The following is a 139099-nucleotide window of genomic DNA, read 5'->3' on the forward strand; positions in this document are numbered from 1 at the left end:
ATGTCTAAGCACTGTTGACATGGAGGCCAACATATAACACTTAGCCATCTCATTCGCCTTGTGCCACCGTCTATGGGCATCTCGCGCTGCCTGCGCGGCGTTAGCCGCCGGCACTGGGGGCCGAGGAGTAGTGAGCACAAACTTGTACTCATCAGCCGTGAGAACGATGTCCAAATTTTGTTTCCATTCTATGTAATTTTGGCCCTCGAGTTTGTTTTCTTTAAGAATTGCAGAAAGAGGATTAAGAGACATGTTGACGATTTAGGTTGCACTGCAAAACAGAATATTTACTATTTGTCATAAACTTATGTGAAGAAATTGAGTAGATTAAACCATAAAACTTTTCAAATTCTCACAACTGTAAAATTAAAATTTTGTACCCTCAAGCAGAGGTCAATACGCATTAAAATTTTAACATTTTTACTGGTCACAACACCGACGAATAGTCCAGAGACCGCAGCACGGCATGGCCGCCAAATGTTGCCTAAGCACGACCATCAGATTTAGCATTACAGAATCTCGTTTCTACAACACACTCCCATAACAATGCTCATGTGTTGATAACAAGACCAAGCTATCTCGTAAATTCTGTTTGAACTTCTGAAACTTGTAATTTCTTAGGATTATTGTCCCCACAGCATGGGTGGCGATAATATTGGAAACTACTTTCTAGTCCATACTATTTACAAATGAGAAGTCCACCTATATGAACTCGCTATTTCTTAGGATTATTGTCCCCACAGCATGGGTGGCGATAATATTAGAAATCAGCTTCATAAGTTGTGGACCAATCGATGGAGACCATATACAAACTTAGTTCGTAATTATCGCTTAGATATTTAAGTTATGGTTTTTCATTAATTATCCTTAGCCTTAGTGCAGATTAAAGGCTTAATTAAATTCTGTTGGTATTTAATTTACTGGATAATTAAATCTTTTATAATCTTTTAAACATCTTATTAAAGGATAATATATTAATTACTAAAGTTTAATCCATATTCATGTCTTCTATAAGATTTATCTAAAATAAATAATTATTTATATCTTTTACGGACATGAATAAATAAACTTAAATTAATTCCTTATTAAGATTGGGAAGAGAATATATTTTATTATTTAATGAAATCCTACATATCTATCCTTATTAGGATTCTAGATATATAATATAATTTAGGAAACTATTTAATTATTCTCATCTATATCATCTAGGATATAAAATATTCATAGATATAGAAAATAATCAAAATATTCCTAAAATCTAGGGAAATCTTCCCAAAATATTTTATTTCAATTAAATAATAATATTTTAATGATTTCTATTAATTTAGGAATTAAATAATCAATAAAATAATATTTCATCGTTATCTCGTGGTCGAGGTTGGCACGATCCACGTCGATGATGACCTGCCGGAGTTCGACCGCCGGGCCGGCGAGTTCGCCGCCCAGCCATCTCCGGCAGCCCGCGCACGCGCGGCTGCTCCCGACTTCTCCCACTGCGGCGCTAACGCACCGCGAAACTCCCTCCGTCGACGTCGCCATTGCGCGGCTAACGCCGCGCTGCTCCGGGGAACTCCCTCCGTCACATGCGACAAGCTGGCGGTATCCAGCGGCCACGGCATATGGCAGCGCCGCTCCGGATTGCCGTCGCACGACTTGGGTCGACTAGGGTTAGGGTTAGGTTCTAGGGTTAGGGTTTCCGGTTGGAAGAACCTCCACTGCTCTCGGACGAGCAGCGGCCTCCGTTAATGTCCGGCATCGTCGATCGCCGTGATATCTGGAGAAAACGTGAGGCGCGGTCTCGCCGGCGGCGTGGACGAGCCCTTGCTCGTGTTTACGTCGCTGCGTGATCACGCGAATTCTTCCACTCGCACGACGCGATTTTCGAGGGGTTTCCGGGACCGGCGGTCTCGCCGGCGGCACGCACGAGGCCACCCTCGTCTGCGTGTCGCCGGCCGATCACCTCCCTCGCTCCCACTCGCTCGACAACCCTAATTGGATCTCGTGTCGCGCGATTCGTCTCGGCGCAAGCGCCGACGAATCGCACGTCTCTAGGGTTCCAAGATTTGAGTTCTTTGTTTCGATAGTTCTTGAGTTCATCATGCATAAAAATATAACAACTAAAAACAAGAACATGCTTCGAAAACAAAAACGCATGCATACATGAATTTCGCGAAATTTAAATCCAAATAATCAGAGCCAAAGACTGGCTCTGATACCAATTGAAGGGGTTGGCAGCGGAAGCGCATGCATAAATCAATTACATAATAATCAGATCTATTTAGCGGATTATTTAGACAAATTCTATTCGCGTAATTATCTCACGTATCATGCTCATAACTCAAATAATAACATGCTTTAAATTAATATGAAATCTAAAACATGCTGTTCTAAGGTTTAGCCATTATACCTTGATGATTCTCCAAAGAATCGAAGATAGCTAGCGCCTTCTCCACGTGAAGATCTTCAGTACAAAACCACGGATCTTCTGACTGGTTCCCGACTGTGAACTCGATATCAGGGTGGGCTGATCTCACCAGCGCACTAGGACTTAAATAGAGAAGACAGAAATCCTTTCCCACGGAGGAGAAAAATTCGACCTCTACTAGGAATAGAGAGGGCCGAAAATTTTGAGAGAAAATTAAGTGTATTTTCTGTCTCCTTTATTCTCCTATTTATAATAAGTCACATATTGGGCCCAGACAGGGATCTATGGAAGGCTTTGGATATGGGCTCCTCCAATTAGCTTTTTACTAATTAAATTAAACCCAATTTAATATAAGCTTAAAATTGGAATATTACGAGCAGCCACTACAGAAGTAATATTGCACTCCCCATCCAAATCCGAAATTACAAGTACTTCGGGTTTCCAATAAATTATATTTATTTCCCGCGCTTAAGATAGAAACATCCATTAATTAATTATTGTCTGCTATGGACTTAATTAATTAATATCTTATTTATTCCAAGAGAGGACTCAGCAAGAAAATCTTATTTATTATTCATAGAGTAATTAAACTCCAACTAGCTAGGTTCCGAATAATAAAACCTTATTTCAAGCTTCTCTTGAGGATGTTATCAAACGAGACTCACCTCGCGCACGATTCAACATAATAGCAATCCTAGCACCGCTAGATATTAATCACCACTACCCGATATACCAGGCTTATTGGGTTGTGAAAAACTCGCACCATTTGGTAAGTCAAAGTAGTGCATAATCAATACCGTATACTCAATGCTAACGTACATTGATTGAGAAATAATTTACGAGACCTCGTCTTTCAGTAGATAGCATAAAGACTGTCTCGCTGTTAGATCCATTCAAAGTGCTATACCACACCAACGTCATCTTATTTCAGTAAGGCTTAGAAATAATCGGACTGACATTGCAACCTTTCACGATAGGTAGTCTAAGCCTATCTAGGTTGTGAAATTATTCTTTTTCTTTGTTTAGAACTGACCGTGTTACCTTAAAGTGGACGACGCCCACAACCGGTCTACTAAAACAAAGACTTAGACTTTGTTAAATTACTTATACATTTAAATATGCAATTAACATCCATTAAATGTAAAATATAACAACATTATGACAAAAATAATCTGTTTATTCATTTGAAAAATAAAATGAGAGTTTTAACAGTATTCAATCACTCGAAAGGTGATTTCTAGTATACAAACTCTAACAAACTCTGCCACTGCCAAACTAATCAAGATTTCAAGAGATTGAAGAGGATTTGAAGGCAAGGAGGCTTCCCCATCTAAGAGATTGAAAGAAGAAGACTCCCCGACATCTATTCCACCTATAGGGAGTTCTAGTTTCTTTTTCCACTATGATTTGCTTTGCTCCATTTGTTTTTCCTTTTGCTTTGTATTTGATTATGAGCAGCTAGATTTCCTTTAGAGACTTGGTGAAGTTTGGATGGATTTTATATGGATTGATCCTTTGGTTTAATGCTTATCTATTTCACTTTGGTGGTTTTATTGATTATTGAGCTTTTACTATCCAGTTGCTTAGCTACCAATTAGATACATCTTTTGCTTGATTGTGGTCATTGAGAAATGCATGATTTAGGATAGTTGTGTAATGAACAACTCTGTTCACTCCTATTAAAATATTCATCTTTCTTTCTCTCTCTATTTTAATACTTACACTCACTTTTTTTCTTTTCAATTAAACATATTAAGCAATACCTCCTAAAATCCCATGACGACAAGTGAATATGTCATCTTAGCAGGGACGGAGAAAACAATAAGAGTAGTGATTTAGAGACATAATGTCTCCAAGCCATAATACCCTTATGACATTTTGACATAGATATATTTTTTATAATGACTACTTTACCCAATATTATATTAAATGGATACAAATCTAATTAAGGAATATTAAATCAAATTAAATATCTTTATCTAAATGCATATTTATTGATTTGATTAGAGATAAGCTACAATCATGCTCGAAACTTTTTATATGTTTACATATCATTTTTTTCATGTTAATTTTATACTATATTATTTATTTAAAAATCATGAATTCAGATTATAAATTAATTACTATAATACATACTAAATTATTATTTAATAATAAAATAATTTGATAACTTTATATATTATTATTTTTTCAAATAAATTTTTATCTAATCAGTTGATAATTTAATTATAAGTTATTTTCTTTTTTTATGTTATACTTTCATCGCCGGTTAATTTTATTATTTTTTTTGTTAAATTTCTTATTTAAATTTGAATTGTATGATTAAATATTATGATGAATCATTTATCTGTGTTATCTTTTGTATTTTTGTATTAATTTTCTTAACTTTCATCACATGTAATATTCTTTTTATATTTTGATTGACAAGTACTAGTTAGACTTCGACTCTATAAAATTATGCTTAGAAAATTAACTTTATAATGTTTCAAAAATAAAAAATTATTGTATTTTTTAATAAGAAAATAATTGGATGAATCAACTTTTCTCATTTTAGATTATTTAATATATCGTACATCAACTAATTATATTAAGAATTAAGAAAATTAAGAATCGTAATCTCCATTAATAATATCCTTTTTTAGTTAGTAATTTTAATATAAGAAAATGAGAAGATTTTAAATATATAGCTTTAAAATGTTAAATATTAAGAGTATTAGTTAAGAACATGCGATTTTTTTTTTTTGTTGAGTTGTAATTCCAGAAATAATAGTAAAAATGAAATGTAAAGAATTAATATTAAAATTTTAAAAAATTTAAAATCAAAATTGCATCTCAAATAATTTTAAAATCAAAATTGCATACTCCAAATTTGTTGCTACATGATATAGTAAAATTTCAATATTTAATAAAGAAAAGTAAATATTAATTATGATCAATACTATAGCATTAACAATGATGTAAAAATATACTCCATCTGTCCCATTAGAAATGCAACGTTTTCCTTTTTGGGTTGTCCCACTAAAAATGAAACGTTTCCTAAAATGGAAATTTATCCCTCTCTCTACTTTTTCCCTCTCTCCTACTTTACTTTCTCTTCATCAACTCACAAAACAACACTGCATAAAATTCCGTGGCGAAAACCAAATATTTCATATTTATTGGGACGGAGGGAGTAATATTTTAATTATTTATATTTTGAAATATAATTTAATTTTTCTTGATATAGTAAATTTAGTTAAGAACTCTATATTTTACAAATAATCAAATTAACCTTATCAAGATCTTAATTAATACTATTTCCATATATAAATGCAGAGACAATAAAGTACATATACAAAATTTAAATTTAATTTAAAATTAACTGTAAAATAAAATTACTACTTAAACCTTAATCCAAAACATTTTTCAAACAATAAATCCACCAAATCTCTCTCCTTCTACAAGATTCAACTGAATCTTCCTGTTTATTCGAACACAAACAAGAAAATTTCCTTCCTGTCATTCTACGACGATTTTATGCTGGTTAGGCACGGCAAGAAGAAGCTCTCACCCTTCAAGTTTGAGTCTTTCTTCAAATTCTCAACCACAGATTCATCAAATCCATCTCTAAAATGCAGAGAAGATCCCAACAACCACATGGTCCAATGCATCATCAGCAATCCCCATTCAGAAATTTCAGGATTTTTCCAGAAAGGCTTTTCGCTGATCACGAACGAAGCTGTGGGGAAATCACTCCATGCTGTGTGTCTCAAGGGATGGACTCATTTAAGCATCTTCCACACCAATACACTGATCAATATGTACTCGAAACTTGGTCAAATCAACTATGCCAAGAAAGTGTTCGACAAAATGCCTGAAAGAAACGAAGCTTCTTGGAACAACATGATCTCTGGAGTTGTGAAGGCCGGGTGGAATCAAGATGCGTGCGGATTGTTTCTTGAGATGTGGCGCCGAGGATTCGAGCTGAATGGCTATAACGTTCCGAGCTTGTTAACTGCGTTTAATAGGTCGGGGGATATGTTCGTTGAAGGGCGGCAAATGCATAGCTTAGTTTTGAAGATGGGATTGGAGAGTGATGTGTACATAGCGACTTCACTTTTGCATTTCTATGGCGGGTATGGATTTGTTTCTGATGCGGAGATGCTATTCGAAGATTTTCCTGATAGAAATGTGGTGTCTTGGACCTCTTTGATGGTTAATTGTGCAAATGGTGGATTGTTTTATAAGGTGATTGAGTTATACCGGAGGATGAAACGCGAAGGGATGAGTTGCAATCAGAATACCTTCACTACAGTTATTAGCTCTTGTGGAGCACTTGATGATGAGAATCTGGTTCATCAGGTGCTTGGTCATGTTACTAAGGCAGGCCTTGAGACCAATGTTTCTGTTGTGAATTCTCTTGTATCGGTTTTTGGTGGCTTCGGCCGGGTTGAGGTCGCCAGTTATATCTTTGAAAACATGGATGAAGTTGACACCATATCCTGGAACTCAATACTCGCGGCGTTTGCTCACAATGGGCTTGCAGAGGAGTGTGTTAGATACTTCCACTTAATGCGTCTTAATCAAGAGAAAGTAGATCAAAGCACACTTTCTACAGTGTTGTCTGTGTGTCATTGTGTGGATAACTTGAGTTGGGGAAGAGGGATTCATGGTTTTCTGTTCAAGCTGGGATTGGACTACGATATCTGCTTATCGAACACTCTTCTTAATATGTATTTCGAGACAGGGCAATGGAGAGAAGCCGAGAAGTTGTTTCACAGTATGCCGCAGAAAGATTTGATCTCTTGGAATTCAATGATGTCAGGTTATGTCTTGGCCGGGAAGAACCTTAAAGCCTTGAGGGTGTTGAGAGAACTTCTCTACATGGGGAACATGACAAATTACGTTACTTATGCTAGTGCGTTGTCTGCGTGTACAAATGCTGAATTTCTGTCCAGAGGGATAATTGTGCACGCACTTGTAGTAACATCCGGGATCCATGAGAATGAGATAGTTGGGAATGCACTAGTTACCATGTATGGGAAGTGTGGCGTGACACAAGAAGCTAGTAAGATTTTTCATTGTATGCCGGAGAAAGGATTGGTTACTTGGAATGCACTGATTGGTGGTTACGCAGAGAATGAACAAGTTGACGAGGTTATAAAAGCATATAAGTTGATGAGAGGAAGTGGTGAAGATCCAAACTACATAACCCTGATCAATGTTCTTGGATCTTGTTGTGACCCGAGCAACCTTCTGAAGCACGGAATGCCCCTGCACGCACATATATTATCTACTGGATTTGAGTCTGATGCTTATGTAAGAAACTCACTGATCTCAATGTATGCCAACTGTGGTGATCTTAGTTCAAGTAGTTCCATATTTTGTGCTTTAATAAACAGAAACCCTGCAACTTGGAATGCTATGGTTGCTGCCAACGCTCACCACGGCCATTGGGAGGAGGCGTTGAAACTTCTCCTAGACATGCAGAGGGCTGAAGTGAATTTTGATCAGTTCAGTCTTTCTGCATCCCTGTCTGCTTCAGCAAACTTGGCTATCTTGGAGGATGGCCAGCATCTTCACGGTTTAGCTATCAAAATCGGTTTGGATAGCAATCATTTTGTTGCAAATGCTGTCATGGATATGTATGGAAAATGTGGAGAGCTTGATGATCTACTGAAACTGGTTCCAGAGCCAAAAACGCGGTCTAGATTATCATGGAATATACTGATATCTGCTTTTGCTAGGCATGGATGCTTCCACCGGGCCAGGGAGACCTTCCATGAAATGGTCGCACAGGGAGCAAAACCAGACCATGTCACCTTCGTCTCACTTCTATCTGCGTGTAGCCATGGCGGTCTTGTAGACGAGGGTCTTGAGTATTTTGCTGCAATGACCACTGATTTTGGCGTCCCGGCTGCTATAGAGCACTGTGTCTGTGTTGTTGATCTCCTCGGACGAGCAGGAAGGATTGCTGAGGCCGAAGCATTCATAGAGGAGATGCCGGTTCCACCTAGTGACTTCATATGGCGATCACTGTTGGCAGCAAGCAAAACCCACGGGCATTTCGAGCTGGGAAAGAAAGCAGCTCAGCACCTCCTTGCAGCAAACCCATCTGACGACTCTGCATACGTGCTCTACTCGAATGCGTGTGCTACATCAGGGCGATGGCAAGACGTGTTGGGACTGAGGGGGAAGATGGAGTCTCAAAATGTGAGAAAGAAGCCTGCCTATAGCTGGCTCAACGTGAGGAACAAAGTGAGCACGTTTGGCGCAGGACTGGAGTCGCATCCGGATTCAGACAAGATATCTCTTAAATTATTAGAGCTGAAGAAGGAAATCAAAGAAGCTGGCTATGTCCCTGACATAAGCTTTGCATTGCACGACACAGATGAGGAACAGAAGGAGGATAATCTGTGGAAACATAGCGAGAGGCTGGCTCTTGCGTACGGGTTGCTTAACACGGAACAAGGCTCCACTCTTCGGATTTTCAAGAACCTTCGTGTCTGCGGAGATTGCCATGCTGTTTACAAGTTGGTGAGCAGTGTAGTACAGAGGCAAATCATACTGAGAGATCCTTATCGGTTCCACCATTTCAGAGAGGGCAAGTGTTCTTGCAATGACTATTGGTAGTCTTATTAGATTTTTTCCTAAATTTTGGTACATTATCATTTGTTGCCTGAGAAATATCGATTCATTAGTTTCTTTCTTTTCTTTTTCTTTATCTTGTAGCTTAACTCTTATTTACTGTCTGATATCTATCAGACACAGTGCTGTCAGTTTTTTTTTTTTTTTAATTATACACAGTGCTGTCAGTTGAGTCACTACTGGTTACATACTTACATTTGCTCAACAAAAAACTGAGAAACCAAAACAGCATATTTAGGAACAACTGAAAAAATAGCAGACTTGGGCATAAAATAAATAAAAGTAGAAACTTACCTGAAAAGAAGAATTGGAAAACACACAAATTGCTCTTATTGAGATTTGAACTCAAGACCTCCCGCTTACTAAACGGGTGCTCTAACCAACTGAGCTATAAGAGCTGCCTGTTCACTTCAATATAATATTGAAATTTGAACTAGTCTATATCGTACGATACTGATATAGAGTAAACAACAAATCTTGTTGGTAAAAATCCAAAATAAACACGATTCTGTTTTTGCCTTTTGGTTGGGTACCTAAACAACAAATCTTGTTAAATTTACTTTTCCATCAAGTACAGTGTAGTGTGTGTATTCCACCTAAAACAATTCCTACTCAAAATTAAAATGCTATAATTTGGGCATAAATAGTAGATTGAGCTTAAAGTTCAATTTAACGACTCAATTTTTAATTTGATGAGTAGTCACCACATTAATTAACAGTCGTCTAACCATTGAGCCTTCAGATGCAGGTTTTAAGGTTATAATGTTAAAAATGGAGCAAAATAGTAGAGCTAAAAAATGTAATCGAAATCAGAAGTCAATACAAATTTTAGTTGGCACAAATCTAAAATCTTTCATTGAAATACAATACTGGAGAAAGAGAGGTGAAGTTATCTAGCCAGGAGCAAAAGGCAACACATAATAGTAGTTGGAAGAGTGAAGATAGACGTCGACTATTCCGCCTCTTGCAAGTAATCCTCCACTTCAGATGGGCTCAAAACCCTGCCCAAAAAAACAAAACTATCTCAGATACATTTGTGCGTGAGTAGTATTTCCGCAAGCTTCATAAAGACAGACAACACTCACTTGAATATTCTGTCGTTGCCAATCACGCCAATCTCGATATTTTTGCCAGTAATTTGTCCTTCAAATCTGGAAATAGGAGGTGATGATTTATTAATATACTAAACCTGCTTCTAGTCAATGGCTAATAAAATTTGAAAGAAACAAGGCTTTACCCCTCCTTCAATGTCAGAATCGCTGTATGAACAGCATCGTCAAGTTCCATCTCCTCAGTATACCTGCAGAGAATTACGCAAGTATAAATTACCGAAACATGAAACAGATGGAGTATAGCAAAATCTAGTTGAACATCATGGAACTGAAAGAAAATTACGCCAGCCTAGACATGTCTAGATATGAAGCTTTATGTCACCGGTAAAGAAGTGATAATATAGCAAGGAGTACATTTTGGGTGTTGCGCAAGGATCTTATTTTTACAAACTGCAACTAATCTCATAAAAGTTCAAACAGGTTAAACAGGAGCTCTATTTCATGACATTAATTATAAGAGATTTTTGAGATGTAAGATTTTGTTTAGCTCTTCCCATAACTTAAATCAATTTGTTTGAGCATTCATGCATAATCCTCGTCTTTTAAGAAAAGTCTTGACATAACCAAAAAGCTCTAATTATAAACCACCTCTTCTCCAGAAATGTCTTTGCATTGGAAACATTCTTTCCCATGGCTGAAGCTTTCCAAGAGAAGTATGAACCTGAAGGATCGACCTACAGGAGAAAAAAAAACAGGTACTGTGAAACCAGAAATGTTGTTCTTGACATAATTTTTGTATCATGCATGTGGGAGTGTACTACACACTAAGAGCAAGATATGAGTATGTGTTACCGAAAAACTACGAAATGAAGTTCCTCTTCAGGGGAAAATATTCTAATACAAGATAAATATAATGCCGGCCATCAAACTAAAAAACTAATGGAACAGAAAATGCAACTCAAAATTTGATAGAAGAAAGTTGTCATATACCTGATATAGCTGAGGGCCCTTGTCGTCATATCCAGCAACCAAGAGTGATACACCAAAGGGCCTCACACCACTATCATAAAAGCCAGAGTTTTTAGAAAGTTAATTTAGTAGAATCAATGTCATTTAGTTGCTAGTATTTTATAAGTATTTGTAAGCAAGCATTACATAATTTTAGTTCAGCTTCAGCCCCAACAATTGAGGAGAACCTAAGGAGTACAGAAACGTGGATATAGGTAACCCTGTTGAGGATGAGTTCTTTAAGTTAACCTTCTACACCTCTAATTTATAATGCTAAGCCTGATTTGCACATGGCAATGCGTAGCAAAAATCACTTCCAACTACCAAAAGAACATCTACTCTGTCTGTCCACATGCCCAGTGTGCTAAAGGGCCAGACAGAACACTCAGGTGGACAGATTTATGCGCTAAAAGCAGAACAAAAAAACTGGAACAGATAAAAGGTCTTATGAGGGCTACCTTAATGCTATTCAGTATAAATCAGAGCTCAGAGATAAGTTCTAAATGGAACTACATCCTTGAGTATTGGGAGCCCAAACATGCATATTACAATTAACTTGCAGAATTAACTGACTGGACCGAAAATGGAGAAATGGACATTAAACTATCTATGCAGCCAATCTATTGGTAAAAAGAAACAGCCGTTTGAATGGAACAGTAATAAAGAAGAAAAGGCAGTGGCAGTGATAATAATGAAATGACTATGAAATGAAGAAAGGCATGTAATTGACACCTTAATCCTTATGATGATAAATGCAGTTTACTCATACAAGGTCAAAAGCAGGCAAAGCCAAAAGATGAAAGGAACCAAAATAAAGAACCTTGCTTTTGTAAAATAGGAAGGCAATAAAGTAATAAATAATACATACCCTGACTGAGTGAATTCCTGCATAACAGTAGCAGTTTCCCTCACCAATTGAGTCACAGGAATTGGTTCCTATAATTATGTTGGCAGATGACTGGGGGTCAGTATAAATTGCAATAATCATGTCTCCATACGGCATACATATGGATATTGCATAAATGCATACAGTTAGTAGTTAGTTAGCACTACCTATGGGATATTATGTGCGAGATAACTGAATTTTGTAAAAGTAAAAAGGCCTCAATATTAAGTAAAGTGCAGCTTCATCAGAAAATGTCCCTAGCCTTTCCTCTTGTCATTCTTTCTCATTTTATTACTGCTACAGATGTGAAATGGAATACAAGGGAAAGTCAGCCAGCACTTCGATTTAAAATATCTAAACTGACTTAGCATATAATACTGCCACAGGACTTCCTACATGTTCATATAACTTCCGTTACTTCCCACAATTCATAGATCTTCTATTAAATCTGAACATTCGTAGAAACACTAATTCAGTAAAAAGATAAGCAACAGCAAGATCCATCTTGCAACATGTTATTTACTGCTTTCACTGTTAAAAATTTCAGCTGAAATATTCAGAGGCATACTCCAATATGTGATGACGTGTCATTGTGATATTTCTATAAAAGAGAACAGAATCAATGTATGTGCAAAGACACTGTTATCAGATAACAGAAATATTTTGTCAAAGAAAAAATTAACAGATATATCAGTAGGCATAAATTAACATACTTTATAGAGACGATAATATTGCTCAGCCTGTTTTCTACTTTTGCGAACCAATACTCGAGAATCAGGGCCCATGCCACTGCACAAAAGAGAATATATTATCAAGCTATCAAAAAACTCTCAAGAAGTTGGAAGGTTGAGAAGAACTCATTAGATGCTGTTTTGAATTAAGCATAACTCATCAGAGAAGGTTAAGCACTCATTATATACTCACATTAAAAGCCAATGCCAAATAGGGGTAACTATTTTTCAGCTCACAAGCAATCACATAGTTGTAGCCAACATCAAAACCAGGACGCATTAATATACAATTATATCATTAGTGGCCTCCAGATGATCATTCTCTTTGCATGTCATGCTTTGATTTCAACAAGTCCCATCAAAATAAAGCAAGTTCACAGGAGTACACCAATATGAAGACCAACCTGTATACAACTCCAATATTTGGTGTCAAAGTCTGAATTTTCTGCACCTGAAAGAAGTAGATAAACCCTCAGAAACAATTTATACCCATCAGGCCACCAACACAATTAGCAGTTTTATACAAGTTTAAATTCAAGAGTTTAAATTCAAGTTCAAAAATAACCAATGCCCTTGAAACAGCTAACTGGTTCCAAATTCCATGATTAAGTTAATATATGAAGCATTAAGAACCATACAGAATTTTGTATGCAATGAAAAAATAATGATTAACACAAACTTGTCAAAAATAAATTTTTTATTGAGTACACACACACCTCAGAATGCAATGCACAATATCTCAGAAGCAAGAGGGGTGTGTGTGTGTGTGTGTGTGTGTGTGTGTGAGAGAGAGAGAGAGAGTACAAAAGTTGAGGTTTTTCATGAACTAGTCAGATTCGGATCACTCAGACAAAATAAGAAACCACGTCCTACGGTAAGTATATATTAATACTAATGCTAGCTGTTTGTGCATAAACACTTCAGTTTATCAAAACGAGGACCTTAAAGACACTCTAGCACTCCAGTGGAGAGTGCAGAGTAGCATCTATTCAAACATTACAATCAGAATAACCAGATAGCATCCATGTCAGCATTACAAATGGAAAAACGTGTCAAAACGGAAGAAATATGTTGAAATACCATAGTGAGAGTATGTAAGACTTACTGATGCTTCATCAACCAAAATCGATGGCAGTTTCTTCTCAGTTGCAATAACAACGCCATTAGAAGCTGCAAACACCCCATATGAGCATTCTTACTCTAGAGAGAAGAAAATTTGGTACATCTCTATTGTGTTTGTTTGTGTGAAGCAGGACAAGTATTTTCCATGAAACACCAGTACTGTAATTTTTTTGATATATTGTACTTTACGAAGAGCTTGTTGTTAAGCTCTTTGGAACAGATAATGTAATAGCATAACCGTCAGCGATGATAACTTAACAATGATAGTCCTTTTTCTTAAACAATAAGAAGAGAAACTGTGGCAACCGGCAGTCCACTTGTGAATGTAACTCATTCATACTCAACAACTACAAATTAGACTCTTATGCAGTTGTAGTTTGCGTCATTTGTCAACATATGCATAAGCGAACTCATCACTCAGGCAGCCTATCCAGAGAATGCCCGGTGTTCAAAAAACTGATGACACTAGGAGCAGATAGAAGAATTCACCTTTAATTCCCAAAGATGTTTGCCCAGATCCAACTGCAGTCAGAGCATGTTCGATTTGAACAAGTTTTCCTGAAGGGCTGCACAAATGGAAATGAGGAATAGGACATTATAACCAACACGCCACCAAATCATGAGTGCAACCGGTAAATGCATACCTGAAAGTGGTGAGGGAGAAAGAATACTGACTATCACCCATTGATTTCTCGACAAAATATTACCAATCCTGGTGAGCAAACTGCAGAATTAATTAAACGATCAGTCTGATTATGCGAGTAAGAAATATAATAACAATTGAAGCTTAATGCCCTAACTAAGCGTAGAAATCCAACGTCGATAATTATAATCCGACCGAGAGAAAATTTTCCCAAAAACATTAATATCTATGGTAGATTTAAAGCAGAGTGTTGTGATCTACATCAAATGCGGCAGCCACGAGCCAAACTGATGAAAACGACTTGCTTTCAAACAGAGAAAAAAATGTCCGAATAAAACTAATCACGACTAACTGATCGAATAAATATTGAATGAAGACAGAACGTCCGTGTATTACCTCAAAATTACTTGTGAAATGAGCTTCCCGAAATGCAGAAGTGTGAATTGCCAGAGCTGGGAAGGCACTTTATATTCGTTTCTTGGAGAAGAAGAAGAAGATGGTTCAGAATATATGAGGATTTTGGGTTGTAGTTTTAGGCCCATTAAGATGTAAACAAGGGAACAATGTTTAAGGATTTAGGCCTGTAGTTTAGGCCCAAACCGAACTTAATAAATCTACCTTCTTATGAGTGTTTTTATAAAAAAACTAGTTTAAGCCTCCGCACGATGCGCGACACGCGACTTTTACAATAATCAGATGAATACAAAATTATGTGCCCTCTTCGTCTATGAAAAATTAACTCAGTTTGATTAGTACAAGTTTTAAAAAAAAGTTAATGGAGAGTTAATAACAAAAAGATATTCTAAGATGAGTCATGCTTCTATACATAAGCCCCCGTGCAATGCCCGACACATGTCTTTTACAATAATCAGATGAGTACATAATTATGTGCTCCCTTCATCTACGAATAATAAACTCAGTTTGAGTTAACACAAGTTTTAAAAAAAATATGGAAAATGAATAAAAAAAGATAATGAAAAATTAAGTCATACTTATATATTTAGTTTTATAATAAATTGTGAACGATATAAAATTAATGGAATGTATGGTCCATTATCAAAAATAATAAAAAAGTAAAAACAAATGAGACAATTATTGATGTATGAATGAAGTATTGTTAATAACTACTCCCTCTGTCTAATTAAAAATTAAATATTTTCTGGATTGTGTCATTAAAAATGGAACGTTTCTTAAAATTAAAACAACATCTACTTTTTCATCTCTATTACTTGATTCTCTCCTTATCAACTCACAAGATAATATTACATAAAATCTCATACAATAAAGCAAATGTTTCATTTCTAATGAAACGGATGGAATATGAGTTTTAGTATGGTACTAAGTATTTGAATTAGTTTATATTACTTCAAATTCGCTACATAGGATATATATTAAATTTAACTTTATTAATAGAATATATAAAAGATATATATTTTTTTCTTAAATATTTATCAATCAATGAATTTATGTCATTTGGTACATTGATTTATTTATTGACCATTGATTTATAGAGTAGCATCTTATTACTCACATCAATCACACTCCTGCACGTTTTTTTAATTTAATGTGTATTATCTAATGTATAATTGTTTTTTACTCAATGATACCTATCATATCATTCATCTTGTATTAAAATTTTAGTATACATGCTAAAAGATCAATACAATATACTCTAAAAATTTTCAAGAAAGTGGGCGGAAAAAAAGAATTCCCACTTCTTGGATGTATAGATTAGAGAACATGTCATTCTCGGAGGAAGATGAGGATGACGTCAAGTCATCATGCCCCTTATGCCCTGGGCGACACACGTGCTACAATGGCCGGGTACAATGGGATGTGTCTATATACAAGACTCTATATATGCTAGAAAGAAATAGGAAAAAAAATAAAAAAGTATGATATTAGAGAGTTGTAAAAAAAAAGGGCAAGAGATCTAAAAATCATCTATGGTAAATAAATTTTAAAAAGAAAAAGCAAAAGTATAATATAGTAGAAGAAAGATTAAATGTAGAGAAAAATAGAGATTTTTTTTTTAGAGAACTATAGCAAATGTGATCTCAATTTGTAGAGGACTGAAAAATATGAATTTTGGTATAATTTTTACATATATTTAATTTAATATATAAAAGATATTTGAATAATAAATAAAATATTTATTGACTAATGAGATTGTAACAAACTTCATAATAGAAAGACTTATTAATCTTATTTTTACCCATCCGTCAAAAAGAGTGTGATTGACCAATTAACATTCTTTTATTCTCTATGTCAAATCAATCACATATTAATATAGTTATTATCAATCACATAATAAATACTACCTCCGTCCTCCTAAATTTGTTACACTTTAACCCGACACGGATTTTTAGAAATGTAATGGAAAGTAAGTTGAAAAAGTTGGTGGGATGTAGGTCTTACTTTTAAAGTATTAGTTTTATAATAAAATGTGAGTAGGAATGAGTTAGTGGAATATGAGGTCCACTACCAAAAATGGTAAAAGTGAAGTGTATCAAATTTTCAGGGATGGACCGAAATAGTAAACTGTATCAAATTTTCAGGGACAGAGGTAGTAGTTAAAATTGTATTATAAAAAGAGTGTGATTGACCAATTATACATAAAACGTAAATACAATTTCATATTGGCATTATCAGTGTATTATATTGACATATTTTGCAAGTTGTATTGACGTAATATACTGCACGAATTATATGAAAATTCATGAAAATATTTAAATTTTGACATCGAAACAAAAGCATGTAGGATCTCGTTGGAATCCTTATAAAATTATTTTTAATTTGATATATGTTGTGTAAAAAAAATAATTTAAATCGAGATAGTTATATGCATTTAGAGTTTTGAAATATTTTTTAAAAGTGAGTTATAACTAATTTTTTGTTAATTAATATTTTTTAACATTGTATTTGTATTGATATTCCAATATCCACACATCACTCTTAATTATAAATCCCACCAAATTATAATGATTATATTTGCCTACGGGTATCGCTCACATTTATTAGATGATACAGATTCTAAAAGTTGCTTTTCAATATGTTATTAAGGCCAGTTGGATATATTTATGAGGAAAGTAAATATTTTATAATTGCAGGGATATATTTTGTTTGTTGATATATTTTCCTAAAATGACAAATTTTAATAAATGAAATTATCATTCTACGGAAGATTTAGTATCTTTTCTATTTGTCTCCGTCCTCGCATCACTACATATACAGAGCTTTAATCGTTCAGAATTTAATAAACAAAAAGAGATTTTGACAGTGATTAATCAATTTTAAAAGTTTTATAATGGCATTTGGAGTATGGCGTAGGGCCCTCTCTTCACCCTGCTTTCTTCACTCTACATATTCTTTATCAACTCTCCTCCAAAAATTCCAAAGCTCTACCTTCATATTCACCGTAAGTCTTCAATCTCCTTCTTTTTCTCCACGACTGTGTATTTGGTCTTCCTCAGAAGTTTTTTTTGTCCATTATTTGTTATAGTTCAAATGAACTTTCCATCGACTTCCAGCGATTGCTGATTTTCATTGCTATGAAAATTTCTGTTTCACTTACTTGAACGAATTCATGGAGCGTATGTTTTGGTTTCAAATAAAAATAGAAAGCATCACGATTCAAGAGTTAATCGCCTGTTAGATTGCTTTTGTATTTAGGATACTTAATCTATCCGTTTGCCCTTTCAATTTGATTGATTATAATGTGTAGGCACATAATGTTGCACTGATAATAAGAAGTATCATTGTTCATTCGAAATTAACCAGTAGTCATGTTTGGTTTAGGGTGAAAAATCATTTCACTATGCTTGTATTAGTAAAGTTTTTGTTTTTAAATGGGAAACGTATTAATATACCTACCCTGGTGCCGGAAAGTCCTGTTTAGAAGCTTTTGGTTTCATTAGTTGGAATAGTGTATGTGAGTCTGTGACAATTTATTTGCTAATGTTACTTCCTCTCTGGTGGCAGAAAGAACAATTGACCTCATGCTCGGTCTCCTCCCATTTTTCATATAAGGCTCCGGGTTCAGTTTCACGTTTCATGTCCACAGCAGCTGTTGCATCGCAAAGTTTTCGTACTATGCAGTCCTTGTCAACGAATGAGCCTGTTGTTTCAGCTGACTGGCTTCATGTGAACCTACAAGAACCGGATTTGAAGGTTTGTGGCATTGCATCACAATCTTGCAATCATTTAAGTCATTGTTGACTGGCTGCCCTGTTTTAGTTCAGTGTGCTATGCTATGGATTACATGTTTTTCCATGCCATTCATTGCCAAAGGGTTTAATACAGTATCTAATGAGAACAATTTCTGGAAAATGCATCTTTGTACTTGATCCGATTTCCTACTAGACTTTATCCGTGTTTACTTTCTTTCATTACTTCGCTTATAATGATGCTTAGAGAAAACAGAAAATTTTATATGAGTTGAAAATTCTAATTCTACTTTTACTCGAGAGTTGGGTTATATATATAGCTCTTTAAACTTCGTGCACAATTATGTCCAGGTGTTGGATGCATCCTGGTACATGCCAGATGAACAACGAAATTCAGTTCAAGAATATCAGGTGATGATCCATTTAAAGATATGTTATTCATTTGCTCATTTCTTTCCTTGTACCATCAAAGGCTTCACCTATATGCCTATTATAATTTATAACCGCTTGTTGTACAGCTATTGATTCCCAAAATTGAATTTGGTGATATGATTATTAGTATTTGACAGTGTGATTCCCCTCTCTGTAGTCTTACATTGGAAAGTTCTGTTGTACTTTTTAACAGGTTGCCCATGTTCCTGGTGCAATATTATTTGATATTGATGGCATCTCAGATAAGACTACCAACGTAAGATGCTCTATTAGTGATGCTCCTCCCTGTGGTTTCATTCCATGCAAAATTTGATTGCTTTTGTTTAGTTTTCTTATTTGCCTTCGCTTCTGGTAAGCTTTGTGGATATATTACCTCTTTGTAACCTGCATAAGTTTATTTGGGTGCTCAAATAAGACGATTGAATTTATTTTGGTCATCATTTGTTTTAGTTTTCTCATTGTGGTATTATAGCCAGTGTTTGCAGGGCCCATCCATGTGTCTTTAAAATTTACATATTATTTCTATTGAACTTTGTCTTTAAAATTTATTTATTATAGATGTGCTAATTGTTTTCATGTGTCCGAGTACTCTAAAATTCTTTCGCTCCTTAATGTTGTATATAGTTGCCGCATATGTTGCCGTCAGAAGAAGCATTTGCTGCTGCTGTTTCTGCCCTTGGCATTGAGAATAAAGATAATATTGTTGTTTATGATGGGAAGGGAATTTTCAGTGCAGCTCGTGTTTGGTGGTAAGTTTGAAGTTTAATAGTATCATGTTTTCCATAAGCATATCAATCGAAGATGACATTAACAACATGGGGTAAATAATTTTTGTGTACTTTTGTTCATTAACCAGGATGTTTCGTGTATTCGGACACGATAATATTTGGGTCTTGGACGGTGGCTTACCTAGATGGCGTGCTTTAGGGTTCGATGTTCAGTCAAACTCGTCAAATGATGCTATATTGAAAGCTAATGCTGCATATGAAGTGATAGAGGAAGTATACAAAGGACATAAGGTATGTCGTGTGCTGCCAACAATTACATAGTCCCTTTATTTACTATGGTCAATTTTCTACTTTTTGATATTCCGTGTAAACTTTGTCCTTTGTTTGTACTATCAGGAATTGTACTAAGAAACACTTAATATTTTACAGGTACCAATTACGTTCCAAACGAAGTTTCAACCGCATCTGCTGTGGATGATGGAGCAGGCATGTTTTTTTACCTTCCATATCATCTTCTTCCAACCAAACTTCTATTGGAAATATGATGTCGATGCAAATTATATTATATCTATTAAAGCCAGAGTTCTTAAATGTGTGATGCCATTACTTGTATGTCAATGTGTGGGAAGTGAGCGTGTCTTTTTCATGTATATATGCAATTTTGTGAGCTACCACATTAGCTGTGAGATGGGATTGCGTCCCAGCAATTATAATTTCCTCAGGAAAGATTATATAATATTCTATTAAAATCAAGAGATTGTCTTATAAATACGTTGCCATTGTTGTCTCACCTCTACTGCAAAAGGTCTGATTGGGACTTCTAAGAAGGTGGTGTTTTGTTTTTCAGGTTCGTAAAAACATGGAGGAACAGACATATCAACATGTGGATGCTCGCTCAAAAGCTAGGTAGATCTCATAATTAGTCATTTCTTTTGCAATAATGTTTCTTAATTTCACTATAGAAACATTGCCGTATACATACATTTCTCATACCTCTGTGCGAAAGGTCACTTTTATCTGTTATTTGCACTATATAGTTCATGATATCATACTTCAACAAATATTCTACTATTGTAAATACATTCCCCTTGAATCCCAAGAACGAGCTTGCATATGAAACCCAAAATTCACAACCTCGTCTCTGTTTTATATTTTACTTCTCATAGATTTGATGGTGTTGCACCGGAGCCACGGAAGGGGATAAGAAGTGGCCACATTACAGGGAGCAAATGTCTTCCCTTCCCCCAGGTAATAAGACTCTAAGCTCAGCTATGTGTTTTCATTTGTGATGTGAAAAGTTTAGCTGCACCTTTTTTTTATTGTTCCCATTCCATTTTTTTTCCTTCTGAATTGTGGTTTGCAAGTCTGTCTGCTACTCCTTGTTAAAAAAGAGGTACAAACATGATATTCGGGTAATTTTATGTGTTTTCATTTCTTAATCAATCATTAATCTTTAAATGATAATCTAGTTTTGAGCATATTTATGATGAAACGGTAACATTTCACTCGTAGTCAGAAATCAAGTCATAGAGACATCTCATCGGCTGTTTAAGCCATATAAGCATTCCGGCTTCCACCCCAGCTTAAATCAAGTCCAAAGTTCGCATTTTGTAAAATGAGAAAAATTGAAAGTTCATGTCAGTTCATGTGTAAAACCTGAATTATGTTAAAGCTCGTGTACTTCGGAACCGTTACCCCTTTAATCTATATCAATATGGAGTTCCCTTACAGGTGTTGGATGACTCTCAGATGCTCCTACCTGCAGATGAGCTGAAGAAGAAATTTGATCAAGAAGGTAAGAAATACCATCCTCCTGCATCCTTATTTGAACTCGTAATTGGTAAACCATTCTGTAGCTGGTGTGATGTTTGAAATTTTTTCACTTTTAAATCTTATTCGTTGTTATTTTTAACGTTATTTATATAAGCAACAGAGCTATGTCTAGATACCTGCAGTTGCTCGACAACACTTGACTGGGGCGCTTGATCTTTTACAGGGATCTCACTGGACCACCCCATTATGCTATCATGCGGCACTGGTGTGACTGCTTGTATTGTGGTATTGGTGAGTGCCTCCCTTACTCAGCTTTGTATATTTTGTGGCGTTTATCTCGTGTGATAGATTGCATGATCTAACAAACTCAAAATGATCCAATCCATCAACCTTGGAAAGTATTTGTCAGTGAATATGGGTGGAAAATGGCAAGCTAATACAGTGAAGGTTGCGTTTCAGGGCCTTCATCGACTAGGGAAGACTGATGTTCCGGTATATGATGGGTCGTGGACAGAATGGGTAGTAGTTGAAGATACACCTGGGGTTTGATTAGTATTGATCGCTCGTGGACATCCAAGGGCGTGAAGTTTTTGTTCCTGTGGTAGACACTTCTCGTGGCATTCGGGTGGTGAAGACAATAGCCAAGCATGGCAACATCACATCAACTTTTCTCTCTTTCTTCGACTCTATTTCCCAGATGATGAACATTGGGTGTCATCTTAAACTGTTTCTTTTTAAGTTAAAAGGTCTTTATTTTTATCTTTTTCTCCATCTGGAAGTTGAAACTGAGTTCCAAATAGTGTGGAGATTCATTTCATCCAGAACTCATTGAGATATACCTGCACTTGAATGAAGTGAATTTGAAGCAATATTTACTGTTACTTTCTGATAGTGAATGAAGCTCACAATATGACTGTGTGTAATAGCGTTGTTACATGTTTTGTAGTACTAAAAAATCATGAGACAACATGTTCTGTACTAAAAAAACATGATAAAAGGCTATTTATAACAAGAGATAATACCATCTCCATCCACCTAAATCAGTCTTGGTAGTGGACGTGGTAGGTGAAGTATTATTAGTGGAAAATAAGACATGTATCGTTAGAGTCTTAGATAGAAAGACTTGCTATAAACAAATAGAGACTAATTTTAATTGACAGTCCAAAGTCAAAACATGACTATTTTTGTTCGACGGATGTAGTAGATCATAACTAACTTTAAGCTCCATATGGAGTACTAGTATTCACTTGCAAGAACTGTCCTACATCTTAAATTTGTTATTTTAATTTATTGAAATTGATTCATAATCTTACACTTGAATAAGATTAAATCATGATGTGGCATTGGACAAGATGAATGAACAAACTAAAATGATTCATTATAGTTAATACTTGAGAAACAGACAACAAGACCGCGTGGCCTAATGGATAAGGCGCTCGCCTCCGGAGCGGGAGATTGTGGGTTCGAGTCCCATCGCGGTCGTCAGCTTTTTATTTACAATCATTTTTTCCATTTTTATACAATATGGAGTGCTTAATGTACACATTATTGCTATTCTATTTCGGTGTTTCCATTTTGATTTTTCACCTAAATCACCTTATTTACTTCTCTATACAACAGTGATATAGGAAAGATAATTTTTTGCAGGCATTTTTGCTTATATTAAGGTTTTGAGTTATTTACCGAATAATCTAAAATTAAATATTTGTTTTTTTAATGATTAATTAACTTCACACTTCAATCGTTTATGTACAGATAAACCAAGCTAGACATGGTATATGTAATTTCTTTAGTGGATGCTATATTAGTCGTCTATATCACTAATATTTTTTGTTTATTTTAGCATATAAATAAGTTTACATAAACAAATTAAAAATCTCACCAAACCATTTGGTTCCAAGTCCCAACATACTTAAATATAGGTAATTCATCAAAATGCAACAATGCTTCACGACTTAATTTAGACTAATACACAAAAAAGAGGCATTTCCAATATAGGAGAATCGTCAAGGAAGCAAAAATCTCAGTTATTGCACCAAAATATGTTGGTGGTGATTATTAGCGTTTTTGGCCTCTACCACTCTACAAGACCAGCGGTAACATCTCAAGACGACAACTAAAAACGCATAACATCGAAACAAGACATAGCTTAAGCATCATTGAGTGCAAGGACTCCAGGTAGTGTCTTTCCCTCGAGAAGCTCCAAGCTAGCACCACCTCCGGTTGAGATATGGCTCATCTTCTCTGCTAGTCCAGCCTTCTCGACTGCAGCAACTGAGTCACCACCTCCTATGATTGTTGTCACTCCCTTGCCACTGAGTTCCGCCAACTTCTTCGCAATGGCCTGAACAGGAACCACATATGCAATTTATCTAGTTTAAAATCTTGTCCAGCAAAATTAAACTATGCGTCGCTGTATTAATGAATTAATGCTGAATCAATACCTCTGTTCCTGCTGCAAACTTGTCAAATTCAAAAACACCCATTGGGCCATTCCAGATTATTGTCTTGGTAGAATCAAGAGCTTCGCCAAATGATTTGATCGAATCTGGACCAATATCTAATCCCATCCATCCATCAGGAATGGCAGATGCTGCAACGGTCTGAAGATGAAAGCAGCCATTAATATTTATGATGAACAATCAAAGATAGCAGCGAAGGTGCTCACAATTCTAAATCGAAGGCAATAATCGCCCTTGATCAGACTTAAGATTATTTTGGAACATATATTACCAAACTAAAGCTGAGATTTTAATTACCACTTTGGCATAAACTGCATACCTTGCTATTGGCATCAGCAGCAAACTTGTCAGCAATAACAACATCAGAAGGCAGCAAAAGGGATACTCCCTTAGCCTTAGCCTTCTCAATGAGAGAAGTTGCGAGATCAAGCTTGTCAGCCTCCACAAGTGAGGATCCCACCGCAAGTCCTTGGGCTTTGTAGAAAGTAAAGATCATACCACCACCAAGGATCAGGACATCTACCTTGGATAACAGTGACTCAATAACACCAATTTTGGATGAGACCTTTGAACCTCCAACAATGGCAGCAAAAGGCTTCTTTGGGTTGGACACAGCTCCGACTAAATAATCAAGTTCCTGAAAAGCATTAAATGGGCAGCATTATAATTTCAGAATGCAAGTTCGTTGATCCAAATGTCTATTGCAGCGTTGACGAAACCATCTAAAACTAAATGCTAGAAACCTAACGGCAAAATTTTATCATGCAATCTTCAAAAAACATTTGAAATTACTATGTAGACTACACGAGATTGGCTTGATTCTTTGATGATGTAGATAAGGATAATTTGGTGTATAGAAGCACAACATAACATTAGTTTGCTGACCTTCTGCATAAGGAATCCAGCAACAGAGGGTTTCAAGTACTTGGTAACTCCCTCTGTTGAGGCATGAGCTCTGTGTGCAGTTCCGAATGCATCATTAACATACAAATCTGCAAGAGAAGCAAGCTTTTTTGCAAATTCGGGGTCATTCTTCTCCTCTTCCTTGTAGAACCTAACATTCTCCAGGAGAAGAACACCACCATCTGGCAATGCAGCCACCAACTTCTCAACTTCTTCACCAATACAGTCATTAGCCATCTTGACCTGACAACACAAGATTACTCAGATAAGAAAAATACTTGGCTAAAAAGGATAAATCAACATTGAAAAGGCAATTGATGTACTAAGAACCTCTAGTCCAAGAAGCTCAGATAGTCTAGGAACGAGAGGCTTTAAACTGTATTTTGGTGTGACGCCTTTTGGACGGCCCTGAAAACCAACAATATACAACAGAAGATCAGAAATAAGGTAACTCATCATACATGGCAATTGAATTAATACCAACATCTCAACATCAAGCTCAGACAGAATTAGTTGAGTTCACAGTTAGACATTGGAGACTAGCGCACAAAAAATAGTAGATACTATAAATAAAGTTCCTAACAAAATTGAAGAACATATGACAAAGTATCATAATCACTAATCAGAGAAATAGCTACAGTATCTAGTATCTACCACAGCTCTAGCACCAAGCAGTCATAACTCATAACCACATATCTTATCCAATCAACCTAGAAAGCACGCACAATAACAAGATCCACACTCCAAAGCAGTACACAAATCAACTCTCGAGATTAAATCAACACGTTTAGAAATTAATAGAAATGTAAACATCATGTCATACTATAAATCCACAAACTTATTCAAATTAAAAACAAATCCACAATTTATTCAAATTAAAAAAACGAATCTGAATAAGCTTCTAGCAGCATATGTATAAACAAATACGAATCCTTCCAATTTACTCTACGAATCAGTAATATATCTAAAATACGTACAAGGTGGGAAGTGAGGATGATTTTAGCACCATATCCAATCAAATACTTAATGGTAGGGACGGCGGCTCTGATCCTGGTATCATCGGTGATGTTGAGATTATCATCCAACGGCACGTTCAGATCCGCTCTCACGAGAACCTTCTTGCCCTTCAGATCGGCTTCCTTCAGCGAACCCACGCTCTTCTTCGTCGCCATTTTCAAATCAAACTCCTGAACAAAACCGATCGAACAAAGGAGAATTAGCTAACGGTATAAGCATATAGATCCGGCGAAGATAAGAGAGATCGAGCCATACGTTGAAAATCAATGAATGGATCGGTGGAAAGAGATCAGTCACGAGTAGATGGAGTGTGGAAGAATCGAGAGGGAGTTAACTTTTATAGATGTAAAGTTAAGGCGTAGGTTAAGAACATCGTGCTATATGACGCCAGCCGACCAGGTGCGCATTTTTCCATTAGGTAAAATAAATTGAATACCCATTTCTAATAATTAGTAGTATTAAAAAATATTTGTATAGTAGTATAAAAATTCATTTATTCGGAGTACTTCTATTTTTATTTACATAGTCATTCGCATTTAGTAGTAACGTAATTTTTCTGTGGGCGCAGTGTTTTTGTTCTTTTCCAATTGGCTTGTACTTGGAAATAGGAATCCACGAGCATATTCTCTCTCTTTTTTTCCGTTAATCTCTTGACTTGCATAATTTATTTTCAATTAATGAGATATTTTACTTATGTTTTTATGGGATCTTGACTTGCTATTTATTACTATGATTTTATCATTTTAGTACTCCACTATATAGGAGTATAATTTTTTTGGCTTGGTGAACACGGTATCTAATGTAAATCAATGAATCTTAATACAATAAAATTGTGGGCATAAATAGTTAACCTAGTTTCCTATTTACACTTTCTGCAACACAAAGATAAATAAGCTTACAATAACAGGAACAATTTACATAAATATTTACCAGCTATAGTACCTTACTATCAATTAAAATCAACACATTTACACATATACACATTTATATTGAATAGAGTGAACATAAGTAATTTTTTTGTTGATAATATAGATAAAGTTTATTGCACATTATTATAGTACAATTTATAACATGTAATAAAATCGTTAAAAATTAATTTCTTGCCATGAATTCAGGTATAACCCTTACTAAATCATAAACAAATTAGAATGTATATGTCAACTTTGTAATCAGAGCGTGAATCGTGACTTCCGACGTCAGCTCGCAACTAATTATTCGGAATCATACATAGGCAATCTCAGTTATACACGAGTAATTTGTAATTTATTTATTTTATTTTTGTAGTCAAATCATGTATTTAATTTAAGTCGTCTTTTATTTGGATTTTATCCGATTTTCTATTGGTTTCATTATTGTACAAATTATGGGCCTATTGTGAAGTACTATATGTAATACGGTGTGCTATTAAATTCGTAAATTCGTGATATGGTACTTTGTATCCAAATATGGGGGGAAATTAGGGTTAAAGAAAGATCCAAATTTTGAATAATAATGGATCCATGATCCATCCGTGACCTCAACCTCAAATGAAGAGAAATATAAGTGTAGATAGAACACAAGGACAATGAAGAATTCGTGTAGTGTGAATTGTGAAATGATTAAAAAAAGAGAGTTCTATATATAAAGAGGATGATTGAATTCCTTGATTGCTTATTATGATGTGAACAATGGCAAGAAGAGATCTATAGCACCAAACTCGCATTCTAATACATTTCTCGTTTACAAAGGAAGATAGGTTAGAAAGAATCTAGAAGAATGCTGGCTGCTGCTTCATGGCCTTAAACAGCAACCGGCGTGGCTTCATCCAGGGCAACCACGCCCGGGAGCGCCTTCCCTTCTAGAAGCTCCAAACTCGCACCACCACCAGTCGATATGTGGCTCATCACTCCCGCGACTCCCACCTTCTCCACAGCTGCAACGGAATCTCCACCACCAATGATCGTTGTCACTCCCTTCCCACTCAGCTCCGCGAGCTTCTTTGCAACCGCCTGCAAAAGGACGAGATGTTCAACGTTAGTTCTTACAAAAACTCGTTAAAGACATGTCAGGTCAAAATTTCACTTTCTTGGACAGGTTTATGGGACTGATTCATCACTAAAGTAAATAAAAGAGCTATCTTTTTTATCAAGAATTTATTTACCTCTGTGCCAGCAGCAAACTTGTCGAACTCAAACACTCCCATCGGTCCGTTCCAAATAATAGTTTGCGTGGTGTCCAAGGCAGCATTGAACGTTTTGACAGAGTCGGGTCCAATATCCAATCCCATCCAGCCATCAGGGATTGCCGATGCTGGCACAATCTGCAATGCATTATTTTATGTTTGAGAAACTTAACTGTCGAAACCATATATGGAAGCCGACAAGGGTTGAAAGAAGCCAGACCTTGCTGTTTGCATCTGGAGCAAACTTGTCGGCTATAACAACATCGGTTGGCAGCAAGAGAGACACTCCCTTGGCCTTTGCCTTGGCAAGAAGTGTTGTTGCTAAGTCAAGCTTGTCTTCTTCTACCAGGGACGACCCAACCGAGAGGCCTTGTGCTTTGTAGAATGTAAAGATCATTCCTCCGCCCAATAGCAATATATCACACTTCTCTAGAAGAGATTCGATCACTCCAATCTTGGAGGAGACCTTCGAGCCACCAACAATGGCTGCAAATGGTCTCTTCGGGTTTTTAACTGCTCCATCGAGATAGTCCAGCTCCTGAAGCAGCATATAGGCACAGACCATCAATTTCCAAAGATAAATCTACCACAGTGATGTATCTATTGTAAGAGCATTAGAGTTAAGAAAGTGTAACCTTTTGTAAAAGGAAACCAGCAACTGAGGGTTTAAGGAACTTCGTCACTCCCTCAGTAGAGGCATGTGCTCTGTGGGCAGTACCGAATGCATCGTTGACAAAAAGATCAGCCAATGAGGCGAGCTTCTGTGCAAATTCAGGCTCATTTTTCTCTTCCTCTTTGTAGAACCTCACATTCTCGAGCAAAAGGACGCTACCATCAGGTAATCCGGAAACCAGTTTCTCGACCTCTGGACCAATGCAGTCATCGGCCTTCACAACCTGTTTAAGTATGGATTATCAGAAGAAAGCTAATCTTTATCTACTTCTAACATCCCTTTGCAAAGGCAGAAAAACATGATCTCTCCTATTTTTTCCTCTTCGCCTGAAATTTAATTTCCTATAATTGTACCTGGATACCGAGCAGTTCAGATAGCCTGGGAACAAGAGGTGCAAGACTGAATTTCGGAGTGACACCCTTTGGCCGACCCTGAAAAAAGCAAGCATACGAACAATAGGTGAGTCCACAGTGTCGAGACCAGTGTCATTATTCAGGCAATTTCAATCTGACAACCATGACCTTGTGAAGAATGACTGATACTGTCCTGATGAAACCGAAGGCACCAATGCAATAACACAAATAGATATATCCAAATTAAACCTACTGTTTTAAACAGAAAACTACACTGAAACAGAAATTTTGAATTCCCATAGCCAAATGCTAGCATCTAATTACATTTCTTTAATTCTCAATTACAAGTAATCATGAGGTATGAACTTATTCACAAAGTTATCTAGTATTGGATCATGAGGCCTATGGCTGTATCAGAAACAAAACATAGTTTAAACATCAGATCTTGTGCCTCAAACAGCGCACGAACTATACATAAACCGAGCGAAAAACAAGAATCCAAACTGAACCAAGCAAATCAAAGTCAAACAGTCAAGATTCATAAGAACAATGAGGATCAAAACAATACCCCAAATATGGAAACTGAAGAACAAAATCAACATTCCGTAAAATTGAGAGCTTTAATTTGGAGAAAGGTGGACTCACCAAGTGGCTGGAGAGCCTAATGATAGCATCTAATTAGTCCATTTCTTTAATTCTCAGTTATAACTTACATTCTTACAAGCAATCATGAAGTATGAACTTATTCACAAACTCTTCTAGTATTATTGTATCAGGAGGCCTATGGCTATATCAGAACAAAACACAATTTAATAATCAGATATTGAGCCTCAAACATCACACAAACTATACATAAACTGAGCGAAAAACAAGAATCTAAACTGAACCAATAAAATCACAAAGTAAAACAGTTAAGATTCATATGAACAATGCAGATCAAAGCAATACCCCAAATATGGAAACTGAAGAACAAAATCAACATTCCGTAAAATCAAGAGCTTTAATTTGGAGAAAGGTGGACTCACCAAGTGGCTGGGAAGCCAAACAATAGCATCTAATTAGTCCATTTCTTTAATTCTCAGTTAAAGCATTAATCAAATATGAATTCACAAACTCTAATAGTATTGGATCATGAGGCCTATGGCTATAGTTTAAAAATAAGATCTTGAGCCCCAAACATCGCATGAATCATACATAAACTAAGCGGAAAAACAAGAATCCAAACTAAGCCAAGCAAATCAAAGCCCATTAGTTAAGATTCATCACAATAATGCAGATCAAAACAACATACAGAACAGAAATCAGACCCTTAATTGGACTCACCAAGTGACTGGAGAGAATGACTTTAGCCCCATTGTTAATCAGATGCTTAATCGTGGGAATCGCAGCCCTAATCCTAGTATCATCAGTGATGTTCTGATTGTCGTCGAGGGGCACATTGAGGTCGGCCCTGACAAACACCTTCTTCCCCTTGAGCTCGGCGGCGGAGAGGTCGCCGACGCTCTTCTTGGCCATGGTGGCGGCGCCCCTGACGGGCTTGGCGGCGGAGAAAGATCGCAGCTTGGTGGCGACGTGGTGGGCGAGGAGGGGGTCGGCGGCGGCGAAGCCAAGGCGGCGGAGGGAGGTCTTGGCGAGGAAGCGGGTGGTGGGGGGGTTGAGGGAGGCGGAGGACTTGGGGATGGCGCAGAAGGCCGGAGAGGCGGCGGTGAAGGCCATTGCTGCTGCTATCGGGGAGTGTTTTGTTTTGTGTGGTGGGATGGAAAGATGGAGAGTGAGAAAGTGGGGTGTGTATTTGAGGGAGAGAGAGAAAGGGGGTTTTTTGTTTGTGGTATGGGATTGAGATTTCTCTTATCGTTGAATAGAGGTTGAGGTTTCGATGATTTTCTGGTTCACTGTTCAGTGTCTTCTTCTCTTGTGGTTGCTTTAATCAGTTTATTATGCTTTTCAACATTTTTGTTTTGCATTATTATTTCTTGCCATCTCCTTTTGATTTTTTTCATACCGATTTTTCATTGCTTTTCATTGGTAGTATTGCAATATGTTTCTATGCAATTTCTTTTTTATTTCTATGTATAGTCCGTTTTGGGAGAATTTTTCTACCAAAATGTGCAAAAAGTAAATTTACGAAGAAAAATTGATAAAGGCATTATATATTTGAAAAATAAAAACACATAGTCATAGACTTAGAGTTTGTGATCATGGCGAAAAAATTGAAAGTGTTAAAATTATGATACACTGCTCCCTCCTTTATGAAAAAGGGTACCACGCGTGGATTACACGAGTTTTAATGAGAAATTAATAAAGTAAAAAAGATGAGAGAACAAATAGATAAAATATTAAAGGCCAAAATTAGTCCTTAAACATATAATAATTTTACCTTTTTGGTCATAAACTTTATCTTTTGAATTTTTTGGTCCTAAACATATGGAAATTTGATCATTTTGGTCCTCCGTCAATAGTACCTTTAAAAACTAACGGTCAGCGGCGATTTTGACCAAATTAAACTCTTGAGAGGTCGGACTGAGAGCACAGTACATATCAATTAATGCATAATCCTCAGGTCAAGGAGATTTACTAGACTGCAAGATCTAGGAACTCAATTACCAGAAGATCACGGTCGTTGGACTCACCTTCAAAACAAATCAAGTGCGAAAAGCATCCAAAGCAAAGCAACAATCAACACCAATGTAAAACGAAAACAGAACATAAACTTCCATGGCTAAACGATTTCAACAAGGTTTCAGTAACAAAATAAACGCTGAGCTTCGAACAGCGAAGACTCAGGGAAATTCAGAACATAAATTAAAACGAAAGCGATAAATTGTTTCTTCGCCTCACGTGGAGACGGTGGTACACAACAGCAACTCAAAAAAACGAACCCCAACCCCATGAATTTCCGATATCACCCAAGTGTGTGTAGAAGTGTGTGAAAATGAGTTAAGCGCAAAATGTATATGAGATGATGATCATCCATGCGTGTTGCGTGCTCTTTATTTATAGACGTGGAGATGATCATCTAGAATCTTCTTGAATTCCCTTCTTTGCCCTCCATCTAGCAATCTCCTCCGTCTGGCAATTTTTTTCTTTTCTGCTCACTTTCTCGCCAAACTCCTTCGCCATGTGATTATCTTATTTTCTTCCTGGATCTGGCGATTTCTTCTATACACCTTACTTAAAAGTTGTGTTAAACCCAGAAATTCGTTGAATTAACTGCATAACCAATGCATGAAATTAGCCTTATCAACTCTTAATTTTAATTTTTAAGTCACTAATTAATCTCCTAATTAATCTCAAAATTAAACTCTTAATTCTTTCTTCTTCATTCCTCTAATCTTTCATCTTCTTCCTTCATAATCCCCACCCACCGTCGTCGCCGCCGCCGACACCCTCTCCCTTACTACCCCTCCACGCTGCAACAGATTCTCATGGGTGAACAGGCTCACACCCAAATCGAAGCCCTACCTAAACCAGAATCCCAAATCGAAAAACCCAATTCGCATCAAGATTCTAACTCCCATCCATCACGCCCAAATCCAACCCCAATCTCCAAATCCCTCACCCCCAGCCCGCCACCTCCGTACCCGAGGCATCCCACCGAGATCTCCCACAACAATCCCCACAATCCCTCCAAAATTCCAATTCACCCCCAAAAGTCCGCAAACTATCGGCTCAGGCCACCGCCGCTGTGAAGCTAGCCACCGATGATTCATCTATCTCCGATTCGTCTTCTTCAGCCCCCAATCCAGCCGCCATCCCGCCTCCGACAAGAAAATAAAAACCCTAGATTTAATTCTAATTTTAAATGGATATTTGTTAAAATAATTAGGATATTAATTAGCGACTTAAAAATCAGAATTAAGAGGTTAATTTGGTCAAAATCGCCGTTGACCGTTAGCTTTTAACGGAACTATTGACGGAGAACCAAAATGATCAAATTTCCATATGTGCACGACCAAAAAATCCAAAAGATAAAGTTTATGACCAAAAAGGTAAAATGACCATATGTTTAGGACCAATTTTGGCCTTTGCTCTAGATAAAATAGAAGACAGAAATAGAAAACATGAATAAAACATGAGAAAAAGTTTTCATTTTTTAATAAGACAATTTTTCATAAACATCCCAAAAATGGCAAATAACTATTTTTCATAGACGGAGCTAGCAGTGATAAGTTCTTTTGGTAAGTTCTTTTGGTGAAATGACATAATCACATAATGAATTAGAGATTGATCAAATTTAGTTACTCTATTAACAACTTGGTGATTTATTTAGAACAAATTTTACTCACTCCATCTCTTATAGTAATTTGTTACCATTTGACTCGGCACATGTTTTAAGAAATGTAATAGAAAGTGGGTTGAAAATGTTAGTGGTACGTGAGTCCTATTTTTATATATTAGTCTTATAATAAAACGTGAGTGAAAATGAGTTAGTGGAGTGTGGAGTTCACTACATAAAAGGTAAAAGTTAAAGGTGACAAAGTTTTAGAAACGGACGAAAATAAAAATAAGTAACAAATTTTCAGGGATGGGAGAATATAACTTTTGATCAACCTATCAACTCTATATTTTTCAGAAGTAGTGAGTTAAACCATAATTTTTCTATCTATGTTTTTCAGAAGTAGTGAGTTAAGAGCATCCGCAGCGGTGTCCTTACGGACGGACGTCGTCCGTGCTGACGGCACGACAATGCTCGATAATAAGAGCCCGTCCGTGCCGCTAAGCAGGCTGACGTGGCGGCACGCGATTGGTCAACGGCTTAGCCGTTGGATTTTCCTTTATTTAAAAAAAAATCGAAAATAATACAAGAAATTTTAAAAATATATATTTTTGGATCCCCTAAAAATAGAGCCGTTTATTACCGTTTTCTTTTTAATCCCAAAATCATCTATAAATACACACATTTATCATCCACTTTTCACATCAAATTATCTCTCATTCATACTTAATTATATAATTTTTAATTTTTAGGATTTTAATTAATGTAATTTTTAATTTTAGGATTTGAATTATGTAATTTTTTTTTATTTTTTTTTGTAATTTGTAGTAGTATTTCAGGTATTTTTAATGCATTTTTAATATTGTGGAAATGTTTCTATTTAAATTGAATAATGGAAGGATGAGACCCTTGAGTTTGTCCTTGCGGAAGAGCATGGATGTGGGTGTTGTGCTCTTGCCTGAGAGCAAGAAGTAAAAAATGAATAAAAGTGGGTCCGAGCCCACATCCATGCTCTTGCTAAAGAACACAAATAGAAATGCTCTAAACCATAATTTTTATAGCTTTATGTTTCCCATGAAATTTATTATGACTCATATCTTTTGTCATATATCTTCACCATATTTATAATGAATAGCTAGAAAATCGACCATAATATAGAATACTGCCAATTTTTTAATATCAACAAAATTTTAATCGCACGACACAATTTTGAGAGGTAACTGAGTTATGGCTTAATTTGAAGGTTTAAAATCTTCATGTCAACATGGCGGTCTTCTAACCGAGGCCTAAGAGCATCAGCAGCAGCGGACCTCCGCTGGGCGTCGGACCGGCGTGTCCGACGTCCGTCGCGGACGTCCGCCATTGGGCCAGGAAGGGACGGACACGAACGTCCGAGGCGGACACGGGAGTTCCGCGGTGCTGGCGCAACGGCTATGGGACGTCCGCCGTTGTGGCATGCGGACGGACGTCCGCGGCGGACGTCCGATACGAAATTTTGATTTTATATATATACTCCCTCCGTCCCGGGTTAGTCGCACATTTACTTTTGGGCACAGAGATTAAGGAATGAGTAATTAGTGTTTTAAATAGAATGGCTAATAAAGTAGGTGAGTTTTAAGGTCTTTTTTTTATCTAATATTTTGTTTCCAACCCAAAATTAAAACTGAAACCCTAGATCTTGGCCTCAATCATCGTTCTTTCTCTTGTTCATTGTCCCCCCATCTCTTCTCTCAATGGTGTACGACGCGGACACCATCGTTCCAGACACTCCCCCTCCCGCTACCGCAGTCGTAGCCCTCCACTTAGATACCGTTATAACGTGAATCGATCTCTTTTCAGAAGAGCTATTGTAGCCCCAATTTCTAATTCTGAAAGTTTGAGGTCCGATCCAGTTGTTTCAGTGAATGAATCGGAAACTGTTGTTTGAAAATTTTTAAAGCATTAGTCATGTTATTAATTTGGTTGATTTGCTAAATTATTTTCTTCCCTAATTAAGATCAATCGACCGATACTTATTTAATGCAATAAATGATTCAACGCATTTAACAACACTTATTATGCATAAATATTAATGTTAATCTGTCAATAAAAATATTAATCTCATTATTAAATGCATTAATGATTGATAAATGTCAACTTAAAAAAATGCGTCAAACTAAATTGCAGTTGCATTAGTTTTTAAATAAACACATTGAAACCTCCCTAATTAAATAAAGATATTTCTAGAAACTTTAAACAAACAATTTGAACAATATTTCTAGAAACTATAACACAATTAGATAAAGATATCCTTAAATTAGAGTTGGGATCAAAAGCTTTCAAAATTATGGCGGCAAGTCTAAAAAGATTTCAATTCTAAACAAATCAAAAATTTATCATACACATGGCGCCTAAAATGTCAGCCACTACTTATAAATACACACCATCCCACATTCTTAATTTTCCTTGCATCAACTAGGAGAAATAAAAAATATCAAACAAGAAAAGATGAGGCCACGTGAGTACTCCATGGAGCAGCGGAACCAAGTCGTTCAATTCATCCTTGGTCGTTGCATCAATGGAAAACCAGCATACGGGACCTTCGTGGAAGCCACAACAAAGTTCTCCATATCAAGGTATACTTGCTCAAGCTATTGGGATGCTGCAAAAAAGCAAAAAGAAAGTGGAAAGGCAATTTAAATGGTAAGTGGTAAGAAGTTCATAAAATATTCACTCACTATTCATCTTGATCTCACTTTATTTCAAAGTCTGGACCTCTCTAAAAGGACCACCATTAGAACTTTAGCTGTTGGATTACAATGCAGTAAGTCAACTGTTGGGAGATAGGTAAAATAAGGGATGATTAGGTCTCACACTTCAACAATACGATCTAATTTAATTTCCCCTAACAAGCTGTACGATTACGATTTTCCTTGGAGGCTTTGGAAGTAGACAACTTTATGCAGAAAATCAAGTTTAGAAACATGCATAACACTATCCATATCGATGAGAAGTGGTTTTACCTTACAAAAGGGTCTCAGAGATTTTATTTGGCATCGGGGGAGGATGACCCACATAGGAGCTGTCAAAATAAGAAATTCATTTAAAAAATTATGTTTACGTGTGTTGTGTCAAGACCATTATTTGCAGAAAATGGAGAAGTCTTGTTTGATGGTAAAATCGACATGTTCCCTTAATCCCTTTCACACAACAAGTTCCAGCAAAGAGAAAAAGTAAAAACAGAAGTGCAGGAACTATGGAGACAAAGCCTATACAAAGCATAACAAAGTGACTAGGGATTTCTTGATCAATAAGGTAATGTCTACATTACTTGCATTACTATTGTGCATTTAATTATGCATTACAAACTATGCATTTTAGTGTATCAAAACTTTAAACATAAACCAATGCATATGAGTGCACCTAAGGTAAGATCTGCATTATTGTTATGCATTTTATTTTTGCAACAATATGTATGCATTTCAGTGTCTCAATATCTAGATGATACACTAATGCATAAGAGTTCACCTAATGTGTGATGCATGGATGTAATGTATTCTTTCAGATCATACCAGCCATCATCCAAAAATGGCCAAAGGACGCACCTAAGTTTATCGACATCCAACTAGACAATGCAAAGCCACATATATTGGACAGTGATCCGCACTTTAGAGCTGCTGCTAATCAAAATGGATTTGTCATGAAACTTGTACAACAACCTCCAAACTCCCCTGACACTAATGTCAATGATTTGGGTTAGTTTAGAGCAATACAGTCACTGCAAGTTCAAACTGCATGCAAAATAATTGTTGAATTGATCAAGGCAGTTGAGAAATCATTTGAGGAACTATATGCAGTAACATTGGACAATGTGTTCCTATCGCTACAAGACTGTATGATTGAGATTATGAAGGTTAGAGGCCATAATAGCTACAAACTTCCACATATGGGAAAGGCAGCTTTAAGGAGAGCAGATCAACTCCCACACAACTTAGAAGTTCCAGCAGAGCTTGTTAGACAATGCATTGCACATCTCCTGGAAATGGGATGCACTGAAGGATTGGTACGGATTGCCAGATCTCTAGGAATGGAAGTGTAAGGATGCATATTTATGTAATGATGCATCATTGGTGTAAAATATGCATATTTTTGTAATTATGCATATTTAAGTAAAGATGCATAGTATTTTTGTAAGGATGTATATTTATGCAATGATGCATCTTTGGTGTAAAATATGCATATTTTTGTAATTATGCATATTTAAGTAAAGATGCATATTTATGTAATGATGCATCTACGGTGTAAAATATGCATATTTTTGTAATTATGCATATTTAAGTAAAGATGCATAGTTTTTATAATAAAGCATATTGTTATAATGAAGCATATGTATATATGATCTGCCTAATTAATGTTCAAATTGTTTATATTGCCTAATGAAACGCACAATCAACCATCAAAATGCTAGCTCCACAGCCAACAAAAATCAACATTACAGCCAACAACCACCAACATTATAGCCAACGATATTAACTCACCAACACAATGAACAATTCACCAAAGTCAACAAAAACCAGCAATATAGCCAACAATATTAACTCACCAAGACAACGAACAATTCACCAAAGTCAAACAAAATCAGCAATATAGCCAACAATATTAACTCACCAACACAATGAACAATTTATCAAATCATAGAAGCAGAAAAAATAATTTAGCATAAATTAGAAACACCTCACCAAAGATTGTGTATTTTATTGATAATCAGAGGGATTGAAGTCCTCATCACATGAGTAAACAGAGGAGAGATCAGATATGGAACAATTGTGCTCGTTGTCTGATATGCTTTCTGAGACCGTCATTTCTCTCCATCAAATGCAGCCTTAATTTCACCAAATTCGCCATATCGGCGTTTATCTCTACCACCTGCAAACCACACGGTTTCAAACCTCTCGTATACAGGACTGGTCTAGTCGTCGTGGGTCGGGAGCGACGTGGGTTAACCCACCCACTATTTGGCAGATCGTCGACGAGGAGTGAGGTTGGGGTTCGAGACCGCCGTGCATTAATCGCGGATGGAAGATCGCCTAGACGGGGAGTGAGGTTGGAAGATCGCGGATGGAGAAGATGGAGGCGGAATTGATATAGGCAGATTGTCGATGGGGAGTGAGGTTGGGGTTTGAGACTGCCATAGATTAATCGTGGATGGAAGATCGCCTAGACTGAAGAAGCAACTCAGCCGATTTTCCAGCCTTTACCAAAAGAACATCCGGTCGGCAACCAGTGGCATGACCTCCGAAGATGTGAAGCTTCTGTCCCACTAGCAGTTCCCCGACAGTGAGAAGGGGTTCGAGGAGTTCAAATATTAGGAGGTTTATCTTGAGGTGGAGAATTCCCCCAAGTTTATGGCGGGTGTTGAAGCTGGGTGGCCGAAGTGGACGAAGATCAATGCCTCTGGCGAGTACAGCAGCAGTGCCGGTTCCCACAAACTCCCCGAAGCCGAGGCAGAGTTCCCGACACCTCAATCGTCTTCCCGCTGCCGTCGCCCGATTGGGCAAAAGGCCGTGCTGCGGATGGCTAGGGGAAGTTCCAGCGCCTCGCAAGAGGTCCACTCGGAAGCTCCTTCGCAGATCACTCCCTAGCTGAGCAATCTCGCAGTTCATGATCGAAACAACGGAGAAGTGGTATGCAGGGACGGATCCCATGTACAAGGATGTTGAAGGATGAGATCGATACTATGAGGAGAAATCTGAGGCTGCCACCCCTGCCCGATGTTGACAGCACCACCGGCGATGGGGAGGACGAGGCTGATGACGGGGACTGAGATTTTAATACCGTATATTGTTTATTAATTCCGTAAATTGATTAATTTGGTGAATTTGTGATTTTTTTTATTGCGGGAAGTCCGCGCGGGAAGGCTATGGGATGTCCGTCACTGAGAAGTCCTTATGACGTGGCAGTGCTGTGAGAGGTCCTTATGACGTGGCAGAAGGTGTTTTTGGGAAGTCCGTCGGGAAGGCTATGGGAAGTCCGTCCCCACTGAGATGCTCTAAAAAGTAGTAACAGAGTCTAGTTCCTAAATCGAGCCCATTTAATCTTACCAACTCCCAACACCAAAACAAAGCCCAAACGCAGATCAATTCAGGAATCCATGTTCTCAACCAAACCACTCTACTCTCCAATGGCGAAACCATCACCAGTTTTTCTGCTCTCCGTCGCACCCCCACCGTTGCTATGCCGACCGTCTCCATTCATTTTCCACACACGATTCCTGCGCAGAAGGATCCACGGACGCCGCGCCAGAATCAGAGCGGTTGGGGAGTGGCAGGACTACGAGGAAGCGGTGAAGAAGAAGGACCTCGCAGGAGCGCTTCGCTTCCTCAGGCTCAAAGACGAGCTTCAGACCTCTTCAATTGAGTCGATTCCTCAGTCGAATGAGGAGTTACGCTTGTTTGAAATTGAGCGGGATTTTCAGGTGCTGAACACGTGCCTGAACGCCGATGATATGCGGCTTGTCGGCACCGCCTACGGTTTTCTAAAGGATCGAGGACTGTTGGCCAATTTCGGGAAGTATCGGAACATAGGTAATTCACACCTGTTAGTTTGATTTCGATGTTTTATACTGTATCGGTGAATGTGGAGGAGAACGTGTGAAAGGATGGGAAAAAGGGGAAGGGGATAAATAATTGAAACAATAAGGGATGGAATTAGTAGAAAAACAAGGAACATCTTTAGCACATTGCCTGTCATTTTGCAAATGGATAGACTACTCAAATACAAATTGAGGTTTTAGGTGTATGAATGATGTTGTATTCGTGCTCCGATGCAGTTTTAGGGGAATCAAGAGAAGTTACACCATCTGTGTTGAAGTCTTCCACTGGCTTAGAAGGTATACGATCATCTAAGTAAGTACTTTCTTTATTAATACATCAAAATATGCAGTAGTATAACATATCTTGCTATGTTTCAACTCGAAGCTATAAAAAATATTTTGGTTGCAATTTTTATTCATATATGATCAATAATTTCTCTTACATTTCTGTTGCTGTACTAGTGTCAAAGCTCTCTCCCAAAAAGTGGGGAGTTTCTGGGAGCTCTAGTGTTGTTTTAATAGCTGTACTTGCTGGAACATCTATACTGATAAATCAAGGAATAGACATCCGGCCGAACCTAGTAGCAATTTTAGCATTGTCTATGCTAGATGCTATTCTTCTTGGTGGTGCATGCTTAGCTCAAATCTCTAGTTATTGGCCTCCATATAGGCGCCGCATCTTAGTTCACGAAGCTGGTCACCTTCTCGTGGGTAAGCCATCCTAGTAAAATATGGTTTCTCCTTCTGCAATAGCACACTATATCCATGGTTAATTATGCATGCCTATATTTTTTTTCCTACTACTCTACTCTGCCTGGATGAAAAAGCCTCAGCCTGGCGTTTGGATTTACTTTATCTGTTACAATAATGCTGTAGCTATGTGAATTTGCAGCATATCTAATGGGGTGTCCAATACGTGGTGTAATTTTAGATCCTATCAGAGCAATGCAAATGGGCATTCAAGGGCAGGTACTTTGATACTGGCATAAATACTTCATTATCCTGGGTCAAAAGTGATGGATCGGTTATTAGCATATCACTTATCTGAGCTTAATCCTCCATAGCTTCTTGGTCTCTAACCATAATTTCAGAGTGGCCGTGCTTTAAAGAATTCAATAATTATGAGAATAAATGTTGATGTTCAGTTTATTGTCTGAGAAATTTGGAATTTAATTAAATTTTTCCAAACAGAGTGACTAGTGATGCAAACCTTATTCTCTGGTGTGTCTGTTGATTCACCGTTCATCTTTTGTACTGGATAATCTGGACTCTATTTCTTTGCCCATCTTTCAGTCTTGAACTTCAAAAACATATAGGGGCAGACGCCCGACTGTTTCTCCCAACTCGGTCATCCATGGTGATAGAGCATTGTCCTGTTGCTAATTTACATCTCAGATTTCTATATATTCCTCACCATTGTTTAACTTCCAATACATTCTGTTGTTTTTATTCCTCCTTTTGACTTCAGACAATTACCAAAACCTTGTTTCTCTATGAAGCTTCTCCATGAACATATTTTACGCTTTCATTATGATCTCTTGCAGGCAGGTACACAGTTTTGGGATGAGAAACTTCAACATGAGCTTTCTGAGGGCCGTCTCAGTGGGTCCGCCTTTGACAGGTTGGTGGTGATAAATTCAGTAATAGAGACTCTTATAATGCTTTATGCATTCAATATAGGTTGGTTGGGAAAAAATGTGTACGTCGTAATATGGGTGTAAATTGTGATGTTGAAAGTGTCTTCTGGGTTGTAAGTTTTTATCAAAATCTAAGTTTGACATGTTTAGGTACTGCATGGTGCTTTTTGCTGGGATTGCAGCTGAAGCTCTCATATATGGAGAGGCTGAGGGTGGAGAAAATGACGAGAACCTCTTCAGGAGTATCTGTGGGCTTCTAGAACCCCCATTCACCATTGCACAGGTCTTCCTTTTCTAAAAAATGTCTGTTTTTGTGTAGTCAGAGTAATTCACTTAGCTCGAGCATTGAGAATTAAATCTCCCCGTCAAGCGATGAATGTTGGCACCAAGAATTCTTGTCTTACGGTTTAATTGATCCTCATTCATCCGTGTACATAGTCGTAGCTTCAATGACCAATAATCTCAGGTTTATATTTGAGCTCATTGACAGGGCACTATCACCATCCTATATTCCTATGTAGGTGTAAGTAGAATTGGGGCTGCAGTTTTGGGCTGAGATAAAAATATCTATTTTAGTTATAGTTGGAGCTCAGTATATTAGTATACCGATCAATGTGGGAGAAGAGGATGGCCAAGTGCTGTGTCTGCAAATGCTATCATCCACCAGCTTTGTCTGCAGACTCAGCTTAGTGATTTGCAAAAATACGGAACTCTAAAATGAGCAATTAAAAATCGGTATAGGTTATGAGTGTCCATGCTACTGTGAAACTGATACAAAATTAGATGCCTATTGTTGATGAGTCTTTGCTAGAACGGAACTTGGGTTTTTGATAAGCATTAGTGGTTACTCAAATATGTGGGTGGATTTTTCGGTAAGACACATAATAGAGCAGCCTAATGCCAAGTAGCTATCTCAGTACTTCATTTAAACTCTAGATTCTTTACCAATTTAAATGCAGTTACTAATAAGAATATTGGCTTTCAGAATAATGTATTACATCAATGTGGTTCGCAGATGTCAAATCAAGCCCGTTGGTCTGTGCTGCAATCCTACAATCTGCTCAAGTTGCATAAAGCTGCCCATAGAGCAGCTTTCATAGCTTTGGAAAGTGGAGGTGAACTGAGTCTAGTTATAAGGAGAATTGAAGAGGCTATGTCTTCCACGTAGATGAAATCCATGTGTATCGCTTGTGCCGTTGGCCTGTTGAAGTACACCAGATGGAAGAAAATGCAGTAGAAGCACAATCTGTTTCGGCTCCATGAGTTCATAGACATTCTGTACTGACACCACACACCATGGCAGCATATGGTTCTGGTGTGGGTTCTTCAACAACTCTACTGCTCCGGGGGTTTCAAGAGCTTCCACTTGAAGCATTTCATTGCAGAAGATTGTTTCGGTGGGAATAGGAGCAATGCTGTAAATAAGGCAGAGTGATGAATACAGGGTAAAAGAGATCGGTGCAACAAACAGTAGTTTGCTTTGGCTTAATTTCTTGCAATCAGAGATGATAGATATTTTTTGTAAGTTGGTCTTATTGTTTATAAACTTTTTTGGTATTTGGAATCTGTTTCACACGTCTTGAATTACTATGACCCTCTATAGTTATTGTCTCTTAGTTTATTGAGCAAATTAAATTGATGATTGCATAACCGGTCAACCGTTTCGGTTAGAACCGGAACCGGCCGAATAAGCAGGTCTAATTGAATTGTACCCATGGCATGAACCTCCTAGTGCATTGTAGTAGTCTGGTAGAAAAAACTGAATTAATATAGTACCTCACTAGTTATTACTAGTAACAGTTAAAAGGAAGTGTGTAAGTGTTGGCCTCTTGGTAGATTGATTAATGTTCGGACCAAAGGCCACGAGTCTGAGTAAATTTATGTTGATTTGCTTATTTTAAAAAAAATCAAGAGTAATTTTTTTTCAAAAAATACGTGTATATGATAAATTAAATTAGTACCATAAACTCTTACTACAAATTTTTTACATTTTTATCAGATAGTACAAAATACTATAACAACATTTTTTTCTCAATGGAAGTTGATTTGGATGAGTTGCAAAATCTACACAATTCCTCCCATTCCTTTTAACGTGTTCAATTTCACTATTTTAAAAATTAAAATATACTATTTTGAATATATAATTTGTTCGCCGGTATAATTATAGGAACAATTATACTTATCTTATTAATATTTTGATACTATTTTATAGTACTACCTTAAATTCATTATTTATATACTTTAATTTCATTAATCTTTTAATGGTGTCCAAATTATTCTCACAATACAAAATATGTCTAAATCGCACGCTCAATCTGTACCCAAATATATCGACCGCTCCATATAATTTAACGTTGCGCTAACTTTAAAAAAACCCTTCTCCAGCTCCACTGAGCTCGCGCCACCGTCTTTTCTTCCGACCTTCTTCCGCCGCCGGAATGAGTAGTTGGAGAAGCCTGGTGCTTCGACTCGGAGAGAAATGCGCTGAATACGGCGGGAATACCGATTACAGAGACCAACTCGTCAGTCTTTATTTCTTCTCTTAAACCCTAATTTTGTTTTTTTTTTGGCTCAATTTTTAATGTCTGCAGGGGTGTAACCCTAGAACTATGCTATTCGTTGCCTGCCAACACTTGCATTTACATCAATGCTCCAGTTCTCAAAATTTTAATATATCTCGCCGAGAATTGCTACTTGCTCATCTTCATATATTTCCCCACAGGAAACTTGCTTTGGTGTGGTTCGCCGTGAGCTGCCGCATTCCCAAGATGAAATTTTATCTGTAAGGAGCTTGCTTCCATTCCTATTGCTCAATGTTCTTTCCCTTTGACTATGTGTAAATACTTTTGGGTCTAGGGAGTTTGGTTTTGAATTTTAAACTAAGTTAGTGGAAGAAAGGGTCTTGATGAAATTTTGCTAAGTTATCAAGTACTAGTAATCTAGCATGCTTAGATATCATGTTTACCTTTTATTATTCTGAATGCTCAAGCTTCTTGCTTTTTTATGGTATTGTGGCAGTTCCTTCTCCAGTGTGCAGAACAGTTGCCTCACAAGATACCTCTCTATGGGACACTGGTATGATTGAAGTTCTGTTTACCTATTCATTGTCTTATACGTGTATTATTTTGATAAGTACTAGTAATATACACTTGTCAATAGTCTGCATATATCAATTTTACTTTTTTGGAACATGGATGCTTGAAGTTATCTCTGTGATGCTCAACTAGAAAATTGAATGGATGGATGGATTCAAGAATCTATCAACTGTTTTCTCTTTTCATGATAAATGGAGTACTTATTATGGTTAAGTCAAATTTCTTTGATGACCTTAAGTAATCTATTTCAACTATATTTCAAGGAAACCATGATGATGCATATTCTTGAAACCATTTCATATGGCTTCAACGTTGTATCTATGTTTTGTACCCTTTAATAGAATAAGATAGCAATCCACCATTACACCATATAGCTGAACAACAGATATTCAATGAAAATCAGGATCACTGTCTGCCACACATTTCTTTTCCAGAAGCTATTTATTGTATTCTAAAATTTGAAATATGCGCTTACCTGACTCTCCATAGGGATTCCTAGGTTATTTCTGAATTCTCATTCTCATTAGACTGTACGCTGTAGTATGTTACTGAATCTGAGTGAATATGCGCTTTGTCTGGACGTAGCATAATGTTTTTGTGATCTTTCTCATTGATAAGAACCTTTTCAGTATACTTATATATAGATTCTCCTACTATTGTAGGTTGGTCTGGTAAATTTGGAAGATGAAGATTCCATCAAGAGAATTTTGGAGGACACACATGGAAATTTACAGGTAACAACCAAATTATAGACTACATTTATAAGACATGTTGACTTAGACAAAAATCTGTTGATTGTTCTTTACTATATACTGATATATCATCATTGTTTTCTGGCAGGCCGCTTTAGATAGTGGAAGTTGTAACAGGATCCGCATACTCATGCGCTTTTTGACTGCCTTGGTATGTGTTAGTCGTAAAATTCTTTGATCCTCACTTATCTGTTGCTGACTAAGAAGCTAATGAAAAGACTCACTTCCACACTTTGTTTAAAAGACACATGTCTCTGCATTTCATGTAATTATGAAGTTTATGCTATTGTGATTATGAACTGATCCGTTGTACAGATGTGCAGCAAAGTTCTCCAACCGAGTTCCTTAGTTGTTTTGTTTGAAACACTGCTGTCTTCAGCTGCTACTACTGTAGATGAAGACAAGGGAAATCCCTCGTGCCAAGCTTGTGCGGACTTCTATATAATTTGTATCTTGTCTTGTCTCCCTTGGGGTGGAGCAGAACTTGTTGAGGTAACTTTAACTTTTGTTCCACTTGATGATGATTCTCTGGTTATTTGGTTTCAATTATTTAGTGAAAATGATAAAAATAATACAGGGCTAAGGTGCCCTAGTTTGGCTGACCTTTTCGAGATGATCATACAAGTTTTTTTTTATTGCCAGCAAGTCCCTGAGGAGATCGACAGGGTCATGGTAGGGATACAAGCCTACATGAGTATAAGACGGCATGTTTCTGATGCTGGCTGCTCTGCTTTTGAGCATATTGAAGATAGAAGTCAGGATGATGGTGGAAAAGTATGCCACCTATCTCTTTGTTTTGTATCAACATGATGTATTCATGTGCTCTTTCTCTTTCTTTGAATTTTGCACGTAACCTATAAGATATGTGAAGGAGGATGTGGGCACCCTTTATATTACGCACCGTTGAGTTTCCAGTTGTTAATCTGAGTGTCTTTTAGGATTTCCTGGAGGATCTTTGGAGCCGGATTCAGGATCTCTCTAGCAAGGCCTGGAAGCTGGATAGTGGTACTGTTTCTGAATCTAATTGTTTTCTTTATTTCATCATGCTTCTTGCTGTGCTCTATTTGGGATGCACACATGATACATCAATTTTATATCTGTACTCAGATATACTTATTTGTTTTGGCAACCTATGTCTGATCTTGATAGTTGATAGAACATCTTCACATATTTAGAGCATTTAATATAAGTGACTTTCTTCCATTTGTACAACCATGAATTATCCATTTCTCCTTTGGTTCATTAATAAGTTGAGATTGATAGTATGTTGTGTCTTTCAACCTGGTTTACTTGATCTTTTGTAAGTGGAATTTAAATTGCAAGGACAATCCCATTTAAAGAATCAAAGATCTCAACATTCATATAGTCAACATTTTCAATGTATATATGAACACCAGACAACTTATTTTGCAAAATGTAAGGTTTTCTTGTGTCCATCAGGAAGCACCAACAGTAACTGAAATATAAGTAGCAAGTGACACTGTGGACTTCAATTTAAGTTCTGTTAGGCATGCTGGCGTGGCTTTCCTTTGGTTGTATATGCTTCTACTAAGCAACTATTATACTCCCTCCGGCCCAGTTTAGGAGTGCAATTTAGTTAGGGCACGGGTTTTAAGAAATTGTTGGAGTGTGTAATAGTTGAAGTGAGGTAGTGGTTGTTGGAGTATGTAATAATTGAAGTGAGGTAGTGGAAAGTCGGACCCTTTTGACTCTTTGTATGTTTTGGATTTTGTTTTGTTTTATTTTTATGAAAGTAATGGCATTTGAGAGTAAATTTCATCAACAATGAGGTTAAATTTTATGTCCAAATATGGTAAATTCTAAATGGGACTCTTAAACTGGGACGGACGGAAATGGCAAAACAAGACTCTTATACTGGGACGGAGGGAGTACTATATAACCTTCATTTTCATTCTTGGATTATTGATAGTTGTGTAGAGTAGATTCATGTGATAGTGTCTATGAGGAAGCACTGAAATCTAAGAAGCAAATGAGCTTCAATTCAAATTGTTCTTCAAGCATGACTGTGGCTTTGGTTTGTTTGCACATGTTTGATCTGTTGAGCATTATATAGTTAGCCTTAAACCATACAATTTCTTAAGATTGAGTGCGTGCATACACACAGATTATTTTCTGAATGATATTCCTTTTTAGTTCCTAGACCGCATCTTCCATTTGAACCACAACTAGTAGCTGGGAAATCTCATGACTTTGGTTCCTTGAACTGCCCTGAGCTTCCGGAACCTCCGGCTTCAGCTACGAGCATCACATATGGAAAACAAAAGCATGAAGCTGAATTGAAGTATCCTCAGCGCATTAGGAGACTTAATATCTTTCCTGCTAGTAAATTTGAGGTAATTTTACTGGACTATACTGACATTTGAATGGCCCACCTATTTGCACGTGTTATCCTTTTTTTGTGCATGCATTATACTGTGGTTGATATAGTTTCTCTATATATCCATTGAATTTTCTACGTCATGCTACCCTTTAAGATTTGATTTATTCTTTTTGAAGGTCATTTTTTTAGCTTGAAGAGGACCCCCTTTTCTTTAATAATCAACATCCCCTTCTTCTTGGGCTAAAACCTTCACCAAATGCAGAAGAATTTAGCACACTTAGCTTAATCATGAAATATGGTTTAGAAAACTGAATTTCAGGAAACTTCAACATAGTAACTGTTAAATGATGAGTTTAAATACCTTATCTCCTATAGCCGAGTTTCCGTCATTTGGACTTATATTATTCATTTTCTCTTTTCCCTTTTAATGGTAAATTGACAATATCATGATGTTAGTACCTGATGCTAAATGTAATTCTTGGTCTCTACAATCTATTTTCGTTGTAGAATGATAAGTAAATTTTTGAACGGCATATGTATTTATGAGCATAAAACATGTCTGTTTATAGCGTTGTTTTCAAAATAGAATGAGAACTTGATTCTTGAGTTGTATTTACTTCCTAGATGCCGATCAGTTGCATATAATTCTTTTTTCATCCCTGTTACCTTATTAGCGGTTTGTACCCTTGTGTTCGTTTTCTTTGCAGGACTTGCAACCGATAGATCGTTTTGTCGTGGAAGAGTATTTACTGGATGTTCTGTATTTTTTAAATGGATGGTTAGTAGCCTGTTTGAACTCGTTGTGTATATTATTTGTAATTGTACTGTTGAGTACTAATTTAGCAAATTAGGATGGAGACTTGGTAGGATCACATCCAACACATGTATTTGGAAAATACCTTCATTTTTCTGCAGTTCTGGAAGTCAGTATAATGACTTTGAACTATCTGTGTTTGTTACGGAAGCTAGGAGCATGTTCTATGATAATAAGTTTGTCAGTATATAGAAGATAGAGAGTAGGTCATATATTCTTTTGATTTCATCTAACTTATGTAGTAGTGTTAGAAAAACAACAGAGAAATATTTCTGGCCGAACACTTCTATTCATTGTACTCACTACTCAGACGTGATTGTTCAAGTATCCTTATTCTTTTATTTTAATTTCTTTCCTTGTTTCTGCAAAGCTAGTCGAAAGGAGTGTGCTTCATCCATGGTTGGCCTGCCCGTTCCCTTCCGGTACGAGTACCTTATGGCTGAGACAATATTCTCTCAGGTACAAATTAATGGTGCATCATTTTATTTACTTTGGGTTGCTCTATGTTGAATTTGATGTTTGAAATTAGGCCATAATTTATTCCTGCCAAACCTGGTTGGAAATTTGTAAACATTGGGTTTTGAGTTATAGCTATGTTTATATAATCATATGGCTGCAGATCATGTTTTTTGGGAGTTCAGGCGCTGTCATTTTCTTTTTTTGGTCTCAAATATTAGAAAGCTTAAGCTGGAGTCTCTTAGATTTGGTATTAAATTGAAGATTGTCTTGGTGTTAACTTCAATTGCCATCACTCCTGAGAAGAGTACAATTTTTTTTTGTAAATTTGTAATAGCTCTGTAAGTAATGGAAACAGTTGGAAAATACCTTTTACTAATTACTAGCAGTAATTTTAGGTAGGGGTTGGGTAGGGTTTGGTGGAGTGTGCCTTACCTTAACCAATATCAACTTTCCAACGAGATAGGGTATTGCTTTTTAATGTTTATCTCTTACGTGCAGATTCTCTTACTGCCTCAACCTCCTTTTAGGCCAATTTATTATACATTGGTCATTATGGACCTATGCAAGGTATGGTTATATACTTCTGATTCTATTGCCCATGACAGCCAACTTTGTCTTGTAAAGCATAATTTGCAACTATAGTCTATACTACTAGCTATCAAGGATATCTCAGTTCTTAGTGCAAGATTTTTCCAGGCTCTTCCTGGTGCCTTCCCAGCAGTTGTGGCCGGGGCTGTTCGATCACTTTTTGATAAAATTTCTGAACTAGACATGGAGTGCCGGACTCGGCTGATCCTTTGGTTTTCACACCACCTGTAAGTTAATATTCACAATATCTCGGATCTCCGCATTATAAAGTCCACAGTTGTAGCAACTGCTTACTTTACACATTCTTGTGGACCTCACACTGATATCTTTAATTAGGCATCATAGACAAGTATTGACATGATTTATTGGTTCTGAAAGCATCTGGATTCCACTGATGGATATATTTTTGACCAGAATGGCTAAATGTTTTAATTACTGGAATTCAATTTGAATCTTTCACTTGCTTACTGTTAGCATCATCAGGAACTATTCTGGCAGGTTAATTGATTGTTTGCCTGTTTCTAAGTGCTCCCCCAATGTGAAATCTCTGACATCTTAGGGAACGGTCAATGTTTTCTTAGTTTTATTTAGTATTTTACACCTCAATTTTTCCAAGTGTCAGTTTGCTATAGTATATAGTTCATATATCAGTTTCTAAGCAGTAAGATGTGTCCTCTTGAATCAGCTGTTTTATGAACCCCAGCTCATTTTTTTCATTGAAGGGGGACAAACTTGTATTTAGTCATCAGTCTTGAGTACTTTTCTTCTGACTTTTTTTGTGTGTTTCAGATCAAATTTTCAATTCATTTGGCCATGGGAAGAATGGGCTTACGTCTTGGACCTTCCAAAATGGGCCCCACAGCGAGTGTTTGTCCAGGAGGTTTTGGAAAGGGAAGTGCGCCTATCATATTGGGACAAAATCAAGCAGGTAAATTTGTTTTTTCATAAATTACATTCTTGTTGTCATTTTTTACCAGCCTCCAGAATTTAGTCACTGAATCTTATGTGACAGATCATTTGCGAACATGTGTAAGTTTTCACGTGAAATTCTAAAAAATTTGTATAATATCAAAAGATATTAGGCAGACCCCTTGTTGCATGTCAGATGATACACAAGTCTTTCTTGTGATGGTGTAACTTTGCTTCTTTCAGAATCAGTTAGCTTGTTGCTACTGGATCTGCACAGTGGAAGTTAGATAGTGTTTCTTACATCCTACTCCTTCACTTTTAAATGTTTATCTTTGTTGTAAATTTGATGTTGCTACAACCAAATGCTTTTGAACTAAACTAGTATTAGTAAATACATGTGAATACAAGTATACAACATTTGGACCATATTACTATAGTTTTCAATATTGATTCAAGTAATTTGTGTTTATCTGCATTCGTATAGAGCATAGAGAGTGCCCCTGCTCTGGAGGAGTTGCTTCCCCCGAAAGGTACGACAAATTTCATATACAGTGCTGAAGATGGAGATCAAACCGAGCGCGGCCTCTCTTCAGAACTCAGCGGCATGGTTAAAGAACGAGTGACTACCCGCGAAATTATTTCATGGATTGATGATCATGTGCTCTCAACTCATGGTCTGGATGTTACTCTCAGGGTGGTTGTTCAGACCCTTCTCAATATTGGTTCAAAAAGTTTTACCCATTTGATTACTGTATTGGAGAGGTATGGCCAAATTATTTCAAGGATTTGTCCGGATCAAGATAGGCAAGTTATGCTGATTTCTGAAGTGAGTTCATTCTGGAAGAACAATGCTCAAATGACTGCTGTGGCGATCGACAGAATGATGGGATATCGTCTTGTATCTAATGTGGCTATTGTGAGATGGGTTTTCTTGCCATCAAATGTTGATCAGTTTCACGTTTCTGATCGTTTGTGGGAGGTAACACTTCTAACACGCACAATGAGATCCTTTGTGAACCACATCCTTTATTCTAAGTTTATGCAGCAAATCAAATATATGAGGGAGACGGTGTGGTTGCCTTGATCTCTTTATTACTTTTTCTGTTTAACCTTCTTTTCATCTACAGATACTGAGAAATGCTCTTACGAAGACATTCAATCGTATTACTGATTTAAGAAAAGAGGTATCATCCCTCAAGAAGAGTGTTGTATTGGCTGCTGAAGCTGCATCTAAAGCTCAAGCTGAATTAGAGGATGCTAAGTCAAAGCTTACTCTTACTCTTGTGGATGGTGAACCAGTTCTTGCTGAAAATCCTGTAAAAATGAAGCGATTGAATGCAAATGTTGAAAGAACAAAACAGGAGGAGCTTTCTACTCAGGAATCATTAGAAGCAAAAGAAGCCCTTCTTGCACGAGCCGTGGATGAAATTGAGGTATATAGTAAATATCCAGTTGGAGGGTATTGTTTAAAATTTTCATGATATGCCATGTCTGGAAATTGTCTTGATTATGGTCTATAATGTAGAGCATCAACCTTCAATTGATTTATAATTGCTTTGGAGTCTGCAGGGATTGTTTTTATGTTTGTATAAAAGCTTCTCTGAGGTATTGGCGGAACCGCTCCAAGATACGGATGGTTCCTTGCACCCATCTTCTGTTGAGGCAGATGAAATGGCTATTGAAAATGAAGACACTACGGCAATGGAATTAGATAAAGAGGGTGGTAAATCTGAAAAAAGGTGTGTTGTCTTAAACTTTCCAAGGTCCTATTGTGTGGACATGATTTGGTATTTTAACTTGGACTTCTACTCATTGTTGGTTTCGGGTGCATTGTTGTAACATCATGTTTGCAGTGATCTGAACGGAGGAAGCACTGTAAATGGTTATAATGTTGGTGAAAAGGAACAGTGGTGTTTATCAACCTTGGGTTATGTGAAGGCCTTTACACGTCAATTTGCTTCAGAAGTAAGTTCCTATACTTTCTCCAAGTTTTCTTTGCTGTTTGTATGATTCTTTTCCGTGGTTCAAAAGTATGTCATTGCTATCTAAAGTTGATTACTATAAGAGATGTCAATTTTGTTTCAAATTGATAATGACATGATATGATAAGGATATGAACTTTACTTGAACACAAAATGGCAATGACGAGTTACCATCCAACAGATACAAATATGAAACTGCAATGGATGATAACATATAAAAACCCAGTAAAAGTTAACCAATATATACTTATATATTGTTTTCCTTCTTTTTTATCAATTTCTGGATTTTCTTCAGTTATATTCGGTGCATAATGCAAATATTGAACAAGATAAGCATGTTTTAATGAAATTAATGTTGGTGTAGCAACGGTGTATTTAGATCTCAGGATTGCTCTAAGCTCTTGGTTCATGCGTATACTATTGTGTCTTTTAGTGATTTCATATTTCTTATTGTTGTGTACCCAGATTTGGCCGCTTGCTGAGAAATTAGACGCCGAGGTTTTGACACAAGAAGTTCATCCTCTTCTAAGGAAAGCTGTATATTATGGTTTGCGTCGGCTGGATGAGTTTTAGTTTGCTCTTTTTGTTCCAATTATGAGTTTTGTTCTTTCTCATCGGTGTGCAAAAACACAATCTTTAGACAGCAGATGTGAACGAGTCTTGGTAATTTATGTAGTTTTGATTAGAAATGATACTTTATTTATAGCTTAACTTATCATTAAAGATCGGGCTATTCTTTTTTCTTTGCAACTGACTGGGAGAAAGTGTCTCGAATCCAGACATTCTAGTAATTAACACATGTCTTGTAGTGTTCAATACTATACCATCTGTCAAACCCATTACTCTTTTGTAAAATGTTATGCAACCTTTTTCTGAATTTTTAAAGTTTATAGCTTCAGTTTTAATTTATTTTTGTTTAGTCAATTTTGATAAGTGGTTTATCTATAGCAAATAATAGTCGTATCAATGCCAAGAAAAAAAAAGTTTGATGTATATGCTTTGTTAGTAATTTCAAGATAAATTTTGTGTTACTCGCAGTTTAGCTAAGAAATGAAGACTAATTTTGTCACACGAGATTTTGTCACACGAGAGTTAAAGAACGACTACTAACGTAGTTTCGGTAAAATTCATCCTTGTTATTCACTTGAAATCATCCATGCATCCTATGGAGGGGAATATATGATGACACCATAGTTAAAATGACAACTTACGTAGGCAAATAATTCAGTTCCAAGCAATCTGTGATACAAAATCAGAGCACTATGATAGCACCATAATTAAAATGACAACCTAGGCAAGCAATCTGTGATACATAGACAATCAACTCGGCATAAGATTCCAAGCAATCTGCAATATGAAATCAGAAATAATCAAGCAGTCTAGTATACGCAAGCAAGCCTGCCACATTGTAGGCTAATGTTGAACCTGCTCCTAACTCTAGAGGTTCTCATTGGTGGGACATTGTCATTTTAACTGTGATTGTCATTTTAATATAATCCTATGGACAAATAGTCATATAATAACTAAAATTACCATGGATTTTATTCTATTGTTATTGTTTGTTATAGTAGTAATAATATACATTGATAAAAAATTGGGCTGTACAACGAATAAATTGAAGTTGAGAATACATGTTGCGAATTCGTTGAAAGGAAAATGTAGTACTCCACAATTATAGTACTACTCCTACTAATTATAAATAAATTCAACGATGCCAAATATGCTAGCAAGATGGAATACAGGGGGTCTATTTATAATTAAAACAACATGAGAGGTATTAAAATAACAATCTAATTGGCGCTTTTAAAATTTACAGATAAAATCAGAAAACCTTGCAAAACCCAAGCTGGTGCTTCTTCTTCTTCTCCCTTGTGTCGATATGCCAATAGCTCAATGCAGCTGAGAACTGCTGCAAACAAGAAGAAATTTCAGCTGCAATTCCAAAATCAAACATATCTTAAGTTGTAAAAGAGAGATTTTCTCTTGCTATGGAAATAGCCACAGTTCAATGGAGACCAACAGCTCTTCACTCCGCCCCATTTTCCGCCCCTTACGGAAATTACAGGCTCAAAATTTCACGGCGGAAGAGGTTTATAGTTTCAGCCTCTTCGTCTTCTTCAAGTGATCCAGATGGTTTCTCCTGGCTGCGGCTTTCTCAGTCCATTCGCCGCGGTTCTCAGCGGTTTTTTGAGAATTTGGGGGAGTCGGTGAAGAGGGAAACCGGGTTTGATTTGAAGGTTCGAGTAGATGAGTATTCGGGTAGGGCGAAGGACTTGGCGCAGAAGACGCAGGAACAGGTCGAGCGTGTGAACTCTGAGCTGCTGCCTCAGTTTATCAATTGGAATAAAATGGAAAGTTGGAAGGTATGATTTTTAGTGCTATAAGCTATGAAGATGGGTTGAAGTAATGTTTAGCAATTAGCGCTGCAATTCCAGTCTTTATTGGGTATGTGTATGTGTTTCAGTATTCTAGTGATTTTATGTTTTTCAGGATTTAAAGAATTGGGATTCAAGAAGATTGGGTGCTTTACTGTTATATGTATTTGTGGCTGTTTTTTCCTTTCGAAGCATATTTAAAGCAGTCCGAGCTCCTATTGTTGAGCGTGAGAAGAGGGAGTTGGCTGAGGCGTACATGGAAGCATTAATTCCTGAGCCTACACCCACTAATTTGAAAAAGTAAGTGGTGTCCTCATCTAACTTTTTACTGCTTCTTGTATTATTCTCCGTGTTATTCTTAATCGGTGGGAAACTAGTAAAATCGTATCAGCATGTAATGTTGAATACTTGATGCTAGAAATGTGATATAGAACGAATGAGGCAATGCCATCTTTTTTTTAGTTATAAGGATTCACTAGGTGATCAAATGATGTGATTATATTATTTTATTTAATTTCTGAACTATTCCTTCAATCCTTGGTTGCTGATTGTATCACAAGGAACATTGCACAAGTTTTCTAAGCTTCTAAGGTTGGCTTGAAATAGGAAGTGTGCTACAATTCCAATAGGTTTATGTATTAAGAATTTAAGCTAATAGCAGAAGTTCTTGGCATGCACATGGTTGGTTACGAATGAAGCTGTTGCAAGTGATGGCTAGATTTGAGGAATTCCCGAACCCTGAAATCCATTTCACAGAAACTTTTCTTTAATTGCCTAAATGACACACTATGAGATGAATCTTACTTATAACAAGGAAAAGAAAAGAAACATTGTTTCTTTGGACAACTACATAAATTTCAAAAATTTTGCTTTGGTCCGGATGAAATTGGTGGACCGTTTTCTTCTTGCTCAATAATACCTTATCTCGATCATGTAGATTTAAGCAAGGTTTATGGAGGAAAGCTACTCCCAGAGGTATGAAACTCAAAAGGTTTGTTGAAGGAATTGATGGGACACTTGTACATGATACTTCTTTTGTTGGGGAGAACGCATGGGAGGATGATGCAGAAAAGGCCCAAGAAAACATAAAAAAAGTAATAGAACAGGACTCAGCATTGAACAGTGAGGACAAACAGGTTCTCCAGGCAGATTTGGGTCTATCAGGTTTGTTTCTTGTGATTTCTTTTGTTTCATGGAGATTGGGTTTCATATGGTATGGTTTAAAATTTTCCTCTACTCTAGGTTCCAGGATTTGATAATCAATTTTACCATCAGCTGAACTGTTTTTAGCTTTCCAGTTTAAGACTCAAAGATTGCCAGTCCCAGGAATATTGTTGAGCTTGTATTGCTGTTTGTAGGAGGATTACTTTTTTGCATGGATTCGAGTTATGCTGTATAATCTGACTACTATGCATACAAGTGTTTTATTGCCTGTGTTTTTCCATGGTCTTTCTAATTGGAGTTTCTGACAGGTAGGAATCAAGTAACTGGAGGAACATGGCGTGATAGACTTGCAGTGTGGAAAGAAATTCTTCAGAAGGAGAAGTTAGCTGAGCAACTAAATTCATTAAACTCCAAGTATGCGGTGGAATTTGACATGAAGGAGGTTGAGGACAGCCTTCGCAAGGATGTAGTTGAGAAGGCCCAAAACCAACAAGGAACAAGGGCGTTGTGGATCTCCAAAAGATGGTGGCGCTACCGTCCAAAACTTCCTTACACTTATTTCCTACAAAAACTTGATTCCTCTGAGGTACAATTATACCTTTGTTCTTCCTTCTCGTTAATGCATGATTTGTTGGAATCTCCCAATATGTAAATATGGTGCCATCATTCAGACTGATTATATTATTCGGTAAGATCCTGAGCACAGTCATTGTGGATAGGCTTTTAATTGTGGCTTTGAAAGTCTCAAAATGAAATCCCTTGCATAATGCTGCCAGGTAGCACATATGTTTCAATATATTCCTTTAATTGGAAGTCCCTTACATAGTTGTTGTAAAATGGAGGCACGGTCACTGTACCATATTTGGCATGGTTCTTGATCACAGAGAAATCAAAATCATAAATTTCAGAAGGCACTATTCTAAGATTCAAAATGTTCAAAATATGCCATATTATTCTTAGTGCAACATATATATACACACACACACTTATACACATTTTTTCAGGTTGATGCAGTCGTCTTTACAGAGGATCTAAAACGGTTGTATGTGACCATGAAAGAAGGGTTCCCTTTAGAATATATTGTGAGTATAGTGTCATCTTTATGTTCTGACAGTGGTTTTCTCCTTTGGCTGGACACTTGCTTATTTATTGATCATGTGTCTTAGGTTGATATCCCGCTTGATCCCTTTTTGTTTGAGGCGATATCAGGTTCTGGAGTTGAAGTAGATCTTCTGCAGAAACGGCAGATCCATTATTTTATGAAAGTTGTATTTGCACTGTTGCCTGGAATACTAATCTTATGGTTCATCAGGGAATCTCTGATGCTTCTTCATATTACAACAAATAGATTTCTTTATAAGAAATATAATCAGCTTTTTGATATGGCATATGCTGAAAACTTCATGTTGGTGAGAGCTCATTCTTCTTTTTAATTTTGTGAATCTTTGGTTTTTCCAGTTTCCGAGTAATGTGTGACATATTTTTCATTTTACTCAGCCAGTTGGTGAAGTTGGCGAAGCTAAATCCATGTACAAAAGTGTAGTATTAGGAGGAGATGTCTGGGATCTTCTGGACGAATTGATGGTATATATGGGAAATCCCATGCAATATTATGAAAAGGATGTGGCATTTGTTCGAGTAAGTTAACAATATCTCAAAGATGATTAAACAGTATATCTGAAACATGAATTAGACACTAAAGGTGTAGTTTATGCTGTCGTGCAGGGTGTGCTTTTATCTGGACCCCCAGGAACAGGGAAAACGCTGTTTGCAAGGACACTGGCTAAGGAAAGTGGACTTCCCTTTGTTTTTGCTTCTGGTGCAGAATTTACTGATAGTGAGAAGAGTGGTGCTACAAGAATCAATCAGTTGTTCTCAATAGCAAGAAGAAATGTAAGTGTCTGTCTATCCTCTCATTCTGTTGTATATTGTGAGATACTAACCGTGAGTAATAGTATCAGTATAAAGATAAGTTTCACTGAACACCTGCTCAACAAGATTTTTTGGGTGGCTTTGCTATCATTGCTTCAGGATTCAAAATTTAAATGTTTTAGCTTTCCATAAATTAAAAGGAATAACAGATGGGTTGAGTGTTCTGTATGTATTCCGATAATTAGATGGAGCAAATTGTACATTTTTAACAAGAAAAATATTAGATTGTATTATGATGAATGCATATTGTTCTATAGTTTCCAGGGATGAAAACTAAAGGATCAGGTCTAGTCTTGTTTGAAATTTGCTTTCAGTTTTGTAATCTACTTTATGTCATGTTACTTTTGTGCGCTACTTCTGCGGAATTCCTTGAGGAGCAAAGAATCTCCAACTAAATCATGAAGGGAACCACATCTTCACTTGGAACTACTCTTAGAATTCTCTGTCTTTGTCCTCAATCATTAAATCATGTCATCTTGCACTACCTTGGAAAACTTTTAGGGCCTGGTCTGGCATGCTAACAGAATATTCAATGAGCTCATGCTGGTTTTTGGAAGACAGTGTGCATTATGACACTCTCCTTTTTGTAGGCTCCTTCTTTTGTATTTGTGGATGAGATAGATGCTATTGCCGGAAGACATGCTAAGAAGGATCCACGAAGAAGAGCAACATTTGAAGCACTAATTGCTCAGCTTGATGGAGAGTAAGTGATAAATATGTGCATACTAAGTACATAAAGTTCATTGGCATGGTTACTGTTGGTATATGGTCTAGTCCTTGGATTCTAGTGAATCAATCTCACTCACCACTCTCTCTGCATCTTATTAATGTATTTTCTGTTAATAATGGAAGAGTTAGTAGAATAGCAAGTATTTCATGCTACAATTTGTCTGGCTGCCCAACAAAGAATGATTCTTATGTCTACTTCAAAGACTATAACAAAATTTCTTTTTTCAGTCAAGATAGCTAGAATAAAAGAACAAAATGGTGTGGGTAACATGTTGTCATAAATTATGCAATATGCTTAGAGTTTGCCACAATTGGTCCTTGTTCTGCAACATGCATGCCCTAGGCTAGTTTGGAGAGCCTGTGGAAGGAAAATGGAAGGGCAAAATATTGATGGCTTTTGGTTAGATTGTTTTGATAGTCAATGTTATAGGAAGCAATTGGATAATTCATGGTTTTTGCAATTATATTTATATGACAATTTCAATCCTCTTGTTAAATGTAGATATGTAATACATGATCCCAGTGTGACATGGCAACTCAAAAATGCTTGATAATTCAAATATTTAATTTCCTTTCAAGCACTATTTTCAGTAAGCCTGCCATATAAAATGTAAAGTGTTCAAATGATTAATGATCTGGGGCAAAACAATGTGAGAATCAAGAGGTCTCTACTAAATCATGATCTCCCTTCATTATTACTCCCTACTGTTGTTAACTTAGTATCACCTCTGACTATTTGCCTGGAACACAGGAGTCGTCTCGGAACAATACTCATCCTCTAAGGCCATATATGGCCAATGATTTTTGTCTATTATGAATCTAAAACTGCTGCTCATATTTTATATTTATAATTTTTTCAGTGTCATTCACTCTTATTTTATTCTTATTGGCATAGTTTTACTGTTTCTTAAGCATGACGAATAAGTAAATTGTTTGCAGGAAAGAAAGAACTGGTGTTGATAGATTTTCATTGCGGCAAGCTGTTATTTTCATATGTGCTACTAATAGACCAGATGAATTGGATTTAGAATTTGTTCGTGCTGGACGTATTGACCGCCGTGTACATATTGGTCTACCTGATGCAAAGCAACGAGTGCAAATCTTTGGTGTTCATAGTGCTGGGAAAAAACTTGCTGAAGATGTTGATTTCGAAAAGGTTGCTTCTGCTTAATGCATTCTCATTTTTAAGTATGATTCTTCTTTTTTCTTATCACTGATTGGTTAGAAGGAACTTCCCAATCAAGTATATGAGTCATGCTCAAATGTAATTCTTGTTACTCTTTCACCATCTCTGTAGGTCGTCTTTCGCACTGTCGGTTACTCTGGAGCAGATATACGAAATCTAGTCAATGAAGCAGGAATAATGTCTGTAAGTTTATTTCTTATGATATTTACTAGTGCACATGTATTCGGTGTTTTTGGCTGTTTTCTTGTGAGTTGCCTTCACTCATATGGCTTACGCACAATGAACCCTGAAATGAATCATGGAAATAAATACAAAGCACTGTTCTTTGAATTTGACTTTTGTCCTTTTTGAGTTAGGGGTTGTGCAGAAAGGTTATTGTTCTACTTCTATATATTCTTTCTCTTTATCTATCTTTAGTCTTCTTTATGTTTGAAATGCTACTTGCCAAAGATGATTTTCTATATAGTTTATACCTTTCCATGTTTGTCCAGATCATGGTAAGATGTTGATATGAATGGATTTTGTATATACTTTTTCATGTTTTGTTTACTTAATTCATCCCGAGCTTGAAAGCTACCACATTTTGTGTCTGGGTTTTCTTTCTATTGTTGGTTGCTATACTGCAAGTGCATTTGACGTTTGAGATCACTCATTACTTTAGTAAAGCATCCAAATCAATTCTCATACTACAATTATCAAGTCACAGAATATGCAGTGCCCATCGCCCATATTATAGATCACGTCAGAATTTAATGTCAAATTTGCCCACTAGCTTTGTAGGCTTTATTAGCAATTATTTGATCCTTGATGTAAGATTTTTTCTTATTGAATGTTATATGTGTAAGCAGGTCAGGAAAGGACACTTGAAGATCTATCAACAGGATATTGTTGATGTCTTGGACAAGCAGCTACTTGAGGGGATGGGTGTGCTACTCACAGAAGAAGAGCAGCAGAAATGTGAACAAAGTGTACGGCTTCTTTAGAGTATTGAAGACTGCTATTTTATATATTTTCTTTCATATCTGTGATATTACCCAAACACTTCTATAGGTATCTCTAGAAAAGAGGAGGCTTTTGGCAGTGCATGAAGCTGGTCACATACTATTAGCTCACTTATTTCCTCGATTCGACTGGCATGCATTTTCTCAGCTGCTACCTGGTGGAAAGGTATTGTGTAATATGTGGACATAACTTTTTTATTTGGATATGTATCTAATGGATTTCAACTGTTTGTCTGCTTGAGCAGGAGACTGCTGTGTCTGTCTTTTATCCTAGGGAAGACACGGTAGATCAGGGTTATACCACCTTTGGGTACCTGCAAATGCAAATGGTGGTTGCTCATGGTGGGCGTTGTGCTGAGCGCATTGTATATGGTGATGACATTACTGATGGAGGAAGAGATGATCTCGAGAAAATTACCAAGGTAACATGAATGGGTGCTGAACCTTACCATCAACTATTTACCCAACTCCGTAGTGGAAAGGAGAAATAGGAAATTCATTATTGTCTTCACCATTGCAAGTGTTGTATATGGTGATTGCATTGCTGATGTATTGTTACTGCGTCTCTTTCAGATTGCTCGAGAAATGGTAATTAGCCCAAGAAATCCCAGGCTAGGGCTCACTGCATTGACAAGAAGAATTGGGCTCGTTGATCGACCAGATAACTCAGATGGTGAAATTATAAGATACAGGGTATAATTTACTTCATAATGGTGAAATACAAAGTATATGTTGTGGCTCTTTTAATTTAAATGTTTATTCTCTAACAATAATTTTCTTACTTTCTTCGTATTAGTGGGATGACCCTCATGTAGTCCCTGCAAAAATGTCAGTTGAAGTTTCTGAGCTTTTCACAAGGGAGTTAACAAGGGTAACTTCACTAAGCCTTGGAATATTTAATTTGGTCGTATGAAAACTATATGCAATGTGTTGCTTTACGACTGCTGCCTACTACAACACTTGTCGCACTATCGTTTTTTAGCTCACATATAGGTTACAAACTTAATTGTTCGACCTACTTATAGTAGTAATGTGATAATGGATTCATTGTTACAACAGTACATTGATGAGACTGAAGAACTTGCTATGAAGGGCCTGAGGGAGAACCGGCACATATTAGATATCATAACCCAAGAACTGGTCGAACGTTCAAGGATAACTGGATTGGTAAGATATGGTCCTTTTTCACTGATGACAATTACAAAATTATTTCCCTTGACTACGCGAGTGCCTCAGTTCTTCTCTGCATATCACTATCTGCTCTAATTCTCACTGTTTCTTTCACAGGAAGTAGAAGAAAGAATAAAAGGATTGTCACCGATTATGTTTGAAGATTTTGTGAAACCATACCAGATTAACTTGGATGAGGTGTGCCTTTCTACTACTTAACATTATTCCATCTTAATTAGATGATAATAATATAGGCCTGCAGCCATTGCTGCCTTGATATCATCTCTCCGGTTATGTTTCTTGCAGTCCTTATAAATTTGATTTTAATCCGAATCACGTTGTTGTTGAACAGGATGGACCCTTACCGCATAATGACCGCCTTAGGTTTCAACCCCTGGATATATATCCTGCTCCGCTGCACAGATGTTGAACTCTTGCAGGAACGACATGCTTCTTCAATTCAACGAGCGCAATCATATTTTCTCTCTGATGAAATCAGACGGCTGAAAGATGTTGACACATGATATCGAGTAGATAGTTGATAGCAGCAGCCAGCCCTGGCAGGGCACAACACAGAAACTGTAATTTTACGAATATTTTGCACCTTCAGTTTCTCGATTGGGGTGTAATGTAGGTGTGAATCCAGCTGATGCAGTTACGCAAGTGCAGTTCACATAATTTTTTGGTTATATCTGAAAAGGGTTCCATTTTTGAACAGAGCTTCCTTGTATTATGTGCAAACATAAATAAATAGAAAAAATCACTTTGCTTGCATAGATGATAATGCAATCCTCTCTTTTAATATAAGCAGATGAAGTTGTTAATCTAACATGTGGAATTTGACAATTGATATGATATAATTTAAGCACATAACTTATGCAATGTATGAGGACTTGAGCTACAGCTTGCTCGTTGGGAGGCCAGTTGGGGCAGCACGAGATCTTTTCTCCACAGATCGAGAAACCTTCTTCACGTCATCTTTAGCCAGATAACGAGGCCTGCTCAACCACAATCCTCCATCTACAGGCAGAATGCTCCCATTGATGTATTTACCTTGACAAACAACAGTTATCATTAGATAAGGGAAAAAAGAAGATATTAATGGAGTTAAACCCTAAAACCTAAATACACTAGCTGCTGAATCATGAGGGTTATTGGAGTATCGACACATTGCTTCATCAAATGTGCTACACCAAAGCTTTTCAAAACTCAAACTAGTGTGAACTAAGGTAACAGGATGCCACTGGGTGAAATGTGTTGCAAGTGATACATCAAATCAGTATAGTCAAGGCAAGATAACTCATAACTAAGTTCTGCTATAGCACATTTCTATTGATCTATGAAAGCAAGCGCTGAACAGTGTATTGGAAACATAGCATAGCATGATATAGCTCACAGCAATATGAGAATAGACAAAAGGTTACCAGCATCTGAGGCAAGGTAGACAGCAGCCATGGCAATATCCCATTTCTCTCCAAGTTTGTAGAGAGGCGTAGATTCCCTTGCATTGTAAGTAATTTCATCAGGCTGAAGTTTACTCATGCCAGCCGTATCTCCTATAGGACCCGGTGCAATCCCATTAACCCTTATATCATAATCGGTGCCCCATTCCAGTGCCAAATTTCTCGTCAATGCATCAACACCAGCCTGGCCACAACAGCAAATTAACTCAAACTACAACGATCCAATCATCTTCACCACAAGCATCAAACCACAAACCTTGGCTGCAGACACATGGATCTGATACCAGGATGCCGTGTAGTGCAGAGTGGCGCTGATGTTCAAAATCACGCCTCCAGTAGGCACGGCCTTCCCATGCCCGTCTTTCTTGAGATACTTGAGTGCTTCGTGACACATTGTGAATGTCCCAACAGTATCAATATCCATAACTGTTGATTATACAAGTAAAGATCAAGTCTTTTTTCATGGGCGACAAAATTTAAGTGTGGCATCACGGTGGACTCAAACCTCACCGACTCAAACCCAAGACCTTTAACCTCGGCATTAACCACACTATTACTAGGTCAACACACTAAAATTTGAATTTGTTCCTCTAGTTAGTATTCATCACCTCCTTTCAATCAATTTCAACTGATTATAATAGAAAAGTAACCTGTTTTAAAGCCATTGGGAGAGAGATCTTCAGCTGCAGCTAGAAAATTTCCAGCAGCAGCATTGACCAAGATATCAAGCCTCCCAAAATGCCCTACCGTTGCCTCCACCACTCTCTTCGCATCTTCCAATTTCCTCACATCCCCTTCAAATCCAATCGCCTAGCAGCAAAATCACACACCAAAATTGACAACAGAATCGAAAAAGCAGCTGATCATGATAAACACAATTAGGGGTTTAGAAGAATACGGGGATGCCGAGGGCGGTGAGGGCAGAAACGGCGCCGTCGAGGACATTCCTGCGGCGGCCCATGATGGCGACGGAGGCGCCGTGCTTGCCGAACTGGGTGGAGATCTCGAAGCCGATACCGGAGCCGCCGCCGGTGAGCAGAGCTACCTTGCCTCTGAGGACGTTAGAGTTGAACGGAGACTCCATTTCTGCGGCGATTGTTGAAAGCGGAGAGAATAAAAGTTTGGTCAATCGGCAGTGACGATTATTTGCCAGCCCTATGTTCAATCTGGGCCCTCCTTCTATATGATCAAATTAGGATCTTTCGATGGTTGGGTATACGTCGTATTCAATGCTTCGATTAATCCTGATTTTAAATTTTCTTGAAATGGTTGGAAATCATAAACAAGGACTGATTTTACTACAGTAGCTTCACTGTAGCTATACTAAGCCTAATATAAACTACAAATTTATTGCACCCATTTCTGTAATGAGCGTCGTATTAAATTAGGGGTAATTACATGTTTATACAAAATATTTTACATTTGTTTCAATTTAGTACAAAATGTATTAAGTTTACATATTTCATACAAAAAAAATTATATTAATATTTTAAATTAATATATTCCGCTAAGTTCCTACTAACACCGTTACTTCCAATTACATGAACATATAAAAAATTTCATCAATGTTTCAAATTTGTACAAAAAAATTTTAATTAAAATTTTCCATTAATTATTTCAAACATAGTTATTTTTATTACTCACAAAAATGAATACAGAGAGAAAAAAAATCACCATTCTTCACCATCAAATTAGTGAATTGCATTTTATTGTCAAAACTTTTTCATATAACAATGGAGAATACAACTAAGAAGATATTGAATATTTTTAAAAAAAATTAAATATTGACTTATTGACTGTTTGAAGTTCAAATTAGCCATTTTGTAAAGATGAAATATGGATTTATTTTATATTGTGTTCTATAAATAATACAATAAAAAATAAAGTATACTGGGAGACAGAATTTTTTTAAACGACGATCAATTGCTGGAAGAATTGATATTGACTGCTATCTTTCTAGAGTGATTAATTGTATTAAATATCTAATTATGCTTTTATTATGATGATAAGTTGGATAAATTATAAACTAATTAACGGTATTTAAAATATTTAATGGAATGTATTAATTTAAAACACTAATATAACTTTTTGTATGAAATATGTAAACTTAATACTTTTTGTATTAAATAGAAATAAAAGTAAAATATTTTGTATGAAACATGTAATTATTTTTATTAAATTAAGTTGAAAGTATTGAATAAAAAAACTTTTTAAATGGTTGTTCAGATTTTTGTAATACGACTGCTTAAACATTCGCGGACAGATGGAATGTAAGATGGAATGTAAAGGAGTGTTAAATTATCATGCATCGAAAACGGAAAACAAAAAAAAATACTACTAATCCATAAATGTTGACTAAAATCTTTTGAATGTGTACAAAGATTGAAAAGACACACCAACAGCATCTAATTAAGAATAAAACTTCATCAACCTCATCATTAACTAAAATCAACCTCATTCATCTAACAACACGCTACAATTGTTCATGGCTAAAGACAAATCTTTTCAAAATTAATCCAACATAAGCAACCATTAACTTTTACTTAGTTGACTATTATAATCTACCTCTTCGTCTCTGAAAGTTTGTTCTATTTTTCTATTTTCGTCAATCTCACAAAATTTGTCTCATTTCACTTTTTACCATTTTTGGTAATGGACCTCATGTTCCACTAACTCATTCCTACTCACACTTTATTATAAAATTGATCACATTTTACTAGCTTTTCAACTCACTTTTTAGTATAGTATTATATTTCTTCAAATCCGTGTCCGGTCAAAATGAGCTAAAATTTAAGGGACGGATGGAATAATAAATATAGTGAATATGGTGATGGAAAATTTATGTTGCGAGAGTGTATTTATGACAATAAAAATTGTACTCCTAGGTGACGTTCGGTTGTCATGACTAAGTATCATGAGACTATCCATCTAGGATTAAGTTGTGGGATTATTTTAGTTGGAGGGGGGAGGCTATGACTAATTGTCATGTGACTATCCATCTAGGATTAAGTTGTACGGCTTAATCTTATGAACCAAACATGATACATCTTTAATCATGAGATTTAATCTTGCCAACCGAACACCCCCTACCCCTAGTAAATGATTGTTGTATGATACGGTGATAAATAGTCATTCATACTATTATATCAAATTTTCAAGAAATTTACTCACCCACCAAAGTTCAAAATACAAAATTGAACTCATATCTTATGTTTAACTCATATATGGTGGCTCAAATACATGATTAAATATTTTATCAACTATGAATACCATAGCTACTATCATGATTCATGTGGAACTCTGATGTTGGTAGCTTTTTTTTTTTTTAATTGTTTTTTGCTATTCTTTGTTAGTTTCACTTTGGTGAACCTTTTCTGGTGTGCTATGTGCTATTGGTGTGCTATTTTTGTGGCTTGAATATTTTCACTTATAAAAAAAATTGTCATAGTTAACACGATTTGAAACTAGACATTGAATTACAAAATGAATAACAAAATTATAAGTCTCATGATTTATGTCAAAAGGTACTGGACTTATAATTTTGTTGTTATTTTTAATGCACAGATGTTCTTTTTAAATAGTTGTTCCGATTCTTTTATCACACAACCCAATTTATTTCGTCATATTCTTAATTATGTGGGCCTGTAAACAAAGCCCAACTACATAGCGCTAAAGCCCAATTACTAGTTCAAACCCCAAAAATAACCCAATTATATAAAAAAGCCCACTTCTTCAATCCAACGAAGAAACTACCGTGTCTTCGTCTCCAATTTCATCAGGGTTTGCACAGCTTAGCAATTAGCAACAATGGAGGAAGAAATCCAACTTGAACCAAGTTTCCAATTGTTCTCCCGCAAAAAGAAGAAATCAACCACAACAATCGACAATCCGCCGCCACCAGCAACCTCCACCGTGAAGGAATTGGAGAAAGTACTAAACCCTAACCCTACGCCGGCGCACGTCACCTTCTCCGACCTAGGGCTGGCGGAATGGGCTGTAAACACCTGCAAGGAGCTCAAGATGAAGCGTCCAACTCCAGTGCAGTACCATTGCATCCCCAAAATCCTGGCCGGCCGGGACGTGCTTGGCCTCGCGCAGACCGGGAGCGGCAAGACGGCGGCGTTCGTCCTCCCGATCCTCCAGCGCCTCGCCGAGGATCCGTACGGGGTGTTTGCGCTGGTGGTGACTCCGACGCGGGAGCTGGCACACCAATTGGCGGATCAGTTTAAGGCGCTCGGGTCGGGATTGGGGCTGCGGTGCGTGGAGATTGTTGGTGGGATGGATATGATTACGCAGTCGCGGAGTTTGATGCAGAGGCCGCATGTGGTGGTTGCTACTCCGGGAAGGATTAAATTTCTGCTTGAACAGAATCCTGACTTGCCTGCTATTTTTTCTAGAACTAAGGTGATTTATCTTTAATTTATCTTCCATTTTGTGCTAGCCTATCACCAATGATTAGTTTTATTAGAACTTGTAGTTTATCTTCTTAACTTGATAGGAATTATAGCTGACAATAGTTTTAAAGAGGCATGCTTTGTTGAGTTCTCAAAATGTTAGTTCCCAGTTATGTGGATTTCATTGAAAGCATTATCGAAGAAAATCTTGAAGCTTTTATGTTCTAACTATTAGAAGCCAGCCTTGCCGTGGTGGGTTAGGTTCCACTTCAGAATTTCCCTTTTTGAAGGATAGTGCTTTCTGTTAGGACAATTTGTATTCTTCACAGGATTTTTCTTTACGAACTCTTAGAGTGAGAAGTAATTGGAAGTATTTGGTTGCATATTATTTATTATGTTGATTTTAAATGGCAAATTGGAGCCTTATTATCTTGGTCCAAAGTTGGTGCCAAGCCAGCAAAGACAGTGATAGTTTAAATCAACTTCGAATTGTTAGGGTCTTAGGGAGTTCTCATTTATACCTCTGATTGCATAGCACCAACATATACACTTCATTAGTGTACCTCTGACAATCCGGCGTTACATTATTATCACCTTATTAACTCCATGCTTTTTTTTACTTTACTAGCTTCACCTTCTTTTTTCTTAAGAAATTCGGCATGCAATGAATCAATGACTGTAATATGGTCTGCTACTAAATGGTAGTAGTTATGTTGCTTTCCTGCTTCTGCCCTCAAATACAGTTCTTACACAGATTTTTTTTGGCAGTTTCTAGTGTTGGATGAAGCTGACAGAGTCATGGACATTAACTTTGAAGCAGAATTGAGAGTTATTTTTCAGTGCTTACCTAAGAAACGGCAAACTTTACTATTTACTGCCACCATGAGTAGCAACTTACAGACATTACTTGAACTCTCAGCAAATAAAACATATTTCTATGCAGCATATGAAGGTTTTAAAACAGTGGAATCTCTGAAGCAACAGTATATTTTTATTCCCAAGAATGTGAGGGATGTGTACCTCCTCCACATATTGAACAAAATGAAGGAAATGGGTGTTCGATCTGCCATGATATTTGTTTCCACCTGCAGGTACAACCTTTTCTTAATCATAACTTAGTTTGTTTGTTACTTCTAACTCTTTTCCCATTTTTGTTGCAAATGTACTAATTAATTTATATCAGCGCAATATTGGTAAGGTGGAAGTATCAAATCTTGATCTCTAATAGTATCATGCAAATTTTTCAACTAGATTATAGAGTTTATGTTTCAAACACTTAGTAAAGTTGCATCTTCAAAACTTTTTGATCTGTAAATACAAGCCTTTGACCTATCCAGTGCTGTCTTTGGTTGAGCAGGAGTTGTGAACTTCTGAGTTTGTTGCTAGAACAGCTTGATCTTGAAGTAGCAGCATTGCACTCTTATAAATCCCAGTCGTTGAGGCTTTCTGCATTACATAAATTCAAATCCGGGCAGGTCCCTATACTAATTGCAACCGATGTTGCTAACCGTGGTTTGGACATACCAACAGTAGATTTGGTCATAAACTATGACATTCCAAGGTAATGACGTACAAGGGTGTCAGTGATGTTAATTCATCTTTCAAACTCATGAACAGAACTGAAGTGCCTGTTCTTTATAGGTATCCAGAGGATTATATTCATCGAGTTGGTCGTACTGCTAGAGTGGGAAGAGGAGGCCTTGCTCTTAGCTTCATCACCAAGGTAAAATCTGAGATTTGGTGTGTTTAAATTCCAAAACTCTTCATAGACTTGTAACCTGTTCCATCAACTAGTTAGTTATATGCTACTAAGGCCTTTGCTAATACACTGCTTGAACTAAAGTTGGAAGTGTATAGTAAATCTTCAAAAACTCAACTACTGCAATACACTGAAGTTTCTAGATAAATATCTCTATAGAGCATTGGCCCTTCCCTTTTCTGCTGCATATTTGTTTATTGTCAATTGCGGATTGTTTCTGCCAATGAACTCCCAGCATGAAGATAATGTTAATGAGGGTATTTTGGTATACACTTACAGAGACTCTGAGATGAATTCTTGCCCATCGTTTATATTTTTTTCTTGTTTATATCATGTTTTTGTGGTTTGATGCTTAAAGACATTCTCTGCTAACCAGTTAATATATGTTTATGCAGAATGATGTTGACCTTGTGCATAAAATAGAAGATCTTATAGGGAAAAAATTTGATGAGTTCGAGTGTAAGGAGAAGGATGTACTTGAGGATATCACGAAGGTAATGCTTATGAGCTATAGCGATTTCACAAAAATTTGATGAGCTCTTTACATCACATTTTTTAAAGTTCTTTACGCTTCTGTTACCAGCCAAGGAAGCAAAGCTAGATAAAGATGTGTATCAGATATACTATATTGCTTATTTGTATGTGCTGTAATTACATCAGGTATACAAAGCTAGGCGTGTGACAGTGATGAAAATGATGGACAGCGGGTTTGAGGAGAAGGCCTTGGCACGAAAGGAGCAGAAGTCGAGAACAAAAGAAATTCGAAGAAAGAGTAAGAAACGGAAGAGGGGCAAAGCTGTGGAAGTATCTCAAGACTCGTAAGGGATAGTTGTCCAACGCCTTGTGTTTATCTTATATTGTCATTCTATGTATTGTAGGCAATAGGAAAGTTTTGATCGAGAAGAACCTTTATGTTAACCAACACATGCACAATATCTTTATACGTGTTAACTGTAAAACCAACATTCCTCAAGTGTTATACCGACTTTGTAGTTTGAATACTCAATTTTGCAGAACTCAATTTCAATCTCTTTGAATTTTAACCGAGAAATGTCAGAGTTCACAACACTTTTTGTTAGATCCTAACTAAAATTATTAATCCAATTAGAAATAGATTAATTGTGCATTCGGTGCACCATAGCATTGTTCTTTAGAAAATATGTCCAACTTTAACAAATTTGTGAAAATGTTCCAACTTCCAACTAAAATTAATCATTACTAGCCCTTTTATTTTAATAAAATCCAATTACAAGAATTCGGAAACATACTAGAATAACAGACAGCCTAACAGCAGAGACGATGAAATCAGCTTTAATTACCATAGATAAGTGGAATACAGTTTCCAATTCCCAACCATTGAAATTAATAAATGTCAAAAAGCAAGACTTCATCCATCAAATTCATCTCACTACGAAGTTTGGGAGTAGCACAACACACCAAACCGACCAAGAAAATAACACCTACATAATTATAGAACACATAAACCCAAGATCAAAACAACAGCCCTACGAGTCACTCACTCTGTTGCTCCTGCGATGGTGGCTGCTGCGAAGGATGAGACTGCGGCCACTGCATGTAGGGCGGTGGAGGTTGGTGCTGCTGAGCTCCGTAGAGTGCAGCCTGATCAATCGGCTTCCCCATGATCATTCCTGGGGGAGCTCCCACCGGGGCCTGCGGGGGAACATAGTAGTACGGGAGCTGATCCGGAGCTGATCCAACTAACGGAATGGCAGCCTTAGTAATGCCAAGCCCCTCTTCTTTCAACTCGTCTCTAGGAATTATATCAACCAAAAAGTCAAAAACGTCCGTTCTTGAAATGGCAGCTGCAATGTCGTTCTTCTGAAGAGTCCGCCTTTTGTTTTCTTCAGTGTGGATCCAAGATCGCAACGTGAGTTCCAAGATGAACATTTCGCACGCCTTTGCGAATATGACCGGAGCTTCAGCAGAGATCATTCTAACATCCTCGTCGGCTTTCATGATCTTTTTTATCCGTGCGAGGGGAAGGCTATGGTTCTTGAAATCAGTAGTTTGATCGATCTCTTGCATCTGACTAGCCCAGAACGCTTGAAGCTGCTGCTGTTGTTGCTGACTGAGAAATTGCTGGGCCTGGTGGTAGGCAAGCTGTTGCTGAGGAGTGAAACTAGTGGGAGAGGAAACCGTGCCAGCGGGAGTGCCAGTAGCCACCATGGGTGCAGTCTGATATGGGGGAGTGGCATATGCCATCGAGCCACCACCTGCCTGTTGTTGCTGGTTCGGGTGTGCTAGATGCTGCTGCCTTTGATCTGAATGGTCCATGTCTACTCAAAATGCTAAAGTTAACTTTTTTACTTACTATATTCTCACACCGACACCGACACTGCAACATATAAGAAAATAAGAACTCAGCTAGTCGATAATCCAAGGTCCACGGAAAATCCATCAACAACCAATAGATAGCATAATGTATAAAAATACACAAGAAATTCACTAGTTTAAAAAAGAAGACTGATGAAAAGTTATGACAACCCTGTGCACTAACTATAAAAGCAGGTGAGCAACATAAAGGCAGCAAAGGAGATGAACAAGAAAATTTCACGAGTAAAGCATAGTTACGGAATCTCTTATTAAGATGATAGAGTAAAATCCCGGCACACAAGAACTAGCATAAATTGAGCACGAGAATTGACCAGGAAACTCACGACTTTATTTGACTATAAATATGAATCTCCCCTACGACTGCATCCGTCCCGATCTCTCCAAAGATAAGCAGTCTTATTTATAATAATAATCCTATATCACTAACTAATTAAAGTAAATCAATAATTAAAATTTAATCATATCCTAACTAAGAGTATTAAAATCTCATTCTCAATATCACCAAATCCCATTCTGTATTGTATGAACATGAAGAATATGCCACTCATAGATTAATTGACGATAATTCATTAACACTTAAATCTGACGATTCTCCTCTTCTCCAAATCTAATGCTAGAAAGTGTTGAGAATGAGAGAAAGGAACAAAAACCAACTGCGAGTTACTAACGTACATATTAAATTATTCCCCAATTTTCCTATTGTACATCATGCTGGCACTTATGTCGACAAATGTCACCAAAAAATAGAAGCAGAACACGCAAAATAGAAAATTGAGACTAAAAAAAAAAGCATCTTCAATTGCGCAGCGAAGAAACATTTTAGCGCCATAGCAAAGTCAAACAGAGAAACGGAGAAGAAGAAGTGAACAATACGTACGGGAAATTAGCTTGAGCTTTCCTCAGTCGCGAAAACCCTAAGAGAGAGAGAGAATGGAGGGTACACGTAGAGAGGGAGCGAGAGAAAGGAGAGAGGGTTTTGAAATTGAGAGAGAAGGGCTTCTGGGGAAATCGACACCTGAGACGCGTGTCGTATGCTCTAGACCACTATATTCATAGTGCTTAGCCACGTGTCGATTAATGGTTGGTGCTTACTGTGACGTAGTATGCGATCTCCCTATTTTAGTGTTACGAAATTCCCCCGTCTGTGAATCGTTGACAAAAGCGCGATTATAGCGGAATTGACAAGAACACCCCTACACACAGGATCTTCGAATTAATTTTTTAATTACAATTAATTTAATTGATTTAGAACAATATCATACCTTTTTTAATGCATTATATATTGGGCTTTTTTTGCCATGAAATATGAAAAAATATGAGTAAAACCGCTTCAAACTGTATTAATATTGATTGATTTGATTGGATTCGATTTGATAATACTACTGTAGTTTAGTTTAGTTTATAAAAAATCAAATCGTATTTTATATTGAGGTGGTCTCGAAGAACTACAATAAAATATTGCTAGCTTTTCATGTTCAATGAATTGTTAACTCAGGTTTGATTTTTCTACTAATAGCCTACAAATCCAATAGATCATAATAAAATTAAATAAATCGCAGTGTCATTTCCACTCCACTATTTTTTTCCAATTCAATCTTTTTCCTGTCTTCCAATTAAAAAATTAAATAAGAAACCCACATTAAAGAAAATAGAGAGGCAAACAAAACCTCTGTTCATAATAATAGGAGTATATGTTTCATAACCTCAGCATCTGTATATGTTGATCAACCTGTGGTAGTAGTCCCTAGTGTGTACAATTGAATCAACTAATTGCTTTGATCAGTAAGGAACATACCAAAACCTTATGAGGCTGCTGCCTTCCTTGGCTGGGGCTGGGCTGCGGCCGACATTACACGCAAGCGGCTTGCTATCTCTGTAAACGACGGCCTCATCACTGGATTCGGGGCCCAACACTGCTCCATTAACTGTCTCCATTCTGAATCACAGTAGCTCGGGATTGTCGGCCTCAGTGTGTTGTTCACAATGCCTCCTGCATATGGGAATGCGAGTTTTAAATGTGTGCAAAATCAAAAACCTCTACTATATTCTTCCTTTGGCTGATGTCCCAGAAAAGAGGATGTATGATTTAGGGATATTGCAAAGACACGAAGTAGTTACTAAGGCCCTTCTTGAATGGAATGGTGGAATGGAATGTGATTCCTACTTCCGTTCTATTCATTTGTTTGGTACGAGGAATGAAGGAGGGAATGGAATGATTCAAATGAAAATGCAAAGAAATTGTGTGGTTTCATTCCTATCTTCATTCCATTCCATCATACCAAGAAGGAAGGGTGTGTTTCTCAATGATGGAAGACTACTGCATCCTTCTAGTATTTCTCCTAAAACACAGCACAGGCACGTTTCGCACTTTCTCATGATGCATCACATTTCCAATAAGTTGTTCTCAATACATCTCGAAATAAATATTTCAGGACAGCCATAAATTGCTGCATATCACAACCACAAAAAGAAATGTTTATGAGTTGGTGTTACAAACCTATGATTGCGCCATAATGCATGTTTGCATAAGGTTCCTCTCCAGTAAGTATCTCCCACAAGACAATACCAAATGAAAAGACATCAACCTGCCAAAACACCGAAAAGATTGAGATGCTCGAAGTTAGCTAGTGCAACGGATCAAATATATTAGATATCTAAATTAGAAGGGTTTGCTTTACTTCGCATAGAATTTTAGAACAGTTGAAAAGTGCTGGCTTTGTACGTATAAACTTATGAAACTAACTTATGTAATTCTAATGCCGATGAACAATCTTATGCAAAGAATATGTTTCTCAACCTGATCTGAATGAGAAAATATTATAAAAGCTTGTGGAGTCTTTGAGTAGCATATGTGACTTTTTATACTATGTGCTATGAGTTCAGATTTGTGGAGGTAAATCTGTAGATTGCAGGTGTTACCTTCTCAGATACTTTACTGCTGCTACCATTTAATAGCTCCGGAGCCATCCAAGGCAGAGTTCCCCTAACTCCACCAGAAACCAACGTATTCCGCTTAATTTTTGATAGACCAAAATCACCTACCTGATAAATTGCAAAGCAATATCAGACATTCAGAATATCAAATGGTAACATCATAACAATGATGATGATGAAAGACAGAAAAGATATTAAGTAATCTTTTTGAAAGGGGAATAGGTTCCCAAGTACATCACCTTGCATATAGGTCTTGAAGGATCTTTTAAGTTAACAAGCAAATTGTCGCACTTCAAATCAAAGTGCACTATATTCTTTGAATGCAAATATTCCATCCCAAAAGCTGCGTCCATGGCAATTATAAGCCGCTTCCGGCGATCAAGGTGTCTGAAAATTATACAATAAAAATTGAGCCAATCAAAACTTAGAAGCACAAAGGCATAATTCCATGTGAAAATTTTGATGACCACGTTTAACATCATAATACAAACAAAAACAAAGTATCAGAAATACGCTCCTGATTTGACTCGAATAATTGCTATCTACGACCTAATTAGAAGTCAGCGACAACTCAGTTGAAAACAATACCTATCTTTCCGAAGTAAAACATGTCGCAAAGATCCATCAACCATGAATTCTGCTACAGTAGCCAATGTACCCCCTGGTCCATCTTGTACAACGCCATAAAAGGCTACCACATTTGGGTGATGAAGCTTTGAGAGAATATCTGCTTCCCTCCAAAACTCATTGGTCTGAAAGTGTTGAGTTATTTAATAACCACGGTAACAAGGCCTACTCATGCATGATAATAATAATAATAATAATAATAATAATAATAATAAAATAATAATAATAATAATTATACTCCCTCCGTCTCATAGAAATAGGCCATATTTCCTTTTTCGTCCGTCCCAAACAAATAGTCACATATCCATTTATGGCAACCTTTTTCTCCTTTTTTACTTTTTCACTTATGAGCCCACCATCCACTACACAATTTCAAATACTTTTTCTCCTTCTCTCTTACTTTACCAATTACACATTAAAAGCCGTGCCGACCCCAAATGGCCCATTTCTATGGGACAGAGGGAGTAATAATAAATATAATTATAGTTATAAAAAAAACAATAACAATAAAACAGAACAGTACAAGAGAAACACTGCTGCCAATTTCTTCAGTTTGCTTATTAGCAAATTTAACCAAAGCTTAAATTTCAAAGCATGTAAACATATGGCTTTACCAATAATGGAACACACCATCAAGACTATATTGGCAGGAAAAAAAGTACTTTGTGCTACATGAAATATAAATCATGTACCAGACGCTCTTGCTCTGATTGTCGCCCCGTAAAGCAGCTTTTCTTTATGCGCTTGATTGCTACATCCGAGCCTCTCCACTTTCCATGATATACAGTTCCAAATGTGCCAGAACCAAGTTCCCTCAATTCTTCAAGATCCGCATCTTGTATAATCTGCAAGTCATCCAGCAGAAAGTTACAGATGCATAATTGGTGATTACAGGCAACATAGTCAAAAGGTTAATATGCAAAAAATTCACAATTCAGGAAATGGTAAATTAGCAGATTTTCAAGGTTCAATACCAAACCAGATACCACTCTATTTCGCTTTTGACAATATTTAGAATATATTTTGAAGAATTATTTTGAAATGTAGCATGAGATTGCAACCAACAGCAACTGTGTAATATGTTGTTACCGTCTCATGCCATTGTTTGAAGAATGGCAATAGGGGCAACAATTAAGACTAACCTGCAGAGAGTTAATATCAAAATCTTCCAAGGACGGTTCTAGAGGAGGTAAGCCAATACTTCCTATCCCACCCTGAAAGTATTAATGAAGTTGCAAATGCTCAGTTAAAGCAATATTAGGCATTAGTTAACTAATTCTGTTTATTCAAAAGAAAAAGTACCCCCATATTATCAGTCAAATCACTATACTGAACGCCCTCATTCACTTTCGCTTTTGGCGCATCAAAATTGGAACGAAGATCCATAGAGTGAGGCTGATCTCCAGCTAGTACATTTTTCTGATCACGATCGCTGTAATTCTCCTGGAATTCTGAGTGACTAGGAGGAGTTCCTTCTCTTGTCTGTGGCACAAAGTCATATGCTAAAGGTGCATGTTCTTCAACTTTTGTAATTGCAGAGGAAAGTACAACATGGTCTTGATCAATAAGAGAAACATCCCTTCTCAAAAACTCATCCCCTGCCAGCCTCTGGAAGAAGGACCAGTGCTGTGGTTCATGGTTTTCCATATTCATGCTCAAACCAGCTCCATCTTTAGGCACGAGACTGATATCAGAAGAGTTATCTGAAAGAATAGCTTGTGAAAATATATCGGAAAGGAGATTACGAGGGAACCGATCATTGATATCAATAAGTATGTCTCCTTGCTCAGTTCTGGGTAAAGCAGCCTTGGATTCTCCCTGAGTTCCTGTCATTCTCATAAGTTGAGAATGCTCATGAGCATCATTAGGAATATCCTGACACCCAACCCCATCAACCCTACGAGCTGTAGGATCTTCAGAATGTGTCGAATCCTCGTGGCTCTCAGCGTGAAACTTCAAACCAGCTTCCACCCCTGTCAGATCTTGATTTTCATGCAATGACTCTTTAACATCACGTGCATCTACCATTTGAGTTCTTTGATTCCTGTCATCAAAGGTTTCAGGCTCAACAGGATAAGTAGAATTTGACTGCTTGGAAGGAATATCTACATTTCCATTTTGCAATTTTTCAGAAAATCCCGAAACTAAATCTTGCAAATCTTTCTGGGCACTATCAGTATGAGACTGGTTGACAAGAAATTGGGAATTCCGAGAATCATCCGACTTTGATATTCTGTTAAGAGGCCCACCCTCCTCTCGAGGAATTCGCTCAGAATAATAGACCCTTTGAGGAGGAATAGAAGACTCGATGTGGCCCAGATCAGTACGATCACTTTCTGAGTTAACAGATTCGGGAGCTGGAGCATTACCAGATGCAGAATGCTCATTTCCACTAGAAATTTGGGATGTTTTAACAACATCAAAAGGTTTAGGGGCAGGAACAGATTCCTGGGTCCTCCCTTCTGTCTTTTTTGAAGATACCTCCTTGCCCAGTTTAGGGATCACAACTGTTGACTCCTCAACTGGAAAATTAAGTTCTCTGTCGCCATTGCTTCTACTTTCCGGTTGCATTGAACCATCAACTTTCAGTTTTGCCTCATTTTCTTGTACTTGAGTGCCTTGAGCGTCTGAGAAACCTGGAGGCTTCCCTTCAAGACCTTTTTGTTGAGAAGCAGCCCCATAAGAAGATTGAGGAACAGCACTTTCAGAAGGGGCATTATAGGGAGGATGCAGATTATAGTCAAAATGTGGAGGTTGATGCTTGACTTCATGATGGTACACGATCTGACCAGGATCAAAGTGTGGATTTTCATAAACATTGGAGGAATTTGGTTGAATATATTTAGAAGATTGTCCAGCTGTTGACGAGACAATGAAGCCAGCCATATCTGAGGTATTAATCCCAACAAGTTCACTAGAAGCCCTACCTGTGTCCCTTTCGACATTGAGAGTGTCCAATTTATTTAAACTGTTTCCAGAAGAGCTTGCTAACCCACGAAAGGTAGAGCTTTTTCTAGACACAATGTCCATGTTATTGACTGCAACAACATATTTAATCTCAGAATCACCATCTGTGTTAGCTAAACTGAAATGAGCGTCTTCCAGATCTTCAAGAGAGAATAGAAACATACGGAGCTTTCTTGATTCTTCTGTCCCATTTAGTAAATTGCACTCCTCCATCATATTCAACAGATCCTCATCACTTGATACAGAGACTAAAGCATCAAGATCCTCCCCAGGGAGCTGATATTTTATGGTATGCGTCTCATCATATATTGCAGTAGTTTTCAACCATAACTCTCGCCATGTAATATCCTTGAAGATCCGGATAATGCGTGTTTCACCACCAACATATCTGAGCTTTCTATCACCGGGGCGAGGCAGTATTTTACCACCAAAACTGCAGAGAGCTTTAAGCTTCTGTGAAGAACTATCAGATGCCCCAGATGAGGAGTGCAGTAGCACGGACTGATAGTTGTAATCAGAAGCGACAGGTCTTACTTGCACGGAGCCATGGTTAGCCCTGCTTTCATGTAAAGACATATTTCTCTGTTCAACTTCTGTAGAAGCTTTTACCATCGAGGCAACCATTGGAATATCTGAGCCAATTTCAGATCCAGCATGACTAATGCCTGATATGCCTTTCAGGTCCACGTAACCAGGCACATAACTGGGATCCCCATATTCATTTGGGATAAACGGAATCTTGGGGTTGACCCGGTCACGCATAAATTCAAGAGCGAACTCCTCACCAGTCTGTATAGAGAAGTTGCGTACGGGTTTAGGTTCTGACAAATCACTCTCCTGGTGCTGCAAAACGGGATTTTCGTAACCTGAAGCACCAGTCCTATGAACTAGTGATACAGGGCCATGATCTTCGTTTCCTAGTTCTGATGAATACAGCAAAGTATTCTGATTTTTCAATGGCTCCATGTTTAAATTGCTGTATTTTCCCTCTTTCAAATAAAAACCCAACGGAGATAAGACGTGACACCACAACTCTGTGAATAACCTCCAATAGACACACAGAAACACCACAATCCTCACAGCTATGGAGATACTTCGATATAACGCAAGTTGAGGGGCACGCAGAAAAAACATAAGCACATAAGCCTAGGCGGAACTTCTCTTACTCAATACATGATGTAAGAGCTCCAACATCCTCAACGAGCACCTTAAACCTAAAAAACTGGAAAAAGAAAGAAACATCTCATATTAATACTGAATCATGCATCACATTTTCTAGACTTAAAAAAAAGGGGTTTCCATGTTACACAGCTAAGAATTACTGTGAAATAAGAGAGTTTGCTCCAGAAACATAACACACTTTTGTCCAGTTAAATGGCAAAAGATGAGATCTCCCCAATCAATCCAATAGTCCATCAGCCCTACCCCATGCAAAGGTCAACCAGTAATAACTAAGAAATCACTAAATTCTCAGCCCGGTGCGAGAAATTACAGTCCGAATATACATTTCCCACACATCAAAAATCAATTATTGCTTCACACTAAGAAGTTAAAACCCTAACTTCGCAAAAACGCAACGCAAACCAATAAAACAGAAAGGCTGTGAAAGGAAAGCAGAATCAGTAACTGAATAAGTAAGTTATGTACCCCAATGCAATATGAGAAGTAGAGCTATTGACCAAATCCGCCATTGTTGCTACTCCATTTGCAGAGGGAAGCGATAAATCTTGAGTATAAAAATGAGGTAGTGAAAATTGAAATCGGTGGTGTCTTATTTCATAATAATGAATAAAATAATGCGGTTTGTAGTAATGAAAGTTTCAATGCTACGTTTTTGCAGCTGAGTTAGTTGGTTTGACAATTGACTGCAAAATGTATAGTACTATTTGATAAACAATTAATTATTAATTATTATAATAAAGTTATACTATAAAGTAAACAAATTTAATTAGTTTTTTACAATCAGGTTCTGATTAGTCAGATTTAGGAATTTAGATTGATTCGATTTCGATCAGATCTTGGCATTAATTATTGCTTCCCATCGAAACTACAAATTGGAGTTTAATTATTATATATTATAGTATAAAAATTGAAGTGGGCTCATGCAAGCAAAGCAACCCTCGTATTATAAAACGACTGTATAATTTTTTTTTGTACTATGAAAATTGTTATTTTATTGTAATGAATTAATCACGAAGAAATCGGTGTTGTATTGAGATCAAATGTCATGGACGGCTGGATTTTTGTTTTGTTATTGGTGGACGGTGGAAGATGCTTGCATATTCCATTTTTTAACACCTTTTCTTCTGCCACACGAAGTCGACATCTTTGGACAACCTTTTATGGATTTGTATTTTTGATAAATTCTAGTTTTGGTATTGAATTCTTTTTATTAACTATCTAAACTATTGATTTGTATTTTGTAATCTTATTATTTTTAATTAATTAAGATTTCAGCACTAACATAACTTGATGATTATTATGTAGCGCGATTGAACATCCATGAAAAAGACGTCACACTTAAAGCAGTGAAACGATATTGAGTTACTAAATTGAATAATTTCATATGTTGAATTAGAGCTTTTAGTAAGAAAGAATGAAATGAAAGCGAAAAATAGGAAACAAGATGGGTGAGTGAGTGCAACAAAACTGAATAATTTCATGTACTAGTATATTATGACGTCGTTTCGCTACTTATAATATGATATCATTTTGATCGACGTGCAATATTGCACGTTAGCAAGTCACTTGGTCATATCAACACAAAAATCTTGATTGAATAAAAAAAGGCGATCTTCAGACAATTTAATTTTAAGACAGATATATAAAGCCAAAATTGAGTGATATAGTTTAGAAGTTTACAAACGAATATCCTTTCTTTTAAGTGTTCCGAACTCTTTTTAACAGATAGTGCTGTTTTCAATAAAGTATTTACATTTTTTAAGATTCTATGGTATTGAATGTGTTCATTTAACCTTTGTCAAGCGTCAATATGTAGCAATACAAAAACGGGGCGATGCAACTCGACACAACCATAGCATTTACACAAAAATGGTTACATATATTCTCGCAATGACATTTGGACAGATATATACAAAATACATATTTGCTTTTTTACAGGAGAGAAAAATTATGTGATGTATATAGATACATATGTGCATGTATGGATGTTCACATGATAATGCAACCGCTGCTAGAGTCTCTGCAAACAAAATTATTCCTCATTAGCACAACGACAGAAAGAAATGCAATGTGTGGAAAATGAAGAAAGCAACATTGATCACCTGCTATATTTTTCGTAGCGGCTAAGTATTTCTTCGAACTTATCGCGTAAAGGGCCAGTCTCTTGCAAGCTCACGTTATGAGGTCCACACAGATAGGCCTGAGCCACAAATGCGAGACTTCTTTCCCTACAACAATAGTACTTCTTTCGTGAGAGAAGACAAATGTGAATGCGAGAAATTTAAAGTGCAAGAACCTTAACGAATAGTGGATTTACTCAGTCGAATATGCATGATGCCAAGAAACACTAATGAGGTGATGATGGAGATGTGCAGTTTGTATAATGAGAATGTACCTTCCTTCATATTCCGATAACCAAGTCATGTATGCTGCACCAAAGTACATGGATACAAAAGGCTTGGTGAGATCTTCGACAGCCTCAACGGAGTAAGCCTTGTAGCCCAAGCCGCTAGTTATCAATCAAGCAGATTGGAGTGTTAGGATCAACAATAGACAAAATATTCATATTCTTCTAGCCATGAAAAGATTATTGTGTTGCTACCTCAATCAAGTCATGTAATTTCCATGTTTTATAGTAGTTGTGAGTAATGAGATGAATGGTAAATGGAAGGAGAGATGAAAGTGTATTTTACTAGCAATTTCAAAATGTTCAGTAGACATACTCGTATAGCCAACGTGCTGTGGGATAGTCGACTCCCATTAGCCCTGTGTGTTGCCCGACTCCATTTATGAACCGCATACTAATCATCTCACAAAGAGCGCATAATACAGCCTGTCCAGAAAAAGGACATGTCATCATTTGAGAATTTATCTATTGTGGTACCTCAAAAAGAAACAAAAAAGAAAGGGGGAGGGTTGTCAATATAGTCGAACACTATTCTCTCAATATAAAATTTTTTAAATTGTTAATTTAAAATATGAACCATCAAGTTATTGAAATAAGAAGTAAACTACTAACAGATTTATCTCCCCCTTTCTTGCTAAAGTGTTTAGTCCAAATGATCTCTGCAACTGCCTGCAAGGCAAACAAATATATATAGTCAGTCCAAACACTGTATAACATAAGGCTTCACATCACCTTTGGAATAAACTACTCATCAAATCACTAGCAGAAAGTTCAACAAGACCATGAATAAACACGCTTTAGTAACATACACACAAGCAAGGCTAGAGCACCTCAAGTGAAATGCAAGTCTTCTTTATAGAACTAAAATAAACATTTACCTATTTATGTTATTTGTGCTGAAAATTTTGCCTTTTTATTTGTTGAACTAACTTCTGAATATCGAATCTTATTCATTAACTAACTCACCAACATCATCATCACTACCAAAGCCAATTGCCACCATAACAAATTCTTAGCAAACATTTTAGATGAAAGCTCTATAGTTGCATGAAGCATCATTATCAGAAAATGCATCATTGTGGGTCAAAAGTTGCACCTCCAGAAAAATTAAACGAGAAATGTATTACTTGTAAGAGTAAAGAATCACCATTCAAACTATGTGTTTCTCACTTACCCTTAGTTCTACCCGAGAAAGATAAGGATGTTTTTCTACGTCATGAGAGAATCGCACTTCCCCCTTTTTCTCACCGGATTTTGTCCATTCTTTTTTTACACCGGGATTATTCCACATCAATGCCATGTCTTCTGGCGAAGTCCTTGAATCCCAAGTTGCATGGATTGGACCTGATCCAATACAAATTGAAAGCATGTAAGCAGGCTATATTTTATAGAAGCAAATTTGACTTTTAAAATCTACAGTTCTCGAGCACAATAACCCTCTATTCAGACTGAAATTTTTAAAAGCATTTTCACAAAGGTTGTGGATGAAGTTAATTCTAAATATATGAAAACAAGACATTAAAATAAGTTGAATATCAATGCGAGCATTTGTAATAATTCAAAAACTAATTGAAATGTTATACTGAAATGAATGTATATTGTATGCATTACCTTTGCTTTGTGAAACTCCACCACCATGGCGTGACTGAGCATCAGGTGCAGGACCAACTCCAAAAAATTTTCTGCATTTTCAGAAATGTGTTCATTTAATCTTAATTTTGCTACCAATAGGCATTATTAGAGAAGTCAAATCAAGACTCCTCAAAGCCATCCATTTCCAAAACACTAAGATTTGATAAATTACTAAAATCAGATATATAAAGCTGCTAAATAATTTCCATGGAAAATCTCATTTATATGCATAATGTATGAACAATATCATGGAATAAGAAGAATTAAGACCACTTGTAATCTTAAAGTATTACTTTCCTAAAGGGAAGGGATGACAACCAAAAGTATTTTGTATGAGATGGCAGAATCTACTCAGGAATTTCATTGGCGTAGAGTCTGTAGAGAACCAATTACCTGGATGGAAGACTTTCCTTAATAGAGAGATATTTTTTCCAGTATGGCAAAGTTGATTTGTGAGTTGCTTTTTTCGGTCCACCTTTATAAGCTCTAATCATGAATTCTTCACTTCTTTCTCTACATAAACATTTTTGAAGATATGTGATTTGTTATTTTCCAAAACAAATCATGTGAAGGCTTAATGCCATCAGAGATATCTCTAGAGCGGGGCACTTGCATGGGTTCAGACAAGGAGTTCCACATTCCACCCACTTACTTGTTGTCAAAGTTTGATAACCATTTAAGATATGCAGCGGCAAGGTAAACATTGAGAAAAGGCTTATATAAGGATTTGGAATCCTCAGCCATGTTATATGTCCTGTAACCCGACTCCCTGAAGGAAAGTCAAACTTTCACTCATGTGCACTAGTTTTAAATAATCAAACTGAATTAATTGTTACCTGATGAACCACTCGGCTATTTTTGGTGATATCTGCATTATCCCCATATTGACCTCATCAGGTTTTTTGTTGTATCTTTTGGCCAGTATCTGTCTTCCACTTTCAATCTCAGCAATGGTGCAAAGCATGTCCTATGGAATGCCAAAGAGTGGTTAGAACAGAAACCCTGAACATTGTGGGTGTTTTTAAATTGTTCTTTTGTTGAACTGAGACCGAAGTGTGATCTTTCAAGAATACAACATGTTTTCTGCTCATATATTTCACATAATAAACTGTCTGACAACTTTGACTGACACATTTTGTTTATGATGCTCATTCATCATTATGCAAAATTTTAGCAGCCAAAGACATGAAATATAGAGCAAAGACATGATTCTCTAATCCTCAAAACATTATGCCAAAATACCAAAATTAGATATCACTAAATGTTGATTTTTTTCATGAGCAACATTTACAATTGCCCAAAATTTGAAGTTAAGTGAGTAATAGTACTTAATTTATCGGGTATATAGTCGGAGAATTAGAGAGTTGAAAAACTTAGAAATATTGTACTTGTACAAGTAGTAAGTATGCACTAAACATTCTTATTTGCATGAGTTCATTTTCAAATTACAGTACAAAACCAAATATATACTATGAAAGTAAAGTAAATGGATTAGACTTCAGAAAAACATACAATATAGATGACAAATTGAGTAATGAGTTTAAAGTTTTTTTTTTTTTTTTTTTTTTTTTTTTTTTTTTTTTTTTTTTTTTGAGTTTAAAGTTATTATACTAGAATAAGAATGTTATGTATTTGTAATTTTGTATGATATATATGAATAGCCAGAATTTTGTATGATATATATGAATAGCCAGAAAATAATACATAAAAAGATAGAAAAAGATAAAGATTGCCAGATGCAACAACCAGATTTAGAAATTAATCTTTTCTACATCATTCATGATATATACTATAACATGGGTAGTTTGAGAAACAGATCATCATACCATATCTATTTGTGAGACAAAATGCCTTTGGACAACAATTCCTGCTACAGCCTGTTAATACAAGATTCACAAGTTACATTGATTTCTCAATTCTCATATGGAAGTGAACTTCATAAATAGAACTGGATCAAATTATTGTTTTCAAAGCTTAAGTTTGAGAAGTATAACAAGATTTTATTAGATACTGCTACGTTGTTCCACAAGCATAGTAATTAGAATGCAATCTGGCAGACCTTGCTCAATATTTCAGGTTCTCTAGGTACTTCAATTTTATGAGGATGTACAATAAAAAATCAAACATATAAACTAAATCAAGTGAAAATATTAGTGACTTAACACCTAAATGTTGTTCAATCTTACCCTCATTTCTGTCTGTGTTATATAAGGCTGATTATCAGAATCCCGTGAGAGGTGGACCTTGGATCCCTTAGTTTCTCCAACATTAATCCACTCCGATTTTACATCAGGTTCCATCCACATTGCCTCCAAGTCATCAGGATCCACGCAATCATTCCAGTATCCAAAACTGACAACTTCCATCTTAATAGGCATCTCCAAAGATGCTCTACACATGGCATCAGCAGAAGGGTCAGCGTAGCATTGAATAAAGAAAACAAGGGCGACATTCTATGATTTTATACAAGAATGAATTATATTCATATATAATTAAATTAAATTATACAACGTAATAGCACATAATCACATATCGTGTCTGCTAACTTTAACTAAGTGTTGATATCAACAGATTATATAATGCTGATAACTGAAGACTGTAGCATGTTATAGAAGACCGGAAAGTGGACAATAAGTAACCGTCGAAGAGTTAAGTTGTTCAATCATTATTTTCCCTTCCTTATACATTTTGTTCTTCTCATGTATGCAGCTCTTTAGATGATTCATCATTCAACACAATAATGAACTTTTATCCTTGAACTTAAGAATTCCTTCACCACACCGTGGAACATCAAAAATACGTATCATCACGAAGGAAACTATAACCTAAGGGGCTTTATTCCTCAGCAAATTTAAGAAATCTTACCTAATTTTACTGTGATGCTTCTAAACTAGCAAAAAAATATATTAGAAATTGAGGTCCAATTAGCTCTAAACTTCCTAAAAATTAATGACCAAATCCACCCACATTTTACTACTCCATATTACGAAGCCAAAGCATAGCAGTAAGTGCGCGGTAGCAGATAAAAAAACACAACATCAGATCAGGCAATAAATATCAAGGAAGAAGACATGAATGTGATCGAAAGAGCACGGTCTCCAAGTCATCCAATCGGCAAAAAATACATAAAATAAGCATACAAAACCACTAGATCCAACAATGCCAATATAATATAACTTCCAGCAATCAATAAAAACTTGTGCATTTCCCGCCATAGCATATATGTCGGCCAATATTCGAGAAATGCACGATTTCCTTCAATGCCAAGCATTAAACACAATGAATGATCACCTCTAACATGAAAATCACGCGACAAATTATGCAAACAAATGCTTCATACTTGCAATTTACGAAAAAAGAGGAAATAATAAGAAAAATGTTTTTACCGGAGATGGAATTGCAGCTCTGGTTGGAGGAAAACGGAAGGGGCCTCAAATTCACTTCTATTTTTTGAACAAATAAATAAGAAACTTTTCGCGAATAAATCGGAGAATTTATGGCAAAATGAACAAACACAAAAAAAGAAAGAAACGGTTTTAATAAAAAATGAATAAGTTGGTTTACAGGTAAAATATATCTATCAATGTTATTTAATTATATTCTTTTCATACCAAAATTGAGGGAGATATAAAATCTGCAAAAATGTGGTACTACTATTCTCTATTTAAAATATTAATTATTGTTTTATACATTTAAATATATTCCATACAATCACTTATTTAATTTTTTTTAATAACTATGGACTTCGTTCAATTTAAAAGTTATAGCAATTTGGAATAAATCGGATTTGCTTGAAATTGAATTAGTTTGAGTTGGGCCCTGAGGTTGCTAAATTAATCGGCCCAACATTGCTAGTTTGAGCCCATAAAATTAGGCCAGGTTATTCCTAAAATGAGCCTAAAATCGGCCCATCATCGATATGATTAGGTGATTGGGCACGGTCACATTTTCTATATATAATCAAAATCAAATTCGAGTTATGATATTGTCGATTTGTGGAAATAAATTCTAGTACTATCTTCCTCTCATGTTAAGTGAAAGTGAGTGAAATTTATATTTTTAACACGGAATATAAGAAAATAATATGTAATGGATTAAGTGAATATATAACAAATTAGAAAGTAAAGTAAATCAACCGAGAGAGAATAACATATAAAATATAATAAAATTAAGTAATGACCAGAATAAATAACTTATTGATCCCAAAATATCCCAAAAAATAATACACAAGTACACAATCCAATTAATAAGAAATGAAGTAAGTGGTAATTTCTCCTAGAAATAGCCATGGAGTATGTAGGACTATTTTGTATAATTGTTTTAATTTATCCTAGAAAGCCTACACTAAAACCTATGCTAATTGATTATTATAATCATTCATTGAACTAGACATTAAAAATAGATTACTATCCACCTAATACGTAGTACTAATATTGCATTGTATAGATTACATTCTTCTATAATCAATCAATAGTTATATTTTTATATTCTGGGTGATTTAAAAAAGCTAGTCACCTTTTACATTTGATAAGTTTACCTTTCTATAATTAATAAAATCTAAATCTCATTAACAATATTTCAACTATTATCATATACCTTGCCAATTTTGCATTCTCAAAAGTGATCGTGTATAACACACTATGTTATAAAAAGTATGAACTTAAATAGTATCACTAGCACTAACAATATAATATATTTTCATTGAGTTCCAAGTTGTAGAAGTGCCGTAATAGCGAAAGTGATTCGGCGTAATTTTTAGTCAATAAGTAGGCATCTCTTTATTTTATTTAATTAATAGGCATATGTCTCGAGGATTGTTTATATTTAATAAATTAACTACTGTATATACTATGTTTACGAGCAAACAGTATTGTGAGTTGAAAAGTGCGACTTTGATTTTGCTATTATATGGTTGTTGGACCACGTGAGGAGTTTGGTGAGTCTACCTAACTATGAAATCAACTACATCACCTAAACTAACCCTTTCCAATGATGATAAATACAAAATAAAGTATAATAATAAAATAAAATTTTTAAAAAATTACGCTCCATATGTAGTCAATTTGTTCTATGTCAACATTACACTTGTAATTATGACGAGCGACGTCCATGTCCTCAACTATATTTAGGAATACTATATATATCCCTTTATTGTAAACTAAAATAATAGAAATAAATCAAGTATAGTTTGAAATCAACTATACTTTGACAAGATGTTCTTTCCAATCAATTATTCACAAACAGTAGTTAAGCACACACCCACTTTTTTCATCAGATTTTTTTTACTACAATTTAAGGCTGCAAAATTGGGAAAAAAATGAACCGATCGATAAGTTACACTAAAATTATATCGTGAATAGGGTTCATTTTTGTGAAATTGATGTTTCAAATTAATATTCGAAAATATAAAATCTTTTCATCCAATATAAATTAAGAAAACTAGTAGTAGTAACTTTTTCTTGTCACGGTTAATTATTGAGTAATCGATTAACCGTTTTAAATTTGAACATCAATCCATACAAATTTTTTTCAGCTTATAATATATTAGTTGAATCGAATCAATCGATTATAAATCAAAATTTTGTGTTTTATAGCAAATGATTGACAAATCGCCCTAGGTTTATTTTAGTTAGCACCGTTAGAAATATTTGTCTTCTAAAATGAGACCAAAAAAGGGCGAAAAGAAAATGGAAAAAGATTCAGTGGGCCCCAGACGATTCCGACGTGGCAACCAAGAAGGCGCTCAAAACGACAAAGCCACCAACGGAGGAAAAAGCAACAGTTTCAGGCTCATTATGGGCCTTGAGGGTGGGCTCCATTGTGGTTAGCTTGACCCAATGAAAAATAAACAGCGACGGCGACGGGTGATACGGCGTCGTTTTGTTGAATTTTCCTCAATTTCAACACGAGCCTAATAAACTCCGCCTCTTCCATTTCTTTAAGCATATTTAAGAAGTTGGCCACCTCTTCTCCTCAAAAGCCAAAGCCCCTTCTCATTTTTCTAGGGTTCTGCTGTTCATTTCTCTCCAATCTTTCTCTCTCTATATCTATATAAATATACAGAGGAATATAGAATCCACGAGCATTTCTTTTTGTTAGGTTTTCGCAGCGAAGAGTTGGTTGCTGGAGAAATGGCCTTGTCTTCTTCCTCTTCGCTCCTCATCCGCCCCTGCGACCGATCCAAGGTTCGGTGTTTGTTTTCTTCTTTTGTTTGCTTTTTTTTGTTCTCTGTAAGGTCGAGCTCAGATCAGCTGTTTCGAATTTCTTTCTAGTTGTTTTGAACCCGAAGTTGCTTTTTTTGCACTTTGATTGTATCGAATTGATTGATTCATTATGTTTTCGTTGACAAATTGGTTCTGGCAGTAAAATTGCACAATTTTCTGGATTTTTCGTTTCAGTAATTTTTTCCCGATTTGGAGTTGGTTGTATTTTGAATGTTCAAGTATTGAGAAATGTAAAGATTAGGGTGATTGGATTTGCGATTTGTAGCACTGGTAGGAAGTGATGGAATTCAAGTGATGGCTAATGATTTCATTCATGTAAATCTCTTCGTGTTTATGCAGCCTAAGATATAGAACTGCTTTGTACATGAACTTGATGTCCATGCATGGTATAGTTTGTAGCTTCGTAAGTTGGATTTTGTTACGTTCTGCTTAAGTAGTTAGTACTTGTTATTTTCTGTCTAGATCGCTCTATTTGTATTTGATGCATAGCAGGAGGTTCATTTATACGATCCCTAATGTCTAATTGCATCATTTTCAGGCATCATTCGGCCTTAATGCTAATGCTGTCAACCTTCACTCAAGTATATTCGGGGCTAATTTGCCAGTGGATTCTTTCCCACTACAGTTCAGTGAATGTTTTCATTGTTAACTCATTAATGTTATCATTATTTGGGTTATATCTCAAATGACACTTAATTTGGAACTTGTAGGAAAGTTTGTGCCCGCACTGTTCGTCCTATTAAAGCAACAGCGACAGAAGTACCTCCCACCATCCTTAGTAAGCCCTATACACTTTCTTCTTTTCTTTTTCTAGATTTCAGTTCGTGTTTTGTTTTATCTGTTTGATAAGCTGTTTCCTATGCTTTACTGATTCAGAGTCACGAAGCAGTGGGAAGACCAAGGTTGGCATCAATGGTAAGCTTAGCCTTAATATGATTCTGCTTCCATTCAATTTCATATATAACTGCTCTTTCTTATCGCTGCTCTCAACTTTTTAATATTTGTTGAATCATGTTTTCCTATCCTTTAGCCGTCTACATGTTTTCCTATCCTTTAGCCGTCTACAAGAAGTTTATCATGTCACTGGCTATTTTCAGAATTCTTTCTGTTTGCATATGAGTATGACTAAACTCCTTGGTAAAATGCAGGTTTTGGGCGGATTGGAAGAATAGTTTTAAGGATAGCATCTTTCAGGGATGATATCGAGGTGGTAGCTGTTAATGATCCTTTCATTGATGTGAAATACATGGTAAGTTTCCTTGCTCAGCTTCATTTCCATTCTTGACCTGATTGTTAGATTAGCTAAACCCAAATTCTGATTCTGCATTCAAATGGCTGAAATATTCTCATCGTGGTTGATTGTTGAATGTTCTTATTTAATTATTGGATTCTTTTTAATAATTTTTTACTGGACAAATTGAAGGCAGAATAGATGCTTGTAATGTAATGATAGACAGTGGCCAATTTGTAAATGTTTCTGGGATGGTAAATGTTTAATGGTAACAAGCATTGGAATAGCAATACCTTTGGACATATATGTTTATAGTAGAATATTTCTGGAGTGTGATCTTAGCAATATTTTCCAGGCATACATGTTCAAGTATGATTCTACTCATGGACCTTTCAAGGGGACCATCCGAGTTATTGATGAATCCACTTTGGAAATCAATGGAAAGCAGATCAAAGTAACCAACAAAAGGTATTACCATATATTGCAATTAGTTACTACCCTAAAACCAACACACTAAGGTGTACTAACTTCCAATGCTCCGACTAAAGGGACCCAGCAGATATTCCCTGGGGTGATCATGGAGCTGAGTATGTTATTGAGTCTTCTGGAGTCTTTACAACTGTTGAAAAGGCTTCAGCACACAAGAAGGTTAGTACCAGTAGGTCCAGTAAGATTCTTAACATCCCCCTTTTCATATGATGCACTTCTAATTAAAAGTTGTTGTGTAGGGTGGTGCTAAGAAAGTTGTCATCTCGGCTCCTTCAGCCGATGCTCCTATGTTTGTCGTTGGTGTAAATGAAAATAGTTACAAACCAAACATGGATGTTGTTTCCAATGCTAGCTGCACCACCAATTGCCTTGCTCCTCTTGCCAAGGTTCTTAAGAAATCCAAGTTCTTTTCTATTGTAGATTATCCTTTAGTTTGTATGAGTTTTCAAGAGCAGCTTCTTTTCAATCTCGTGGCATGCAATCATTCATCATCTACTATTCTCTAACAATTTGCTAATTTTGCAGGTAGTTCACGAAGAGTTTGGTATTGTAGAGGGTCTGATGACGACTGTCCATGCAACAACGGGTATGTGTTATGCCAGTAGCTGCTTCCCTGTAGATTTTGAAATTATCACTTTTGCTCATAATTATCCTTATCTATAGCCCTGCGTGATCTTAGTTCTCTTTGTTTATGTCCAGCCACACAGAAGACTGTTGATGGTCCTTCAATGAAGGACTGGAGGGGTGGCCGAGGAGCAGGGCAGAACATCATCCCTAGTTCAACTGGGGCTGCTAAGGTATTAAACAGTTATCAGTTTTGGCACATTTAGTCCAGCAATTCTTCCATTTGCTTCTAATCTAAAATAAAATTTCAGGCTGTTGGAAAAGTTCTTCCAGAGCTTAACGGTAAGCTCACTGGAATGGCCTTCCGTGTCCCCACACCTAATGTCTCTGTTGTAGACTTAACTTGTCGTCTTGACAAAAGTGCTTCATATGAAGATATTAAAGCAGCAATAAAGTATGAGAACCTCATCTCTGCTTTCAGATTTTCTGTCTTTCTTTCCTTTGTGTATTTGTTGTACTCACAGAATTTATATCTCTTAATATTCAGATATGCTGCAGAGGGTCCGCTGAAAGGCATTCTAGGATACACTGATGAAGATGTTGTCTCCAATGATTTTGTTGGTGACTCAAGGTATAATTTTCCCCTCTTTTCTCCATCCTTCTAGATGCTTGACTACCTTGTACTGGAACTGCACATAATTGTTAAACCTTAATTGTAGGTCAAGCATATTTGATGCCAACGCTGGAATGGGTCTTAGCAAATCCTTCATGAAGCTAGTCTCCTGGTATGACAACGAGTGGGGTTACAGGTATGTCTCTCCTTCTCTCAGACACGTGCGCACACACACACATACCCTCACAGGATGTGTACAAGGCTGTGTATTCCGGTGCATGATATGGCGTATTTCTGTTGCAGTAACCGAGTGTTGGACCTGATTGAGCATATGGCCTTGGTGGCAGCAACAAAGTAAGAAGCAGCAGCTTGCGGGTTTCTTTGTTTTCGTTTTTTGCTGGGAAGACCGAGTTATATACAAGGCAGTAGATGCGACATGAATTTTAGGTTGCTTGAAAATGGAATTGTCTTATTAAATCAATTGTAGCCTCTTGAGATGGCTTTGAAATAATGTACTACTAATAGTAATGTATGTGAACTGTTGTGGAAGCACATGAATTGTTTTTTGGATGTTATGTTGCGACTCTTAGGACGCAACTGACAAGCTATATGATTTTGTTTATTTACAACGGTTAGAGCATATTCTCTGTCGTGTGATAACTCCACTTTTTCTTAACGCCTACAACGAGTTCAAGTACTATTACAGATTGACAAATAAAAGTGATTTACAACGAGTTATCCGACGATGTTTATTTATCTACTCCCTTTGTTCTACATTAGGGTTTCCATTTGAGTTCGGCATGAGTTTTAAGTACAAAGAAAAATTGTTGAAAAAAAATAGTGGAATGTGAGTCTTAGAGTATCTACAGCCGGGAAAAACCGGGCCCTTTTACTCCACCCATTTGTTCCCAAAAGATTTACGGTTCCGAATGGAGATCCCCCCCGCCTGCCTTTTGGCCCCCCAAAAAAGAAAAGGGGAAACGGGGAAGTTCCCCCTGGATAAGACGAAAATTCTCCCGGGAGGGGACCCGAAAAACCGGGGGAAGGTTCGTGTTTATAATTTAATAATTAATCGAAAAAATAAATCCTAATAATCGACTAGGAGTTATTTAGCAAAAATATTCCCTTTTCACGTATCATGCTCATAACTTGAATTAATCATGTTTAAGTATATTGAAACCCAAAACATGCTTTCTGGCGAAATAAAACCTTTTTAATTCTCCAAAAAATTGATGATGCTAGCACTTCTCCACGTGCGCTTTGAATTTTAGCCTGGATCTTTTTCTGTTTTCCCCTTTACTCCAAAATCGGGGTGGCATCTCAAATACTAGGACTTAAATAAAAAAACATAAATTCTCTCCCGGAGGAGACTAAAACAAAGACTTGGACTTTGTTAAGTTAACTTATACATTTAAACATGCATTTAACATCCATTAAATGTAAAACATAACAACATTATGACAAAAATAATCTGTTTTATTCCTTGGAAAATAAAATAAGAGTTTTACAGTATTCAATCACTCGAAACGTGATTTCTAGTATACAAACTCTACACGAACTACATACCCGAAGAAAGTGTTCTTTTGACAAAGTGTTGGGTTGATATTTTAGAGGATCCGGTGTTTGCCAACAACCTAAAGCAACTCGCGTACTGGAAGCGCATCGCTGAGCGCTACAACGAATCCAAGCCTGCGGCTGCGTACAAGCGCCACAGGAGCAGCTCTGCAAGCACTGGGATCAGGTGAAGAAGCAACTCAATTTGTTGTCGGCGGAGTATACGATGTGCCTGAGGGGGCAGGGCAGCGGCGAGAGTTTGACCTATGTGCACGATAAAGCGCTTGCGTTGTACATTTCACTGTACGACGAGTTCAAGCACTACTCCTCCCGGTTCATCTTGAAGGAGAAGTAGAAGTTCCAAGGAGGGATTATGCCCATATCGTCTGCGAGAAAGAGGACGAAGCACACCGCTACCGGTGATTATACGAGCAGCAACAGCGGCGCACCTCCGATGGACCTCAACCAACCGATGTACGAGGATGAGAGTTCGGGCACACCGATGTATTCCCGGCGTCCCATTGGCAACAAGGCTGCTAAGAACAAGGGCAAGGCATAGGCGACGACCTCACAGAACCCGGCCCCGGCCGCGTCCCTGACCCCGATATCGGCTGCGGCACATGCCTACGGGGACTACTTGGTAAGGGCTGCCAACCAGAGGACGTTGTTGGACACGCCAACTCCCTCAGGCAATGTGAGGACCCGGGTGAAGCCCAATACCTCAAGAAGATAACCGATGATCTCCAGCGCCAGTTGGGAATGCTTTAGACTAGAGTTTTTATCTATAGTGCACTTGTTTTTTATTTCCACTCTTGTAACTTCTTTTTTAATTAAGTAAATGTAGGATTTTCCTTTTGAGGTGCTTTTTTTTTAATTTTGCTTGACATATTTGAAAACATAAAAATTAATTAACAAAATAGTAGTTAAAACTATAGGGTGGACTATAGGGCATCCCACTGCAGGTGGAAGGGTAAGAGGATAGAATGCTGATGAGGCGGAGCATAGGACGCCCTATAAGGTGGACTATAGGGCGCCCCATTGTGGATGCTCTTAGTTTTATATATTAGTTTTATAATAAAATGTGAGTGGAAAAAATTTTAGTGAATGTGGAGCCTATTAGCATCTGATATATTCCAATGAGACTCCTAAAGTGGGATGGAGAGAGTACTATTCTAGATACGAGGAAAATTGGGACAAGCCTCGGGTTATTATTTTTATTAGGAATTAAAAAAAGTGGAGTTTTTGTACACGATAAGTATTTTAATGCAAAAATTACTAAATAGTACTCCCTCCGTTTCTTCATAGTTGAGTCATTTTTCCATTTCAGGAAGTTTCTCCATAGTTGAGTCATTTTCGTATATGGTAATTTTTTTTTATTTTTCTTACTTTACTCTCTTTTACTTTATTCTCTCTGCTTTATTCATTTTATACTTTATTCTCTCTACATTTTCCTCTCTCTTACTTTTTTATCTATTTATTTACCACATCTAACTTTCATTTTTAAAACTCTGTGCTGAAAAATTCCGCCTCAACTATGAAGAAACGAAGGGAGTAACCAAGAGAAAAAAAATACTTAAAAGTAATTTTAGTAGACTAATAATATAATATGATTTTAAAAAAAAAAACATAAGTGGTTTAATTTTGATTGACGTACAAAATGACTATTTTTTAAAACAAATGGAGTATCATCTATTGCATTTTCTTTTAAATAAGTTTTTCTTATCGTTGTTTGATGATAATTTCCTCATTATTGTGTATGCAAATGCAGTGCAAGCAAATTCCATCTCTTTTGAGTTCTATGCACGAATGCTTATTTGAGGTAGCTGCATTTAAAAAGAATAACCGAAATTTGAGTCCATTATCTTTTAATATAAAATCATGGGAAGTGATTATCAATGGAATTAAAACAAGCTTAATACCATTTTTTTCTTGAATTTGTGCAAGTTTTGACTCTATAAAAAGGCAATGCATGTACGTGAACCAAGTATAATCTCAAAATACAAATAATGGCTATGCAATTCTCAACTTTCTCGCTCTTTCTTATCTGCCTCCTGGCTTCTAGTAAGTCTACAATTTCCCCATCATCTACAGTTTTTCTAATAAATTAAATTATTTAAATCTATAACTAAATATACATGAATATAATCAACTTGGACACTAAACATTAATCGATAAATAATGTTTGTAATTGTAGAAGAGATGATGCCGAGTGAGGCAGTTCTATGCTCGGCGCCGAGCAAGTTGTTTCGGGGGCTCTGCTTCAACATGAGCGATAATAACTGCTCTGTTATTTGTAAGAAGGAGGGTTTCTCATTTGGCAACTGCAAAGGCTTCAAGTGTATCTGCCAAAAAGATTGTAATGTTGGTGGAGGCGGTGACGGGGGAGATGCTAGCCAGGGCCCACCGCAACAGGGCGGTGGCAGTGACGGGGGAGATGCAGGCCAGGGGCCACCGGAACAGGGCGATGGCGGTGACGGTGACGACGAGGGAGATGCAGAGCCACCAGAGCAGGGCGGTGGTGAGCAACCGGCGAGTATGAACAGGAAATACTTGATCAAGGCTTAATAGGCACCTCATATATATATCTGGATTTTTAGTTTGTTAAGTTTAAATATATTCTGTAATAAAACTATAATGGATTGATATTTGACATACTACTAAGTTCGGTCCCATAAGTGGCCATAACAAAAGTAATGTTTAGTACATTTTTCACCAATTTATGTATGAAACCTACCACTCCCTTTTCCTATATTAAGAATGGCTATTCAATTTCTGTTTATTTAATTATTTAAAAATTAAATGCGTGTGTATTATAGCTTGGTGCAAGAATAGTTAATATCTGAAGTCAAAAAGTCTTGAATTCAAGTCTATTGATGTGACCAAAGGTAAAGCTAGGAATTTAACATTGGGGGCCAAAATATTGTCAACAACTATGGGTTTTTTATATACCAATGTTGCCGATAATCATTGTAGTATTGGTAGTAGAATTTCCACGAGAGATGACTTATAAGAGAGAATGAATTATAGGAACCAACACTTCTAATGCTGCGAAAATGCCAATTGCACTGCAAGGAAGGCTCGAACTCAGGTACAAACACTTCTAATACTACGAAAATGTCAGTTGCGCCACAATTTCTAATTATAACTATTGTAAAAACAGTACATAATTATAAAATTGGAGAGATGCCAATGGCCACCCATCCCAAAGGGTGGCTTCGCCCCCAAACGTGTGACACAATTTTTTAAATTTCTGTTTATTTATCTATCAAACCAAATAATACTATGTAGTAGAGAGTAAAGAGATTTACTTTTAGCTATGGATTATGGATAACCCAACATCGAGTGCATAAGATATTAGTTTAAGCTACAAATGGAGATTAGTGTTGTTAATATTTTTTCATTCATTTCATATTTCCAAGCCTCTTTCAAATGAGAAAAAATTGCCTAGTCTAGACATACCATATGACAATGTGATGTGGGAGGCCCCACCAATATTATTTTGCCAAATGGAAAAATATGGCGTACATGGCCAAATGATAATAATGGCATAATATATTGTTTTAAGGTAATTTTTACCATTCCCCATATATTGATTATATACAAGCATACACACACAATGTATATACGCAAGCTCCATCTTTTTTACTTTTAGTCAAGTAAATACGTTTGTTTTTTACTATTTTTATAGTTATTAGATTATATCATTTTTTAAGTTTCATATTCATTATTTTATAATTGTATTTTATAGTTAAGTAGTTATAATAGACTACATAATTATGTCTATTAAAGTTTTATGTTCTTAATTTTATAGTTGATGTTAAAAAATATAATCTCATTTTAATTGCATAAAGTATGATTATAATCCTTAATTGAATACAGTAATCTAGTAGTATTTTAATTTCTTGAAATTCATATTGAATTTTATACTACTACATATTTTGTTAATTGCATAAAATCCATCCGATCATCTTATTATTATTATTATCTTAATTAGTAGTAATATTTTAACATAACACATAATCATTATATAGTTAATGTGTAGTGATAAAATAAAAAAGAACATTAAAATAGTAAATCTATCGTGTACAATGTTAACAAATTTTAAATCATGTATACATCAATAAAAATGAAAAATAATTCTATTAAGTAAATAAATTGAATTTATGTATATATCTCAATATAAAAGAGAATCAATCTAAACTAATAAATTGGTTGTGCAACATTATAATACCATTCATTTTAGTATACACGGTAAAATGAAAATGCATATTATTTGGATAGTTTCCATAATAAATGAGAATGCATATTATTTGGGATAGTTTCCATAATAAATGAGAATGCATTTTTTATGTTTCCAGCTAGAAATAGAGGCCTTATATATTTCCATTTGGCAAAATAATATTGGTGTGACATACCACATCACATTGCCATGTGGTATACATAGACTAGGGAATTTTTTCTCCTTTCAAATGCACATAGGGCATAGGGGTGGGTAGATACTTCTATATATATAATTGTTAAATTAAATTAACCGAATTTCAATATAGAAACATACTACTATCATTCTGGCTTTTTTTTTTGGACATGAGAAATGGTGTTAAATGAGTTAAGTAGATAGAATAAAGTAGGAAAAGAATAAAGTAGGAAAAAAATAAAAAAAGAATAAAATAAGAGAGATAGATGTATTACTTTTAGCAAAAAAAAATTACTCAAAATACAATGGTCCAATATAGAATATGACTTGACTACATAGACAGAGAGTAGAATGTGCTACTACACAATCGTTTCATTTTATTAGGATTTGAAATGGAGTTATAGTAGGAAAAAATAAATCCAAGTAAATGGCCATATGGAACGGAGAGAGTACAATGTAGTACTACTACACAATTATTGTATTACTATTATATTTTATTAGGATTTGGAGAGAGTAGACGGTAGTACTACACAACTATTGTATTATCAAATTTTATTAGGATTTGGAGAGAGTAGATGTAGTACTACACAATTAATTGTATTATTCCCTCCGTTTCCTCATAGTTGAGGCGGAACTTTTCGGCATGGAGTTTAAAAAATGAATGTTGAGTGTGTTAAATAAATAGATAAAAAAGTAAGAAAGAGAAAAAGATAGATAGAATAAAGTAAAAAGTGAATAAAATAGAGAGAATAAACTAAGGGAGAGTAAAGTAAGAAAGAGGAAAAAGTTACTATATGTGGAAATGACTCAACTAAGGGAACTTCCCGAAATGGAAAAATGACTCAACTACGAAGGAACGGAGGGAGTATTAAATTTTATTAGGATTTGGAGAGAGAAGAATATAGTACTACACAATTATTGTATTATTAAATTTTATTAGGATTTGAAGTGGAGTTGTTGAAGGAAAAAATCAATCCAAGTAAATGGACGTGAATACAAATGGAAGGGTAGGGGAAATGAGTACACGTATATAATTTTATTTTCCTTAATTGATCAGAGTCAGTTATTAGAACAATTATTAGTATTATTCAGAATATTTCGAGGGTGAAAGTTTTTACTTTTTTAGAGTCTATTTTGCTTCAAGGGTGTGTTTAGATTAATGAGTACCGACTATGAGTTAGTGTTTAGACTTTAGACTTTAAGTTATCGATTCCTTTAACTTGTTTAGTGAATTAGGGCATTACATAATAAAGATAACACAATCATGAAAATGAATTAGTTTTAATGTTAGTTTCCTCTTCACTATGTATGTAAATGCAATGCAAGCAACTCATGAAGATTATCAACAAATTAATTAATATTTATCTCTCACTAATTTATACTTTATCCATGTATGCTTAGTTGAGGTGGGTGCATTAAAATAATATAACCGGATTATGATATCATTTGAATGTAAAATCATCATAATTATTGGAAAAATAACATTAATACATTTTTTCTTGAATTTATACTCCCTAGCTTGGACTCTAGCTATAAAAGGGCAATGCATGTACGTGATTCAAATATCAAACTCAAGATACAAAAAATGGCTAAGCAATTCCCAACTCTCTCGCTCGTTCTTCTCTGCCTCTTGGCTTTTCGTAAGTCTACAATTTCCCCATTTCTAATTAATTAAATATATGGCAAAATATATACATTAATTAAACACCATGATGATAACTAAACATACATGAATATAATCTACTTGTACATTATATTAATCAATAAATAATGTTTATTGTAATTGTAAATTTGTAGAAGAGATGATGGCGATTGAAGCAGCTGTATGCTCGGCGCCGAGCAAGTTGTTTCGCGGGATCTGCTTCAGCGATAGTAACTGCTCCTCCGTTTGTGAGAAAGAGGGTTTCATATCTGGCGAATGCGATGGACTCAGGCGCAGGTGTATCTGCCTAAAAGATTGTGGCAGTGACGGAGGAGATCCAGGTCAGGGGCCACCCGAACAGGGCGGAGGCGATGACGGGGGAGATGCAGGTCAGGGGCCGCCGGAGCAGGGCGGCGGTGAACAGCCGCTGCTGTGAATAGAAAATACATGATCATGTCTCGAGAGGCACCTCAAATATCTGATTTGTTAAATAAGCAATATTGAATTCGTTTAATAAAACTATATTGGATTTTGGTAATTTGACGTTGCGAAAGAAATTTAGTGCCATAACCAAATCATTAGGGAGTCCATGTAACCCATAATTAATAAATAACATACATCCGTAATAAAAAAAAAATAAGCCAATTAATAATTGAATTTAATCATAAAAGTATTTACGCCATCATGGACACACATTATGGTGGGGGAGGGCTTAAGCCCTTCCCCAATTTTTTTTTAAAACTTTTTTAGTTATAAAATCTTATAACTTTGTTAATAATTTGTGTGAATTAATGTGTAAAAGCCCCTACCAAAATAGAAAAGTATAAGAAAATTATTATTCCATATAAAATTTGAATATATAGCCCCTACTCTAACAAATTTCTGCGTCCGCCACTGCTATTAGGAATGAATGAGGGAGGGAGAGAGAGAATTAAGAGATGTGGAGGCGTCTCATGTTAGCTTTAGGGTTTGAGAAATATTAATTCAATGTATATTTTTTGGACTTTAGTTTAATGTTAAATGGGCTTTTAGTGTGTTGGGTTTTGAAGTATAATTTAGATTTAAAATAATGGTATAAAATCAATTTAGAGTATTGTAGTACATCTTTATCAGTTAAATAGAATTTTAATTTGAGTGTTGTCTCTATTATTATATTTTATGCTAAGTTTTAATTTGGATTTCAAATTTATTAGATTTTATAATATATATATATATATATATATATATATATATATATATATATAGGGGCATGTTAGGGTGCCACCACCCCTTAAAATAACACCATACCACCATTTCTAGCCAATCATTTGTACACGTGGACGAATAATAAGCTGCCACCACGAATTTTGAATGGTATAAAAATTGAATTTATATTTAGCTAAATCAAATAAGTAATAATTTAAAACACAAATAAATAATAATAAGAAGTGAAATTAAATTAATGTCATTATTAAATAAGAACAATATAGCATCACATTAAAATTTTTATTAATACAAACACATAATATGTGTTATTTTCTTGGTATTATTAGATCGTACATTTGGTGTTACTTCGACTTAAGAGGGAAAATAAAATTTTCAAATCTTTTTTACTAAGTAATTAAATTCAAAGTATATAGTGAAAATTGAGTTGACTTCGATTTACAATTACTCATATTTTTCTTTTTAGAATCCATAAAGTTATACTTCCTTCGTTCCATAGTAGTAGAATCATTTTTCATTATGAAACACATTTGTCACTCTTACTTTTCTTTCTCTCTCACTTTTTTCACACATCTTTTTCTCAATCTCCATGTCGGAAAAAAATGTCTCTACTACTATGGAGTGGAAAGAATAGTAATTATAATGTATAAAAGTATTGATGATAATAATATTCCATATTTCGAACTATTGTGAATTTTTTTTAATTAAGAATATAAAATTCTATCAATGGTAATAAAACTTAACGAATTGAAATTGAACACATCGTGTAAATATTTTTAAATAAGTCAAGTCATGGACAAACTGTATGTTGTTATATCTAGAGTCATGAGTCGTGGAGGTTTGAAGATTTTAGTTTGTGGAGATGAAATTATAGTACAAGTGATTCTACTGTTAATGTTGTAAAAAAGTTTTTCAAAATTTATAAACTACTGGTTTGTTGTTTTTATAAGTTTTTTTGTTTGCACTTATGGATGCATATGTTTTGTCGATCGAACGAAATCAAGATCTATTTATCTGTTCAAATTATTTGGATTTTTTTTTATCTTTTGGATTTAGTGATACACTTTTTTTCTTTGTATATCTTATTCTATTTCATCCACATATCTCCTATTTTGTTAATTCTTTTATTTAATATTACTACACTCATACTATTAGATATTAAAATTAAATAAAATGGCATGATGAATATGAAATGTTTCATTTAGAGTATGCTGAGAGAAGTACAAATTTATTTATATTGTGTTTATAATATTTTAATTGTTTATAATGTTATGAATGCTTTTTATAAATAGTTTATATTTTTATCTGTAAATATATTTTTATATTATTTACTCTATATTCTTATTGTATTTCATCCACACATCCTCTTTTGTTATTTCTTTTATTTTATACTACTACACTTATATCAAATATTAAAATAGTATACAATCATCAGCTAAAATATGAATGTTTCATTGAGAATGGGTTGAGTGGAGTACAAATATCTTTTTGTTGTTGTTTATAATATTTTTAATTAATTATAATATTACAAATACTCTTTTGTTAAAATAAAAAAATAAAATTAAATAGATATGACAATGTTAAAAAAAATATAATACTTTAAACATACATATTATATCACACATTAAGTATTAAAAATACTACTCTTAATGTTATGTATAAGCAAGATTGTGAACAATTTATAGTCACACTCATAGATGTAGAAGTAGAATTATGTTTTTTAAATCTTTATCATCTAATATATACAATATTTAAATAGTTTCTATTCTTGATTTGCAATAATTTTTTATATTTCATTATATATATTCTTTATTTTGATTTAATTCATTTTTTAAATATATTTTCTTATTTTTTGAAAGGTTAATATCAATTTTTACAAAATATTCAATAGTTTTAATCGTGAATTCAATAATTGTTTACTTTTTTTTCTCTATATTATTTATTCTTGAAGGATATTTGTATTTCTTTCCCTCGTGTCTTTCCCTTATAGTGGATCGATAGATTGATATATGTAGAAGTAAAAAAGTATGTTTTTTAAAATATTAATAATCATATTTATACAATATTTCAATAGTTTTTATTCTTGAATTGCAAAGAATTCAACAATATTATATTTTAAAAAATATACTCCTTTATTTTTTTCTGAAGATAATTTGGTCCGTGCATAGCACGGGTGGTAAAACTAGTTGGCTAAAAGGCATACTGCAAAATCCAAAATCAAATAATAATATTATACTTTTCATCTACGAAAAATAGATCTATTTTTTTTTTTAATTTAGAACATCTACTAAAATATGTCTCAATCTATTCGCGATAACTTTCTTTATTTGATAAGGCGAGTTTCATTTTTCAATAATAATTCTTGATAATTTTTTATTAGATCATATCTTATTTTATCAATTTTATATTAAAACTTGTGATATCCTGTACCAAAATTATTTTTGTAGACGGAGATAGTATCATCTATCCTATATTCCTATGTATGCAAATGCAATCTAAACCAACTCCACCTCTTTTGACATTTATTAACAAATTAATTACTTAATCTCCCATTAAAGTAGATAAAAAAACTAGTGATACTTAAAGAAAAAGTAAGATCAGAGAAAAATAAAAATAAAGTACTAGGAGTATGAAATAGTATTATTATGTATGTTAAATTTTGTTATAAAGAAAAGAATTCAATTGTAGTATGGTGGCTCAAAAAAAAATAACTCAACTGTAATAAAACAGAGGGAAATAATATTTATCTGGCATTAATTTATACTTTATGCATTTGAAGTGGATGCATTTAAAAACAACCGAATTATGATTATTGATGAGACCATTATCTTTGAATGTAAAGTCATGGGGGTGGATATTATTGGAATTAAAATAAGATTAATACTCCCTTTTTCCTTGGATTTATGCAAGTTTGGACTCTATAAAAAGGCAATGCTTATACGTGATTCAAATATCAAACTCAAAATACTAATATAATGGCTAAACAATTCTCAACTTTCTCGCTCTTCCTTCTCTGCCTCTTGGCTTTTCGTAAGTCTACAATTTCTCCATCATCTACAGTTTTTCCTAATAAATTAAATGCTAGAGTATATGACTAAATATATACTACTATTAATCAAACACCATGTTATAACAAAATGTACATGAATATCATCTAGTTGTACACTATATTAATCAATGAAGAATGTTTGTGATTGTAGAAGAGATGATGCTGAGTGAAGCAGCTCTATGCTCGGCGCCGAGCAGGTTGTTTCGGGGGCTCTGCTTAAGCGATAGTAACTGCGCTTCCATTTGTGAGCAAGAGGGTTTCTTATCTGGCCACTGCAAAAGCGTCGGCCTCAAGTGTATTTGCGAAAAAAATTGTAACAGAAATGGCGACAGTGTCGAGGGGCTCCCGGAGCCGGAGCAGGGCGGCGGTGACCAACCATCGGATGTGAACAGGAAATTCATGATCAAGTCTTGAGAGCTCACATGTATCTGAATTACTCTGTTCAACTTAAATATTGTCCGTAATAAAACTAATTAATATATATATGTCACAAAATTTGTTTACATAATTATATTCCATGTGGCAGTTCAAATGCCACGTAGATTTTCCCTATAGTCATATACCTCATATTACAATTGGACAAATGCAACGAACAATCATTTGCAAAATAAATTTTGCTCCCACTTTTCGAATGATCTTTTGCAAAAATGAAAGCTCTCAAAATATGGGACACACAGGCCAAAATGAGTATCATTATAGAAGGGTGAGGGATTACAAAAAAAGAACCCATTCATTTTTTAAAAAATCGAGTGATTAATATTTGTATGATTCATAGTTAGCAAACGCAACTGATCTCTTTCGAATGTGATTGCAAATTAATATTAATTCGGCTAATTTATAGTTTTCCTAAGAACAATGGATAAGTGATATATACGAGAGTGTGATTTAATTGAAATATATGAGGTGGGTGCATTTAAAAATAATAACCAATTAATATATGAATCTATTTTTCTTTTGGTCATTCACTTTCTTTTCAATTTATGCATCTAATTAAACCCTACCATTGCCATTAGATAGTATTAGATTAAGCTACAATTAAATGAGATTAGTGTTGTTATTTTTGTAAGTTTGTAGTTTCATGATTGTTTTATTAATTCTGATCAGTGGATCAAAGGAGATTAATTGGTATCATACAAATTGAGTAGTTAGGAAATATAATTAATAATTAATAAAGTTGTAGATTAGTTATATATAGAACCAAATGAATTCTTAGTATATAGATGTGAAATCTAGCTGTTGCAAAGGCATGGCAAGAATGTTGTGTAGATTGCTTCTTTTGTTTCAACTTATTCTGATTTTACGTAAGCAACTGCTACATGTATTTTTATATATACACAATTAATCTCGTTGAAAATTGAAAATAAGGTCAATTATTAAGAAACATTTTTTAATTGCAGAAAATGAAGTGAGAATATGTGAGACAAGAAGCAATTATTCCATGGTATTTGCCTCCGTGATAGTAACTGTATACGGCCATTGCAAAGGAACCTTACTGAAATGCATGTTGTACAAATATTGTGGTGGGGACGAAGGACTTTTGCCTAGTCCTCCGCCGCCACCATCCCCTGTTTCTCCTCCACCACCATCCCCTGTTTCTCCTCCACCACCGTTGCCACATACCTCCTCCTCCGCCATCCCCTGTATCCCCACCACCACCTCCTCATCCTAGTCCTCCTCCACCGCCATCCCCACCACCACCTCTTCCACGTGGTTGTCACAAACCCCCCACTCCTCCTTCTCCACTGAATCCGCCACCTAGTCCTCCTCCACGCCGCCTCCATGTGGTTGTCACAAACCCCTCGATGCTCCTCCCGCCCTCCAGCGGATGTGGTCGTGGCTAGCCTATACTAAGCCTTGTGCGGAATCCTAACTAGGATTTTGTGTTTGATGTTTTTCTTTGGTTGTTGCCTCTTGGTTCTGCTTTTATTTCTTGCTTTTCTGTTTTCCCGTTTTACCAATAGTGCCCCTTGACCATCCTATTACTTGAAAAGACCTATTAGTTTCATTTTTTTGTTATTGTAATTCATTATTCGTGGTTTGAGCTTTTTCTTCTACGTAGATAAATTTTACTGTATTTTGTTTTTATCGCTTATAAGTTATAAGGTTGTGTGTATAAAAAAAGTAAAATTTTTTTCTGTATTTTTGCTTTTCTGTATTTTCTGTATTTTTGCTTTTATCGCTCATCGCTTATAAGTTACCAACATTATTGTGGTTGAAGTTCATCCATCCTTGTCACAAATTACGATATATTCCATCTGTCTCACAATAAGAATTACATTTTGCTATTTCGATCCGTACCACAATAAAAGTCACATTTCAGTTTTTACTACCGCAAATGGTAAGTAGGTAACACATTCCACTAATTAACTCACATTCTATTATAAAACCAATATAAATAAGTGGACCTTATATTTCACTAATTTTTCCAATCTACTAATTACATTTCTTAAAACTCATTTTCACGCTAAATGTGACTCCTATTATGGGACGGAGAAAGTACTATACTTTCCCCGTTAATTCTTTGAAAATGATATAACCATTTCAATTTCTTGCTTACTATTGCAAGCCCATTATGAATATATATCACAATAGTTTTACTCAGCATCATCACTTAGATAATAAATAGTCATAAAATTTAAATTGTAAATTAACATAAAGCAACTCCCTTTTTAAATTTTAAGGACTTACAATATTCACGTGTTTATCTACAATACTCGTATCCATGTGCATTCAAGAGCACCCTCAACAGTCATCGATTGGAATCACATAACGCTATTCATATATTTTTCTTGGTTATATATCACACCTAAAATTTTGAATAGGGCGATGAGCGACAATGGCGTTTCGACCTGATGACCTCAACAGTCATTGATTGGAATCCATGAGAACATCTTTCATGGCATAAATTTTTTTGACAAAGTACATTTTAGTCGGTAAAATGTTTATCTAATGTTTAATAGATTGAAAAAACGAAAAGAATATGGCCTAAATCGATACGCTGAAATAAAAAATAAGAAAAGCCAATAAGAATAAGATAGAAATAATGCATTGTAAAGTAAATAGAGTTTTCAAATTCCATAGAATATTTTATATAATATAGATGGGATTGTCTATAATAATAGACAAATGAAAAACTTTCTCTAGATCTTTATTCATTCACTTGAAAATTTTTAAATAGCTTGCTTGAGTTTGAAAATTAACTCATTTAATCATTGAAGGGTAAACGGGTAAACGGTTGAATTGGATTCGTTTGGAGGGCACCACCAAAATTGAGTGCTAACTCCCATATGTTATTGGATCGAAATATCACAAGAATAAATTGGGATTATTATTATTGATTTCTTTTAAATGTTGGTTTATATGTGCTGGAATTGGGACCGAAGGAAGATAAAAATGGAAGAGAAAAGATGGATTCATTATTTCTATTTTACTTATGCTAAAATGGGAAGACATGAGTCAAACCAATTGACTCCCAATTGGTCGGTGACAAGATTGAAGGGATAAAAATGTGTATGTGTCTTCCGTTGACTATTATTATTAATCTTGACTTATACCCATTAATATTAACTTCCAATTTTTGTTTCTTCCTCCACTAATCATCTCTCATTAAGACCAGCAATAAATTTTATTTGATAATTACAAGCCATTTCACATAAATTAGTTATTTTAACTAAATTTGGTTATACCAATATATTTAATTCTTTTTCAAATAATAAATTCATACTTCAAAATTTAAAATGACATACTAAATATACTCTCCTTCATCTCATGTTAATTGTGCAGTTTCTTTTTAATACGAGATTTAAGAACAAGGAAATCACTCATAAATTTATATCCAAAAATATAACAAGGAAATCACTCATAAATTATGAGACAACTTGATTAATTATCCCTTGAAGTGCCCATTTGTGTCTATATAAAGACTTAAGTTTGGAGTAGAAGAACACACATCAACAAAACATTCTTCTCTCAAGCTTTTCCATATTATTGTGCATATATAGCCTTTGCATTTGCTTAAAAGTTTTTGCTCGATTTTAGAATCCCGTCAAGTTTTTCGGTGTCTAGCGGGTCTAAGATGCTTCTACACGTTGGGAGATATTTGTTTTATCTCTGAGGACAATACGCCAATCCGGGAATATTAGTCTAGGCGTAATTTGTCTTGCAAAGACAGGTTTTTCCTCAACTCGACTTAAAATTGGTTAGTTGTAATTTTCATTGTAATTCCCATTTCATTGTGGTTGTTCTTTTTCTTTGATTGTAATAGTAAGAGTACCGCCTATACAGGCTCGAGATTTTTTCACATCTCTAACATTTCCATCCATGGCCTCTGTTGTAACCTTAATCATTTGCATAGCTATAACCATATCTCAAGCGGTTGCAGCATCCGATGATAACATCTTGGAGAAAGGCATTTCAAATGAAAGCCAGGGCAAGAACTTGACAGAGTTGACAATGCAACAAATTTCATTAGCAATCCCATTTTTCAGTGGCAATGGAGATCTCAGAAGAATGATCAACAACACTACTATTGCAGACAACAAACTGGCCTTATCCGCACTCAAATCTTGCCAAGAGCTTCTCCCTCTCGCGATATACAACCTCAACCGATCCCTCTCGGCCGATGTAGACAAGGCCGGAGTGATGTCCATGACATGCGCTGCAGGCACCACTATGCAGACATGCATAGACGGATTCGAGGATCAACCACGGGAGATCTTCGAATCTGTGTCCAACAAACTCAAGTATCCCATTGATCTCAGCAGAAACGCCACCAAACTGATGGCCGTGTTGAACAATAACAGTGATGTTTTGAGCAAAGATTCTGAATATCCAAGCTGGCTATCCGATGGGGACATGGATCTCCTGCAGGCGGATTCGACGATCAATGCTGACGTTGTGGTGGCCAAAGATGGGTCGGGGAATTATAAGACGGTATGGGATGCGGTGCACAATGTGCCGAGAAACAGCAAGAAGAGATATGTGATTTATGTGAAGAAGGGGTCTTATTATGAAAATGTGAAGGTTGAAGCAGATATGTGGAATGTGATGATGATTGGAGATGGGATACAAAATACCTTAATCTACAGCAACTTAAGCCATAAAACTGGAAGCCAGACTTGGGAAAGCGCTACATTTGGTAACTTTTTTTATTCTTTCTCCATATGTTTTATATAAATATGTTTCTTAAACCTTAACCCTAACTCTAATACATTCAATGCTTTATTTCATGTTTTTGAAAATATCTCACTTTCCTTTTAGTTTACAGCCTCACCAAAAATATCTCACTTTCGTTTTAGTTTGTTACACTAAAGATGTCGCATTTCCGTTTTTAGAAAAAGTTCTGTTTCACATTAAATCTACCTCCGTCTTTGAAAATTAGAAACTTTTGAAACGACCCGGATTATAATATATACTTGGTAAAAGTAAGAGAAAGGAAGAGAAAAATGAGTGAAAATAGTGTTAGTGAATTGTGGGATCCACTTCTAAAAATAGAAAGTTTTATAAAATTTCTACTTTTAAGGGACAGACTAATATGGAAATAGTTTTTATTTTTTATTTTTATATTACTTAACAAACCAAAACAAAACCTTGTGTCATTCCACAAATGTGATATCTTTTGTGGGACAGAATGAGTACTATTCTAACATCCTGGCTTCGTGAGCAGCCGTTTACGGAGAGGGATTCATAGCCCGGGACATAAAATTCGCCAACACGGCGGGAGCCATTGGCGAACAAGCGGTGGCCCTCCTCTCGATCGGAGACCGCTCTGTATTCTACCGGTGCGGCATGGACGCCTACCAAGACACCCTGTGCACCCAAGCCAACCGCCAGTTCTACCGCGAGTGTGAAATCTACGGCACAATCGACTTCATCTTCGGCAACGCGGCCGTAGTCATACAAAGGAGCAGCATCATGGTCAGAAAGCCACTCCATGGCCAATTCAACGTGATCACGGCCCAAAGCCGGACCGACTCGTATTCCCCGACCGGGATCGTGGTGCAATCCAGCACGATCCGAGAGTCGGGAGACCTGACGGGTGTGAGAACCTTCCTCGGGCGGCCGTGGAGGGCCTACGCCTCGGTCGTGTTCATGGAAAATATTATGAATGAATTGATCGATCCCCAGGGGTGGACACAGTGGGTCCCACCCGTGACGACGGACACTGTTTTCCTTGCGGAGTACAATAACAGAGGGGAAGGCGCGGAAACCAAGGATCGGGTGAATTGGAAAGGAGTGAAGCCTAATCTTAGTGAAAAGGAGGCGGGTTGGTTCACGGTCGACTATTTTCTAAACGGAAATTCTTGGCTACCGGCAACACAAGTCCCCTATGATTCGGGTCTTTGATTCATTGTCTCTTTTCCACATATGCCATGTTGAATTATAAGGTTTTATAACTTACATCGTGGTATATATTTACGTATTCAACAAATAATATATTATTTTTCTTAATATTGAAGCTTTGTCGATGGATACAATATCGTTTCCATCCTAAAATGATAGTGCATATCCAAATTTAAGTAGGAAGATGAATTATTTTGCTATTGAAAAAGTGATACCACTACTATATAAACAATCATATAGCTTTTCAGTCTCCGTCCAAAAAAAATAAACCACAATTACCATTTTTGGTCGTCCACAAAAAATAGAGCACAATCATTTATGGAAAGTTTTCAACAAATAATAACCCTACACATCATTCCACTAACACTCTTTCTCATTTACTTTTTTCCCTTCTCTCATATTTTACCAATTTTACATTAAAACACGTGCTATACATAAATTGCTCTAATTTTTTGTGGACGGAGAGAGTTAAGTTATAGGTAACACAAGTATACGAATGTATTATATAAATAGTTGTGTTTCTGCTGCTGAATTGTTTGTGTGTGTCCTTTGTTCTTGGAGCAACGATATCTCGGTGCATCGAAAAACACTTCAATCGTAAGCAATTATCCCTCCGTCCCATTTTAGGAGCCCAGTCACTTTTCAGCGCTCGTTTTGTGAAATTAGTATAATAAATAGTTAAAGTAGGAAAATGGTAATGATAAAAAATAATGTTGAGAAGACTCTTATCAAAATTATTTTCTCTTTTACTTTACCATTTCTCTACTTTAATTACTTATTAGCATTTTTACAAAACGAGTGCAGAAAAGTGACTGAGACTCCTAAAGTGGGACGGAGGGAGTACATTATTCACGTATATATCTCTAATACTTGTATCCATGTGCTTTCAAAAGCACCCTAAATATCAATCAATTAACACTATTCGTATTTATTTATACTTATGATTAAAATGAAAATTATTAATTGCATTAAAAAAACTAAAATTACATATTTTCATTAAAATTAAAATTTATACTATAAAACTATTAAAGTAGGACAAACACTCTATTAACTTTTTCCACCCAATTTCTTTCACATTTCTTAAATTTTGCGTCGATAAAATATGGACAACGTTTCATGGATGGATTGATTATTAAAATTATCTTCAAAAATCACATAGTATACGAATTCCCACTAGTTATACCAAAACATTCTTTTACAAATTCCATACAATTAACACACCAACTATATGTTGGGGTTTGGTGCCCTTCACAGCGGAAGACTTGTACAAAACAAATAAATCAGACGCAGGATCTATTTGACCGATTATGCGATTAATCAATTCACATGTTAAACAGATAATTGCATGCTAGAACGCAAATAATTCATGCTTAAAGATAGTAAATCCTAAAACATGAATTCTACGGTTTAGAGTTACCGATTTTGATTCTCCAAAGAATCGTCGATTGCTCGCGCCTTCTCCACGTGATGATCTTCAATACTAGACCACGGATCTTCTCTCTGGTTCCCGAACTGTATCTCGATATCAGGGTGGGCTGATCTTATCAAAATACTAGGACTCGAATAAAGAAGACAGAAGAAATCATTCTCCAATTAGGAGAGAAATTCGAACTCCTCTAGGTAGAGGGGAACGAAAATTATGAGTAATGATAATAATGATTTATGTCTCCTTTATTCTCCTATTTATATTAAGTTCCTTTTGGGTCCAGACAGGGATCTATGGAAGGTTTTGGATATGGGCTCGCCCAATTAGCTTTTTACTAATTAAATTGAACCCACAATTTAATACAAGCTTATATTGGAATATTACGATCAGCCACTACAGAAGTAATATTGAACTCTCCCCATCCAAATCCGAAATTACAAGTAATCCGGGTTTCCGTTATTTATATAATTTATTTCCCGCGCTTAAGATATAAATGTCCATTAATTAATTAATGTCTGCTATGGACTTAATTAATTAATATCTTATTAATTCCAAGAGTGGACTTAGCAAGAAACATTTATTTATTATTCATAGAGTAAGAAAACTCCAACTGACCAGTTTTTCGAATAGTAAAACCTTGTTCGAGCTCCTCTTGAGGACATTATCAAACGAGACTCACCTCGCGCACGTTTCAACATAATAGCAATCCTAGCACCGCTAGATATTAATCACCACTACCCAATATATCAGGATTATTGGGTTGCAAAAAACCCGCACCATTTGATAAGTCAAAGTAGTGCATAATCAATACCGTATGCTCAATGCTAACATATGTAGATTAAGAAATAGTATTTTATCAAGACCTAGTCTTTCAGTAGATAGCATAAGACACGTCTTGCTGTTAGATCCGTTTAGTGCTATACCACACCAATGTCATCTTATTTCAGTAAGGCTTAGAAATATGCGGACTGGCATTGCAACCTTTCACGATAGGTAGCCAAAGCCTATCTAGGTTGTGAAATTCTTCTTTTTCTTTTGCAAAGCATTGCATAGATCTGACCGTGTTACCTTAAAGTGGACGACGCCCACAACCGATCTACTAAGCAAAAGACTTAGACTTTGTTTGCTTCTTATGCATTTAAATGTTTATAAAACATCTTATAAATGCACAAGCAAACACAATGTAATAATAATAGTGATTCTATTCATGTGCGAGACTGCTCGAATAATACTGAATCGGGTTAAAAGTGGATTATAGAGTTTTACGTATACAAGCAAGATTCTATTCAAGCGAAACTTGCTCGAAACATGTTTTTCAGTATACCAAACCTAACACTATATTATTCATACGGATCAAGACTCATATTCCCATACAAAGAATGAGAAGTGTGGGAATCTTTATGTAGTGGGTCATGTTTTATTTTAAATGGGCTAAAAATCCAATACAAATTGGGTCATTTATGGGCCGAGTAATGGTGTTGTCCAGGCCATTTTATTTGTTAAGTGAGATGTCCATTTCGCATTAGAGAAATAAATCAGGTTTTCTATTAGCATTATCAATTATTTGGGAATTTTCTAATCTAACTTTATTGTTTATTCATTAATTGTAGCATTTGGTAATTCTTCATTAAAAAAATTAATATGTGAAAAAATAATCATTACAGTATAATAAATATTTATGATTTATACTTTAAAGATGCAATTTATTATTTCGTTGGTATTTAAATCAAATTTATTATGGTATATTTAAGTTGTTGTTATACAACATCTTTAGATATAATTATTTGTACAATAAAAAATCACTACTCATATTTATTGATGATATTAGTGATTACATCGTTATCGTTATCTGTAAATATTTTTAAAATTTCATAATAATATATTAGTGGCTGAAATTTACTAATTTTGAAATTTTGTTACTATATCTTAACTTAAATTGGTGTGTATTAAAAAAGATATTTAAATGTAATTTACATTTGTACTCTCCCATATTTCCTTATGCTTTTGGTTCGTTGTTCACTTGTTCTTTAGTGTGAGAATCTAAATTTAATTACTCCTCGAGGACATCAAATTCAGACATTCTCTGATTTTCTCAATAGTAATATAAAGTTGAGATGTGACGTTACTTTATTTATATGCAGTATATGTTTGAAAAATTGAAATATCTCCAGGCAAAGGGAACCCAAAAATCTTTTATGAGTTTATCTGTCTCAACCGCTAGGCCAATAATCATTCATCGACGAAATAATGTCTATATTTCTCATTTCGTTCAATCCACAGAATAATTTATTTTTTTATTTTTGGTAATTGAATACTACTATTTACTACTAATTCTTTATATAATATAAAAGTGATACCAACATACAATTAACTTTTTTCATCCAGTTTATTATTTAAAATTTGTTGAGTCAGTGTGGGACTTTAAATCGTAGAGGGAGAGTAATAAATTATTGCTTTCTATAAATTCAGAAATAAAAGAATTGTGAATGGATGGGATCCATTTTATGAAAAACGCAAATGATGTTGTGTTCAGGACACGGCTCACAAAGATTGAGACGCATGAAATCATAATTTTATTTTATTACACTTTTTCAATTTATTTTCCAAACACCTACCATTTTAATATTTTTAGAGTCCAAAGCTAATTATTTGATTCCTAGGAATGATTTCTAATATCACAATTAGAATTTATAATTTAAAAAAATAGTAAATAATAAAAATATTAAACCAAAGGATGCAAATAAAATGAGAATATTAAACATAAACATAAATAGATGTGTTTCCTCAAGTTCTCTATTTCATGTAACTCAAATGGACCATGAGATGGACATAAAATATGAAAATTACAATTACTTCTTGGTGGAGGAATATATTTCATTGTTTGCAAAAAATATACCTACCAAAGGCGAAGCCACCATAGTGTCGGAGGTCCATGATCCCCCTAACAATTTAAAAAATTAAAAAACCTTCGTTCCAAGAAAGTTGATACAAAATTTTTGGATACAGAGATTTAGAATTTATATTAAATAAATAGAAGAGGAGATTTAGAATTTATATTAAATAAATAGAAGAGATGAAAAAAGTATGAAAGATAAGAGAGAGTAAATTAAATGATAGAATAAAATATGAATGATTAGATGTTTTGTCTTATGTTAAAAAATGAATTGATTCAACTTTATTGGGACGGAATACGACTTAACTTTTTTGAGACGGAAGAAGTACTAAGGAGTATAATTTTTTTAGCATATTCATACTGAAATGCAGTATTGGCGCATTGGCTCTTCCATGTTCGAACCTTCCATCTATATATATAAATATATAGCACCTCTTGTTGTTTCTATATTTATTTTACCCTTGTTTATATTTTTTGTTACCATAAATTTATTGTACATTTATATAAAATAATTATATTAAGATCATTGCAATCTAAGAATAAATTTATAATTACATCATAATTTTATTGTTTGCATATTCATTCTCCACATAAATTTATAATTACATCATAATTTTATTGTTTGCATATTCATTCTCCACTTGTGTAATTTCCCTAAATCTATGTAAATTTATGTATAAAATTAATTTGAGATTAATAAATAGTGATCTCTCCAATCTAAAAATAATGACAGTACTGTTTCAACTGTAATTATTAAATGAGTGAATTACATTTTTAGGCTCTATACTTTCAGCGACGAACATTTGCGGTACCTATACTTGCAAAATATCATTTGCGGTACCCAGACTATACTACTTGCTCGTTTCAGGTGCTTTTTCACTTTTTGACCAAGTTTTCAGACAAAAACACCCCCAAAGGCCTAAAGGGCATTTTTGTATATTACTTTAGGCGCCATTTTCCGACTCTTTGATTTCCCAACTCTTTGATATCCAAGATATTTAATTACTATGTTTTAGGCGGCCATATATGTTATGTACTTAACGATTTGCCGTGAAAAGTGGAGAAGTTTTGGAAAAAGTGGAGAAGAAGTTTTGGGAAAAGTGGAGTAAGTATTAAAAAGTGGAGAATCAAAATATTTCTCAATCTGTGCAAACCCTGCTTCTGTTACGACCTCCACTTCCATACTACCGAAATGCCTCCGAAGAGAAAAGAACGAAGAAAATCACCCCCACCTTCCCCACCTTCGACCCAAAAAAAGTATTGTAAGGTGATCGACGTTGACCCCGAAACGTGGTATATACGTGGAAGCGACATCAGTGTGTTCCACCCATCTGTTGAATATGGTAAGAGTGTTTTCTGATTTCCATTTAATTTCATGATGAGTTCCTACGAATGCTTCGAATTTCACAGAGAGTACTTGACATTTAGGATTTCATTGTGTTTGAGATTTTCGGATTTCTACTTAATTTCTTGCTGGATTTCGAACAAGCTATGGCTGACGTGAAATGCTTGTTTGTTTAATTACTGGAATTTTTTGAATTTCGCATAGCGACTGAGATGTTGGATTTTCGGTTGCGTTGTAGTCTCTGTTTGTGTAGTGTGTGGTTAAACAATTGTTTTTTGTGCGATTTAATATCCATCGCAGTTCAGTGTTTAGCATTATGGGTCAAAGGTTAGATTTTGTGATTTAATATTCAACTGATTTTGTGAAATCAATATTCATCGCAGTTCATCCGCAAATGTTCTCAGTGGCCCTACACCACGGTGGAGTTATTCGCAAAGATAGTTATGTGGGTGGCAAACTCACATACTTTGACCGTTGCATTGTTGGAAAATTCGAACTACTAGAGCTTTCTTCGATGCTGTTGAAATTAGGTTATGGAAGAGACTACATATGTGAGTTTTACTACTGTGATCCAGAATACAACTTTGAATGCAATGGTTCTACTGTAGGACGCCGCGTGCTGCCCATTATCGACGAGTATCGCATGGATGAGTTCCTACAATTTGCACTCACTAAAGAAAGGCTTATGCATGTATATGTGGTGGAGACGACAAAGGCACAAGCTACAATGAAGCTCAAAGAGGATGCAAAAAAATTTGAAGATAGTTTATACAAAGTTAAATCCAATAATGTTGTGATCGAAGAAATCGAAGAGCCTGAAGGTAGTGTGCCGATACCAAAACCGAGAAAGAAGACAAAGTTAAAACAAAAACCATTGTTGATTGGTTGGCATGATAGAGATATTGAGTTCGAAGAATATCTTGAAAGTAGTTTGGCTAAAGCTCGAGAAGAGTGGAAGGAACGGGAAACTGATAAATCAACCGTTGAAGTTGGCAAGAATTTGATGACAGATTTTGATGCTGAGGACGCACCATCTGGAAGAGAGATTGACGCTGATGTCAGATTGCATGGTCATGTAGAAATAGTGCAAATTCATGAAATTAACGTAGAAGTCTTCCCATGTATTAATTCAAGGGAAGTTGACGCAGAAACACACAAAGAGGTACTTATTTTGATATTTATGTTAGTTTGGGTACTTTAAATGTGTTAAATTCGAATAAGTTTTGTTCGAAGTATGTGGTATTTTTTTTATCTTATGTGATAATAGGTTCTCATTTTCTAGTATTTTCTCCTTATATGTTAATTTGTAGTATAAAGAACAATTTCTTAATGTGTAATTAAATTAGTACTTGTTGAAATTGATTTATGTTTCTGACAACGTTTGTGTGATTTATATTTGGCTGGGTTATGAGTTGTGATTTAAAAAATTAAATTTCTGTAGGTCACAATTGAAAAAGCAAGTGTCGAGCCAATTCGAGCTTCAGAATTACAGCCTAGCAATGTGTTACAAGAAAGAGCAGGTGTTGCTGTTCATGTTGAGTCAGTTAAAAGCATGGAGGTATTGAGATTCATATTGATTCTTTGCATGAGTATGTTAGATGTAATATAATTTGTGTTTTTGTAGGATGCAATTCTTACATCAAGTGTTGAGGGTATCAATGTGGCAGAGGATAGTGCTCAACCTAGCTATGTGACTGATGAAATAGTTCGTCAAACCCATGTGGCAGAGGAAAGGCAACGCGTTGAGTCATATGAAAATATAGAGGTACCAGGACTAATATTAATTTAATGTTTGGGCATGCAAGTCAATTTGTAGTTAATCTGTAGTCATTATGTTTGTGATAGGCACATTCTGTGGAAAGAAGACCAGCTAAAGGAAAGGAAAAGGTTATTGATGAAGATGTGTACCGGCCAAGTTTGGATGTCCTTAACGAGAACGATAATTTTGACTTCGCAACATATCTTGAAGATAATCGTTTTTATGAATTCTTTGAGGACACGTATGATCCAGAACATCAAGCTGAATCTGAAGGTCAAGTTGGAGAAAATGTTGAGAATAAGGAAGATGAAAGTCGAGTTGATGATGAATGCCCTTTACACAATGAGGGTGTAGATGATGGTGATGACGAGGTCGACCACTTCATCTCATTGGCAAGTATGTGCCGCGATGAACAACTGTTTTCAAATTTTTATCAACAAATTAGCAAAAATCGAGAGTCAGTTGTTGTCGATGATGAGACTACAGATGCAAACCACATTCCAAGCATTGAAGCACCTCAACGACCTAGTAGCAATGGGAGTAAAACACAGAAAGGCCGCAGATACTCGCCAGTTGTTCAGAGTAAGGATGGACCGACAAAAACGACTTTAGCAAATGACTTGCTACATGATCTACCAACTGATGGCCTAAGGAACATGTCTGATTCTGATGATGAAAAAAGAACACGCAAGAAAGTTATAAAATACACACCATTCAAGCTAACTGATAGTTGTCCAGTTTGGAATGTTGGAGATGTGTTCGGAAGTAGGGAGTTATTCATGAAGGCCTTACGTCAGTACGCAGTTCTTTCAAAGCGACCAGTTTATGCTGCAAGGAATGACAGGACCAAACTGCGCATTAAATGCCATGGTTTTGGCTGCAAATGGTACATTTACTTGCGCAAGACAAAAGCATACAATGGTGTTGACTACGTGTTGTTGCGTATGCAAAGAGAACATGCTCATACATGCTCAGAGGTTCGGGAGAATAAGTGGATAACTTCTAGGTGGCTGGCTGATCGTTTCACTGAAAAAATAAAAGCAGATCCACATATCTCCGTGCGGGCTTTGAGACAGTGTATGGATGAGCAGTTTGGTTCGACCTTGAGTAGGATGAAGGCATATAGGGCACGAGACCAAGCACTTGAAGGAATTTATGGAAAGACCGGTGACCAATACAAGAAGCTATTCTACTACAAGCATGAGTTGCTTAGGACACACCCGGATTCAAGCGTGCACATCCAATATGAGGGTGAAAGGGACCAAGAGTGCAAAGGACCTAGATTCCAAAGGTTTTACTGTTGTTTAGAGCCCCTCAAAAAGGGATGGAAGCGTTTCTGCAGACCGATTGTGTTCCTTGATGCATCTTTCTTGCGAGGTATGTACAAGGGGCAAGTGATCACAGCCATGGGAATGGATCCCAATAATGGATGGTGGCCTATAGCTTGGGTAGTGGCTGAGACAGAGAGCTATGCACAATGGAAGTGGTTTCTAGACCATCTAGATGATGACTTGGAACTGTCTGCAAATTCACCACGGTTTGTGTTCATGTCTGACCAGCAGAAGGTATTACAATTATCACATAGTTATTTATGAATTTTTTTTATAGAAGTAGTGGAGTGCTTAAAGTATTGATTTTGGATTTTGTTTTCGTAGGGTCTTGGAATGGTGTTAGCTGAAAAATTTCCCCAGTCAGAGCATCGCTACTGTGTACAACACATCTACAACAATTTCAAGAAAAGGTTCCCCGGGGAAATAATGAAGGAAAGGATTTGGGAGATTTCATCAAGCACGACTATAGAGGGCTTCGAGGAGCGAATGGATGCAATGAAGGTGTTTAGTCCAGAAGCTTATCAGTATCTGGTGAAGGTCGCCCCGAAAGAAAAATGGGTTATGGCCTTCTTCTCGCCACACACACGATGTGCGACACAGGTAATGAACTAATAACTTATTTTTATTTCCTTAAGTTATTCATCTCAGTTATAATAATATTGTGTATTTACTAAAACGTTGAAACATAGGTCAATAACATGTGCGAGACATTCAATTCAAAAACTGTTGATGCTCGAGAGAAGGCAATAATCACCATGTTAGAGGAAATTCGAACCAACCAGTTGGAAAGAATACAAATCAGGGGACAGTGGATCAAGAGCTATGACTACCCAGTCCCACCAGTGATTAAAGAGACTTTGGATAAGGCATCTTCAAAGTCAAGCTCTTGGAGGTCATTATGGAATGGAGAGCATTCGTACCAGGTTTCAGGTCCTCCTGGCCAATTTGTTGTTAACTTGCAGGACAAGACGTGCACTTGTCGGTTGTGGCAACTTCGAGGTATACCGTGCGTACATGCTGCAGCTTGTATCTTGAAAAATGGCCATCCTCTAACAGAATTTGTCTCCAAATATTATTCACGGGAGACTATGCTTACCTTATACAAGCATGTGTTGTACCCTATAAATGGAGTAGATAATTGGCCGAGGACCTCTGAAGTTGGGTTCGAGCTGGAGCCACCGAGAACAAAACGCCAGCGTGGACGACCACGGAAGAAAAGAAGAGAATCAAGTCAGGTTCAGGTTCATGCTGATGGAGTGGAATCACTGTCACATACCACTGTGATGAGATGTAGCAGATGTGGGTTAGACGGCCATAACAAACGAACATGCAAAAATGACCCACGAATTCCCACTCCTCAGACAAGGCAGCCAACCGAAAAAGCATGTTCCCAGAGGTCTGATAATATCAACCGGCCTTCAACTTCAAATCCGACACAGGCAAGAAAGGTGATTCTATCTTCTAGCTATGATTATGACTAATTTTTAAATTTTGGCCACTAAGACTACATGAGCTGGAATTTAGATAAATATCAAGGATAAATGGTTTTGGTGAACTGAGTGAGCTAAAACAACCATCTATGATGGAATCTTTGCACAAAAATATATAGTATTGGCCGCTACTAATGTATTATTGTCTTTTTCGTACAGAAGAAACCTCCTGTTCCAAGCACTATTCCAAAATCTCGTCAGAGGAGCGCACCCCAACGATGCGGACGTCGTAAAGACAAAGATTAATTCGTGTTTTCTATGCCTTGGACATCCTCTACATACTGTTTTGGCTTTTGTTATAGTTTTTAATCTATTTTGCTCTTTTGAATTCAGTAATCAACTTTGGTGATATTGGATAATTTGCTATGATATTATTTATCTTAGTATCAGATGTTATTTTGCTCTTTGTGAATTCGGTAATCAACTTGGTGCAGTTTTGATTTTGAGCTCTTTGAATTCAGTAATCTATGCTGATTTTTTTTTATCTTAGGTTTATGTGTAATGTTACAATTACTTATATTGCAACTTTTATTCTGTTATCCACGTACACCCATTCTCTTGATTTGAAGAATTTGTAGACATCATAGAAGGCATAGGAATATGGGTGTGGAAAGGTAGAAGAAATAAGACTTTATAAATAAGAAAGAAAAATTAGGAAAGAGAAATGAAGAAATAAGATTTATTTATAAAGAAGAAGAAATATGGAGGAAAAAAGAATTCGTAGACATCATAGAAGACATAGGAATATGAGAGTAGAAATGTAGAAGAAATAAGACTTTATAATGAAGATGGAGGAGAAAGAAGAATGAAAAATAAGACTTAAATAATGAAGAAGAGATGAGAAAGAACAAAGGAAATAAACGAAGTAGGAATTTGAAATTACATACACATATTTCAATGTCAGTAAATGGCGTCTACTTTTAGAGAGTAATGTACAAAAATGCCCTTTAGGCCTTTGGGGGTGTTTTTGTCTGAAAAATTGGTCAAAAAGTGAAAAAGCACCTGAAACGAGCAAGTAGTATAATCTGGGTACCGCAAATGATATTTTGCAAGTATAGGTACCGCAAATGTTCGTCGCTGAAAGTATAAAGCCTAAAAATGTAATTCACTCTTATTAAATAAAGTACTGTTATTAAATATCTTACTCGTGTTTACTCTTAAAGGAGATTGATTCATGGTCGCCAAATATATCTTCTTTTCATACAAACCAAAATTATTAAATATGTCTATAAAGTAAATTTATCTTTCGAAAAATAACTACGTATGTAGCTAAAACCTAACATCTCGAATATGTGGAATCCCACTTAAAAATAAAAGGCTTCGGAATCTAACTTTACACACTTGAAAAATGATTTCACTGCCCAAATATCCCATGCTTCATGCAACAATTGGTGACATATTTCCATTGATATTTTAGAGAATGTCCTTATCTTCCATCGTGGGCTAATATATATATTCAATCTGTCACACACGCACAAAATTGCACCTACTCCACAATAATCTTTACTTTTTTAATAGAAAAAAATCATAATCATATTTTATGATATGGTTCATCCATTCAGAAAAGTATTTTGTAATTTTTCGAACTTTTAGTAAGTGGAAGCATTTCTCTGTTACAAAAAGTAGAAAAAGTTGAGAAGGGAGTTACGTATGCCGGGAGAATATAGATATGAATATGTCTCGCTTAAATTATTTGATGTGACCATAAATTTTGTACATATAAAAATTATTGGAATGTGATTTATAATTTATCTGAATAATTTGTTAGATAAAGAGGGATTTTATTAGACAATCAACTTTTGGATAGAGAATGCAACTAAAGCTTTTCAAGGTTTGGCCCTTATATATAATAGTCTAGTGTCAAATAATTAAATTTTAATACTATAAAAATATTTCTCAGTGTGAATATTCTTGATTTGTTTTTTTTTTTTAATCATCCCAACTATCTTGGCCTGTTTTTTTAGAATATCATTATTGCTCATATATTTATTTTTTAAATAATATTTATAACTGTATATTTCATATACTCCCTCTTGTTCCCATTAATCATCCCGCTTCATCATTATTTTCCGTTCTCCATTAATTATTTCATTTTCCTTTTATGATTTTTAGTAAGTAAACTTCGGATTTCACTACTTAGAATATTGAGGTGTCTCAATTTTGCCACTTGAATGCGCTCCAAAACACGCTATTTTAAGGCCTTTAGGTACATAAAAGTAATTAAGTATACCATCTCAATTATTATCCTATTTTTCTTTTTGCAAATTCTATTAGTATTATTTTTATTTACCCTACACATCACAAACTATAGTAGCTATATAATGTTAGGTTTCCTCGAATAGATGAAGCATGAATTTACGATATAAAGTGTGTAACAAAATCAGACAATTTAATGCATTGAGTTGATATACCAATTTAAGCCTTACGCCTGAACTACCAATAAAGATTTACCATATGTATTGCAAATATAGAATTAAAATCCAAATTTGGTAACTCAATTAAAGTTTCTTTCTATTCACCCTTATTAAATGATTCCTCATAGTTGAAACTTTAGTATTGTCACGGGCTAGTATTATCCTATATTAAAAAGAATAACAATATGACTGCTTAAAGAATATGGAATATATGTGGTCTCCATTAATTACAATCAAGACTATTGTGTTGTTACTTGAAAATATTTGTTTGACATAGCTAGGTTTATACGTAAATTTGAAAACTTTTATTAAATTCAATCATTTAAGGTCAAAACACCCAATCTATTAATTAAAGGAATGTCCAATGATATCCGTCTAAATTTATAAATAAATAGCTTAAGGTCCAAAAAAAATACGGCTCAATTAATATTTGAAAACTAAATACATTTATATGTTGTTATAATATCAAAATTAATACTTTATGCTATTGGTAAAAGGTCCCATTGATAATGAATATCGAAAGAAACAATTTCCAATTATTAAAAATTGTATGTAGTTGAAGAAAGTGATCGAGCATTTCATTGAATGGATAAATAAGTTGGCATATTAAGATTAATATATTGTTTACTACTAGTATCTATAAATATAAAGAAACTATTGTTTGCGAACGTTGGCATGAGAGGTTTTTAGATGGTGTGAGAATTTTTTATGTTATTAACAATATTCAGATTGTCCTATATATATATCTTGCTTGTACCAATTGTGTCCTATTTAACATTATCATAAAAAAACTTGTGGTTGTCATCCAACAATATTCATACAGCAATCATATATTTGTCGGAATTTAAAATAGATGTTTTTAGCATAATAAATTATTAGTATCTCAGACTGTCATATATACTCTTGTTTTCAAATATTTTATTTATTTGAAAATCAAATTGTCCTGTACAATATTATCATAAAAAACTTGTGGTTGTCATCCAACAATATTCACACAGCAAGCATATAGTATTTGTTTGGAATATAGAATAAATTTCCAGCACAATAAATACTCCAGCATAAGTACTAGTATAATACTAACTCAAATTTTCAAACATATACTTATTGGTTTGTGAATGAAAGTCGTCAAGTATTAGCAAGAAATATCCAATCCTGATCCCTTAAGAGCATCTCTATCCGTGCTCTTAGCTAAGAGCACGGAGGTGGGCCCGGACCCACTTTTATTCCTTGTCCTTAGCTAAGAGCACAACACCCACATCCGTGCTCTTAGCTAAGGACAAGCTCAAGGGTCCCACCATTCTATTATTCAATTTAAATACTCCAATTATTAAAAACATTTCTACATTATAAAAATACATTATAAAATAAAAATTACATAATTAAAATCCTAAAAAATACAAATTACATAATTAAAATACTAAAAATAAAAATACATAATTAAAATCCTACAAATTAAAAATTACAAACGTGGAAGACTATTCTTCTAACCCCAATTGCCTCTTGAGACCCCGGATCAATTGCTCGTGTGTTGCAAGTTGTTCCGGAGTCATGTGAGACGTATCGGTCATATGAAGTTGACTCAATATGGCCCACAACGAGTTGGTCGGGGGTGGAGGAGGCACAAAGGAAGGGCGGCGGCGCGGGGCGGGGCGGCGGCGGATGGAGTCGGGCGCGGCGGCGGGTGGTCGCCGCTTCCTTCCGCCGACCGGGCCGGCGGAACCGCTGGGCCAGGCGTCGAGGCTACCCAAGTTAGTTCCAAGCCGGGTAGCCACATCATCGGAGGAGGATAGAGCTACCGACCTCGACCGTTTGCCGGAGGAGCGGAGGAGGATGCCGCTATGCCGCCCCTATACTTCGGATGTTGGCGCCCCTCCCGCCAACAATCGAGGTACTTGAACGGTTTGTACTCCTCCTTGGTATGCCGCCAAGGCGGCAGTGATGATGTCGAGCTCGTTCGTGCCGCTCCCCGCCGACCGCTCTTCCTGGAGGTAAATCCCCGGAACTTGCGAACCTTGGGTTTGAGGAGGGGCCGTAAATTGGGTTTCCGGACTATATCCGGCCTCGAGTCGAACCAATCGTGGTTCCAACCGCGATTGCCGGAGGGGTGATCGCCGGAGCCGGACATTGTGTAGTGTGGTGGGAATTTAGATGATAGAGTAGGAGGAAAAAGATGAGAGAATGTAGATGATGATAGTATAGATAATAGATGAGAATGTGATTTTTTTTGTGTTGGAGTGGGGGTATTTATAGATGAAAATGTGAATTTTGGGGGAAAAAATTGAAAAATTAATTATAAGTGGGTAGAAAACGGATATTTTTTTTTGGGAAGTGGGAAAATATTTTTTTTATTTAAAAACATTTTTTAAAATAAATTTCGAATTTAAAAAAAAAAAAAATGAAATTGCCAACGGCTAGCCGTTGGCCAATCAGCAATTGCCACGTAATTGTGCTCAGCGGCACGGACGTGCTCTTAGCTAAGAGCAGCGCCGTGCCGCTGGCACGGACGGACAAGCTCCATTGGCGGACGGACGGCTTGGTTCTCAGCGGCACGGACGGACGAGCGGTGCGTTGAGCACCGCTGCGGATGCTCTAATATACTTCATATTTTAATGGTTATAGTGTTAATAGTTATCTTTGTTACTACCTTTTAGGACTAAGAAAGGCTTTTTAGTCTATAGTTATATTTCTGTGTTTAATTTAATTTAATTCCGTTTCGAATAGATTTGGATGTCCCTTTTAGAATAAGCTCATATCTATAAATATATACGTTACGAAAGTAAGATGTAATATTCATTGTGACTCATTAAATATTAATTAAAGCAGCTGATCACCATTCGACTGTGTGAAGGTAATGAATTTCTTCATTACATTTTATACTTATAGACAATATTCGTTACTTTAGCTTAGATGATTAAGTTTGCACTTTTTTATTAGTACAGTTAGGTTTGCATGCAATTTTAGTGTGTACACATAATATTGGTCGGTATCGTGTTAAAACTGAATTGCTAGCTTTCAAACTAGTCAAAAAGGGCAACAAATCATTTTTTTTTTACTTGATTTGAACAAATAATTAATTAAATTAGATAATCTTTGAATTTAATTTTGAAACAAAATTAGGAGACTACAATATAAATCACTGTAAATCAGTGAAAAGAATCTATTCCATCGAATGCTCTAACAAATGGCACTACTTTATAAACTTGATATGGTCACTTTTATGAAATAGTATACTAAAGTAGTGCATAAAACCTCATGATTCTGCACAAAGAGTAAAGGGGATTAGGTAGGCCTTTTTATTTATTTTATCCATTTCCCAAAACCAATTCAAACTATAATATTAATTACTCTTTAAATAATCAACCACAATCAAATAAATCTGATCAGTGATTTTCCCAATTTGCAATGTCTACTGAAAATAACCCTAAATTCATTTTTGTCTCTTCTTTTAGTTGAGGAATGCATTTATGATAAGTATAGGAGATAATTAAATTTAAATAACTTCGATTATTATATCATCATTAATTTTATCCGAGTATGAAATAGAATTTTGATTTAAATTAAATTATGAAATTTTATTTTATTTTGTCAACTATCTACCGTACAGAATAAGAAAAACTCAATGATGATATAGTAACTTGGAATTGTCGAATTTTTCCTCATGGCCAAACTCTCTCTCTTTATATTTATATCATCATCATTGATTTTTGTCCGAATTTGTACAAAATATATATTTTTTATTTAAATGACTATTAGTATCAATTAATAAATTATAAAAGAAGTGATAAACTAATTAAGAGAAAAGGCCAATTACTGGTGAACACGTGTGATATATGTAGAGTATATGAATGAAGCTCATTCCCCAACTTCCCATGCTTATTTTCAGGGGAAAGGAGATTTTTCCATTTCTTCAACTGCATTACATCACACCTTCACAAAATCCGCCCAAATTCAAAAACCTAGAAAAATCCTCACTCAATGGAGAGTGGCAGCGGCGCCGCGGTCGTCGGCGAAAGCCGCAGAGAGTTGTTGGGCGCCGATATGATCGATGGCGTCCGCCAGCCTTCGTGGAGGCTCAACTTGGACGAGTTCCGCCTGCCGGAGCGCGAGTCCGACAACCGCCGCTCCACTTTCAACATCCCGCGCCTCCTCCGGAATAAAAGTGTGCACTACATCCTACTCACGCTCTGTTTTCGTGCATATTTATAATTTATCGCCGATTCACCGAATTTTCTGTGGAGAATATTAGGGGAACTGTGTCAAAAAGCTACTACTACTAGTAAATAAGTCGTGTGAATCATGTATAGAAACACTCCTTTTTTCCTTGATGCGCGCGGCAGATACAAATATGTTAAAGAATACGAATAATTCTGGATCTAATTCTTCTTTTTTTGGTTTTTTGCTTTCCAGTCCTGTCTCCTTTCAATTTTTTTAATGGAGATTTAAACATGACGTGTTCCTATTTATTTTATTAGTTTCCGGTTTGTTTAGATGGCAAATTTGTGATGTTTTTGATTCAGATGAAAATTTGAGATACTTGATATGATTTCCCTGCTGACCAGTCCTAGTTTGTCTTTTGCAGAAATAATTCTCTGGTTATAATTTGGCAGCCATAATCCTTCCCACTTGTAATACCACCTGTTGTTGAAAGACACCTGTCGTTCTGAATTAATTGACAGCCTAGGATATTCAAAATTCTCCATAAAACTCAATTGTACATGCTTGACGTTTCTGTTATTTTCATGTCATGGTGGCGGCGGTTTAGAAGGTTTGGGGGAGGGGTGGTGGTGACTGGTGAAGGTGATTTGTGAGATTAGATGGTGGTGGTGGCAATCCCCAGAAAGTATTGATTTATAATATTTTTTATCTAATTATATTAGAAAAATGAGCTTCTTCTCTGACTAATTGCAAGTAGCTTGTGATTTACAAGCATATTAAAACTATAAAAGTCTGGTTGTTAAATAATCAATTAGTATGAAGGAACAAGTTATTTTTGTTAGTTATAACAGTTTGTCCTTAAAATGAAATACATTCAACGGCAATATTTTCTTGAAATCAATTTTGAACCAGCCATTGAACCATATGTTCTATCCAAATTCTGTATGCCTTATACTGTAATAAGTGCTTTGCATACAAAGTAACATGCTTTATGAGTACCTAATTCTGCATTGAATTGTGTGAGCATCTCTGTGTTTAATTCATTGGTTCATTGGGTTTTTACTGTGAGTTTTCATGTGAATGTGTAATTATTTTTTTCCTGCCAGAGAAACAACGAAAAATTGCTGAGTATTACAAAAACCAGGAGAGACTCCTCGAAGGGTTCAATGAAATGGAGACAATCCATGAATCCGGTGCTTTAGCAGATGCTCTTACTGAGGTAGCATTTTGTTTCACTCATCTTAACAAAATCAAAATAGCTATTGTGTTTTGTTATACTCGTAAGAACCAAACATGGTACTTAAAAATTAAAATTCACGTGTTTTCAGATCACCTTAATTTGCTTCAGTGACTCTTTCTAAGTGAACTCATCCCTGTATCAATCATATTTACAATTAAAGCTTCTCCCTTTTAATTTTTCCTTCTGATAACATATGTCTTCTTTGGTTGGCGAGTGTTTCATCTCTATACTCTACTTGAAGATCAGAAAGGTTGTGTAAAATCATGCTTGTTTTTATGACTTGTTCTACTCTTATATCTTTCCAGGATCAACTGAAACAACTTGCGAAGAGTGAGAGGCTAGCTGTTCACATATCTAATGCTGCCAATCTGGTCCTTTTTATTGCAAAAGTGTATGCTTCACTTGAGAGCAGATCTTTAGCTGTCATTGCATCAACTATGGACTCTTTCCTTGACCTATTATCTGGGCTGATCTTGTGGTTTACGGCCTATGCTATGAAAAATCCGAACCAGTATCATTATCCAATTGGAAAAAAAAGGATGCAGCCAGTGGTAAGATTTGACATCTTCTTCAGAACAATACACTTGTTATGGGGCATATTAGTTAACAAGATGTGCTGTTTTTTATAACCATGACTCCTTTTAACTGAGTACGTCTTTGACAGGGCATCATTGTTTTTGCTTCTGTTATGGCAACACTGGGATTACAAATTATACTTGAGTCTGTTCGGCAACTGATAGCTAAGGTACCCTGAGAAGTGGGCTAGCTGATGGATTCAGTTTTCTCGTTGCAAAATGTTCAGCTCTTGTTTTCTACATTGGTTTACACGAATAATTTTTATTCTTGTGGAACAGACTGGACCTGAGATGAACCATAACCAAGAGATGTGGATGATAGGGATCATGGTATCTGTAACTGTAGTGAAGTTTGTGCTTATGGTTTATTGCCGCCGATTCAAGAATGAAATTGTCAGAGCCTATGCTCAAGATCATTTCTTTGATGTCATCACCAACTCTGTCGGATTAGCCACTGCTGTTTTGGCTGTCCGTTTCTACTGGTGGATAGATCCTACTGGAGCCATGATCGTGAGTACACTCTCACACTTAGTGTATCTTCTTTTATGTATATTTCAGATATGAAGTCACATCATCATATGACACCCATATCTTAAGTAGTCACAAAAAAAATCGTAGTTGGATTAGCATTCATTTGCTGTCAGATTGATAGTTATCAGGCTTAATATTTCTCCCATGTTGCAGATTGCAATTTACACAATCAACACATGGAGTAGGACTGTTTTCGAAAACGTGAGGTCGCTAATTGGAAGAACAGCACCTCCAGATTTCCTTACAAAACTGACTTATCTAATATGGAATCATCATGAGGAAATTCAGCACATTGACACAGTTAGGGCATACACATTTGGTACTCATTATTTCGTGGAGGTTGACATTGTGTTGCCGCAAAACATGATGTTGGGCGACGCACATAACATCGGCGAAACGCTACAAGAAAAGCTGGAGCAACTGACCGAGGTGGAGAGAGCATTTGTGCACATTGACTTTGAGTTCACTCACAGACCGGAGCACAAGAGCAAAGTCTGAGCAGCATTCTTTGTCAACAGCAGCTAATAATTTTAAATCCTCTGGCTTCTTATAATCAATTAGGAAGGACTGTTAGTTTTTGCAATTATTCTTTTAGGCTCTAGCTTAAGGAGTTCTTGTTCTTCCTATAAACTGATCTGTATTTGCAGACTTGTGCATTATTTCATGGGTGGCTTTATAAAATGCCTTTTACATTTTCTTCCCCTTCTTGTTATATTCATTATCTGTATGTTCTTGTGTTTTGGATGATCTCTTTTTGGCTTTAGAATTTGATGGAGGAATAAATAATGAACAGAATAATTTCTATATAGCACTAATTGGATGATGCTAAATTGCTAATGCTGTCCTATTGGATGGAGGGATAAGGCTTAAAGTTAAGAAATTGGTTGCCTACATAGTGCCAAAGATTTTTCACTAATAAGTGCTGTCAGCAGGAAATGTTTAAGTTGGAATCATCCAAGAGTACTGGGCACTATATTTGTTTATAATACTACTAAGTTTCTTTTAATACCTCTCTGCCATGTTAGCAAATTTTATTTTACCAATATTGCATTAAGTTTAACTTTATCCAAATTTCATTTTTAAATTTAATAAGAAATACTCCCCCCTTCCACGATTAAGAGTCTCATTTCTAAATAGCGCGGATTTTAAAAAATATTAAGAAAAGTGGGTGGAAGAAAGTTAGACGTGTCATCTTAAGTGGGACGGAGGGAGTAGTTTTAAATGATATGTGAGTGGAATGAGTTAGTGGAATGTTGGGTCTCTTTACCATTTATGGTAATTATGAACGGGGACTCTTATTCGTGGACGGACAAAAATGGAAAAACGGGACTCTTATTCGTGGACGGAGGGAGTATGATTAATGTGCAATTTAATAACTAATAGTAATTTAAAATTACTTAAAAAAAACTATAATATTAAAACACATGATCTAAAATAAGTGTAAGAATATGAAAATAAAAATAATTATACTAAATCGCAGGAGTATTAAAAATTAAAAATAAGAAATTTGAGATTTTCCTATACATTCGCCGAATTAAGTAGATTGCGGCGTATACCACCCTGTGTGCCTCTCTAGGGTTTTTCTCACTTCTTTATATAGTGAGAAACACAAGCTTGGATTTCCACATCTTCACTCATTCTTTTCGTTAGCAAACTAAAGTTAGCTGATCACCATTTAGCTGAGTTTTCAATTTCATTTTCTACTCTAGAGGATATAAACGCTCTTAAATCGGAGCTGGCTCTGTTTTGAGAGGTTTTTCTTCAATCTGAAATTATTTTTCCATCATTTGAGGCGTTTTCGGTTTCTGGATCTGTTTCTCATCCAATACATTTCCCCCTTTTTATCCATATAATTTTTCAACGAATCAATTGTTTTTGATAGGCAACTCATTAGAGTCACTGAAGCACCAAATAATCTATGGTGTTTACAGCGCTTTACGTTGCCGATACAAACCTAACGGTGGTGCTGAGATTCTGGCAACGGCTTCTTTCCGATGGAGCTTCTGCATTCAGATGCGCCTACATCTAAACTAATTCCACTCAATTTCAACGTTTCTTCACATTTTGATGCTCAATAAATCGAAGTAAAATAGCCGCGCAGGAGAATCGATGTAAGGATTAAGAGATCTATACTAAATCGATTGAAATTTGTTCAGATTTTTTTGTGCGCAGTCTCTAAATCTGGATCTGAGATCTCCTATGGTAGTTTTTCTTTGAATTTGTTGTTTGGAGAAAGGCAACTCATTAGAGTCACTGATGCACTAAAGAATTAATGGTGTTTACAGCGCTTTACGTTGCCGATACAAACTTCACGGTGGTGCTGAGATTCTGGCATTAGATTCTGGCATCGGCTTCTTTTGTGATGAAGCTTATGCATTCAGATGCATCTACATTCAAATTACTTCTCCAAAATGTTTTTGGGCTTGGAAGCCCAATAATATATAGTTACTTGGCCCATACTAAATTTGTAGCGTAAGAGCATTTCCAATGTTATTAGGCCAGCCGCAAAAAAAATAATTCAAAATATACTACATTTACGGAATTAAAATTACGATTAAATTACGGAATTAAATTTACGAGATATATACGAGAAAATTTATTAATTGCATTAAAAAAGGTACATAGATAAAAAAAAATTACATTTAAAAAGGTACATAATAAAGAAAAAAAACTATCGCTGTGCAGTCCTTCGTGCCTACAACTCTTCAATTATATCATTTGGGAGTTGAATACGAGCATCCACTTGGCGCATGTCGGCAAATTTCTTGAGGCGGCCGGCTTCATCGAGAGGTACGCCACGTCGTACGCCAGGGGTGGCCGTTCCGTGGCTTGGACCGGCTTCATCGTCGTTGGCCTAACTAGTCAGTTGTACGCCTTCGTCTTCAACGATCATCACGCCCTCACAGAAATACTTCAGACATTCCGCAGGGCATGCCGACTCACCGATGTGGAGGTACTCATCCCACATGTCGCCGCGCCTCCGTAGGCCAACTGCCCGATTGCCGCCGTGCACTTTTGAATAGGGGTGTGGCCGGGTCTGCCAACCGCATCGTGCTTGAAGCGGAAACACAGATATCGACGCTCTAATGCGCTAACGAGACGCATAAACAACTCCCTGCGCATTCTAAAACGCCGCCGGAACATGTTTGCGGGAAACCGCAAGTTCTCCAAAAAGTAGTCGTCGTACATCCGCTAATGTGCAGCGGCGTGATCCCGATCAATCACCGCTCGGCGGTGGATAACCCGTGGAGGGCGAGGTATCGCCTGCTGTTCCACCCTACGCATGTACTTGCTCCATCTCGCGGTTCATGTAGGCATTCATAGCCTCGTTCATCCTTCGTTCGTACTCCTCAAGATCCCCACCACTACCACCACCACCACTGCTACCACCCGCGTTACTCATCGCTCGATGATGCTCTTGTACAGAAAGTTAGAGAGAGAGAAAACTCGTTAAAACAAGCGGTGCAAATGAAAATAAAACTAAAATCGCGTTTATATAGGTTTTTTAAATAAAAAAATTAAAATAAAAATCGTCGCTGGCCGATCGGGCCGCCACAATTGCGGCCAGCGCATCGGCCAGCCACACGCAATCGGCTAGCTTTGGCCGGTTTTTTCACCGAAATTCGGCTAGCCTACTCCTATGGTTTGGCTAGCCGGTCGCTAACCTACCATTGGAGATGCTCTAAAGAGGATTTAGCCATTACAGATGTAGATTTGCAATAAATTAGAAATTTGATTATTATGTTGACCAAAATGCTAAAATAACATTATATTTTATATTTACAATGTTTATACTGTTTTCTCATCCGTTTAGTATTAACTTTTTTCTGACTTGAATTTTGTTGAATATATAAAAAATTGTGACTTAGAAATAAGTATATTAAATCTCACTTTTAATGATAAACGAGTCAAAATTGGAAATTGTAGTAAACATAAATCAGAATTGTAAATTGTGAATCATGATTTTTTTAACACATTTATATTACAAACAAATCAAAACTAAGTATATTTATATTAAAAAAATTAAATGTGACTTTTAATGTTAAAGGAATCAAAATTTGAAATTGTGGTAAACATGTCGTCTCAGCTATATGTTCAAGAAATATAAAACTAAATTTAATTCTGCAATCGATCAATTTTTGGATGTTCATAATTTGAAAAAGGAGAAAATTGATTAGAAAATTCACCCTTTACAAAAATTTGTTATTTCTCACGCTTAAAAGTGAAATTAAATTTCAACAATTTTTTGAATTCTGCATATTTGCCCCACTGAAACTTCTGGCATGAGTTTTGCCTATGTGAAATTCCAAAAAATCTAGACAAACTACATTGCATTTTATGGGAATGGTTAAACTGCGGACCTAGAAATGAATGTAAGTAGGGCCAAATTTTTAAAATTTTATTTAAAATAAATGTATTAAGTATTTTAAAATATTAATAGGAGATTTAATATAATAATATTTAATAAAATATTAACAAATTTTAAAACTTTACAATAGAAAAAAGCTAAAAAATGATTTCATTAAGGGCTAAAGTTCCTCCCCTTGAAAGTGAGTGGAAAAAAGTTAATAGAATAAGGGTCTCATTGATGAGGCAGGGCGTTGGAACGGCGGGTCGGGGTGGAAGGAAGGAACGTCGGTGAGGCAGAAGCGGCGGTAGTCGTCTAGGCGGTGCTGGTTAGAGAGAGAAAGGGAGACGGAATTGGGTGCGCCGATCTGGTTGGTGCAGGGTTAAAACATTATGATTTGGTATATTAATTTGAATAAAATTTGGGCTTTAGATTGGGCTGAATAGTATGGTTAAAATTTAGTTTTAGCTTGCATATTGTAAAATAGTAAAATACTATTAAGATTTAAATGCTACGAAAATTATTTTATCTATCCCACATAAATAATTCCCTCAGAAATAATGATACGTACTACTATATGTTTCTATTCCCAAAAACATTAGTTGCTGCACACCATTAATTACTTTATTTTTAACCCATTTTTGTATTTTAATTATGCAGAAGTATTTTTCTTTTTCGATCTTCAATTTTTAATGCTAAGCTTCTTTTAATTATCTCTGCACTATACTCCATAAACATTACTCCCTCCGTCCCCCATTAGCAATCACAGTTTGACCGGGCATGAGTTTTAAGAAATATAAAGAAAAGTTGGTTGAAAAAGTTAGTGGAATGTGAGACCCACTTTTTTATATTGGTTTTATAATAAAATGTGAGTGAAGTGAGTTAGTGAAATATGGGACCTATTACTATTTATGGTAAAAATGAAGTGTGACTCTTAATTGGGGACGGACCGAAATGGAAAAGTGTGACTCTTAATCGGGGACGGAGGGAGTAGTTTAGAACAATTTGCTTAAGATTATATCCATATGGATATCATTTTTTAAAAGGGATATTGACACCTAATTATGGAATTTTTAAAAAGTTGGGTTTTTCTCACGAATTTTAAAATTGGCAAATAATATCACGAACTTTACCCCGGGTTTATTATTTCTTACTAATGAAAAAATTTCAGAAAATAATATCATGATACAGATTTTTTTCGTAATTTCTCGACAACAACTTCAAAAGTTTTAAAATTTTCAATATTTGTGTAATATCCCAAACTTTATAAGTTTAGAGTTTAGAGTTAGAATTAGAAATTAGATTTTTTTTTTAATTAGTGGTGTTATATATGCTTTTATTAATGGGATTAGAAGTTAAATAAAATAGAAAAAATAGAAGATAGGAAAGAAAAGAGGATAAGGAAGAAATATTTGAACGTTGGTGAGTAAGTTAGAGGAAAGAAACATGGTTGTAGAGGAAAAAAGGGGTAAAAAAAAAAGAATTAAAAAATGGTAAAGGCTTTGTTAGAATTTTACAAGAAAAAAAAAATTATGCAGGTTAAATAGGCAGGTTTTGTTTATCGATTGTACCAAAAGGTGATACCACTTATTTGGTTAAAACTAACTGAGTAACAGGTGTTACAATTTGAGAATAGTTTTTTTTTAAACACACCCTCCAAAATTTTTCTTGGATCTATTAATATAGCCCAAAAAAATTCATTGGTGCGAAATAACAAACTGATGGTAAAGTTCATGATATTATTTGTCAATTTCAAAATTCGTGGAAAAAAATTTAACTTTTTAAAAGTTCCATGATATTAGGTGTCAATATCCCTTTTTAAATTATTTAACAGATTAAGTCTACAAAACCATAAATGTTAGTAACATAGTTTTGACATTTGTATTTTATTTTTTACCTTTTATACATATATCATAACATATTAAGTCTATAAAACTATACATTTCCGTGCATAGCACGGGTAATAATCGGTCTTCAGTCATGGACAACTCTATGTTGCTATATATAAGATCACAAGTTATGAAGGTTTGAAGATTTTAGTTTGTGGGGATGACAATGATAGTAGAAGTGATTCTACTCTTTATATTGTTTACAAAGAAGTCTTTCAAAATGTATGAATTACTGGTGTCAGAGAGATATTTATAATGATTTTGTTGAGAAGATGTTTGATTTCTACGATTTGTTCATCGAATATATAATGAACTATTTACTTTTTCAAATAATTTTATTTATTTATTAAGTATTTAGTATTTCTCAATCTTTTGTTTGTATGACATACTATTATATTTCTGTTTTTTTCCTTCATGTCCTTTCGTTACAGTGGATTGATAGATTGATAGACGTAGAAGTAGAAGTATGTTTTTTAAATCTTTATAATTTTATGAATACAAACTTTTAAATAGTTTCTATTCTTGATTTGCAATAATTTTTACATTTTTTTCTATGTATTATTTAATTTGATTTAATTCCTTTTAAGTATATTTTCTTATTTTTTGGAAAAATATTTGGCCCGTGCATAGCACGGGTGTTAACACTAGTTTTACTTAAAATAAATGTATTAAGTATTTTAAAATATTAATAGGGGATTTAATATAATAATATGTATAAAATATAAACAAATTTTAAAACTTTACAATAGAAAAAAGCTAAAAAAATGATTTCATTAGGGCCTAAAGTCCCTCCCCTTGAAAGTGGGTGGAAAAAAGTTAATAGAATAGAGGTCTCACTTGTATGTATTAGTTTTAAATTGTATGTATTAGTTTTAAATGAAATGTGAGTGAATGAGTTAGTGCTGGTAAAAGTGAACCGGTACTTTAATTCGCGGACGGAGGGAGTATTATTTAACCATTTATTTTTTTTCTTCACTTTAACTATTTGAAATGCCTCTAATAATATGAAACGGAATGAATATTAAAAGATGATATATGTCTAATACTAATAATAACAGGTATTATCGGGATTAACGGGTATACCCGTGCACCCCTACCCGCAAAACTCTAAAACATACTACTCGGTCCCGTTCCGTTTCCCGTTATCGTCGGATAGCAGGTACCCGATACCCGGCAGGTAACGGGTCGATATAGGAATTACCCATTTCCCGCTACCCATATTACCACCCCTAGTTAAACTCATGAGAGCTACATTCCATTAATATTAAATTTAGTATTGACATTCCGCATAGGTAAAATTTATAGTGAAAATAGTGTAGGAAATTTGTACTACAATTCAAAAAATTGGTAATTTTTAAGACTATTTTCAAGATGGTGTAAAATACTAGAAAAATATGATTTTTCTAATCAATTTTCCTTTGGAAAAATAATATTTTAAAATTACTTTTGTATGTTGAATATTATAATTAATACTCTACTTTCGACTACTTTTGCCGAAAGAATATTCTTATCGAGTTGACTTTTAGTATAGTATACTATATCAGCACCATTTGTGTCCTAATAAAAAATGTTACACTTTCCAGTATAAACTTCATCGTACTAAAATAAAACTCAAATAAGAAATTATAAACTATTTGCAACTTGCAAAGCCTACGTAAAAGACTCTAGATTTTGTATAATAACTATGTTAAGGTGAAGTAGTGTGATTCCTATTACTAAAACAGCAGTTAGATTGAAACAAACCATTACTCATATACGGAGATACCGCTTATAATGAAAGAAACACACTAAACTAGAAAACATTATATATCCAAACATTATCAAAATCACGATAGAAATAATTTTTAGGTAAACCGATTGATATTGATTATACTGAAATTTAAAAATAAAAATGAGATGATTGAATTATGAGGAGCGAATTTCTTCGATTGAACCAACTCAAAATCATAGACAGATTAGAGATATGGAGCACAATTTACCTTTACGGCTAATCGATGTTTGATACTCTCTTCGTCCGAAAAAAAAAAATTACTTTTATCATTTTAGGATGTCCACAAAAATAGATCACTTTCTAAAAATGGAAAGTTTATCTCTCATACTTTTTCCACTTTTTCTTCCTTCTCTCATACTACTATACTCACTTTTTTCTCCCTATCTCTCTTACTTTACCTACTTTTTATCTTCATCTCTCTTATTTTACCAATTCTACATTAAAACCCGTGCCGAACAACAATAGATCTATTGTTTGTGGACGGAGGGAGTATAATAAATGCAAAATCGACATAAAGCTAGAGGTGCCCAACCGATGGTTACAGTTCGGAACCGCTGGTTCCAGTTTTGGAAATTGCCGAACCGAAACCGAACCGCGAGGGTGTTTCGCGGTTACGGTTTTTCATGGTTCCGAACTGCCGGTTTTTTTCGGATCGGATTGGTTTCATGGTTTTCTGTTGGTTTTTCGTGGTTCCGGTTTGGAACCGCTCGGAACCGGCGGTTACGGCATGGTTTAGGTTTGAAAATTTTTTAACCTGAACCAAACTACGGTTCAAAAATCGACGGTTTCGGTTCGGATAAATTC

The 139099-nt window shown here is 35.7% G+C and overlaps 17 protein-coding genes, 2 long non-coding RNA genes and 2 other non-coding genes across 25 annotated transcripts; 12 read left to right on the forward strand and 9 right to left on the reverse strand.

Moving 5' to 3' along the window:
* Positions 1–5903: 5903 nt before the first annotated feature.
* On the forward strand, positions 5904–9198 carry LOC125193161 (pentatricopeptide repeat-containing protein At3g24000, mitochondrial). Its single transcript, XM_048090910.1, has one exon. It carries the CDS (start codon positions 5942–5944, stop codon positions 9035–9037), a length of 3096 nt encoding a protein of 1031 aa, XP_047946867.1. The 5' UTR covers positions 5904–5941; the 3' UTR covers positions 9038–9198.
* Positions 9199–9376: 178 nt separating this feature from the next.
* Positions 9377–9450, reverse strand: TRNAT-AGU. The gene has a single exon. It is a non-coding gene; the product is annotated as a tRNA-Thr (tRNA).
* A 384-nt stretch (positions 9451–9834) lies between these two features.
* LOC125191772 (proteasome subunit alpha type-2-A) lies at positions 9835–15038 on the reverse strand. Its single transcript, XM_048089183.1, has 12 exons — positions 14891–15038; positions 14496–14575; positions 14341–14417; positions 13835–13899; positions 13134–13180; positions 12712–12787; positions 11981–12048; positions 11095–11164; positions 10753–10838; positions 10290–10352; positions 10138–10203; positions 9835–10053 (listed from the first exon to the last, which is right to left on the reverse strand). The coding sequence occupies exons 2-12, from the start codon at positions 14534–14536 to the stop codon at positions 10005–10007; spliced, it is 708 nt and encodes a 235-aa protein (XP_047945140.1). The 5' UTR covers positions 14537–14575; positions 14891–15038; the 3' UTR covers positions 9835–10004.
* A 2732-nt stretch (positions 15039–17770) lies between these two features.
* On the forward strand, positions 17771–22462 carry LOC125197540 (thiosulfate/3-mercaptopyruvate sulfurtransferase 1, mitochondrial-like). Its single transcript, XM_048096302.1, has 12 exons — positions 17771–17912; positions 18476–18664; positions 19012–19071; positions 19286–19348; positions 19717–19841; positions 19949–20111; positions 20250–20306; positions 20668–20726; positions 20987–21068; positions 21552–21615; positions 21817–21884; positions 22053–22462. Exons 1-12 carry the CDS (start codon positions 17802–17804, stop codon positions 22140–22142), a joined length of 1131 nt encoding a protein of 376 aa, XP_047952259.1. The 5' UTR covers positions 17771–17801; the 3' UTR covers positions 22143–22462.
* Positions 22463–23002: 540 nt separating this feature from the next.
* TRNAR-CCG lies at positions 23003–23075 on the forward strand. Its single transcript has one exon. It is a non-coding gene; the product is annotated as a tRNA-Arg (tRNA).
* A 484-nt stretch (positions 23076–23559) lies between these two features.
* Positions 23560–26380, reverse strand: LOC125194317 (phosphoglycerate kinase, cytosolic). The gene is made up of 7 exons (XM_048092477.1): positions 26231–26380; positions 25936–26145; positions 25289–25366; positions 24941–25201; positions 24375–24692; positions 24038–24196; positions 23560–23937 (listed from the first exon to the last, which is right to left on the reverse strand). Exons 2-7 carry the CDS (start codon positions 26128–26130, stop codon positions 23743–23745), a joined length of 1206 nt encoding a protein of 401 aa, XP_047948434.1. The 5' UTR covers positions 26131–26145; positions 26231–26380; the 3' UTR covers positions 23560–23742.
* A 1190-nt stretch (positions 26381–27570) lies between these two features.
* Positions 27571–30993, reverse strand: LOC125194092 (phosphoglycerate kinase, chloroplastic). The gene is made up of 6 exons (XM_048092116.1): positions 30486–30993; positions 29163–29240; positions 28772–29032; positions 28357–28674; positions 28116–28274; positions 27571–27963 (listed from the first exon to the last, which is right to left on the reverse strand). Exons 1-6 carry the CDS (start codon positions 30876–30878, stop codon positions 27754–27756), a joined length of 1419 nt encoding a protein of 472 aa, XP_047948073.1. The 5' UTR covers positions 30879–30993; the 3' UTR covers positions 27571–27753.
* A 4673-nt stretch (positions 30994–35666) lies between these two features.
* Positions 35667–38574, reverse strand: LOC125197445. 3 transcript variants are annotated; one of them, XR_007172066.1, is made up of 4 exons: positions 38097–38574; positions 36381–36439; positions 36114–36190; positions 35667–36019 (listed from the first exon to the last, which is right to left on the reverse strand). It is a non-coding gene; the product is annotated as an uncharacterized LOC125197445 (long non-coding RNA). The 3 variants fall into 3 exon arrangements; XR_007172065.1 differs by lacking the exon at positions 36114–36190 and adding an exon at positions 36963–37094; XR_007172067.1 differs by lacking the exon at positions 36114–36190.
* Positions 38575–39475: 901 nt separating this feature from the next.
* On the forward strand, positions 39476–43152 carry LOC125191870. Of its 2 annotated transcripts, XM_048089298.1 has the most exons (7): positions 39476–39941; positions 40187–40246; positions 40412–40660; positions 40842–40918; positions 41494–41570; positions 41737–41869; positions 42602–43152. In XM_048089298.1, the coding sequence occupies exons 1-7, from the start codon at positions 39509–39511 to the stop codon at positions 42752–42754; spliced, it is 1182 nt and encodes a 393-aa protein (XP_047945255.1). In that variant the 5' UTR covers positions 39476–39508; the 3' UTR covers positions 42755–43152. The 2 variants fall into 2 exon arrangements, with proteins under 2 accessions (XP_047945255.1, XP_047945256.1); XM_048089299.1 differs by lacking the exon at positions 40412–40660.
* Positions 43153–43926: 774 nt separating this feature from the next.
* Positions 43927–53403, forward strand: LOC125194455 (nuclear cap-binding protein subunit 1). The gene is made up of 19 exons (XM_048092681.1): positions 43927–44108; positions 44309–44368; positions 44605–44661; positions 45344–45415; positions 45522–45584; positions 45749–45925; positions 46076–46207; positions 46372–46438; positions 47588–47787; positions 48482–48552; positions 48963–49047; positions 49546–49614; positions 49744–49862; positions 50425–50563; positions 51029–51523; positions 51672–51977; positions 52114–52283; positions 52398–52509; positions 52992–53403. The coding sequence occupies exons 1-19, from the start codon at positions 44025–44027 to the stop codon at positions 53097–53099; spliced, it is 2586 nt and encodes an 861-aa protein (XP_047948638.1). The 5' UTR covers positions 43927–44024; the 3' UTR covers positions 53100–53403.
* A 939-nt stretch (positions 53404–54342) lies between these two features.
* LOC125193670 (ATP-dependent zinc metalloprotease FTSH 12, chloroplastic) lies at positions 54343–62800 on the forward strand. Its single transcript, XM_048091511.1, has 19 exons — positions 54343–54889; positions 55017–55201; positions 55839–56065; positions 56374–56651; positions 57070–57147; positions 57232–57474; positions 57563–57703; positions 57791–57958; positions 58588–58700; positions 59666–59882; positions 60024–60095; positions 60761–60880; positions 60963–61079; positions 61159–61335; positions 61487–61606; positions 61710–61784; positions 61973–62080; positions 62201–62281; positions 62436–62800. Exons 1-19 carry the CDS (start codon positions 54515–54517, stop codon positions 62511–62513), a joined length of 2973 nt encoding a protein of 990 aa, XP_047947468.1. The 5' UTR covers positions 54343–54514; the 3' UTR covers positions 62514–62800.
* Positions 62801–62861: 61 nt separating this feature from the next.
* Positions 62862–64751, reverse strand: LOC125193671 (peroxisomal 2,4-dienoyl-CoA reductase [(3E)-enoyl-CoA-producing]-like). Its single transcript, XM_048091512.1, has 5 exons — positions 64445–64751; positions 64197–64356; positions 63803–63972; positions 63508–63730; positions 62862–63136 (listed from the first exon to the last, which is right to left on the reverse strand). Exons 1-5 carry the CDS (start codon positions 64628–64630, stop codon positions 62982–62984), a joined length of 894 nt encoding a protein of 297 aa, XP_047947469.1. The 5' UTR covers positions 64631–64751; the 3' UTR covers positions 62862–62981.
* A 2537-nt stretch (positions 64752–67288) lies between these two features.
* LOC125196405 (DEAD-box ATP-dependent RNA helicase 36) lies at positions 67289–70742 on the forward strand. Its single transcript, XM_048094904.1, has 6 exons — positions 67289–67950; positions 68709–69031; positions 69298–69501; positions 69582–69663; positions 70095–70193; positions 70360–70742. The coding sequence occupies exons 1-6, from the start codon at positions 67354–67356 to the stop codon at positions 70519–70521; spliced, it is 1467 nt and encodes a 488-aa protein (XP_047950861.1). The 5' UTR covers positions 67289–67353; the 3' UTR covers positions 70522–70742.
* Positions 70743–71085: 343 nt separating this feature from the next.
* Positions 71086–73085, reverse strand: LOC125196844 (nuclear transcription factor Y subunit C-2). 2 transcript variants are annotated; one of them, XM_048095503.1, is made up of 2 exons: positions 72932–73085; positions 71086–72055 (listed from the first exon to the last, which is right to left on the reverse strand). In XM_048095503.1, exon 2 carries the CDS (start codon positions 71992–71994, stop codon positions 71212–71214), a length of 783 nt encoding a protein of 260 aa, XP_047951460.1. In that variant the 5' UTR covers positions 71995–72055; positions 72932–73085; the 3' UTR covers positions 71086–71211. The 2 variants fall into 2 exon arrangements, with proteins under 2 accessions (XP_047951460.1, XP_047951461.1); XM_048095504.1 differs by having other exon boundaries at positions 71086–71996; positions 72932–73079.
* Positions 73086–73693: 608 nt separating this feature from the next.
* On the reverse strand, positions 73694–80371 carry LOC125193911. Its single transcript, XM_048091850.1, has 9 exons — positions 80230–80371; positions 76918–79804; positions 76758–76829; positions 76308–76460; positions 75577–75740; positions 75228–75375; positions 74974–75096; positions 74552–74639; positions 73694–74044 (listed from the first exon to the last, which is right to left on the reverse strand). Exons 2-9 carry the CDS (start codon positions 79714–79716, stop codon positions 73857–73859), a joined length of 3735 nt encoding a protein of 1244 aa, XP_047947807.1. The 5' UTR covers positions 79717–79804; positions 80230–80371; the 3' UTR covers positions 73694–73856.
* A 1206-nt stretch (positions 80372–81577) lies between these two features.
* LOC125196862 lies at positions 81578–87295 on the reverse strand. Its single transcript, XM_048095521.1, has 13 exons — positions 87190–87295; positions 85990–86194; positions 85630–85680; positions 84640–84770; positions 84456–84572; positions 84197–84316; positions 83783–83853; positions 83346–83515; positions 82784–82840; positions 82488–82597; positions 82160–82273; positions 81867–81992; positions 81578–81784 (listed from the first exon to the last, which is right to left on the reverse strand). Exons 2-13 carry the CDS (start codon positions 86179–86181, stop codon positions 81754–81756), a joined length of 1290 nt encoding a protein of 429 aa, XP_047951478.1. The 5' UTR covers positions 86182–86194; positions 87190–87295; the 3' UTR covers positions 81578–81753.
* Positions 87296–89768: 2473 nt separating this feature from the next.
* On the forward strand, positions 89769–93564 carry LOC125196441 (glyceraldehyde-3-phosphate dehydrogenase GAPCP2, chloroplastic). Its single transcript, XM_048094957.1, has 14 exons — positions 89769–89988; positions 90566–90651; positions 90738–90805; positions 90904–90942; positions 91176–91276; positions 91614–91726; positions 91807–91906; positions 91987–92133; positions 92273–92333; positions 92447–92544; positions 92623–92765; positions 92859–92942; positions 93031–93120; positions 93228–93564. Exons 1-14 carry the CDS (start codon positions 89935–89937, stop codon positions 93280–93282), a joined length of 1239 nt encoding a protein of 412 aa, XP_047950914.1. The 5' UTR covers positions 89769–89934; the 3' UTR covers positions 93283–93564.
* Positions 93565–104704: 11140 nt separating this feature from the next.
* Positions 104705–105233, forward strand: LOC125192442 (defensin J1-2-like). Its single transcript, XM_048090011.1, has 2 exons — positions 104705–104767; positions 104938–105233. The coding sequence occupies exons 1-2, from the start codon at positions 104713–104715 to the stop codon at positions 105198–105200; spliced, it is 318 nt and encodes a 105-aa protein (XP_047945968.1). The 5' UTR covers positions 104705–104712; the 3' UTR covers positions 105201–105233.
* A 3873-nt stretch (positions 105234–109106) lies between these two features.
* LOC125195390 (pectinesterase-like) lies at positions 109107–111131 on the forward strand. The gene is made up of 2 exons (XM_048093541.1): positions 109107–109923; positions 110452–111131. Exons 1-2 carry the CDS (start codon positions 109107–109109, stop codon positions 111129–111131), a joined length of 1497 nt encoding a protein of 498 aa, XP_047949498.1.
* A 16520-nt stretch (positions 111132–127651) lies between these two features.
* LOC125197259 (metal tolerance protein 10-like) lies at positions 127652–130983 on the forward strand. Its single transcript, XM_048095986.1, has 6 exons — positions 127652–127945; positions 129048–129160; positions 129487–129732; positions 129846–129926; positions 130036–130266; positions 130441–130983. Exons 1-6 carry the CDS (start codon positions 127762–127764, stop codon positions 130783–130785), a joined length of 1200 nt encoding a protein of 399 aa, XP_047951943.1. The 5' UTR covers positions 127652–127761; the 3' UTR covers positions 130786–130983.
* Positions 130984–131889: 906 nt separating this feature from the next.
* Positions 131890–132660, forward strand: LOC125196944. Its single transcript, XR_007171966.1, has 2 exons — positions 131890–132040; positions 132170–132660. It is a non-coding gene; the product is annotated as an uncharacterized LOC125196944 (long non-coding RNA).
* The last annotated feature ends 6439 nt before the right edge of the window (positions 132661–139099 follow it).

This window comes from Salvia hispanica, chromosome 6, assembly GCF_023119035.1.
Source record: "Salvia hispanica cultivar TCC Black 2014 chromosome 6, UniMelb_Shisp_WGS_1.0, whole genome shotgun sequence".
Classification (NCBI taxonomy): domain Eukaryota; kingdom Viridiplantae; phylum Streptophyta; class Magnoliopsida; order Lamiales; family Lamiaceae; genus Salvia; species Salvia hispanica.

What these genes read in the sequence shown, in the direction of transcription:
- LOC125194092 (XM_048092116.1), bottom strand. Translation starts at nt 30,878, where the DNA reads ATGGCCTTCACCGCCGCCTCTCCGGCCTTCTGCGCCATCCCCAAGTCC. An exon ending in CTGGTTTCCTTTTACAAAAG is followed by an intron (nt 28,675 to 28,771) that starts GTTACACTTTCT and finishes ATGCTGCTTCAG; the next exon opens with GAGCTGGACTATCTCGATGG. An exon ending in AGTTTGCTGCTGGCACAGAG is followed by an intron (nt 27,964 to 28,115) that starts GTAAATAAATTC and finishes GTCCTTTTGCAG; the next exon opens with GCGGTTGCAAAGAAGCTCGC.
- LOC125193911 (XM_048091850.1), bottom strand. Translation starts at nt 79,716, where the DNA reads ATGTTTTTTCTGCGTGCCCCTCAACTTGCGTTATATCGAAGTATCTCC. An exon ending in AATCAGAGCAAGAGCGTCTG is followed by an intron (nt 75,741 to 76,307) that starts GTACATGATTTA and finishes CAACACTTTCAG; the next exon opens with ACCAATGAGTTTTGGAGGGA. An exon ending in GCATTATGGCGCAATCATAG is followed by an intron (nt 74,045 to 74,551) that starts GTTTGTAACACC and finishes TCCCATATGCAG; the next exon opens with GAGGCATTGTGAACAACACA.
- LOC125192442 (XM_048090011.1), top strand. Translation starts at nt 104,713, where the DNA reads ATGGCTAAACAATTCTCAACTTTCTCGCTCTTCCTTCTCTGCCTCTTG. An exon ending in TCTCTGCCTCTTGGCTTTTC is followed by an intron (nt 104,768 to 104,937) that starts GTAAGTCTACAA and finishes TTGTGATTGTAG; the next exon opens with AAGAGATGATGCTGAGTGAA.
- LOC125196405 (XM_048094904.1), top strand. Translation starts at nt 67,354, where the DNA reads ATGGAGGAAGAAATCCAACTTGAACCAAGTTTCCAATTGTTCTCCCGC. An exon ending in CTATTTTTTCTAGAACTAAG is followed by an intron (nt 67,951 to 68,708) that starts GTGATTTATCTT and finishes TTTTTTTGGCAG; the next exon opens with TTTCTAGTGTTGGATGAAGC. An exon ending in TACTTGAGGATATCACGAAG is followed by an intron (nt 70,194 to 70,359) that starts GTAATGCTTATG and finishes TAATTACATCAG; the next exon opens with GTATACAAAGCTAGGCGTGT.
- LOC125194317 (XM_048092477.1), bottom strand. Translation starts at nt 26,130, where the DNA reads ATGGCGACGAAGAAGAGCGTGGGTTCGCTGAAGGAAGCCGATCTGAAG. An exon ending in TCATCCTCACTTCCCACCTT is followed by an intron (nt 25,367 to 25,935) that starts GTACGTATTTTA and finishes GTTGGTTTTCAG; the next exon opens with GGCCGTCCAAAAGGCGTCAC. An exon ending in AGTTTGCAGCAGGAACAGAG is followed by an intron (nt 23,938 to 24,037) that starts GTATTGATTCAG and finishes GTTCCTGTTCAG; the next exon opens with GCCATTGCGAAGAAGTTGGC.
- LOC125193670 (XM_048091511.1), top strand. Translation starts at nt 54,515, where the DNA reads ATGGAAATAGCCACAGTTCAATGGAGACCAACAGCTCTTCACTCCGCC. An exon ending in TCTCAATAGCAAGAAGAAAT is followed by an intron (nt 57,959 to 58,587) that starts GTAAGTGTCTGT and finishes TCCTTTTTGTAG; the next exon opens with GCTCCTTCTTTTGTATTTGT. An exon ending in AGCTGCTACCTGGTGGAAAG is followed by an intron (nt 61,080 to 61,158) that starts GTATTGTGTAAT and finishes CTGCTTGAGCAG; the next exon opens with GAGACTGCTGTGTCTGTCTT.
- LOC125197259 (XM_048095986.1), top strand. Translation starts at nt 127,762, where the DNA reads ATGGAGAGTGGCAGCGGCGCCGCGGTCGTCGGCGAAAGCCGCAGAGAG. An exon ending in TTCGGCAACTGATAGCTAAG is followed by an intron (nt 129,927 to 130,035) that starts GTACCCTGAGAA and finishes CTTGTGGAACAG; the next exon opens with ACTGGACCTGAGATGAACCA. An exon ending in ATCCTACTGGAGCCATGATC is followed by an intron (nt 130,267 to 130,440) that starts GTGAGTACACTC and finishes CCCATGTTGCAG; the next exon opens with ATTGCAATTTACACAATCAA.
- LOC125196844 (XM_048095503.1), bottom strand. Translation starts at nt 71,994, where the DNA reads ATGGACCATTCAGATCAAAGGCAGCAGCATCTAGCACACCCGAACCAG.
- LOC125191870 (XM_048089298.1), top strand. Translation starts at nt 39,509, where the DNA reads ATGTTCTCAACCAAACCACTCTACTCTCCAATGGCGAAACCATCACCA. An exon ending in GTCTTCCACTGGCTTAGAAG is followed by an intron (nt 40,247 to 40,411) that starts GTATACGATCAT and finishes TTGCTGTACTAG; the next exon opens with TGTCAAAGCTCTCTCCCAAA. An exon ending in AGTGGGTCCGCCTTTGACAG is followed by an intron (nt 41,571 to 41,736) that starts GTTGGTGGTGAT and finishes TGACATGTTTAG; the next exon opens with GTACTGCATGGTGCTTTTTG.
- LOC125196862 (XM_048095521.1), bottom strand. Translation starts at nt 86,181, where the DNA reads ATGCCTATTAAGATGGAAGTTGTCAGTTTTGGATACTGGAATGATTGC. An exon ending in TAACACAGACAGAAATGAGG is followed by an intron (nt 85,681 to 85,989) that starts GTAAGATTGAAC and finishes TTGTATTAACAG; the next exon opens with GCTGTAGCAGGAATTGTTGT. An exon ending in TGGAGTTTCACAAAGCAAAG is followed by an intron (nt 83,516 to 83,782) that starts GTAATGCATACA and finishes GTATTGGATCAG; the next exon opens with GTCCAATCCATGCAACTTGG.
- LOC125196441 (XM_048094957.1), top strand. Translation starts at nt 89,935, where the DNA reads ATGGCCTTGTCTTCTTCCTCTTCGCTCCTCATCCGCCCCTGCGACCGA. An exon ending in ATCAAAGTAACCAACAAAAG is followed by an intron (nt 91,727 to 91,806) that starts GTATTACCATAT and finishes CTCCGACTAAAG; the next exon opens with GGACCCAGCAGATATTCCCT. An exon ending in AGGCTTCAGCACACAAGAAG is followed by an intron (nt 91,907 to 91,986) that starts GTTAGTACCAGT and finishes GTTGTTGTGTAG; the next exon opens with GGTGGTGCTAAGAAAGTTGT.
- LOC125191772 (XM_048089183.1), bottom strand. Translation starts at nt 14,536, where the DNA reads ATGGGTGATAGTCAGTATTCTTTCTCCCTCACCACTTTCAG. An exon ending in TTCTCCCTCACCACTTTCAG is followed by an intron (nt 14,418 to 14,495) that starts GTATGCATTTAC and finishes CCATTTGTGCAG; the next exon opens with CCCTTCAGGAAAACTTGTTC. An exon ending in TTTTGGTTGATGAAGCATCA is followed by an intron (nt 13,181 to 13,834) that starts GTAAGTCTTACA and finishes TACTTCTTTCAG; the next exon opens with GTGCAGAAAATTCAGACTTT.
- LOC125195390 (XM_048093541.1), top strand. Translation starts at nt 109,107, where the DNA reads ATGGCCTCTGTTGTAACCTTAATCATTTGCATAGCTATAACCATATCT. An exon ending in TTGGGAAAGCGCTACATTTG is followed by an intron (nt 109,924 to 110,451) that starts GTAACTTTTTTT and finishes CTTCGTGAGCAG; the next exon opens with CCGTTTACGGAGAGGGATTC.
- LOC125194455 (XM_048092681.1), top strand. Translation starts at nt 44,025, where the DNA reads ATGAGTAGTTGGAGAAGCCTGGTGCTTCGACTCGGAGAGAAATGCGCT. An exon ending in CCCAAGATGAAATTTTATCT is followed by an intron (nt 44,369 to 44,604) that starts GTAAGGAGCTTG and finishes GTATTGTGGCAG; the next exon opens with TTCCTTCTCCAGTGTGCAGA. An exon ending in CACGTCAATTTGCTTCAGAA is followed by an intron (nt 52,510 to 52,991) that starts GTAAGTTCCTAT and finishes TTGTGTACCCAG; the next exon opens with ATTTGGCCGCTTGCTGAGAA.
- LOC125193671 (XM_048091512.1), bottom strand. Translation starts at nt 64,630, where the DNA reads ATGGAGTCTCCGTTCAACTCTAACGTCCTCAGAGGCAAGGTAGCTCTG. An exon ending in TCACCGCCCTCGGCATCCCC is followed by an intron (nt 64,357 to 64,444) that starts GTATTCTTCTAA and finishes TTTTGCTGCTAG; the next exon opens with GCGATTGGATTTGAAGGGGA. An exon ending in CTACCTTGCCTCAGATGCTG is followed by an intron (nt 63,137 to 63,507) that starts GTAACCTTTTGT and finishes TTGTTTGTCAAG; the next exon opens with GTAAATACATCAATGGGAGC.
- LOC125193161 (XM_048090910.1), top strand. Translation starts at nt 5,942, where the DNA reads ATGCTGGTTAGGCACGGCAAGAAGAAGCTCTCACCCTTCAAGTTTGAG.
- LOC125197540 (XM_048096302.1), top strand. Translation starts at nt 17,802, where the DNA reads ATGGCATTTGGAGTATGGCGTAGGGCCCTCTCTTCACCCTGCTTTCTT. An exon ending in TGCTGTGGATGATGGAGCAG is followed by an intron (nt 20,307 to 20,667) that starts GCATGTTTTTTT and finishes TTTGTTTTTCAG; the next exon opens with GTTCGTAAAAACATGGAGGA. An exon ending in AATGTCTTCCCTTCCCCCAG is followed by an intron (nt 21,069 to 21,551) that starts GTAATAAGACTC and finishes GTTCCCTTACAG; the next exon opens with GTGTTGGATGACTCTCAGAT.